At 39.9% G+C, this 104,414-nt stretch overlaps 7 protein-coding genes across 10 annotated transcripts in view; 6 read left to right on the forward strand and 1 right to left on the reverse strand.

Moving 5' to 3' along the window:
• Positions 1-1,139: 1,139 nt before the first annotated feature.
• LOC134643611 (very low-density lipoprotein receptor-like) lies at positions 1,140-24,144 on the forward strand. The gene is made up of 13 exons (XM_063496073.1): positions 1,140-1,236; positions 1,839-1,973; positions 2,944-3,321; positions 6,666-6,785; positions 6,953-7,078; positions 8,681-8,846; positions 16,832-17,047; positions 17,564-17,682; positions 17,909-18,048; positions 18,630-18,771; positions 18,845-19,042; positions 20,669-20,829; positions 23,241-24,144. Exons 1-13 carry the CDS (start codon positions 1,179-1,181, stop codon positions 23,274-23,276), a joined length of 1,995 nt encoding a protein of 664 aa, XP_063352143.1. The 5' UTR covers positions 1,140-1,178; the 3' UTR covers positions 23,277-24,144.
• Positions 24,145-30,464: 6,320 nt separating this feature from the next.
• On the forward strand, positions 30,465-34,760 carry LOC134643675 (potassium voltage-gated channel subfamily V member 2-like). Its single transcript, XM_063496164.1, has 2 exons — positions 30,465-31,990; positions 33,447-34,760. The coding sequence occupies exons 1-2, from the start codon at positions 30,725-30,727 to the stop codon at positions 33,726-33,728; spliced, it is 1,548 nt and encodes a 515-aa protein (XP_063352234.1). The 5' UTR covers positions 30,465-30,724; the 3' UTR covers positions 33,729-34,760.
• A 2,566-nt stretch (positions 34,761-37,326) lies between these two features.
• On the forward strand, positions 37,327-43,429 carry LOC134643071 (N-acetyllactosaminide beta-1,3-N-acetylglucosaminyltransferase 3-like). 3 transcript variants are annotated; one of them, XM_063495278.1, is made up of 3 exons: positions 37,327-37,551; positions 39,332-39,443; positions 40,534-43,429. In XM_063495278.1, the coding sequence occupies exons 2-3, from the start codon at positions 39,430-39,432 to the stop codon at positions 41,711-41,713; spliced, it is 1,194 nt and encodes a 397-aa protein (XP_063351348.1). In that variant the 5' UTR covers positions 37,327-37,551; positions 39,332-39,429; the 3' UTR covers positions 41,714-43,429. The 3 variants fall into 3 exon arrangements, with proteins under 3 accessions (XP_063351348.1, XP_063351349.1, XP_063351347.1); XM_063495279.1 differs by having other exon boundaries at positions 39,355-39,443; XM_063495277.1 differs by lacking the exon at positions 37,327-37,551 and having other exon boundaries at positions 38,847-39,443.
• Positions 43,430-45,053: 1,624 nt separating this feature from the next.
• On the forward strand, positions 45,054-54,488 carry LOC134643506 (N-acetyllactosaminide beta-1,3-N-acetylglucosaminyltransferase 3-like). Its single transcript, XM_065472006.1, has 2 exons — positions 45,054-45,211; positions 53,471-54,488. Exons 1-2 carry the CDS (start codon positions 45,054-45,056, stop codon positions 54,486-54,488), a joined length of 1,176 nt encoding a protein of 391 aa, XP_065328078.1.
• Positions 54,489-55,153: 665 nt separating this feature from the next.
• jak3 (Janus kinase 3 (a protein tyrosine kinase, leukocyte)) lies at positions 55,154-76,300 on the reverse strand. The gene is made up of 24 exons (XM_063494985.1): positions 76,185-76,300; positions 72,427-72,630; positions 72,226-72,343; positions 71,381-71,498; positions 70,785-70,930; positions 70,402-70,699; positions 70,149-70,286; positions 68,755-68,912; positions 68,481-68,592; positions 68,144-68,324; positions 67,195-67,319; positions 65,009-65,140; positions 64,841-64,928; positions 64,438-64,562; positions 64,040-64,178; positions 63,673-63,824; positions 63,107-63,257; positions 59,251-59,378; positions 58,893-59,082; positions 58,450-58,574; positions 57,127-57,299; positions 56,706-56,823; positions 56,506-56,619; positions 55,154-56,313 (listed from the first exon to the last, which is right to left on the reverse strand). The coding sequence occupies exons 2-24, from the start codon at positions 72,623-72,625 to the stop codon at positions 56,194-56,196; spliced, it is 3,348 nt and encodes a 1,115-aa protein (XP_063351055.1). The 5' UTR covers positions 72,626-72,630; positions 76,185-76,300; the 3' UTR covers positions 55,154-56,193.
• A 9,648-nt stretch (positions 76,301-85,948) lies between these two features.
• On the forward strand, positions 85,949-94,523 carry slc5a5 (solute carrier family 5 member 5). Its single transcript, XM_063495910.1, has 15 exons — positions 85,949-86,314; positions 86,902-86,967; positions 87,146-87,197; positions 87,968-88,035; positions 88,500-88,654; positions 88,772-88,912; positions 89,995-90,124; positions 90,495-90,583; positions 90,931-91,043; positions 91,142-91,212; positions 91,585-91,671; positions 92,339-92,541; positions 92,643-92,740; positions 92,894-92,979; positions 94,455-94,523. The coding sequence occupies exons 1-15, from the start codon at positions 85,949-85,951 to the stop codon at positions 94,521-94,523; spliced, it is 1,794 nt and encodes a 597-aa protein (XP_063351980.1).
• Positions 94,524-98,320: 3,797 nt separating this feature from the next.
• Positions 98,321-104,414, forward strand: part of cluap1 (clusterin associated protein 1) — a 9,132-nt gene continuing 3,038 nt past the window's right edge. Inside the window, exons 1-11 of one of the 2 annotated variants that reach the window (XM_063495264.1) lie at positions 98,321-98,409; positions 98,874-98,941; positions 99,061-99,172; positions 99,362-99,446; positions 99,548-99,727; positions 102,491-102,586; positions 102,824-102,907; positions 103,008-103,141; positions 103,231-103,372; positions 103,533-103,605; positions 103,713-103,823. In XM_063495264.1, coding sequence (XP_063351334.1) covers positions 98,920-98,941; positions 99,061-99,172; positions 99,362-99,446; positions 99,548-99,727; positions 102,491-102,586; positions 102,824-102,907; positions 103,008-103,141; positions 103,231-103,372; positions 103,533-103,605; positions 103,713-103,823 — 1,039 coding nt within the window. In that variant the 5' untranslated portion in view covers positions 98,321-98,409; positions 98,874-98,919. The remainder of the gene's footprint in view (positions 98,410-98,873; positions 98,942-99,060; positions 99,173-99,361; positions 99,447-99,547; positions 99,728-102,490; positions 102,587-102,823; positions 102,908-103,007; positions 103,142-103,230; positions 103,373-103,532; positions 103,606-103,712; positions 103,824-104,414) is intronic. The other variant, XM_063495265.1, reaches the window with a different exon arrangement.

Raw genomic sequence — 104,414 nt, forward strand, 5'->3', positions numbered from 1 at the left:
CTGTCTCTTTCTGAGCCTGGTTCTTTCGAGGTTTCTTCCTCTTAGAAGGGAGTTTTTCCTTCCCACTGTCGCTAATTGCTTGCTCATAGGGAATCACCTGATTGTTGGGGTGGCCAAAACTCTAGGGGAACTATCAATACTTGTGAAAATTAAAAAAAAAAAAAAACAGCTGCCAAAATATGTTGTTGAACTTAGGCACAATTTTGCTTAAAATCCATCCATCTCTGTGTCAAGTTCTTAACAATATTCAAAGCGGAGCAGCGGACAACTTACCATCACATCAGTCCTTTAATCAGACCTAATTTGATACAAATTGGATGTTAATTAAATATTTGTTTTGTTTTGGGGTATTTTTTTTTATTTTATTTTTTTTAGAAAAGTTGAGCTCTAGCCTTGATTACAACACACAATTAACACAAATGGGAACATTATTGTCATTTTTGAAAACCCTATTTTAATCTTATCTAATGCAGTGCAAAAAACAAACAAACAAATAAACTGATAACTGACACTGAGTCTTTTGTGTGCGCACAGTCTGCGTCAACACACAGGGAAACACTGAGAATTCAGAAGATTTTCACTGTATTTGTCCAATTCAGCCACAACTTTCAGATTTTTCACATAACAAGCAGCACAGATTTTGTCCTCATCATTTCAGCTGGAAGCACTTTATAAGGTGTTATTTCACGTGAACATCGAGGAGAGATCTCAACAAATATCACAGCTGCATAAAGATACTGTAAATGTCCAAAAAGACCTGGACTGATTATAATGTAGATACATTAATCAGTCATATATGTAATTTCTTTATTTTCTATATAACCAACCTTTTCACAAATTCTATTAAAGTTTGTTTATCAATATAATCAAACATGTTGAATATACAGAAAAAGACAGAACACCTGTGCAGAGGAGCTTGGAAAAGCAAAGTGGACCGTTTGAGGCATTTCCATGTTAAAACCTGCGGCGATATAAAGATAAACAAGTACAAAACATGCAGCAGTTTCTACTCAACACAAGCCAGTTCACGACTATAAAAGTAACAGAACTAGACGAAGAAACGAAGTATGAACGGCGGAGAAAACAAGTACCAACTCGGAGACCTGACAGGTTGACAGGCTCGGCTCTTGCGTCATATTTGCGCGCCATCTGCCTCGTTTCTGTGGAGGACGTTGGACATGGGACACCTTGGAGCTGTATTTCTTCTGGTCGTGGGTCTCTCCTTCTATATTTGGGGTATGATGTGGAAAGAAAAAGCTGCTTATGCGTGTGTGTGAAATGAACCAGCTTGTCGTTTTCGGGGCGCGTGCAGAGCGCCTGTTACTTTGAATGAAGCGTGCTTGCAGCGCGAGCGGGGTTGTTCTTGGTCTGTTACTCATGACGTGTTTATGCTTTTACTGTTACTAAACCATAGACAAACAGTGCTTCAGAAGCAGAGGCGTTTTATGTTCGGGTTATTCTGTGTGCGAGTCTGTCAACAGAAAACCATAAAAACAAAATTATATTATGGGATGTTTGTACAGTCACAGTCTGTTAGGGCAGAATGAATCATTATGATGCATTTGCATGAAACAAACCTGGTACGAGAGCCTGTCACATTGTGATTGATTTAATGTGATTTTTTTTTTTGCACTTTTTTGGAAAATGTGCGTGTTGCCGGTTGGTTTTAGTAGGTTAATGAATGGGTTTTTAAAAATTAAATATAGTGCTCTTGGATATTATTAAAATACCTCTTTTGTCAGCAATGTAATGAACAAGTCCTTTCTTATCTTTAATAATTCATTAATTTATCAGCTCTTTCCCACAGCAGTAAAACACTCAGTGTGCCTCGTTTCCAGGCGCTGCAGGTCACTTTGTGCCCGCCTGTCACCAGCAGCGAGAATTCACGTGCAGCGATGGCGCATGCATCTCCACCCTGAAGGTGTGTGATGGACATGCAGACTGTGAGGACCGATCGGACGAACTCCACTGCAGTGAGTGCACACATACGCTTCATCACACACATGCTCATTGCTTTGTGTTTAGCAACATAGTTGGTGTAATCTGTTTGGCCTATTACAACATTAGGACAACTTTCTCAGTAACGTAGAAAAAAAGTAAATTCTAAATAAATATGATTTTTTTTTTAAATAAAATTGGACATTTTATCCATTTATTTATTTTAATTTTAATAAGGCAGCATAGTTGAGATGTTATGTTCCATGCATGACTGATATGTACTTTAATAATGTTAATAAATCTAAATCTGCACTGTTAAAAATTGTCCTACTCAAGATTTATGACATACTGTACACTGTTGCACCTTTTAGACTTCCTTTGCTGCACAGATTATCTTCTGTTCTCTTGATGCGTGGGAATATGCCATTTGAGATTCTTTGTTTTTCTAATCCTGCTGAAGTCATGAGAGTCTTTGATATCGAATTCCAGAGAGATTTAGTGTTCATCACGTACATCAGCCTGCAGGTTTGCCAAACAGAACCCTGCAGGAGGGAGAACTTCTGAAAGGATTAGGTGTGATTTTAGGTTAAACATAAACTTTGCTGACGTGAATGAAGCCAGCAGGTTGGAATATTTGCAGAGTTGTTTAGAGCTTGGGGATGTGTGACTTAAACCTGGAAGGTTTTGGTTTGACTGCTGGCCAGCAAAACTAAAAAAGTGAATAATTTATACTCACTGTCCCACTAAGAAATGCAGGATTCATCAGCTAGGCCAGGAGACTTTAAAGAGACTAATCCAGTCCAGGTTAATCCAGTATAACTAGGAGCATTAGACACATTTACTCTGTCAGATCACGCTCTTGTTTTCTTGTCTGTCTCAGATAAATGACACAAATTAAAGTGCCGACTTTAAACACCCCTTTACCTTTCAGATTACTGTATGTTTCAGCTTTCAGACACTCATGCTTGAATTTTAGTTTTAACTTTCAGCTGTGACTCTTCACAGGCCATGTGTGGTGCACCAAAGGTGAGTTTGCCTGCCAGAGCAGAAGGTGCATATCGATGGATTACTTATGCAATGGTGTGGATGACTGTGCCAATGGGAGCGACGAGACTTCCTGCATGAACTGCACTACTGGTTTCTTTTCCTGTGGGCCGTCTGACGCCTGCCTGCCCAAAAACAGGGTCTGCGACAGGCGGACTGATTGCCGAGATGGACGTGATGAGACCGGGGAGTTGTGTGGTTTAGCTCAAATCCTCCCGCAGGCGTCACCGAGATGTGCTGCGTCAGAGTTTCCGTGCAAGAACGGCCACTGCATCCGTCACACCTGGAGGTGTGACCACTCGAAAGACTGCTCTGACGGCAGCGACGAGGAAAACTGCGGTGAGTGATGTGATGTGCAGCTCCACTTCCTTGGATAAAATGTTGAAGTTGTCAGTAGCAAAGCTGTACTGGCTCTGTTGAACCTGTTATTTTTTTATTTTTTTATTTTAAGGCGTAGAGCAGAATAGAAAAATGCGATTCTATCTACCTTTTTGTTAGGAACACTTAGACCCAGTTTTGCCTTCAGAACAACCCTAATTGTCAGATTTTGGTCCATATTGACTTGATAGCATCACATAATTGTGGCGTATCCATGATGTGATATTAAAGTAAAAAGTTGCTCTATTGGATTGAATTCTGGTGACTGCTGGGGGCATATTCAGGAGAAACCTGTTTAAGAGGATGTGAGCTTTGTGACGTGGCACAATATCCTCCTGGGTAATACATTGTGGTCATAAAGGATTGAACATGGTCAGCTGAGGTAGGCCCAAAGTGGACCAAGAGAATAATCTCTACACCATTACACCAAAACCACCAGCCTAAACTGTTGATGCAAGGCAGGATGATGCATTCTTTCATGTTTCACATTTCCACTGAATTTTGCAGCAGAAGTCAAACCTCTTAAGACCAAGCCTGTGTAGCTCATGGAAGAGTAGCATCCTGGGTGACTGCTACTGCTGCCTTTCTGAAAGTGTGATTTAATGGGGCAACTGGTTTCCTGTGTCAAAGACATGTGGAGCTGTGGTAAAGAAGAGAAAAGGCACACCCATGAGCTGGTGTTATCAACATGACAGGAAGGCTTGTTCTTCCTCTGTGCCCCAAACACTACTCTATACCACCAGCACCTGGATGTGGAATAGCCATAAACCCACAAGAATGCTTGAATGATAGGTTAACCAGTACACACGTTAACAACATTACCTTCCCAGCAGCTTGAAGCAGTCTTATTATTCGTCTCCAATCAGCAAGGCATTTTCTCCTAAAGAACTGCTGCTCTAGGGATATTTTCTGTTTTGAGTTTTGAGTCACAAAACTGTGACACGTCACAGCGTCATCCAGCAGAGGGCAGTTCTGTATTGCAGAGTTGCTGTACTGAAGTTAGAACAGCCAAACATTTTAGCTGAAGGCTCTGTTCAGACTAGAGTTGATAAAGATTGCTGCACCTTCATCAGTGTCTGAGTTGTTGGTCATCTGTACAGTTAGGAGACTAACCACAACGCAAGCGTCCTACTAATGCGTGTGTGGGAAAGCTGAGTTAATCAGCAGAATTGCGCTTTCAGTTTGTTATCGAATATAATAACAAGGTGCTAAAATTTCTCAGCTTCTGTGATGGGATAAAATATGGCGTGCTGATGAATTATTGCACCTCCTTAAGTGTACAAAAAAATTCCACAAAAGTTGGGATGTTTCCAGTAGAACATTAAAATGTCGGAACTGAGAAAATGTGCTGGAAGCTATCCCAGCTGTCATGGGGTAGAAGCCGGGGAACACCCTGGATACTCTGTTGCACATTTTCATGTTTTCCAAAAAGAATTTAGAGTCATCTGACAACAGAACAGTTTTCCGCTTTCTCTCAAAAAAGAGCTGACCCAGAGAAGATGTTGGTGCATCATGTTCAAACGCTTTAACTGGTTTTAAGATGAGGCTTAAAACAAAGACCAAACCAGTAGTGACAGATGTGCCCAGTGGTGGAGTACAGGCCCCAAAGATGATTGAAAAGAATAAGAATTCTGTGCCAAGATGTCTCGGTGGGGTTTTCGTCATTTATCCGAGACATATAAAAATGTTTTTCCTTGCAACATATGCAAGGATATGATAAAGTTTGTTCAAGCTGGCATCAATAATATTATCCCGACACAGCTGTCCCAACAGGAAAGATACAGGGTCCATATATCCTGTGAAATGTCAATGAATGTTGGTCACATTCAACATATATCAATTCAGCACATTCTAAAAACATGATATGGCTTAAAAAGTACTTCATTTTTTTGTGTGTGTTGTGTTTTTTTTTTTTTGTTTTTTTTTTTGTTTATGAAGTCCTGAACCTGACGGTATCTGAAGGAGTGATGTGCAGGGAGATTAAATTTATTTTGTATTTGATCAGTGTGATAGAGATTTAGTCTATCATACTGTGAGCTATGTTCACAGACGGTGACTTCTGGAAGTGTTCCTGAGCTCATGTAGTGACTTCCTTTGAAGAATCAAGGCACATTGTTTTTTTTGTGTGTGTGTTTTTGGTTTTTTTAAATGCACAAAGATCACAGCCATCTGGTGTTGATTTCCAGCCTTGTACCTTGCGCACAGAAATTTCTCTAGAGAGTCTTTTGATGATATGTTATGAGTCTTTGTAGCTGGACATTGAGGAACATTATTCAAAGTCCACAGTTTTGCAGACTGGTTGAACCTCTGCCCATCTTTATTTCTGAGAAACTCTGTCTCTCCAAGATGCTCTTTTTATACCCGCTCATGTTACCCTTTACATCACTCTTTACACACCAGTGGGCTGGGTAACGATTCACACAGGATCTGTTGCAGCAACGCCTTATGAAAAAGTCAAGATAATGAGAAAAATGTAACTGTTTATTTTTTTTACTGGGTTGAACTCAGAGAGAGGTGTTTGGGGGTTTTTAATTTTAATTTTTGGAGGATGGCGTGCCAAATAATTGGACACCAAGGGCGTTGTAGTTTCAAGAGAAGGGGGGTTGAGTTTGTCTTGGAAAACTTCCAGAAGGTTGACGATATGCTTCTTTGAAGTTAGAGTTGCAAATGCATTCAGTAAACTTCATTTCGCTGCCTCGTGGTAGAAGCACTTCAGCTCAGTTAAGCTGGTGCTGTCCATAGTCTCACATGTTAATGTTTGGAGCAAGTTTGAGAGTTGTGGTTTCTGAATGTTTTTCATAATTTTCTCTCATCATCTGCATGAACAGCTGGGTGGAGGCTCAGTGGGTCATTGTGTTTCGGTGTGGTTACTTTACGTTTTAACCACAGTTCAGCTCGAGTGATATCCACTCCTGTGGTTGACACACCCGTGTGGATTATCATCTCCTCGTTGCTGACTCTCATGTTTTACTTTTTCTCAAGTTCAGCTGCCGAGATAAAATGTCGAGCGTCTCATTTTCATTAATGACTCCTTCAAATTGCTCGGTTAGCTTCAGATATGTTTAGAAATAGTAAGCGAATGTTGGCATATGAACACACTAAAGCAAAATGAATGTGCTAAACATTAAATTTTCTTAAAATCAGCACAATCATGCTGGCATTACCCAACTATTATTAGTCATATCTAGATAAACAGCTTGTGCACCGTGGTTTTCTCTTTAAGTTGAAGTCACAGCATGGTGGGTTTTGATGTGAAACCACTGCTGATGTGCTCCTTTTTTGTGTGTGTTTTCTTCTTGTTGCAGATCAGGACGAGTGTCTGGTCAATAATGGTGGCTGTTCTCATTATTGTGTGGATCAGCCGATGGGTTTCTTTTGCAGCTGCCCCGACAACATGAAGCTGGTCAGTGACAGCCAGTGTGAGGGTGAGTGGCAGCCTGATGGAGCAGCTACAAAAACAACCCCGCCCCAAGATTTATTTATTTTGCATTCATAAGTCAGGGTTGTACCATTCGTCTTACATACATATTATAATACAATGCAAGCTATGAATATTTATTCTAGTAAATTATCTCTTTAATTCTTTTTTTAGAGGTGGATGTGTGCCTAGAGCGGGACACATGTGATCAGCTGTGTGTTCACAGTAACGGCAGCCTCACCTGTGAGTGCCAGGAGGGCTACAGGATGAATGCAACAACTGGAGAGTGCAAAGCTGAAGGTGAACAACAAATTATCTCACAACAATTTCAGATGTGTGCCATCAGTGGAGTTGCTAGATTATTAAGCAGTTTTTATTAGACATTTTGTTCCCCCTTCCACCTTAAATTTACTATCATATCTTAGAAAGTTGTCGCAGTTTGTAAAAATGAAAACTCTTCTGCCCTGTTTTCAGTGCAGTTTTCACAGAAGGGCTCACAAAGATGACCGCAGGCTATCAACTGGCTTCAAGTCTCTACTTTAGTGGTCATGTCTTCCATTTGGTTTCACACTAACGTAGAGCAGATCATGTCAGAGCAGAGTTTCCAGTGTTTAATACCAACTTAAAGAATGCCAGCAGCAAGTATTTGCAAATAATCTGCGATTTATGATGTTTTGAGCAGCTGAAGATGGTTTTCCAACACGATTTGACTGTAGGTTGAGAACAGTGTGGAATAGCCACAGACACATTCAACGAGTTAGTCTGTAAAAAGTCTATTTGTTTTTATATTGGTTCTTTTTTTTTTATCTGAGATAAGGTGTTTGTTTGTTTGTTTTTTTTATGAAGTCTTGCTCAGATCCCACTAATAGGCAAACCCCAAGTGGATGACTGAATTCATCTTTTGCACAAAGACATGTGTGTGATGTGGTTCACATGCATAAATTCAGTTGTTTTTTTTCTTCTTGCCCATTTGGTGCCACCGGTTAAATGTGATGTTATTGTTTTAGATTTAAAATACTTGGCGTAACGCAGCAGACTAATCTAAAATGTCTAAACTGCTCCTGTTTTTTACCCCTCAGCTGTAAAAAGCTGATGGGTGTTGTTGTGTTTGGCAGAGTGGACTCCCAAGTTTGTGAATGTGATAACCTCAGAACGACGCAACGTAGGAGCTTCAAATTGATACCATAAGTGGATCGACTAACAATCTCTGACAAGTTTAAATATTAGTTACCTTGATCTAAAGCTCAGAGGTCAAGTTTTCTTAAAATCTTGTGACTGCAATAACTAAAGAAGGAAGTCAGCTAGGATTTTCAAATAGACACCACAGGTGTGTCTACTGGAAAGGTGAGGGGTAGCGTTGGCTGTTGCCAGTATTTCTCTATGTTATCAACACTATCTGCAAGTACAATCAAACTATTGTGTAAAGTTCATAAAGGTTACACCTTAACATATATTGACTCAGTCACACTGTATAGGTTAACACGACTGTACAAACATATTGCTCAAATCCGTAACTTCAGCATAGATGCACTTACTGTAGTTAATGGTATTTTCCATTCCATTTTGGTATTATGTGACTTACAATGTTCCTGTTGTGTAAACAATTGTAAAATGACCCTGAGACTTAATTCGCTGCCACTGGAAAAAAACAAGGTCAAAGAGTTCAAAGCAGGCCCGCTGACATTGTCACTTTTTCCACACGTCTTCAAGGACATTTAGAAAAGTCATTAAAAAATAAATAGGGATGGCACATCTGATTTAAATGAATGAATAAATTGAAGATAAGTAGACATAGACTGGGGAAATTCACTTGTTACAGCAGCACAATGAAGATGAATGCAGAGTAATTTCTACTGTTTATAAGTGGTTGCTGTATACAATAAATAATGTGTGTCTTTTCAGGAGATGAAGCTCAGCTGGTCTTCACCAGTTCCAAAGGGATCCAGCTGAAAAACATTAGCAGGTCTGAGTACAGGGAACTGGCACCGCATGTGCCGGGTCCCCTGGCTGTCATGATTTCTAACCGCACACTGTACTGGGCCCAACAAGGAAGAGGCTCCATTTACAGGTAACCAGCACATTTCTATATGTCCTGCTTTCCAAAGTCACATGTGACAGTTGCAAGAAAATCTGAGGTCCAAAATAAAATTATTTATTAATTAATTTTTTCCCCTAACGCTGATGTGGATCTATGGCCTGTATTGGCCTGTATTTGTATAGCGCTTTACTAGTCCCTAAGGACCCCAAAGCGCTTTACACATCCAGTCATCCACCCATTCACACACACACACATTCACACACTGGTGATGGCAAGCTACATTGTAGCCACAGCCACCCTGGGGCGCACTGACAGAGGCGAGGCTGCCGGACACTGGCGCCACCGGGCCCTCTGACCACCACCAGTAGGCAACGGGTGAAGTGTCTTGCCCAAGGACACAACGACCGAGACTGTCCAAGCCGGGGGTCAAACCGGCAACCTTCCGATTACAAGACGAACTGCCAACTCTTGAGCCACGATCGCCCCGCATCTATGTGGCAGCAGTATAAGTGAGATAGCCCATACCCATTTTCAGAGGATCACTTTTAGTTTCGTAACTATTATTTGCAACTTCCTTATTATTAAAGATATACAAAACATGATCTGATCAGATAAAAAAGGGCACTTTGATAAAATAACATTTTGAAATCTGGGAATTGTTTCCTGTCTGTGGACCAAAACTGATTAGCTGCAGAGCAGAGAGACTGGATTTTAATATTCCTATCTGTATGCAAACCCCTAATAAACACACATTCGTTGGACTACAGTAACCTGTCAGGTAGTTGTTTCAAACGCGTGGCCCAGGGACCACTTGCAGGCCATGTCATCCCTACTTGCGGCCTGTGTATCGACGTGAAGAAGTATAATGCAATTTGACCCTTGAAGTAACTTTTTTTTGTTAGGGAGGATTTGTTTGTTGTTGAGTGCAACGTTAAAATAAGTTCTTTAAAAAGCCAAAAATGATTTAATATGAGCAGAGAGCCCAAACATGCTGAGGGATTGGCTGTGTTAGTTCAGTGAGAGAGTCAAAAACTAACGTGTACAATTATGTCTGCAGTTTTGTTTTGTTAAATACAAACAAAATGATAGCAGAAGTGCTGCCATGTGTCTGTAAAAAAAACAAACAACACCCCCCCCCCCCTATATTTTAGGACATATTTCTGGGTGTTTTCTTGTTTAGTTTTTTGCATTACCTGAACACTAAAATGGCTCTCCAGTGAGATGACGGTGTCAGCAGTGGCCCACAGCTCATTTTGGTTAGGTGCTGATAAACTTTGTGCTCACACGCTCTTACTTGTCCACCAATGCTTGCAGTATAAATAGAAACGGTACAGCATCGTGGTCTGAAACGTGACCCGAACACAAAAACGCTATGGGACGGTGAAAACAGCCACATGCTGCGGCGCCACTATATCAGTGTGACTACCGCCGTCACTGAACTCCAGGTTCTAACCAAACAATATATGTTCTGATTCTCAAAAAGTCACACACTTCACTTAAAAAAAAAAAAAAAAAAAGTGTTTCTTAGACAGCTTTGACTCAGATTAGGGCAACAGAAACCTAATAACCTTCACCTGACCAGATTATTTGGGTAATAGGTAATTTAGTTGTGTCAGTATCAAATATCTTCTCTCTCTCATGGCACACAGTGATAATAATCCGCATACAAGTGTGTCAGTGTTGTTGATATAAGGAAATGCTTTTTATGGGGAAATGTTTCTACTTCAATAGACTTCATTATGCAAAGCAGTTCAGAATAAAAGTTATTCTGAGAAGCATTAAAGAGTGACGTGAGTCTGCTGATACGGATATAAGGGAAGTTTTACCTTATGCTGATTCATTTAAATGACTGATCACAGGCAAACAAGAGAGTCAAATTCCACATCTCAAACAAGCTTTTCAGGTTATGGAGAGAAGATCACATATCACCTACGTCATGTACTTAGTGCTAAGTTTTGAGAAACTACTGTTGTATAAGTGAAGACTTTATCTTGCAGATTGCTTTCTCCTATAAAGCGATTAAAGCTCGGATGCTTCTTAAAAAATAAATGGTTAACATTTTCATCCTTGTGGTTGTTTTCATGTGTGGCTAAATGTGGTACAAAGCATTGTTTCCCTTGTGTGACTGATATAATACATCAGTCACACAAGGGAAACAATGCTAAAACAAAGGGAAACAAAGCCATTCTTTGACCTCACACATGCACGCTTGAAAGCAGTGCAGAGACAGAGCGGAATCATCAGCTAGTTCAAAGTAGATCTGTGTATCATCAGCATAACATAACAAAAGCGATATTGTATTTCTCAAAGGTTAGTCACATTTCCCATGATTTTAGCCTGTTGTTCCTGTTGAAGTTATTGACTGTAGAGATCAAACAAAGAGTATACGTATGGTTTAACCTTACAGTGCAACCTAGGCAGTGATGTTGTATAGCTTGTGTGCTAGCTAGTTTAAAAAACTTGATACAATGACATATATCGTTTACCATAGAGGGCTTTTTTTTTTTAGTGTAATAATGAATAGTTATGTCTATAACTTCTGTTCCCTGAAGGAGAGGAACGAGGTACAACACATAAGTATGGGATATCACGACCTCGCGTGCCCTGGCAGAAGAAACCTTTATTCACCGCTGTCATCACAGTCATCCCTCAGTTCGATAGCCGCTCTTCACCAAGCCAAACTGCTCAGTGGGGCCACCTTGTGTTGTACCTCATTCCTCTCCTTCAGGGAACAGAAGTTATAGACATAACTGTTTGTTCTCTTTCAGTTGATTCACTCGGTACAACACATAGGTATGGGACATATATACACGCCCCGCAGAGCAGCCACCAAACCGGAATCGGACCACCACCACCTTAGTGAGCGGTAGACCCAGCAGAAAGGACAGTATGAGCCACCGATGGGGCTGTAACGTCCAACCGATAAAACCGCACAAAAGTGTGCGGTGATGCCCAACTAGCTGCCACACAAATATCAGCTACAGGCACCCCTTTAAAAAGATCCCATGAGGTTGCTATCCCCCTGGTGGAATGAGCTCTCACCCCCTGGGGCAAAGCAAGACCTTTGGTGCCGTATGCCAGTGAGATAGCTTCTATAATCCAGTGGGACAGCCTCTGTTTAGACAGAGCTCTACCTCTATTTGGATTTAGATATGCATTTCCCCCAGTGGAAATGATACAGGAGCACGTCTGGCCATTGGTGCGCTAGCGCCTCCATGCCCAAGGGTGCATCGTGGTCGATTATGGAGAAGAACAGGGGGCAGTGAGTATTTACCTTGGAGGGAAAAAGATCTATTTGCGCCTTGCTAAATAGATCCCAAATCTGAGGCTATGTCCACACGTACCCGGGTATTTTTGAAAATGCAGATTTTTCTATGCGTTTGCACCTTCCGTCCACACGTAAACGGCGTTTTCGGTCACTGAAAACGGAGATTTCTAAAAACGCCTGCCAGGGTGGATATTTTCGAAAACTCCGTTTTTGCGTTTACGTGTGGACGAGAAAAACGGAGAAAACGCAGCGTCAAAGGTGTGCGCCTTTTTTGATGTCACACTGTGCGCCACGTTATTGTTTCGGTGAAATGAATTTCTACAATGCTGTTACTGTTAATTTTACTCTCTGCAGTGTTTAAATGCTTACATATACACACACAGTTACTGTCCCTCCACACATATGACTTGGTTCTGCTTCTATGCCCCAGCTTTGTTTACCATTTCCCACCGAGGCTTCTAGACTTCTGATTGGCCAACATTTCTACACGGTTAGGAATATATCGCCACCTGTTGCTTTGGCATGTTCCTAGCAGCGTTTCCCTTCATTTCTGCGTTTACGTGTGGACAGGATTATTTTTTAAAATGAAAACGAAAAATCTCAGTTTTCAAAAATACCCGTGTACGTGTGGACGTAGCCTGAGCCACTATTAAAGGGTGTAACCGTCATTCTCTCACCAGAGGACCCCCCCTGGAGAGAAGGTCCGGCCCCAGGTTCAGGTGGCCCGGGACACCTTTTAGAGCTAAGAACACTGCTAACAGCTCTAAGTGGTTGATGTGCAGCTCGCGCTGGGCTGTGGACCACCAGATCCCTCTCACTGATGCACCCTCGCACAGTGCTCCCTCTTCCCTCTTAGGGAAGCATCTGTGGACACTACATTGTGAAACAACACTCTCTTAATCCGAGAGCCCTGATGCAGAAGCCCGGGTTCCCTCCAAGGACGGAGAGCTAGCATGCAGGACACGGTTACCGTCAGCCTCCTCCAGAGGTGACGCGATGCACACAGGCGGTGAGAGAGAGAGAGTCCAGCATTGAAATGCTCTCATTAGGGCTGCCACGATTAGTCGACTAGTGACGATTACGTCGACTATCAAAATCGTCGACGACAAATTTAATAGTCGACGCGTCGTTTAAAGCTTTGTAAGATCCTGAAAGATGCAGGAATAAGTAGTAGGATTTAAGAGTGTAATAACAGACTGAAACAGAAGATGGCAGCACTGCATGTACAAGGATGCCAGCTGCCGTTAAACCCCGAAGAAGAAGAAGCAACTCCGGTATCGTAGCTGTGTCCAAATTCAGGGGCCGCATCCTTCAGAGGCCGCATTAGGTTACAGCAACGAAGGCTTTCCAAATTCGAAGACTTCTGCAAATGCAGCCGACAAATGCGTCCTACTTTTCTCCAGATTTGAAGGATGGGTCGGGCGTGTCCTTTGTGGCCCAACCTATCCCAGAATTCATAGCACGGCTCAGCCAATTCCAATTTCCAACAACAGCGGCAGCTACTTAGTTTTAATATTACACTTATTACTCTTTCTGGGTCACTAAATAAACTCTTAACATATTTTCAGGCGAGAATGTAGCTGTGTAAACTTCAAATATCTGCCAAGACATGACACATTTGTAAAAGCGCTCCGACGTTTTCGGAGACATCTGTTACTCACCAGCTCGATAGCTAGCCGGGGTTCAAGGCTCACTAGAGCCGGCTAGAACAGCAGACTGCCGGCAAATCGTTTTCAAACCCCCCGCGGTCTTTCACTACTCAGGTTAAACATGATATATAAGTCACTTGGATAACTTAAAACTGGTATTGTTTAGCTTTTTTTCAGTGTTTTATTTGTTCCTGAGTAAATCGGTTTGGCTAAGATTAAAGTTACAGTTTTCACACAGCTGAATAAACGTCAAACAGAAAACTGATTAAACAGAAGTGTGAGATGGTAGAGAATTTACTCCAGTGTCCTGTTATATTTTAGATAGCAAGGAGCAGACAGCTGAGTTTATTAAACTCCACCGAGACAATCTGCAAATTTCATTAAAAGTTTAATAAACTATCATCTTGTCTTTATTTCTAGTTAGCACATACCTTAAACACTTCAAGCTGTAAGCTAATGATAGTTATATAAGAGCAGATGCATGCTGATGCAATAAACTGTATGTTTTACGTCCAATGGATGCATGACCTGATTAGTCGACTAATCGCAAAAATAATCGGTGACTAGTCGACTATCAAAATAATCGTTTGTGGCAGTCCTAGCTCTCATCTTTAACAGTCCAAGTGGCACTACGGCGATCATAGATGCCATGATGCCCAACAAACGTAATATCGTCTGGAAACGCAGTCTGCGTCCCAGCTGAAACTGAGCGAGGCAGCAATGAAACGCGGCCACTCTGCGCTACAACAAACGTGCGCGGCTGGAAAGCGAGCATATTTCCAAACCAAGGAAAGAAATCTGCTGACTCTGGATTAGCGAGCTCTTTAGAAAGTTCACAGAGAACCCCAGTGTCTGAATGTATGACAGAACCAGTGACAGCTGTGTCTCCGCCTGCTCTCTGGAGCAAGCCACGAGAGCCCAGTCGTCTAGGTAGGCTAAGATGCGGATGCCTCTCTCTCTGAGGGGCACTAGCACTGCCTTGGCACATTTCACAAAGGTGTGAGGAGCGAGCGACTGCCCGAAACGGCAGCACCAGGTATTCGTAGGCTAAGCCCTCAAATGCAAACCTCAGGAACTGCCTATGTTTTGGGTGTATAGCCACATGAAAATAAGCATCTGTTAGATCGATTGTTGCAAACCAATCTCCTGGGCTGACTGCATTCAAGAGCCCTCTGAGTGTTATTGATTGTAACATGGGAGCATGTACATTCATACATTTTGTTGGAGGCACCTTTCCTGGGGCACAACAATGAAAAACAGCGGGAACACATGATGTGGTCACCTGAACATTTAACACACCTGAACAGGGAGTTACAACCTGAGGCATTTTGTGTGTTGGGGTTTTGTGCTTGGGAGACAGGGTTAGGAACGTGCAGCGCCTTCTGGAGCTGACAACCTGAACAGACCTTAAGCGGCACCTCTTGGGCGGCAACAGAGGGGTAAAAGCAGCGTTTCCCTGCCGCTGGACCCCTTCTCCACTCAGAACCACAGCTAGGAGGGCTGAATCTTCTTCCTCCTGGGCGTCGGGTCCCGCCGGGGGCCCGAGGGTGGGCCTTTGCTCCTGGCCGACTGGTGTGGAGCTCGGGCCATAGGATGTGCTTTCGCTGGCGGCACACCCACTGCAGCAGTGGGCGCCGGTCTCTTGCCAGTTGGCAGAGGAGCGGCGGGCCTGTGAGAGCTAGCTGCGGGCTTGGGCTTCGCCTGATGTCTGGGGATGATGTTGCGCAGAGCTTCCGTCTGCTTCTTCCTCAGATCGAATCTAGCCTGAATGGCTTCAAGTGAATGTCCGAAAAACCCAGCCGCAGACACTGGTGCATCCAGATATACAGCCCTGTCTCTATCCGGGACGTCAGAGAGGGTCAGCCACAGGTGCCTCTGCGCCACTACTGTCAAAGCCATCCCTCTGCCCAGGGAGAGGATGTAATCTGTGGCGACTCTGACCTCGTCAAGAAGAGGTGCCAGCGGGCTCTCATCAGGAACCAGCGATTCGGGCAGCCTACACACCAACTGCGCAGTGGAGGCTAACACTAACAGGGGCAGTTCAAGTCGGCAGACAACGGAGCTAACTAGCAGCAGCTAGCTAGCCCAACTCAGAGGTGTTCTCAGCGAGGTGAAGAGCGTAAGAACTGAGGGATGACTGATGACAGCGGCTATAAGTGCAGGCGGGGCCGTGCACATGTCATCACACGTCATCTGCCTTAAAGGCGTGAATAAAGGTCTCTTTAGCCAGGACACGCGAGGGTGTGATATCCCATACTTATGTGTTGTACCGAGTGAATCGACTGAAAGGGAACTTATTACACGGTCTCCACCCCCCTGGCTAATAAACTGCCCCTCTGTCTCCCAGGCCACTGCACTTTACAATACCACTTTTTAATAGTGTTCCCTTTTTTTATGTGTGTGTGCCGTTTCCATATTGTGAATATTTGTTTGTGTTTGTCTATATTTCTTGTTCTTGATTTTGTTTGTTTTTTTGGGGTTTTTTTTTTTTTGTTTGTTTTTTTAAACCGAGAACTACCGCACAGAATTTCATTATGTGAATGCTAAATTATGCAAGTTGCTCCTATATAGAAAGTACAGCTAAGGCTGTTAAAGTGCACAATTACTGGCTTCTAGTAGTGGATTAAAAAGTTAAATAAAAAAATTTGACTTGAATAAATAAAATGTGTATATATAATATAAGATAATTAAAAACAGTGTTTTGAGTAACTGCTAAAATATTTCACTGAGACAGAACTGGAAACATCAGCCTGATAGTCGAGGGGAAGGAAATGTCGGTCATGAAAGTTATTGTTCTGTGGTGGGGGTGACTGTGGTGATGTATCAGTCTGAGACGGTACTAACACTAACATTACTGTTGCTAATGTGGCTAAAATAATGCTTAGGCTGAGTTTTGATGAAGTAGCCTGTTGTGGGATGGAGCCAGTGGCATGGATGGAGTCTGATTGGATTTGTAAGAGCTGAAATTTCAATAAACACACTGTCGTTGTTGTGGTTGTGGTTGTTGTTGTGGTGTTTTTTTGTTTTTTTTTTTAGGGGGGGGGGGGTTTAATGTATTGTCTGGACTTCTTATTTTCACTCTTGCATTGTTTTTTTAGGATCTCCTTGGATAGAAAGCCACAGGAAGCTGTGTTGGTGCTGAAAGTTCAAGATTCGGTGACCAGCATGGCGGTGGATTGGATCCACCAACTTCTCTACTGGACCAGTATAGAGATGGGGTGGATTAGCGTGGCCTTTCTGGATGGTTCAGCTCATCGTCGGCTCATCGCAGGGCTTGAAAAACCCTCCGCAGTGGCCGTGGATCCTCTCCGAGGGTACGAGGCTCTGGGATTTTGCATTTCATTTTAATGGTTAACAGCACAAGATAAGGAAAAAAATGCTTCACCTGTGATAATGTGCTGTTGCATCATGGTTGTTAAATAACAATGTTTGTATTTCTAAGCAAAGAAGCTAAAAGCCAGCACGTCACACTGGAGCTGGTTAAACATTTACACCTTTACTTGTCCAGGGAAGGGCAGCACATTACAAAACCCTACATTAATACAGTTTACATGGTGTTTAAGCATGACTCTGTTCAGTCATGCTTGAAGACTTTGAATTATTCAAATAATACATCCTCTTCCTTGCTTTATGCTAGTAGGTCCAACCACTTCCTTTAGTTTTGCATATTTCTTTTTGCTTGTTTCATCTTTATTGAAGTATTATTTGTTGGCAAATAGCTTGTCTCCTGAATTAAAAATTGCAATAAAAGACATCACCAAAAGGTAAAATAATAGTCTTAAAAATCGAATCTACAGAAGATCAAAACATGGATGCTTTTATTTTCTCAGGCTGCTTTTCTGGGCAGATTGTGGTGTCTCCCCAAAGATCGAAAGTGCCGGTTTGGACGGCCGCGACAGAAAAGCTCTGGTCACTTCCTCAATACGCCAGCCTGTAGCCCTCTCTCTAGGTACGTTCTGACATTCAAATTAATTGCTGTCAAACTGGCTTCTCTAAATAATGCACATTATTTAGAGAAGCCAGAGGAGAGGAAAAACATCTTCGTCCTTAAATCAGGAACAACATGAGTTCATTTTTCTGTACTTCAGGCAGAAGTCAGACCTTCAGTTCGGAGCATTTGAATATATTTATGTTGAGTCACTTAGTGCTAGTATTCATGTCGCATGTTCCCTTAGATATGCCTCGGCAGCTGCTGTACTGGTTTGATGAGGGAATGAGAAGAATCTCAAGAGTAAATCTAGACGGTCGTCAGCGTAAAACGGTGGTGGAGTCTAACGGCTATCTGGACCGAGTGTTTGGACTGTCTGTGTTCGAGGTACAAGAATTACATTATGGTCTGTGCTGCCTGACATCCTGTGTCAGACCCGGGGGGGCAACAACAAATGCATTTTAAAACTGAAGGCAGCTAAATGCAAGGAAACTAAATGCAGTGCATCCAGAAAGGATTTACAGTGCTTCACTTCTTCCACTTTTTGTCATTTTGCAGGCTTATTCAAAGTGCATTAAATTCATTTTTTACCTTAAAACCCAACACACAATACCCCTAACACAACACGGATGTGACAAAAGTGCCTAAATTTCCACTAAAAGATCTATTACTTGTGCCATTGGCTAACACTGAGAAGACATGCTGCCTGCACATTTCACCGGTGCTTGATCAGTCCTCTTTTATAATTTCATCACAGCTGAGTTAAAGAGTTCAGCATCAGCATCAGCTGCAGCTTAAAACGGAAGAGAATATTTGGCCTGCACCACTTGCTGAATTGAAGTGTGAATACTTCCTGGATGTACTGTATACAAGAAAATCACTTCATGATGAGATATGGAGCTTTCTTCTTGCATGCAAAGCCTGATTTCTGCTGTGTGCTGCTAAAGCTTTCCCTCACTGGGTTTCAGGGATTTGTATATTGGAGTGACGAAGTTACGCGGTCCATTTGCCGAGCAAACAAACACAACGGCAGAGACCTCCAAGCACTTCTGTCTAACGTCACCTTGCCAGGTGGTGTGCTCATCATACAGCCTGTTCTCCAACCAAAAGGTATGCCCAATCAAAAAGGGACTTCTTCACACTGTAGGTCCCAGACTGATAACTGTTGCTGATTTCTTCTAAGGACCCTCTGTTTGTGGACGTCCAAGGGCAGTTTGCCATCACGAGTGTGTCATTGACTTGCTGACTCAGGGTCCAAAGTTCAGCTGTGTTTCTCCAGAAATGGGAAGAAACAAAACAGAGGAAATTCCTGCAATCTCCCGTGCAGTTCCTGCAACAGCTTTATCGGATCCTACATTTTTGGGAATCCTTTCTCTGATTGGTAAGAATCTGTCAAAGTCTCAAAACATTTAAACAAATCAGATCCACACTGCACATGAAAGGTCGTCTTTCATTAGTAGCGGCACAAATTTTTCCACCAGAGTCAATAAAATGAATGGATCATTGATTTCCTCACATTTCCTTTTAGTTACAGTTTACCAGAGTGATTAGTAATGCAATAAACATGCAACAGGTCTCCATCGGTCATCACAGGGAGCTGCACCGATCAGGCCTAACATTATGACCACCTGTCTAATATTGTGTTGGTCCCCGTTTTGCTGCCAAAACAGCCCTGACCCATCGAGGCATGGACTCTACTAGAGCAGCGGTCCCCAACCCCTGCGCCACGCCGCGAGAGTTGAGGCCTGGGTGTGAAATTTATGGTTTTCAGGGTTTGTTTGTTTTGTTTTTTGTTATTGTTAACTCTCTTTCCCTGGGTCTTTTCCCGTGTTGTAGTTGTGTGTCTTATTTTGAAAGAAATATTTACGCGTTACCATAGCGACCAGAGAGCATTAAGGGGCAGAGAGCTACTCTCGATGTTGTTGACGCATTTCAGGAGGACACTGCTAATAAAGTTACACAATTACAGAGTGATTTGGCATTTATTATTATATTTACAAAATACCACAGTTTTTGTCTTGGTCGTGTCATTTTGTTTTGTTGTATTTATCCTGTAAGTTGCGAGGTATGACCTCCATGGATCAGACTTGTCCAGCAAATCCTAGAGATGCTCGATTGGATTGAGATCAGTGGAATTTGGAGACCAAATCAAAACCTCAAATTGTTTGTTGTGCTCTTCAAACCATTGCTGAAAGATTTTTTTTTTTTTTTTTTTGCTTTGTGGCAGGGTGCATTATCCTGCTGAAAGCGGCCACAGCCATTAGGCAATACGGTTTCCATGAAAGGGTGGACAAGGGTCAGCATGGGTACTGTGACTGGTTTGTGTCTGTGCAGCCTCATATGCAACTAACTAATGCACTGTGGATTCTGACACCTTTCTATCAGAACCAGCATGAACTTTTTTGGCAATTCGAGCTACGGTAGCTCATCTGTTGGTTTGGACGACACGGGGCAGCCTTTGCTTCCTACGTGCATTGATGGGGCTTGGCCGCCCATGACCCTGTCACTGGTTTTACCATTGTTCCTTGCTTGGACCACTTTTGATAGATACTGACCACAGCAGACCTGGGCCACCATGACAAAATGTTCACTTGTTCCCTGATAATATCCCACCTCTACCAGGTGCCATAGTAAACAGATAATCGGTGTTATTCACATCACCTGTGTGGTCATAATATTATGCTTGATTACATGTATGAAGTCAAGCTTGCAAATGAATATCTTTGCAAAAAATGCTTATATGAATGTGCGTGAACGAGACCCGTTTTATAAAAATGCCCAAGCATCCTAAGAAGCATCTCATTTACCACACATAAGTAAATGTTTTCAAGTTTTTATGAAGCGTTTTTAATCCAAAGGGCTTTTTCCACAAGTGTTTTTCCATTCATGCAGCCACCCATTTGTCCACTCAGTGGAGGTAATAGAAGTGACATCATGCATGACTTCAGCTTCTATGTCATGTCTGAAATTCCAAAAAACTGATGAATTTCCTGTGTGTGTTTCCAAGTGTTCCTCAGTGTCCTGCTGGTGGGAATGGCTGCGTGGTGGTGGAGGAAAGAATTCCAACCTTACAGGTCTCTCACTGTGCAGAGCTTCTCCCTGAAGGAATCCCAGGACCCCCTCGTCATTCAAGAGCCACCGATGGGTTCAGACATACGTATAGTCAAGGTGAGAGGAGTTTGAAGGTAAAACCAGGAGTTTGTGTTTGTGCAGAGAAGAGATATTGTAAGTTTGTGTGCACATGTGAGAGATACAGCTAACTGCTTTACATGTTGTTTTTCCCACTTCATGGCTATCTTACAGGCTCTGTTTTATCTATTTTAGGACAATAAGATGCAACCCTCACAGGCAAAAATGTTTTAAAATTTCTTTTTCACTGCTCACAGTGATTTAATAATCCTGCAAAAACACATCCAAAGAAGGAAACTACATAATAAACAATAAAGGGAAACCATAGCTATTGGGCTGGTAGCATGCAACTGCAAACTGAACCTGGACCCACATGCACGTGCGTTAAGCCATATAAGTCGTATTTTCAAATGTTTTTGTCATTCCCATTTTTTTCCTGCACACAAAAACAAACTGTTCATTGTGTTTACAGGACTATTCCTTAAAGAAAACGCCAAACAAAAACCGGCATTTCCCCCAGTGCTTTACATCCCTGATCTTTACCCAAGTGTCCAGAACATATGGTCGCAGGTCTGGTGATACGATTACAAAATCGATCATCCACGGCCTAGAGCGTCCTGGTGCCACGTGCACTTATGGACACTCTTATGTTCGAGCAAGGTGTTTGTTATGGCCAAACTGTGATTTGCACAGAAGTCCAATAACAAAACACCGCGGGGTTCAGATCAGGGAGGCCGTTCCTCCCAGTCACGCCCCTCTAGGTCTCGCTGTCATTACCCAGTAGGACAACAGAGTCTCCAGGTGGAGCACCTTCCAGCACCCCACCCAGGGACTCTAAGAAGGCTGGGTACTCTGAACTGCCACTCGGCGCACCTGGCCACCAGACGCTCGCCCTCGGGCACCCTCCCCGGGTCTGGCTCCAGGGCGGGGACCCAGTAACCCTATCCCGGGCAGGGTGAACTGTTCCCTCGATGGTCTTTTCATAGGGTACTTCTGAATCGCTCTTTGTCTGGTCCCTCACCCAGGACCAATTTGCCATGGGAGACCCTACCAGGGGCCAAAAGCCCCCGGACAGCATAGCCCCTGGGATCCCTGGGACACACAAACCCCTCCACCACGATAAGATAGCGATTCACGGAGGGGTGCTACCTAATCTAGCAGTTCAATTGAAGTTTAGCTATACAGCCCCGTATCACAACAACAGTCCTCTCAAGGCGCTTTATATTGTAAGGTCAAGACTACAATGTTACAGAGAAGACCGAAGATCAGATGACCTCCTATAAGCAAGCACTTTGTGACAGTGGGAAGGAAAAACTCCCTTTTAACAGGAAGAAACCTCCAACAGAGTCACTTAATCCAGCCCTTACTATGTGCTTTATCAAAGAGCGAGCTGGTTCCACAGGAGAGGGGGCCTGAAAGTTACTTACCACAAGCAAGCCTGCAGTCTGAGAGCAAAGAAGTAGAGCTTAGGGTTGCATTAACCTCTAAAGAGGCCTGCTTTGCATGCTCGAAGGAGCGAATTAGTAAATGTGAGGGAGTATATTGTGGCTAATGTGCAGGCTTCTCTTATTAGAGGACACAGGATTGTCAAACAGCACAATGTGTTATCATAAGGTCCCTGACTCAGCCTTTAGTAGCCCTGAACAATGTTTTCACTATAAGGAGGCTGGCTAAGATCATCCCATTTGTTGGAGTCCTGACATGTTTTTTTTTTCCCCATTAAACATTTATGCATTTGTTTGTTTTTGGCTGGGCTCTGCTTGCTGCTTTGACTCGAGCAGCGTTCAGTAGTGATACACAGATCAGGGGTTGGGTTAATGTGGATTAAAACCTGGTGATCCTTCTTGGGTTATTTCATTACAGTCAGTCAAATCTTATCAAGCCACTGTAAGCAGTTCTGGTGAAGAAGAGTGGATTTCTTTGAGTGTAAAATTGGGGACTGATGACAAAAAAACCCTAGTGCTTCTAAATATTGCTCCTTGCTCCTAAATGTTTCATGTGTGTGTTGTCCTTGAATTAAGCTGTGGTAAGTGCAGCAACTTTCTCTTTTGGTAGTTAAAAAACCAGCCTCGTGCTTCTGAAGCGACTTTAAACTGGCACACATCACAATATAAACAAACAGGCTGTCCCATCAATGAGTTTCTTTTGTTTGTTTGTGTGGACTTTATCCTAGAAAATATATATATATATATATATATATATATATATATATATATATATATATATATATATATATATATATATATATATATATATATATATATATATATATATATATATATATATATATATATATATATATATATATATATATATATATATATATATATATATATATATATATATATATATATATATATATATATATATATGGAGAAACAGTTTGACTCACGAGTTAGAGGCTTATCCCATGCAGCAGGTTGACTAAGTCGTGTTTTCTTTGCTGCCAGGAAACTTTGCTTAAGCGGGACTTGGACGGTGAGTGAAGGTTTGACACAAGTGATCAGCTGACTGGGTTTCTCCCGGTGAACCTGGTGGTGCCTTAACCCCTGGCAAAGACCTCAGAGCTGACAGGACATCAAGGCAGCAAGCAGGCCTGGCTGATTGTTCCAACTCCCCCGGAAGTTTAAATCTGTGATCTGGGATAAATATCTGCATTTGAAGAGGAGGAAAGGCCTTTGGTTTTCAGGATATTTTTCACATAGCTCTAGCAACTCACTTTGTTTTTGTTAGAGTCATAGTTTATTTACTTAATATAACATCAACTATCTAGCAGCCACTTTTGTGCAGCACACGTTTTATTACCAGTTCAGAAGCTGGCTGAGTTAAACATTTCAACATTCCTACCCCGGCTTATGGCATCATTTGGAATCTCAATTCAGTTTAAAGTGACCTTAAATAAATACATAAAGGGCTTTTTTCTTAGTCCATTGCCAAGAAGCAATGCCAACTGTTAGAAAACAAATAACTGTATTTATCCCAGTTTTCTTTAAAATGGAGTAATAAGTTGGTTCATTGGCAGCAGTACTGTAATGTAGTTTAAGAATTCAAAGGCAAGGGCAAATAGGATTTGTGTGTTTGGGGGTTTCTTCATGTTTTTGTTTGTGCATTGATGCGGCTGTGGTTGATGCTGTTGAATGGTTGACATGCTTTATCTGATTTCAGTCTCTTGATCTGTTTTTTCTGTTGGACCTTAAAAAAAAAGATCTGTTGGCAGAAACTGACAAACTGCTGACTTGGTTGGTTAGTATGGTTAGTATTTATTTTGCAGTAGTATTGCAACTGCTTTAGTGCTGCCTCTGTACTTTACATAATTCTGTTAATTGCTATAAATGAGTCAAATAAAGAATTTTATGTTTTCCTACATTTGATGTTGTTGCATTTTGACTTCATTACTCTCTGCATGGAAAATATGAAAGTTTTAGCTAATCCAATTGTGGCAAAGCACCAGTTGTACCATATGTCAGGAGCCTCCTGCAGCTCTGTCTGCACTGCAATGATCTGTTTTAATTAATAACTCCAAACAGACCTGAGTTCACTGTGTTTGTGCATTTATGTTTGCCTCTTTTAACTATACACTCGCTGGCCACTTCATTAGTTACACCTAGCTAGTACCGAGTTGGACCACTTGTTGCTTTCAGAACTGCTTTAATTCTTCATGGCACAGATTCAACAAGGTGCTGGAAACTTTCCTCAGATTTTGATCCATGTTGATACAACAGCATCACACAGTTTGTGCACATCCCAAGAAGCTACAACATAAGAAGCAACAATACTCGGGTAGGCTTTGGTGCTGTAAACGATGCTCAGTTGGGACTAAGGTGTCCAATGTGTGCCAGGAAGGTCTGCCTCACACCATTACACCAAAACCACCAGCCTAAACTGGTGATACAGGGCAGGATGGATTTATTCTTTTGTTTTGTTCACACCAAAGTGACTCTACCAACTGCATTTTGCAGCAGAAATAGAAACTCTGCAGATGAAGCCTCTGTGGCACAATAGCCTCGATTTCCTGTTATTGACTCATAGGAGTGGCATCCTGGGTGACTGTTGCCATCCCAGCAGCTTGAAGCAGTCTGATTATTTTCCCCTGACCTCTGGCATTAGCAAACATTCTCTCTCAGAGAACTGCCGCTCAATGGATGTTTTCTCTTTATTTGGACCATCCTAAACCCTAGAGCTGATTGTGTGGGAAAACCACAGCAGATCAGCATCTTTTGAAACACTCAGACATTCACAGTCACTTAAATCATCTTTCTTCCCCGTTCTGACGCTTAGTCTGAACTTCGGCAGCTCATCTTCAGCATGCCAAACATGAGTGGAAATGGCTGCTGTCTTAAATGTCGCTCTTACCGTTCACTCGTGCAGCATGCAGCATGTTCTGCCTTATTAACTGGCAGTAACTGAAAATATAATAATTGTTGGTGTCTAATGTCCGTAACATTACAACAACGTGCATTTTAGCAAAATGAGGCTCGTGATGTCACAGACGTTATGTATAAATTAGAGATGGAATCAACACTTCACAATCATTCATAAAATCTCGTTCTAGTTTCTTATTAAACACTTTTGAAAAAACTGATTTTTACCTCCAGCTTTAAGAGTTTTTCTCGATTTTAATGAGGTCAGAGGTTGAGATGCTCTTGCAGTAATTCCAGCATGTATCGAGACTGTAAAACATGACTCGACTTAAATTTTATTTATAAAGAATATCTAAAAAAAAAAAAAAAAAGAAATGCTGTACAAAAATTAGAATGAATAGAGAAAAACAAAGCAAGGGAATAGATAAGAAATAAGTAAAGCACATGTTTAGTAGGTGCTAAACCAAAAAAGGCACCGAAGCTAGGATAGGCAAAAATGTGAGTGAGTAATATTTCGTTTTAGGTCTATTTTCACCGCGTGGGACCACATCCTGTAGACATACATCCTGTAGTGGTATACAAACAGGAGGACCTTGAAATCAATTTTAAACCTCACTGGAAACCAGTGGAGAGAAGCTAAAACAGACATGATATGATCTCTTTATTTGGGCGCATGTGAGAGGCCTAGCAGTAATATTTTGAGATGGTGGACAGAGACTGACAGGAACCAATGTAAAATGAACTGAGTGTGAGTCATTCTGAAATCTTAAGGCTTAATTATGTAAATAAAAAAAACCATTTGATGGAACTGTTTCTATTTTATCTTCATCCAGCTGAAGGAAGCTCACGCCATCCAGTTCTTAATGTCCTTGAAGCATCAAATGCAGCACTGAGGATGAGGAGGATGGCACAGTCAGCAGAGTCACTGATTACTTTGAGCTGCAGCTGGCCCTGAAACCTGACTGAAGGTTTTCAACAATGCTTTATAAATATCGATGAAGTTAGTGGAAAGGTTTAGAGGAAGGTTAGTAGTTGTTATTGGGGTGTTGGGAAGGTGGGGTCTAGGTTGTTCCTATACAGTGGGGGTGCTGCTTGAACAGAGATTGAACAATACCAGTAGACCTAAAACTGTTAATCATGGAGAGGACGCTTGGACCAATAATGGGGGATGTCTTTCAGAAGAGTGGAGGGCACGACGTTAAGAGGAGAGAATAGCGAATAGAATCAGTAAAAATGTGAGAGCAGTGGGAATGCCACTCCTAATACTCTTAATTTCGTGAAGGGTACTGGCGAAGGCAGAGATAACAGACTTGATGGTGGATAACAAAATCCTGGGATTATGGGAGTTTTTTGCGATAAATTCATGAGATATCGCAGCTTGATATTTAATAAAGTCATTTTTCAAACTTTGAGAATTGAAGCTTGCCCCTGCAATTCCCTCCTAAGACCTCTGGTGATGTCACTGATCCAGGTTGACTGTTTAAGCTTATTGCTGGCCTTTCCTAAAGCTCAGTGAACTGCTATCGATGTCATTTCTTCACCTGTGGGGGAAGAATGGCAAATACAAAGAGGAAATAACAAATAACAGTGCCTATTATGTCGTTACTCTGTGTTTGGCTGCTGCATTGAACAGCTGTGCCAGCTATTAGCTCACTTTCTCTTTTCAAGAGCAGCTCTGCCACCAATTCCAACAGAGACTTAGGGGTCAAAGCATCATGCATTTACAGGAAGTGCCGAGTAGCTTTGACAGGTTTGGCAGGTTTGTTCAGCTTTGACATAGAGTCGAACACTTTTATTTTTCCTTTTTTTCCACATCCTGTCTTGCAGATAGTATTGTGAAGTGATGTCGCTTATGAAACATTGTTGCCTTAGTGAAATTGTATGTTTCAAGCTTCTGGTTGGACAGCACATTAAACACACCTGTCAGTACGTTTAGAAACATCATCACTCACTGCACCACTACCAACTCCATGTTTTCAGTTTGTGTTATGTTTGCAGTATTTCGATAAAGCTGCCCAATCCCCCTCTGTCCCTCGCAGATTTCATCTTATGATCAGTTCACTGAAGTGAGATAAGTAGGTTAGCAGGAGAAGATCACGCTTAGTTAATTAAGCTGAGAGATTACTCTGTGTCACAGTGAGAGGTAGAGAGTGCAGAGGGAAAACAGAATAGCTTGGTAGTGTCTCTTTAATATGAGGGATTTATTAGAAGTCAGTATTTGAAAACTATTCTTTAAGTGTCTGTGAAGTGAGAACAGCATTTCCTGCAGCTCTGATGGAGGATTTCAGGTCCTCAGCAGTTTGTGTAATCTCATTTTTATAGCCACCTCAACACAACCAAGCACATAAGCCATCAATCTAGGGCAACACCCAGCTGTTTTTTTTTTTGTGGTTTAGCACAGGTGTAAAACAGGATGTGTTTTTTCAGCCAAGTGAACTATTCACCAATGGATTATATTTTACACAATCTGTCTCACACAGATACAGGATTTACACACCCTTTTTTATCTAACCAATGAGTGTGTGTTGGTAGCAACACAGCTGTCTCATGACAAATGTAGAAGAGACTTATTCCTAAAGTAGTCAAAGCATGTTTTAAGTTTCACATCCACTTACATTCATAAATAATTTACTAAGTCATTGAACTAGTTCAAACCTCATCACTGTAGCATGCAGAGGATGTAACCACCCACAGTCTATCCTGATAACCTAGCTGCATTGTGCTCATTTTGTGTGGGAAGATTTTGTCTGCTTCAGTGGACTGATGTGCAGTTTTACTGTAAGTGCACACATATAGGACAAACCAGCAGTTCAGTAAAATGAAGTGAAGGATTTGTGCATTTCACGCACTCTGTTTGAAGAAGAAGGTCGTTCAGGTTTTTTGATATCTTTTAGAGGACAGCGTACTTAACACATCACCTCCCTCGCCCCCAGCCGGTCGTGGTTGGTTGACTCTGTCTGAGTGTGGTTCTGCTGGAGGTTTCTTCCTGTTTAAAGAGGTTTTTTCCTTTCCACTCTTACCAAGTGGTTCCTCACAGGGGGTCATTGAATTGTTGGGTTTTCTCTGTATTTTTGTAGGGTCTTTACTTTACAATGTAAAGCACCCTGAGTCAGCCGTAGTTGTGATTTGGCACCATACAAATAGAAATGATAGCTTCTTCTTTGCATTATAGAGCTTTAACCTGTATCTGAATGGCACTATGAACTGTGTTCACAGACAGTAATCTCTCTCATTTAATGCAATGCCACCTGAGGGCCCAAAGAAATTGCTCTCTGATTTGTTGTTGTTCTTTTTTGCAGATTGGTGAGCCTCTGCTGATATTTGTTTCTGATAAACTCTGCGTCTCTAAGATGCTCCTTTTATACCCAGTCGTGTTACTGACGTGTTTTTGATTAACCTAATTAGTTACAAAAACTCATCTTTTTAAACTTGCTTTTGGTTGATTTTTATTTTTGTTTTAGCTTCTGTGAAGCACTTTGTGATTTTTGTCTTGAAGGGTGCTATATAAATAACATTTTACTTACTTGTTTTGCAGAAATTGAAGAATTAGACTGAATTTTATTAAGGCCGATAAACCTTGTTGGGTTCAAGACAAAGATACTGAAGTTCTGATGTCAGGGTTAACTCTAAGTTATTTACGTAAAACTCCAAGTCTCTGCCATCTGTGTTGAAGACTGTAGAGATGACAGTGGACTTCAGGAGACATCCTTCAACACTGCTCCCCCTAACCATATCAGACAGCCCGGTGTCGACTGTGGCGATCTTCAAGTTCTTGGGTACCACCATCTCCCAGGACCTGAAGTGAGAGACCAACATCTCCTCCGTCCTCAAAAAGACACAGCAGAGGATGTACTTCCTGAGACAACTGGGGAAATACAGTCTTCCACAGGAGCAGCTGATCCAGTTCTACTCTGCAGTCATCGAGTCTGTTTTGTGCTCCTCCATCACAGTCTGGTATAGTGCAGCCACTAAACAGGACAGGTGCAGACTGCAGCGGACTGTGCGGGCAGCAGCAAAGATAATCGGCGCCCCCCTGCCCTCCATCCAGGACCTGTACCTCTCAAGAACCAGGAAACAGGGAAAATCATCACAGACCCCTCACACCCTGGCCACAGACTTTCTCTACCTGCTGCCCTCTGGCAGACGGTATAGAAGCCTGCAGACCAGGACCACCGACATAGGAACAGTTTCTTTCTCCTCACCATCTCCCTCTTAAACAGTTGAACTGTCACACTGCTCACACTGCCAGACTGCAACTGCACTTTATGTACATTCTGTCGTATTCATTTCATTTCATTTTATCCTCTATATTGGTTGGTTCATACGCCTTGGTGTATGCATGTGTGCACATGTGCATGTGTACGTGTATTTATATATATATATATATATATATATATATATATATATATATATATACACACACACACACACACACACACACACACACACACACACACATATATATGTGTGTGTGTGTATCTAGATAGATAGATAGATATAGATATATATATGTGTGTGTGTGTGTGTGTGTGTGTATGTGATTCTGAATTGTTAATATTATGTAATATCTAAATGTCATTCAGAAATTGGATATCCAAGGTGCTGAGGCCATGAGGTGGGAGGGTGGTAAGCGTGTGTGGATTTTACTGTCTCCGTATTGATTCTCTCCGGCTTCTGCTCCACAGTCAAGTTACTGGGTTTAGGTTAACTGTTGATTTCACTAGGTGGAACTACATCCTTATTTAGGTTCATAAGCATTTCTAGCAGATAATGGCAAATGGCTTAAGTGTTAATTGAGGCTGCAGTTTTGGGAAGGTCTCAGAGGAGACTGGTGGCAGCTGGCCCTCTGATTGGGCAGATCCCCATGTACTAATGAGAAGTGAATGAGTTGAAAAGAGGAGGGAGGAGGAGGCACGACTACGAGAACGAACAGTGCGGGCAGTGTGGGCGGGGCGGGGGGGGGGGGGGGGGGGATATTTCAGGGACATTGATAATATGCTGTTATTTCAATATTAATTAAAAAAATGACCATTGAGAGTGGCACAGTGGTGCAGTGTTTAGTATTGTTGTCTCACGTCAAGGAGGTTCTGGTTTTACACCTCCTGGTTGGCTGAGGCCTTTCTGTGTGAGGTTTGCTTGTTCTCCCCGTACCTGCGTGGGTTCAAAATCCTTAAAGCAACTTTGTTTACTAATCCTGCCCTCCATGCCCCTCCCTCCTAAATATACAACTACTTAAGGAAACTTGGAAGGGTCCCAATGAGATTAAATGGATAAAGTCCCTGCTGCTTGTCCTGATCTTCTGGTCGGAATTAATCCAATGTGTTGTCTTTGCTGTAACAGACAGACAGAGGAAATTCCTTCTGTCCCCTGACTTCCAGGAGTCACCATATCAGCCACAGCTGAGCCATCAAACAGGAAAACCCCATTTTCCCTGGGATGTCAGAAGTGGCTGCAGGATCAGATATTCGTGGATTTACCATGTGTTGATTACATCCCTTTCTCAGAGTCTGTCTTTTAATGGTTGTTTTCCTCTTTTTGTTCTGTTGCATTTCCTGTCTTGGACCACAGCTGATATGGCTTGCTCAGAGAATGCTCAGCTGCAAACATGTTTGCAGAGCTCCTGCTATAGTGTCAGCTCTCTCTCAAAGGGCACAAAGGACAATAAAACATTCCCATTTTCTCAGGAAAAAACAGCCAAAGCATGGAGCTCACTGGAGAATCTGGACTATCCTGGGATTAAAGACGACTGCCCTAAAGGCGAGAAGACACCCAAACCTCAGCAGAACATGCACTTAAATGTAGGAGGGAAAGTGTTTTACATTCCAAGAATGTGTGCAGTTAGATATCCTAACACTCGAATAGGCTCCTTAGCTCTCTGCCGGGACCAGGCAAAACTCCTCACCCTCTGTGATGACTACTCTGTGTGCAGCAACGAGTTCTTCTTTGACCGGGATCCTGCCTTCTTTCACCACATCTGCCATTTCTATGCAACCGGAGTGCTTTGGATCATAGTGGAAATGTGTCCCATCAGCTTTGAGGAAGAAATTGCATACTGGGGCCTGAGCATGAAAGACACACAGCTCTGCTGTTGGATGGTGTTTCAGGAGAAGGTAGATGAGGTGAAGGAGAACCTGAAGGTGGAAAGAGAACTAATGGCTGAAGTCGAGGTAAAGTACAATGATGAGTATTTCAAGGACATGATGTTTGGGGACATTCGGATGACTATGTGGAACATTGTGGAGAATCCGTACTCGTCAACTCTTGCGAAGACTTTCACTCTGCTCTCTAACCTTTTCGTGCTCTTGTCCATCGCTGCGATGTGTCTCAACACTGTGGAAGAACTACAGTCGTACAGAATCGATGACAAAACCTACATGGAGTGGGGAGAGATCGTCACCATTGTGTTCTTCACCTTTGAGTATTTGATTCGTCTCATCACCACTCCTGACATTGTATTATTTTTGAAGAGCGGACTTAACTTTGTGGACATGGTTTCAGTCATGCCTTATTTTGTCCAGATCATCTTTGAAGCCTTTACTGACTCCGAGGATGTGAGTGCACAGGAAGACCTCAGGGCCATGGCTCGGGTCAGTAAGCTCAGCCACGTCCTCAAAATTGTCAAGTTGCTGCGGATCTTTCGGATTTTGAAGTTAGCCCGCCACTCGACCGGCATGAGGGCCTTTGCATTTACTCTGCGGAGGTGCTACCAGGAGGCCTCTTGCATTTTTCTCTTTATCGCCTTGGGAATCTTCACATTCTCTGCTCTCCTGCATTCAGCAGAAAGGGAAACTGAGGGATCTCCCATCAGCAGTATCCCGTACGCCTGGTGGTGGGCAGCAGTAAGTATCACTATCTGTAGCTATAAACTCCACATCTCCACGTCTGCCTTTGACTTTCTAAGCGAACATCTGCCTATTATGTGCACTAATAAAAGGAAGGTTCAAAGAAATGTGTACTACAGCATCTAAGCCCTAACCCAAACCAGTAGCTTATTTCCTTTTGCAGTCTTTTTTCACCTTTTAGCTTTTGCGTCAAACACCTACCTACTCTTCCCCTGAGCAATAAGTTGAACTTTCTAACACCTACAAGTGTGACTTTCACGTGTCTAGAAATGTAACTATTCTCTAGATCAAGGGTTATTATTCCACTACTTATTAGTCAAACGCAGAAATTAATTGAATCGCACAAATGTAACATGCAGTGATCTGTACTTTTGTCTGGCTTAAAAAATAAATTCTTCTCAGCATTATTTTTTAGTCTATTTGCATAAACTTCTTAAACATCATTTCATGAAAGACAAACCCTGCCCAAACTGTTTTCTCATAAAGAATTACAAGATGGCAATCCTGACATTGGTCAACAGAAGTGGTCTGCTTTCTGTGCTTTTTCTTAAATATTTTGATGTGCTGCATCCAAATATGAATATTATTATTTTTTGTTATTATTTATATATGTATTGTTTATTTTACACCCATGTGCAGTTGTGGTCAGAAGTTTAGATACAGACATTACGGTGATATGGATTATGCAAATCCTGAAATATTCTACCCTGGAAAAATAACAGTTCAAAGAAATCATTAAATACCCATGATGACGACAACTCAACATTGTTTTGATGAGATGCAGTTTAAGTCATAGCAGCAGCACATTATACAGATATGCCCAGCTGCCCTGGCAGGACACTCACCTCAGCTAAGATAATCTGTATCTGGTCCTGGGGGTCCCCAAAGTCTCATCTTGTTATGATCTCACACAGCAGATGTCCTCATCCAGAGTAAGAGCAGCAACTCTTCAGAGAGCTGTTCACATACAACAATACGTAAAAAAAGAAACCCATTGTAACATAGACCAGAAGCTTCCCTGCTCTGCTGTAGCAAAGCCTCTTGAGATGCTTTGAATAATCATTTTGACTAATCTGCCATCTCCAGTCTTAGTGAACACCAGCTAGAGCCACAAAGAGGATGCAGATGTTGTGCAAAGATAGCCTGCCTGTTGCCACTTTCTCTTTCTCTGTAGGTTTTGATGGAAGCAGCAGCGCTGATTGTACAGAACTGTCCAATAAAGTTACACGTTTTAATGTTTATACTTGCATTGCAGACTTCAGATAATGTCTTTGTGTTGCTTTTGAAGTGAAATTAAACAAGTAAGTGTCGATTCAGCAGATATTTTCAAGGCCAGCTGTCCTACTTGTTAGTTTAAACTTTTAATTCATTCTTAGAATCAAAAATAACTCTGATTAAAGGAAACGTTCCTGGAGACTGAACATAGGATTTTGTTTCCCCTTTTCTCTCTAAGGTCAGTATCTCCACTGTGGGCTACGGGGATGTGGTTCCTGTAACTATCCTGGGCCGCATCGTGGCCTTTGGATGCATTACTTTTGGGATAATCCTCAACGGCATGCCGATTTCCTTCCTGTTTAACAAGTTCTCTGATTACTACAGCAAACTAAAGACCCAAGCTTACAATTCTACCTCAGTCCAGCGCCGCTTTCAGCTTAAGAAGAGACTCAAGCGTAAAATGGATGCATGGTTCCATCCCTTTGAAGAAGATGACACCACAGCCCAATCCCCACGCTAAGTGCATCTCATGACCACTGTGTACTGTGAACGTGCTGCAGCATGAACCTCAAGCTGCCTTCAAAAGTGACAATGTGGTGCAAAAAAATTAAACCTAGCACATGTGAATGAGGGCAGGAAGAGGAAGTGGAAAGTTTCTTTGTACTGATGCAGTTTCTGGCCTGGTAGTTTCACAACTACCAAATGCACCATTGTTTCTTTTTCATTGTGTATGCATCTTGTATTTAAGTAATTCATGCAATTGAAAAAGAGCCTGGATGTCCAACCCAGGTTTTTAACTTCAGGTGAATCCATCGTGATGCTTATCTTCCACCTGACACCTGTGAATTATAAATAATGAATGCCTGTCAATGACACCTTCTTTTTTAAGTATGTGTCACATGCGACTGCGACATACCAAACAGGGCTGAAAGGGGTTTCTGGTTACCATATAGGTTACACTGTAGATTTCCCGCTAAAGCAAAATTATACTAAGGAATAATGACCCTGACACAATGCTTTGGTGGAAGTCAAATTAAACATTTCTGGATAAAATGTGAGCAGTTTTTGACATGTGCCAAGAGGAAAATGTATTCTCTTTGTTATCTAAATTATCTAAACTTGGGATTAATAAAGACAAATGAATACAACAAAACTGGCATCTATTTAGGTTGCAGTATGTTAACCTCAAAGGTTAATTAATAAATTACCAACAAATTTTAAAAACTGTCCTTAAAATAGATGTTTATTGAAAGAGAGTTGCATTTTGTAGGCAGTTTCTTTACACTCATGTCACTGCTGGCTGCCTGATAAAAGAAAATGTTTATAAAAATAATCTTTTATAAACACTCCACTGTAAAACCTTTTACTCATGAGTCTTCGTGTAAGAATTACACAAAGGTCTTTTGTACAAACACATATCTCATGCAAATAATTTAACCAAAGGGGGGGAACGTGTGTATGCATATATTATTTCTATATATGCATGGTTTATTTCCTGGCTCTGTACGAGGAAATAAAAGGTTATTTTCACATTTAATGCAGATGTCCTTATCCAGAGTAAGCGCAGTCTGGGGGGAGGGGGGGGGGGGGGGTGGGCTTAACAGTTCCTGTCACTAGACTGGTGCTCCCAGTTCTTCACAGTGTTTACTGTAAACATTTCTATATGTCACTTTTATTTTGCCTTGTGCGTCCTGTGGAAATTCCTTTTTTTAAAGTCTTGATGCATGCTCAATCATAGTAAGTAAAACAGTAAAAGATATAACAACAATGGGCTGTGAGGTCAGTTTCAAATGCATCCCAGCTGTTCCCGTACTCCTGACACATAAGGGATCACTAAAGTGCTTAGGCAGCAGTTGCCCTTCTCTCCTGGATACCTTGGAGCTTTCTTTTTGTCAAAGCCTTCCCAGCTTTGACAAATGTTCAGCTGGGATAACTACATTTACTCAGGGCCTTCTTGATGTGATGTTCTTCTGCTTCCCTGGCTGCTCTATCTATGGGGAGGGCATTTGCTCCGTGTTGTAGTGTCCTGATGACACCCAGTTTGTGCTCCAGTGGATGATGAGAGTCAGACTGATTACACTGATCTATGTGCGTTGGTCTACAGAACACATCACCTTCTCAACAAAATCCAAGGTGTTCTGGATATGGTGTTTAGAGCTGCCTGCCAACGGTTTGAGGATTGAAGCCAGAACATTGACAAGTTATAGGTGACCGAGTTCATGATACAGTCAATTGGTCTGTATGTAATTGGGGAGATTTAAAGTTGATACTTGCCCATTTTATTTAATTGACTTTGACAATCTGCTGTAAGGGCAAACCCCACTATTCCATAAGATATCACTTCATTTGGTGGAGTGCGCTGTTTAGTATACAGGTCCGAATTCTCCAGCAGGTATTCACCTGAGTTGAGATCTGGTGACTAAAAAGCTGCATATCACCTTACAGTCACATATTTTTCTAGATTCGTAGTCAACTGAGCTGTGTATGGTTTCAGTCTTTAAAAGAGATTACACAGCATATTACATCAGGTATTGCAAACTCATACAGAGCATAACACATTCAATCCTAGCACTGGTGAGTTTTTAATCCATATTTCACAGTGAAATGCAGTTAATCTAGTAAAATTAAGCTTTAGATTCTTCCCCTTCCCTGTCTTTCTCTTTCATTTCTCCAAATTGCTTTAGTTTCATGACAGCAGAAACTATAACCATTGACTGGCCACATTTATATTTCCATATACTACAGCAGTATTTTTATGCTATGCTTAACTCAGCACTTTTAACCCTAGACTAAAAATATGCCAATGTCGATAGCAACTAAACCTTGAGGTTCACGTTCTATGTTTAGTTGTTATGCCTCATGTAAACATGTACATTTCAGTGTAAATATGAACTGAAATATTTATTATTAATTTTTTAACCCAAATGCTAAAGGTTGAACACGCGAGGCAAACATGCTCGATCAATTCAAAATTGCAAAATCATTCAATTAAAAATCATTCAACATGTGGGGACAGCAAAGTAGGACAGCCTCTGGGATTAAACATAAACTTGGGATCAGGTGTTTTCTGTCAGGAATCAGCAGGGAGTGCAAACACTTTTAGTATGGAACTCTTGAAGATGTTTGACTTATCATTGTTGACGCTTGGCAGCGTGGAAAATGAGTTTTAAAATGTACAAAAGGTCCTTAAAAGCGTTTGGAGTCCTTCTAGCCCCGGTCAAAAAACTGTGTGCAAAATAGAGGAAATTTAAGACCATGAGCGCTTAAACAACGAAGGTCACTGGAGGAGTAATAATGGTGATGGCAGCACTCCAACGAGGAAGCACAGACTTTCAGAAAGAACTTCCTTTTATTTTGGTTGAAATTTACACAGAAGCATGCCTGAAAAGTGTTGTATAGACAGAAAAACCAAAACGGAAAGATGAAGAAATATTTTCACGATAAATCCGAAAGTGATTAAAAAGCTTTTGAAGACAAAGTGCAGGGAAATATTTAAATCTCAAGGTCAAGCCCTTAAAAGCATTTTACCATCCACATGAGTTAAGGTCTGCTTGTTTTACTGTGGTGATATTTACCCGTGTCCTACTGTGACCTCTGTCTCTACAGATACGACGAACCCTACAAATAGAGTTTTAACTACATTAAGTGTTCCATTTGGTTGAAAAGGAAGCTCAAATCTTTAACTGGATAATGTGATCTTTCGTAAATTCTGCTAAAGGATTTCCTTAGACTGCGTTGTGTAAAATGCTACTAGTGGATGTATAAATAGTGAATACCTCAATCACCCAAGCACTTTTTCTAAGTACTTTCTATCTAACATCCACAACCATTCACAATCCAGTGGATTCAGTATCTTATCCAAGGATACTTTAACATGCAGACCAGAGGAGCCAGGAATTAAACCACCAACCTTCTGATTAGTTGATGATGTGCTCCACCTTCTACAGCTACAGCCACCCTAATAGGGAATAACCTTTACTATTAAGGTTTTATTATTAGGTAATCATCAGTAGTACATTTTATTTAAGCAGCGTCTTAATGATATTGTAATACTTATAATACTTCATTTAAAGTATTATATCATATATCCTATAATAATCACAAGTAATATTCTTTCTATAGATATTTGTTATCAATCAACAGTCAAAGTAATAGAAATTGTGAAAGAAAATAGTCATAGCGGGATGATCGCAGATCGTTACCGACAGGCGATAGATGAGGAGATGACGCACTCCTGACGGGGGCGGACAGAACAACGCCCTGCTTTTCAGCCACCGGATTCTGGACTCACTATTAGTCTGACTTCACTACAGACGCAGGAGAGGGGCGATCTTCTTAAACTTGTAAGTACTTTTAGCAGCTGTACACAGCAGCTTCGCGAAGTGCTGTCTCTGTGCCCGTGCGCGTCCTGGAAATTATAACTCTCGAATAAAGTTTCCGTAAAGTAACGGGATCTGGCATAGGGAGCATCACATGTTTAGTTTGTACTCGGCGTAATTGGGATATATTACTGGCTATAATAACACAGTTTCCTGAGAAATTACGCATAGACGACAAATGCTGTTTAAAAAATTTTTTTCTTTTGGAGTGTCGCTTTTTAAAATCTCTTATTTTATGAATCTTAACTGTCCCCTAGATTAGTTTACAATACTTTAGGCATGACTCGCTATATGAGAACTCGACGAGAGCTAAATATAAATGTCTTCTGATGCTTCAGCCATGCGCGGCGTGTAACTCTGCTCTGTAACAAGCCGAGTTACACGAAAATACACGTCCTATTAGTGTCTGGTTTGTGGAAGTCAAAGAAATTTCAAAATCCGGAAACAAACTAATAATAGTCGCTTAAAGGTTGACTATTGTCTATTCAACAATATGACACTATTTAAAAAAAATCCAAAAATGGACTTAAATGTTCACCAATGCTTCTTTTAATCTCCTGATGGTTTAGAAAAATTACATTTGTTTAATACACCTTCTGTGTGATGGAGCTGGCAGATATTAACTAAATATTAAATGGCACCATCTTAAAAAAACTGGAGAACAGAGACAACAAAGACCAAACAACAAAAATAAAATATAATATTTGGCAAAAAGATTACAGCCTATGGCTACTGATGCTTGGATGACAATACACTATGAAAGGATTTAATAAGAAATATATATAATAACCATTGGACTTGCAGATTAAAAAGTAAATAGGCATATCCTCTAAATCTCTTCAAATGACTGTTGTACCTGAGAATAGTCTGGACATGTTCAAGACTGAAAGGAGCTCTTATTGTCTGAAAGTAGAAACACCACAAAGTAAAAACCACATTACAAGTGAAAGTCTTAACCAGAAAAGTGTACTTGAAACCTGTGCAATCATGCTCTACCTTGTCCAGAAGACTCTAATTTGAATGCTGTTTATCATTTTGCTTTTTACAAAACTAGCCTTCTGTATTCGTGAGTCTGCACAGTATGTAACTGGTTAACAATTGTCCTTTGTATTGTAACAGGAAATTAAAATAAGCATAGAAATATTCAGCGATCCTGTTAAATAACACTTTCACACACAGCAAAAATAATTTAAAAAAAAGGCCTATATGTCATTCATCTTTTTAATTGTTTTTGATGTCGTGATTGTCACAAATCAAATACTCACGACACTGTGCAGTTAACTTCCGTTTTCCAGTCCATTTTTGTGGAATCCAAAGCTAAACCCATCGTTCCCGACTTTACCCTGATGTTGTGCCAACTAGACAAAAATCACGCAAAACAAAAGAGGAAGAAAACTAGTAACAGTTAGAATTGGTCAACACTGAAAATTCTGCTTTAATAACAACATAAAGCGATCTGTCGCAGCTGTCCTCCCGCACTAACATGCTTAAGGATTGCTGACACTGTTACACTGCACATTTTGAGTTTTATTGCTGTCAGCTTTGCATTTTAAAAACACACAAAAGCCTGTGTGGACCAGGAACTTCTTTTTCTTTCTTTCTTTTTTCCCCCTTAATGCTTCTTTCGAAATTACTGTGTGGTTTTTTTACTCAATGTCAGACACAGCCTATGTAACATATTCCATCCATTCTGAGGAGACAAAACAACATTTGATTTATTGCCACCTCACATTTTGTGTGACAGCATCCCGTGTGGGGATTTTTCAGGCACATGTCCAGCTGCCTCATGTCTGCTCTGAAGCTCGGTCTCCTCACTCCTGCTGGCTTGTCACTCTGAGAGTCATGTCGTGGTGCAGGTGAGTTTGCATTTCTGTTGCCCAAGTGTTTTTGTATGTTTTTTCGTGGGAGGGTGTTGCCTTAAATTCAAATTAAAACCAAAATGTTAGTTTTGCATAAGTGTAGAGCCACATCCCATGAGGTGTCAGGGCTACAGCAAAGAATTTGCTAATTAAAATGATGCTTCAGCCTTTTGCAAAACAAACATCGCCTGTACTCTTAGAAAGGATGTGTGAAAAACATATGCTGTTACATGCGTGTCGCATTTGTGCATGCACAAAAATTTTCAACACTCTGACCTGTTTAATTTAAAACAGGAAGATGAATGCTTTGAATGGTCAACCCATGTGCACCACACAGTCTACCATTAAGGCACCAGCATTAGCTCTGTTGGAGGAATATAACACGCATTGCTGTGTTTTAAGCTGTTTGAGGATGGATTTTAACAGGTGAAACCTCAGTGTAGATCTCAGCCTGCAAACACAATCACACCAAAGTGACACAACCCTTACTGATACAGTATCACAGCATTACAAGACAAGACAAAGGCAACATTATAATAAAGTCCATTGTAACGATCACTGAGCTAACACTGGTATGCGATCATTCTAGAGTTAAATTGCACTTTGTCCTCATGTTTCAGGAAATCACAAGTTTACTCTTAAAACCACATTCAGAGCGAAGGATCATATTCTGAAAAATAATTTCACCTTATGCCTAAATACCACAGATATAGAGAGCAAAGGGTAACATACAAACAAGTCAAAGAGTGTTTAAAAACCACCGTATTGTTAGCTAATAAAGGGAACATAGGTCTTAAAGTGGCCAGCAATACTCTGACAAAACAAATTGCAAGTTCCCAGCAAGTTATGCCATTGTCAGTGCAATGTATGCAACAGTTGTGGGTTTAACCACATCACCCTAAAGGAACTTTCAAGAAGAATGCGAGGGTCTTATGCACTGCACAAGTAGTACGTAAATCTATAAGGCTTTGGCTCACATCTTTGTGTTCACTGCATGCTTGTACTTGCTTCTACTCAATAACTTCCACGGTTAGTCTTGTTTCATTCTGATCTTAATCAATCTCTGTCTTTTGTCTTGTCGCTACAGAGTTTCGAAGATGAAAACCATCAGGGCAAGAAATGTATTGATGGTGGTAGCGCTCGGGCTTTTGCTCCTTCATCTTTGCAAAGATTTTGTTGACCATAAAACTATACGTTTCCACATAGATGTTAGAGAGGACCACAGCCGACTGACGCAAAACACCAAAAACAGCACATATGTATTCTCATGGCCAAAATGTCGACAAAACACATCTGCTGCCAACATCGCTGAGTTCAGCTCTTTGCCTAATTCTATCAAGGATTTCCTCTACTATCGCCACTGTCGCCACTTCCCCATGCTACTGGATGTTCCGGACAAATGTGGAGGAGCTGATAAATCTGGAGAAGTCTTTCTTCTTCTGGTCATTAAAAGCTCTCCGGGGAACTACGAACGCAGAGAGGTGCTGCGCAAAACGTGGGGTGAAGAGAGGTTACACAACAGTGCGTGGATTCGACGGATCTTCATCTCAGGAACGACAGAGAGCGGGTTTGAGAAGGAAAGGCTGAACATGCTCCTGGAGCTGGAGCAACAGGAGCACAACGACATCCTCCAATGGGATTTCAGTGACACATTTTACAACCTCACCTTGAAGCAGATACTCTTTCTTGAATGGATGGAAAGGAACTGTCCCAATGCCCGCTTTCTGTTAAATGGTGATGACGACGTCTTTGCCAACACAGACAACATGGTTGAGTATCTGCAAGGCCTGAAGGACAATGATGGAAGCCAGCACCTCTTTACTGGTCATCTGATCCAAAATGTGGGGCCCATTAGATCATCAAACAGCAAGTACTATATTCCTGTTCAGGTGCAGGAGTCAAACTCGTACCCTTCTTATTGTGGTGGCGGGGGCTTCCTCCTCTCTGGCTATACAGCCTCAGTCATTTACAACATGTCCCACTCTATTACCATTCTTCCCATTGATGATGTTTACATGGGGATGTGTCTGGCCAAGGCAGGGCTTGGCCCAACTTCCCACATGGGCGTCAAGACAGCAGGACAACACGTTCCATCCAACAGTATAGACCAATACCATCCTTGCTTTTATAAAGAGGTTTTACTCGTGCACAGATTCCTTCCAGCTCAGATGTATCTGATGTGGCACAGAGTACACAATCCAAATCTAAGATGCGGTCTCTCCAGCCAAAAACATTTGTTGCACCAAACTTTAACTTCTAGGCAATAATAGAGCTTAGTGATGAACATGTAAGTGTTTGTTTCACATACTGTAAGGAGAAAAAACTTTTGCTGGACAGAAGGGACTGGCACATACCTTAAATGAGTTGACAACATTTGAACAGGCAGGACTGGCTGTTGTTTTACGATACAATACATTATATTTTGTCTTTGTCTCACCAAATCTTGCACCTTTCTTTACCAGATTGTCTAATGTTACTTACTAGGTACTACACTGGTTGGATTGCTAGATTTTGCTTTTGCTTGAAATGCCCACTTACTGCACAGAAAGAATGAATGTGAATTTTAAGTAGCCATCAAGTGTAAAGTTACGCCTCGTTTTGAGAATTCTCATTGGAAAAGGAGTCCACATTTAAAGTCATTGGGTCTGAGTTTCTATATTTTAGTATCACATAAAGTTCAGCGTAGCTACAGCTGATACAGACTAAGAAAGGCCATGTTTTAGTAAACAAAAGCTGCCAGCTAGAGCGCAGCCGTGTGTTAGCTACCTCGTCCAGAGATTAAGGACATGAAAAATGAAATGAAAAGTTGGCTCAATATTGCATAATTTACTGAATTTCTATCACGTAGAAAATGAGCCAGGTGTAAGAAGAGTTACCAAGTTAATGTAGTTAAAATAGCCTATGGACACTGAGCAGTTCTCCCATCAGCTGCCTGTAAATCAAACGTGAATTTTAAGAGCTGACTGTAATATTTAATTCATACTTTCTGTTGGATTTTTTCTGTATGTCACGTGCCAGCCGGTGTGAAAATCATGAACAGATGACATATAATCAACCAATTCAAATGTAAAGCATTGCGGAGTACTTTGGTTCATCTGTATGGTTCTTTTCATGCTATGATTGTATGTAGGAAAGTACATTTTGCGGGTTAAATTGGTTATAAGAGCTGGGTATTTATTTACAATAAAATACAGCAATGATATGAAAACATTTTATTTATGTATTATTTTTCTGCACAAAGTTACAAAGTGCTTAAAATATACTGAGACTTCTCCAAAAATAAATAAATAATTTAAGTAAAACAGGACAAATAACAATGCAATTCATCACCTAAAAAGAACGATTGAACTCATGTTTGAGTTGGTTTGATATTTTAAGTACTACATTTGGTAAATTTTACACTGCAGTTTAATTGTACCTGTAAACTTCTGAACAATGCCTAGCTCTAGATCTGATGCTTGTGTTGCCGCAGATATCATCCAAAATTATTTCTCAGGGTTTCTTAAGAATAAAAGGTGTAATATATATATATTTTTTATCTTCTTAATCCTCTTTGTTCTGTTAAGCCTTCTTTATTTTGTTTGTTTCAGCCTCAATATTTGTGTTACACAAAGGGATTTGTGCCTTACATCAGTGTTGCAGAACATAACAACTGGATGTCGGTAAAAGCCGTTACAAGTAGTTGCCAGTAGGCAATCCAATGCAGGATCACTGTTTCATTAAGAATCAATATCTGTTGTTGCAGATTCAGTATGCTGAATCGAATATATGCACATATGTTCAAATCTGTTTGGGTTTAATACTGCTAAGTGAGGGGCTATATGTTGTACAGTTAAACAGCTTTAAATGGTAACTGTGAACTGAATACACTGGCAGTACACAATCTTCTTGTTTTAAATAAGATGTACGCATAATGTCCTTGGACCTTTTTTGTTTGGGTGTACCTGCGCAAGACATTTTGGAGGATTATTTTGTAATAAACATTGGGATAAATATTTATAAGCTGCCTTGGATTTTGTTCATGTCTGTAAAGAAATTGTTATTTAATTCTAACCTTACTTAACACCAGGTGGAGGAATGTGAGGAGACTGTCTGGGTCAGTTTTAATTTTTTTAGTTTTTTTAAAAGATGTTAAAAATTAAATTAAGGGAGGATGAAAGCCAACATAACAGACAAAGCAACGCTAACTGAAAGCAACGCCTACAAGGCTTGTTTTTTTTTCCCTCTTAGGGGAAGAGGTGGGCCGGTGGTTACTGTGCCCTTTTCTCGGTCTTTAACTCACACCGGCTTTGCATTGCCAGCAGGTGCTGCTGTTCTCACACTGCTGGCATGTCTTTAATGGTAAATAGGCTACTTTAATAACTGTTCAAATAGTTACTTGCCTTTTCTCGGGGAGACTGAAGAGGATAGCTGGTATTGCTAATCTGATTCAAACACTCTATGGAAATGATAGCATGGACAAGGACTTCCTTGTTGGATAACTGCCTGCCTGTTTGCTGCCCCTCCAAATCTCATGTACCAGAAAATAGCAAGTTGTATAAAAGTCAATCGTCTGGAAAAAGTGTTAAAGTGTGTATCAGTAACAAGAACTCTTTAGCATGTTTCAAAGTCAAAAATGCACCACATCAGCCATTTTTGAATGCCCAAATGGCCATACTTGCTAAGAAGCAAAACAACCCCTTTTTTTAAAATTATTTTTGAACTTCCGTCACTTCCGAGATCTGACATTTGTCTTGCGAGGTACGAAGAAACCACAATTTGTCACACAGCACTCCAATCACATGCTGTGTCCCATCAGCATCTTTTCAGACTTGTATTTTATCAGTTCTGCTATGATCTGATAAAATGTGTGCATTAGAACTTCCTCCTGCAGAAAGTAAGAACATGAGCAGCATTTCCCAACTGTTTCATACATAGAAGTAAAGCGTTTAGCTAAAGATGAATCAGCTGTCTGTGCAACAGTGAGAGCTTCACCTGCCACAGGCAGTGTTGATGAGGGTTTGCTAAGTGACTCCACCTCCAGGACATCTTTTCCTATTTAAATATGGGGTGGCTCCTTTATTAGTCAGTGTTGAAGTCACTGTATCAGATAAATTTGTTTGCTCTGAGAAAATGGAGAGGTAGCATTTTGAAAATTCATTTGATTCCGGGTTATCTGTGGCTTCGAGTGCAGGACACACTGTACAATAATCAAAACATAATCAAAACATCAAAAGGCAACTGGAACATAAACCATTTCAACTCCTTGAATTGGAGTGTTTGTATGTCAGGAGGAAGCATCACTCATCATCAGAACTTAACCCACCCCTGTTTGCCTATCGTGAGCTCATTGTATTTTAAGGGCAAACACTCAACATGGCCCACCTGATGACAATAGTAGCACTGCCTTTTAGCCTTTGGAACAGAGGACAAATGTTTACACTTTGGCAAGGGAGGATCCATCTTCTGGGGAAGACCAAGAATTTTGCTCAAGGATACTATATATATATATATATATATATATATATATATATATATATATATATATATATATACCTCAGGCAGCAGAAACCCAAGAAAGAGGAGGAAGGCGAGGAACCATCATGGAAGGACAGGCCCCTGCACGGTATGTACCACCGGCAGATAGAGGAGGTGGCTGATACCCAGAAGTCCTACCAGTGGCTGGACAAAGCTGGACTGAAAGGCTGCACGGAGGCACTGATCATGGCAGCACAGGAACAAGCACTGAGCACAAGATCCATAGAGGCTGGGGTCTATCACACCAGGCAAGACCCCAGGTGCAGGCTGTGTAAAGATGCCCCAGAGACAATCCAGCACATAACAGCAGGGTGCAAGATGCTAGCAGGCAAGGCATACATGGAACGCCATAACCAAGTGGCCGGCATAGTGTACAGGAACATCTGTGCCGAGTATAACCTGGAAGTCCCGAGGTCAAAATGGGAGACGGCCCCAAGGGTGATGGAGAATGACCGAGCTAAGATCCTGTGGGACTTCCAGATACAGACGGACAAAATGGTGGTGGCTAACCAACCGGACATAGTGGTGGTAGACAAACAGAAGAAGACAGCCGTAGTGATCGATGTAGCGGTTCCGAATGACAGCAATATCAGGAAGAAGGAACACGAGAAGCTGGAGAAATACCAAGGGCTCAGAGAAGAGCTCGAGAGGATGTGGAGGGTGAAGGTAACAGTGGTCCCCGTGGTAATCGGAGCACTAGGTGCAGTGACTCCCAAGCTAGGCGAGTGGCTCCAGCAGATCCCGGGAACAACATCGGAGATCTCTGTCCAGAAGAGCGCAGTCCTGGGAACAGCTAAGATACTGCGCAGGTCCCTCAAGCTCCCAGGCCTCTGGTAGAGGACCCGAGCTTGAAGGATAAACCGCCCACAGGGGCGAGCGGGGAATTTTTTTTTTTTTTATATATATCAGTACTACTCAGAAACTTTACATGCTTTGCACCACCCATCAAACAGAGTTGTCTTCTTTCTGGCAAACTCTACAGAACTTTTATCGAACACACATCTTGAGCTTTTTCCTCCAAACTTCACTGAGGTAGCAGATCCCAAAACTCTGTAGGCCAACACAAAAAGCTATGTGTTCAAACAGGTCATCTTATCTGCACGAGTGTTTGTGGTGGACTTTGTCAGAACTAGCTGTAGCAATAGCAGTCTGAGGCTGTATTGCAGAAGGAGGACTGACACACGGAGTTTGATTCATTTCACAGTTTTTCCCTCCAATTCTAACTTGCAAAGTTCAAAATCTGTCTGATTAATATTTTACATTCCTATAAAGGACTAAAAACACACTGTGGAGGGGATGGTCTGGCGTAGTCCAGTGGCTGCCCAGCGTGGCGACTGTGACGAGGTGGGCCTGGCAGCTGACCACGCCCCGCCACACATACTCATTTGTACAATGTTTTTTTTCTATCGCCACTATACTTGCACGTTGGGGTTCATTATCTTGCTCTTTGAGACAATGATATGTAGTCAGGAGAAGCTGGTCTGATCAGTATAACACCAGTCTACCTCCTGAAACACAGTCCTCCTGCGTACATAGTACATATCGTGCTCCTGTAGATTAGTAGACTGGTTGTTGGTTCAGTGTATAATTCAATCTTTATTGGCAGACTTCATGTCCATAAAAAACAAGACAGAAACACACACAACCCCCCCCCCCCCCCCCCCAACACAGGGTATAAACCATTAAATATATATACATATATATACACATACATACATATACATATACATATATATACATACACACATACATATACATGTATATAAATAAGTATATAAAACATTTGTAAAAATATAAAACCATAATATACATAAAACCCAATTACTTAAAATAAATCAATAAATACACAAACACTTCAACCAGTGCTTTCTCAGACTGGATGAGTAACGGGAACCACTCACTGTCGGATCTGTAAGTGCTAAAATTATACTGTTACTCGAACCATCCAGTCGTTCTCTAAAATTGTACATTAACTTTCTTAAAAGTGCTTTAAAAGTCCAAACACCCACAGCTACAAACATCTGACTGGCACTACCACTTCTAGGTATCCTGCAAAGGATTCTCATCGCATCATTATATGCAACATGCAGCTTCTGCATGCTACATTGTTTGTAGGATGACCACAAGGGGGCAGTATATAGCGGTGTGCAATATGCTTTAAACAAAGCCACTTTAACTGGAAGTGAACAAAAGCTGAATTTGCGTGCAATAGTATTTGCCTGCACATAGAGCTTACATCGTTGTCTGTATATGTCATCATCATCATTCATTTGCTCAGTAATAAAGTGACCGAGGTATTTCACCTTTTTATGAACTTCAAGAGTTTTTTGGGCCAGTTTAAACAAAGGGAAATTTAGCTGTTTATCCTGCTTGGTTCTACATATCAAAACAGCACTTTTAGCAGCATTGTACTCTATGTCATATTGCACACCATATTCAGTACAGACATTAAGAAGATCCTGTAACCCAGCACTGCTTGGACTAAAAACAACCAGGTCATCTGCATACATAAGATGATTTATCAATGTTTCACCTAATATACACCCAGTGTTACAGGCTCTCAGCTGTATGGACAAATCATCAACATATAGATTAAATAAAATTGGAGACAAAATCCCACCCTGTCTGACACCATTGCTGACACCAAAGGGGGCAGAAATACTACTTCCCCATTTAACCTGCATGCTCTGATGAGCGTACCAGTAAGAGAGAATCCTCACGATGTATTGAGGAACTCCCCGTCTCTTCAATTTATCAAAAAGTTTTCTATGGTTCACTCGATCAAAAGCCTTAGAGGCATCAATGAAACACATGAGGACAGATGAATTTTTAGCCTTATACAAACTGACTATTTCCTTGAGTGCATATATGCACATGTCAGTGCTGTGCTTTGGTTTGAAGCCAAACTGATTATCCAGAGAAGAGATGAACACACTAAGTCTGTCAAACAAGATTCTTTCTAACACCTTAGATAAAATACTGGCTAGTGCAATCGGCCTGTAATTATCCAAACATCTCACTTTTGCAGCTTTGTCCTTTATAACTGGTACCAATAAAATACACAGCATTGAGTCTGGTAATATGCCATGAATCATAAACCCAGTGAAACAGAGTGCTAGAAGAGGAGCTAGCCTTAAACTAGCATGTTTTAAATGTTCTGCAGTGATGTGATCCAAACCAGAGGATTTAATATCAGATAACCTATGAATGGCTTCATATACTTCATGTGTCCTTACACTTATTGTGTCATTACTCATGTCAAAATTGTCCTCATATGGATCACTTTTTATACAGTTAAACAACGTACTGTAATGCTGTCTCCATAATGCAGCAATGTTATCTGCCCCAGAAACACCTTCAACAATTGATGGTAGAGATGGTTTACAGTTATTAAGAGCTTTCACCTCTTTCCAAAAATCTGTCATATTATTACACATCATTTTCCTGGCCAAAGAATCTGCTCTCAGCATTTGCTCATTTTTAGTTATAAAGCGAACAGCGTACTTATATCTGGCATTCGCACATTTTTTCTGTTCAAATTCTGGGCCTTGTTTAGGTCTTCCAGCCATGGCCCAACATTTATAAGCTATACGAGCTTCATCATGGTACATGGATACATGTTCTTTCCAGCCAGGTCTGATCTTAGGTTTCTTATGCTTATATTGTTTATCAAGCAGTGTACCACTTTCATACAGAGCAGTCACTATATCATCATACATGGAGCAGAGTAAATGTTTATGCACAGCATTCTTACAGTTGACATCCTTGCACAAAATAGCTTCTTTGGGCAAAGAAATGTTGTTCAGATGTATATCGGTATTACTATGATAAGCTAAGAAATCATCTTCACTACATGCTGACCAGTCTAATTTTACACTGGTAGCAATCTTAGCAATATTATTTCCAGTTGTTACAGTAAAACCAAAAGGTATATGATCTGACACAGTTACCTCATACCTAATAGTCATGTTTGCTAAAGCTGCATATCCATCAGCTGTACAAATACAATGGTCCAGCCATGATGTACTATGCCAGGCTTCACTTATGTATGTATAGCTATCTGCAGGCAGTAACTCTTTGGTAGATAGGATAAGATTGTTAACTTCACAAAAGTGAGTTAAGTGGTTAGCAAACCGAGAACTGCTGTCTGTGATATCAGCATTAAAATCACCCAAAACATATATGCTGTAAGTATCGTTGTCTTGAATAAATGCATTAATAAAAGCCAGCCTACTAAGGTATTCTTGCTCATTTTGACAAGATTCATAGGGAGTATAAATATTAAGAATGATAAAACTACTATTATTCTGTGTATATTGTATACCAATACACCAGTCTACATTCAGTCTAATGGGCTTTATCACAGGGTCTATTTTTTTGTCCCAAAGCACAGCAACCCCTCCAGGTATTCTACCTCTGACTATAGCTGTGCTGAGATCTGTGCTGTGCTGAGATCAGTTGTTGATTCCCCCACTCCCAGCATTTGTATAACTAAGTGCCTCGTGTAAAAGGCACCCAAGCATAGAATAAAGTGCGTCATAAAAATGTTTGTGATTGGATAAATCACAAACAGTTCTCTAGTAAAAATAAGATTGCATTTTCTATTTCCTTCTATTATCTTCTTCCTCGTTTATCTTTAAAGAATAATGATAAAAGGGCCTCTTTATTCTTTGCAAGATAATATGATTTTACAAAAGCTTGAGATTTGCAGCATTTGTTAAGTTCCTGCCACAACAATTCAGTCAACTTGAAGTGCATGGTGTTGCAATGGTTCAGCTAGACTTTGGCTGAATCATTGCAATGCCTTGATTTTTGTTTTTCAGACATGTGGTTATGGATTTGCTTAGGATCATTGTGATGTTGCACGACACAATTTCAATCAAGCTCTTGTTATCAGACAGAGGGCCTCACATTTGACTCTAAAATACCTTGGTATAAGAGGAGTTCATGTTCACCTCAGTGTCTGCAAGGTGCCCAGGTCCTGTGGCTGGAAAGCAAGCCCTAATCATCACCTCCCCACCCCTGTGCTGACAGGTGGTAAGAGGTGTTTGTGTTGATGTGCTGGTTTTGTCCAAAGTGGTGTTGTCCATTATGTCCAAACATTTCCACTTTGGCCTCATCTCTCCAAAGGACACTGCTCCAGAAGTCTTTGTGTAATATGTCTTACACTGTTGTTCATTTGAGGAGGAGAATCTGGTTGGAACCAGGTGTGTTGTACTGAGTTTTATTATCATATTTAAAACCTTGAATTAAAGAAACAATGTAGTTTCTTTATCTTACAATCGCACAAGCAATGTTACACCTATTCTGCCATACTGGATCTTAATCTATATATTCTTCTCTAATGCTCATGAAATAACTAAAATGTGGAAATGGATTAATCAAACCGTCATGGTCCTGGGCCTCTGAACCAGTATTTTCAGTTTGTTCTAGACTTATGTTATTTTTCTTGGATTTAAGAAATTATATTCTCTTTCCTAGAGCTTCTCAGTTCATTAGTTTCTTTATCTGTTCCCTGTGTCTGGGTCTCCCTCCCTGTGTTTGTTTCCTGCTTTGATTTTGATAGTCCCTTATCCCCTGTGTGTTATGCTATGCTTTGCCTTCCTCGGTTCGTTGGTGGATTTAGTTCACTTGTGTGTTTTCCATCTCCCTGATTACCCAGGGTATATTTTAGCTCTCTGTCTCCTCTTGTCATTTGTCGCAAACTCCATCATGTTGAATGTCTCCCTCATGTTTCAGTCTCCTAGTTGATTATTAAGTTGATTATTACTTCTGTTCCCAGTTTCCTCCTTGTCTCCTAGTCTGTAGTTTTCCTTTAAGCAATAAACTGCTTTTTGAGTTCAGTTCTGCCTCCGAGTCCTGCATACTGGCTCCACGCCTCAGCCTTCCACAAACAGCTCTAAATGACACAAATGTGAAAACATTAGAAACATTTTTTTATTACAGTGGAAAAACATAGTCTATATAAATGTAATGCAAAAACTAAGGAAATCCGTGTCTGGTTGATTATATTCTTGCTGTAACAATGATTCTTGGCAATGAATCTCATATTATTGGAAAACCTTTTTTCCCCTTAAATGTTGCCACAGTTGTAACGAAAATGCATTTGGGGGTTAAGCAGCAGAGGTGAGTATGTCGGTTATGTCCATAAAAAACCAAACAGCTTTTTCTGCTATTCAGTCTTGTTTGGTGTCCTAATTTCACACACGATTTTTACAAATCAACCATTTCAGAGTATTGAGCAGAAAGATTGGTATAAAGGAAACACTAACATGGCAACAAAACAAGCTCTGAAAGTCATTTTAATTTGAATCAAAAACCACAGCACTTTGGACAGTATGTGAATGAAAAAACAAACAAATAAATACAAGCAGTACTTTCATGCAGTAGTCATTTCTTGCAGTTAAACAGTGCCTTCTAATATTGAAACTGATAAAGGTTATGTTGTTTGAAGAGCAGTCTTTCTGTAGGTACTGGGTAAATCATTAACAGTCAACAAAGGTGAGGAGCTTGCACACCAGCTGCTTGAAAAGAAATATACGATCTTTTTCTTTAGTGTAAGTTGAGTAACTTTGTTCCTGCTGTAGTTGTAGTCACAAAACATGACTGCCACGTCACCTTGCTCCTGTCATTAGATTAAACTTTTTTTCTTATTTTTATACAAAATGTCTCAACTTTTATTTTTATTAACAATTACAGCACTGACAGTTCGGTTTAATGTGGCTTTTCCCTGCAACTAAGTGGGCACCTGCCTGTGCTGGTTCAGCTTGTTTGAGCTTTCCTTATTTAAAAAAAGCCAAATACTTTATACATAAACTTTCAAGTTTAATTTCAATATTTCAATATTTTCATCTTTTACAAATCAAACAATCAGCTAAACTTGAAAACCATCAGCAAAACAAGCAGAAGATTAGTACAAAAAAAAAAAAAATAAAAATCAGTGCAGTCTCAAACAGTCATTAACCCTGTAAGACCCAGCCAGACCCAGAAAATTAAGATTTTTTGGAACTGAGATGTTTAATAACCCTGATGACAAAATCCACAACAGTTCTTTTGCTATATCATGTTATGTTTGATATATTTTTATTATTATATTTATTATATATTTTTTGTATTGCATATGATACACTGGTCATTTTTGGCAACTTTTTGTTAACAACAATGTTCATTTTAGACAAAAAAAAAATAACATTTTGGAATTATGGCAAGTATTGATCATGTTAATGAGACAGAGGTCTCAGAAACTCATGAATCAAATATGATACAAGGGGCATTATAGGTTGTTTTTTTTTTTTTTTAAGCCAAGTACTTTATATGTAAACTTTCAAGTTTAATATTAATATTTAATCTTTTAGTAGTAGTACACTCAAAGGCCGTCAGAATGTAGCATTGGAATCATTTTATGATTTTCATCTTTTAGAAATCAAACAATCAGCTAAGCTTGAAAATCGTCAACAAAACAGTCTAGTACAAAAATTAAATAAAAATGAGGTCAGTCCCAAACAGTCATTAAGTGAAACAGGGTTGTTTTGGTGTGTTGTCAGCTAATCACATTTACCCAAGTGCAGTTTGTAAGTGCAGAGGGTGGAGAGAATTAAGAGGCCTGGGTAAGAAAAATAAAGACTAGAGAGAAGAGTACTGAGGCGATGGTGAAGAGAAAGAGTGAATAGCATGGAGAGTGTGCTTTTCTGTCTGTTTATCAGAACCTTAAAACCTGTAAATCTAGCCCTTTTTTAAATACATATATTAATAAATGTGGGAGTGCACGGTCTATCCCATTAAAATATTTGAAAACGTCAGGGCAGATATATTTTTTTATTATCCTATCTACGTTAATGCAAGCACCGCCTAGTTGGCTCGGTGCAACCTTCATATCTTTGGGCGCAAGCACAAACATCTGTTCTTGCAGGTATGAGGTTTATGGTGTGGCAGCAGACAGAAGAAAATCTTTTTTAGGAAGTCACTAGCTTACATTTAAACTATACAGAAACTGCAAAACTAAACTGTGAATTTTGGATTTTCAAGTGATCAACATGCTCAGCCTGTCCCGGGAAATCGAAACTTGGATTAAATCTGGATTTTGATGAAGCTAATCAGACAATTATCACATTTCACCACATCTCACTGCATTAAGGTTTGTATGAGTTAATGTGGTTATTATTTGAAAATATAAATATATGTGTCACCTGTTGATATTATAGCAAAAGATGAATCTATTTTCATCAACCTGACCGTTAGAGAAAACTGAAATGAGGTCGGTGAGTCAGTAACTGATTTGTTCCTCTGCTGTGCCTTAGTAATTACTTGTCCAAATGGTTTAGATGCGTAACTTTTTTGCTGTTATTGTTGTTAGAGTTCTTCCTTGTTTTGTTTTGCAGAGTTTAAAGGATGAGAATAAGAAAGTCAAAAAATCTCCCGATAGCTGGAGTTCTTTTTTTATTGATTTTCCTTCTTTGGAAAGTTGCATTTTTCCACCATGGATTTGACTTTGTACCCGTGACTACCAGAAGCAAAGGCGTTCAAAAGAAGACACCTATGAAAAACTCTCATATATCCTCGTGGCCAAAATGTCAACAAAACACATCTACCGCCAACATCCCAGGATTCCAAACACTTCCTCAGCATATCAAAGATTTCCTCTACTATCGCCACTGTCGCCACTTCCCCATGCTACTGGACGTTCCGGACAAATGTGGAGGAGCTGATAAATCTGGAGAAGTCTTTCTTCTTCTGGTCATTAAAAGCTCTCCGGGGAACTACGAACGCAGAGAGGTGCTGCGCAAAACGTGGGGTGAAGAGAGGTTACACAACAGTGCGTGGATTCGACGGATCTTCATCTCAGGAACGACAGAGAGCGGGTTTGAGAAGGAAAGGCTGAACATGCTCCTGGAGCTGGAGCAACAGGAGCACAACGACATCCTCCAATGGGATTTCAGTGACACATTTTACAACCTCACCTTGAAACAGATACTCTTTCTTGAATGGATGGAAAGGAACTGTCCCAATGCCCGCTTTCTGTTAAATGGTGATGACGACGTCTTTGCCAACACAGACAACATGGTCGACTATCTGCAAAGCCTCAAGGACAACAACGGAAGCCAGCACCTCTTTACTGGCCATCTTATCCAGAAAGTGGGGCCTATTAGAGGGAATAACAGCAAGTACTATATTCCTGTTCAGGTGTATGAGTCCAACTCATACCCTCCTTACTGTGGGGGTGCAGGCTACCTCCTGTCTCACTATACAGCTTTGGTCATATACAAAATGTCCCAGTCCATTAGCCTTCTTCCCATTGATGACGTTTACATGGGGATGTGTCTGGCCAAAGCAGGACTTGGTCCTGTGTCCCACATGGGCTTCAAGACTGCTGGACTGCACATCCCATCAAATAAAGTGGATCTTTATGACCCCTGTTATTACAAAGACTTTTTACTAGTACACAGATTTCTTCCGGCCAGGACGTATTTTATGTGGCATAAAATACACGATCCTAATCTAAAATGTGGGGATAGTAGGAATCGCTGAAGAGGTAAAGATTCAGTTTCTTTGACTTTTGTCAATACTGTATTTGTTATAGCATCTCAGAAAAACTGTAGTGCTTTACTTAAGTGAAAACTTCAAAGACATTTTAAGTAGCATTTCGTTGCAAGTAAACACAGTTTTATCACAATTATGGTTGAGTAACAGGACAGAAGAATTATTACCCACTATTATTCTGTCAAAGGCTTGGTAAGATAAAACTATGGGGTCAAAGGTAATGAGAGAGAGAACACTGTGAAAAACAAATTTGTATGTACTTTCTGGTACTTCTCTCTAGTTTTTGTTGTGGTTTATTTATTATACGAATATAATAATACAAGTTTTAAAGAGAGAGTCACTTTTAAGAATAAAGTCTAACAGCTGACATCTGTGTAAGTCGACCTATGTCAAACTGGTTTGAATGTATTGGGTTAATCATTATATCAGTCAGTCATAAATGTATTGGGGTAAAATTTTAAATGAAGATAAAATTAAAATACTGAAAAAAAAAACAACAAGCATGCCTTGAAATTCTGAATTATACTAATATATTTATATGTAAATATACTTACTTTATTTCTACCACTGTGTGCGACTGGACTATAAGCTTTAAGAATTTCATACTAGTCAGGAATGCAAAACAGAAAAATCTTTATTACAGTGTACACTGAAGAAAATACAATATTGCATTAAAAAATCTGCACATTTTTAAGCTTAAGTTTCTGTAATATTTCAAACCCGTTCAGACACAGCTAAAACTTAAACAAGCTGCTTGTCGACCTTACATTCCCCTTCAGTCACTGGCAAAAGAAAAAAGTGCAAATTATTCTGAAATAATACTTAATACATATACAGTGGCTTGCAAAAGTATTCGGCCTCCTTGAACTTTTCCACATTTTGTCACATTACAGCCACAAACATGAATCAATTTTATTAGAATTCCACGTGAAAGACCAATACAAAGTGGTGTACACGTGAGAAGTGGAACGAAAATCATACATGATTCCAAACATTTTTCACAAATAAATAACTGAAAAGTGGGGTGTGCGTAATTATTCAGCCCCCTGAGTCAATACTTTGTAGAACCACCTTTTGCTGCAATTACAGCTGCCAGTCTTTTAGGGTATGTCTCTACCAGCTTTGCACATCTACACACTGAAATCCTTGCCCATTCTTCTGTTAGGAAAAGAGCTTTATTTATGCTTTGCTGCTTCTTTCGTAAGTGCGATCAACGCATGAACACAGAGAACTAAAGTTACATCCAGGTAACATATATTTTTCATCCACTTTTAAAACGTTGTGAGCCTAGGTTGGGTTTACACACTACTGTTAGGATTATGAATTTTACTGAGCTACGAAACACTTACAACCCCCCAAAAAACTGGCAATCTCTAGCAACCATTAAATCTCTGCAAAAAGGTCAGAGTTAAAACTGTTCTTGCTCAAGCTGCTGGAAAAATATAATAGCCTAGTACCAGGTAAAGTCATAAAGTGAACATTATACAGAAAGCCTGTAAAAGGCTTTGCTGTGATATCAACTTGAAAGAGCCTAAGTAGAGCTTATCAGAGCCAGTGTACCCTGTGATCTATCAGAAATAAGTCAGCCTGCGCATACTTCCATAATTGGATGTTCACTCCTGAGAGCTTGTGAACATGTACTTATTTAAACTTGATTTCCTTTTGAACAAAGATTAAGTATCTTGTATCGTCATCAGCCTTTAGAGTTCTCTCTTTCATCCTGGATCATAGTTTCAATTTGGTTTCCAAGGTTGGAGAAACATGGACGCTCATCAAAGTCATGTGCCCAGCACTGCCTCATCAAAAGGTACACCTGGCATTACAATGAAAGTAATATGAGCAAGGATAAAGATTGTGGAATAAAAGGATAGAAGGGAAATTACTTTATTGCTGATGTAAGACAGATAAGAAAGTCGTTTCTCCAAAGGTCTGATTGACTTACAATAGCAAAGATCAAAAAGTATTTCGAAAAAACTACAGTTTTGACCGCACAGAGCAAACGTACCTTTGGCGGGCAGTTTAAAGGCGGTGGTAACCTCCAGTTACCCTTCAGTAGATTTGCCAGATGCACTGAAATGGATGTACCCAGCACGTTGTGCCCAATCTCCTGCATATAAAGCTGAAACAAAACAGTAAGCCATGGGAATCCATATTTAAACTGAAGCATTTTCCAGACACATTTGTAACAATTGTACATTTTCTTACTCTTTTCGGATTGAAACTTATATCACAGTAAGAGAAGATTTCATGAAGAACAACCCCGAAACTCCAGACATCTGATTTTTGGGAGAATCTGGACTCAGTGATGGACTCTGGGGCATACCTGCAGTAAATGCATGACCATTAGAGCACAAAATAATCCTGAGTAATGGGGCAACTGTGTTCTTCAAGCACAGGAAATCTATCATCATAGCTTATGCTTTGCTTTTCAACATTACATATTCTTTTCTGAGAAGCATTTCTTTTAAAAATAAGCATTGTGTCATGTTTGGTTTTATTCGTGTCTTTCATTTAGTCATATTAGGAAGTATTAACAGCTAGTAACCACACCCGTGACACAAGAAAGTAGCTGATTCACTGAAAAGCAGTTATTAGATTTTTATTGGTAAAACTAATGGAAATCTACCAGAAGATGGGGCTCTCTCCAGGTTGGGTGACACGGTAGTAGTCCTTATTATGTGGAATGACCTTGGTCAGCCCAAAATCAGCGATTTTTACCAGCGTCTCACTGGCTACAAGGATATTTCGGGCTGCAAGGTCTCGGTGCACATAACGCAGGCTCTGCAGGTACTCCATCCCCTGACAGGATTAGAAACAAACGAAAGACACTTTTATTTTTAGTTCTGTCAATCTCCTTCTGTGTTTTAATTTTTTTTTAAGGTTTGCAACACGTAGAACTGTGTTCTGTGTTCTGTCTATGTATTTGTGTGTGTCTGTGGGGGAAATATAATAAGCTATATGGTATAAGAAGGTAAACATTTTTAGCTATCACTTAATTCTTCTTGACACCTTCTAATATAACTCAAAAGCGTGCGTCATCGTTACACAGCAGATAAGAATAAAATGCCAAAACTGAACCGGTCCACACAGCAGAGAGAAATATTCTGCATTACACACACACACACACACACACACACACACACACACACACACACACACACACACACACACACACACACACACACACACACACACACACACGTCAGGTGCACATACATAAATCTTTATAACTTGAGTATTCTGACTGCCACATATGCAATAAGCTTACATCCAAATATGGACGTTTTACCCAAATATATTTGTTATTTGTATGTAGAAAATATACATGGCGTAATTGAGTTCCGTTTTGTAACAAAGGTAGGGTGCTCTTTTTATTAGCTGGTAGCTAGCATTAAAATAAAAAATTATGTTTTCTTATTATTGGGATACGTATGTGCTCACTTTATTTATCTATTTTTGTGCATTTGGCAGGGGATGTCTGCCTTTTGTAACAGGGTGTGCTGCAACCCCCCTAAGTCCCGTGGCCTTGTCCACACACACGTACAAAAGACTTTTAGACATTACTGACAGCCGTCTTTGATGTAAATTAAACAGCAATGAAACATCCATTCTACAACATCTTACGGCTTGTTTTCTTGTGTATTTAGTAAAACATGAGCACTGGTTCAAGAATGGCCTCACATGTGTTGCGTCAATTTTCAGATCCTGCCCAATCAAATCTGTAATCCTGCTGCATCACAGGCAGCTTTAAATCCTGCTGGTTTACACTTGCTTGGGAAGACATGTTTATCATCTTTATCAAAAGCAGCAGGTCAAGCACACGTTAAAGCAAAAGACTTTCAAGTCATAGAATGTGCAGTCGATACTCATTTATGATTGTGTGGGCAAGCAATTTATTCCTGTCCATATAGCGGAAGTCATATTTTTAACATTTTGCAAGCTCACGCACCTTACAAATCTGAGAAGCAAATAGTAACATCCGCCTGGTGTTGATGTTGTGTTTGTTCTTCTCTAAGTAGCCAATAAGGCTGCCATAGGGCAGGTACTCCATCACTAGACTCATGCTGAGGCGACCTGTGAACAGACAAGCCATAACGTTATTCATCAGATAATGTCCTTTCAAATCTTTGTCACTGAAACACAGAGACGTGTGAGTTTCATGCTTTAAGAGGAAATGAGCAAGTGCAACGAGCTCTTTTGCTTGGTTCACTTACATTTACACCTTTTTTCAAAAAAAGTCATACAAGTCACCTTAAACATGTTTTTGAAGTGGCACAGCAATCCTTAATCAGTTCACATTAACACATTTATAAAACAGGAAAGGGAGAGCTAAGAGTTTTACAGTCTAAGCAGGGGGCAGATCATTTTATTATTGTTTGGGTTTTTTTTTACCCATGCTGTAGCAGACTCCCTTGTATTTGACGATGTAGTCGCAGTGTAAGACGTGGAGGGTGTTGACCTCCTTTTGGAAGTCCTCCAGGTTTGACTGCTTGTTGGACTGCAGCTTCTTCACAGCCACCAGCTCACCAGTGTTATCACCCAGCGGGTCATAACGGCAAAGCTCCACGCTACCAAAGTTCCCCTGCAAATGTGTTAAGTCACAGGTAAAAACTGAAGTTAAAGCAGATGCATGAAAGCGACGGATAAAGAATAAGCACAAATTGTAGGTCCTGCTTGTGTAGCATAACATCAGCTTGACATATTTATTTAGTTTAAAGCTTCTGTCCATTATATGTCGCTTCACACTTACTTTTCCCAGAGGGGAGATGTAGCGCAAGTATCTCTCCTCAAACAGTGTCTGGTCATGCTGAGGGTGGCTGTAAGATCTGCACACGGGGCTCTGTGTGACAGGTTCGGTAGCGTGAAGTATCACATAGTCTGGCAAAAAACAAGGCAAAATTACCAATCAGCAGCATTTTCACTTCAGTGAATCTCAGCGTAATACCTAAAACATCATCCATTTGGAAAACAGCTATTGGTAGCAACAGTACTCTAACAGCTACCCCTGGACGAATCACACAGACACACAAACACAAGGACAAACAAAGATTTCTCTTTGCTATTTTATAATTTACATTTAGGTTCACTGTACTACTGTATATTAGAGCATTTTTTGAAATGCACTTACTTATATTGTGTTATCTCAGAGCTTCCCAAAGTGTGGGGCCTGCCCCCTGGGGGGGGGGGGGGGGGGCGCAGAGCCATTGCAGGGGGGTATGAAAAGGGAAAAAACAAACAAACCCCAAAACACTTGGACACTGCTAGCATAATGGACAGGTTTTTGACGGGGCGCCCACACAAACGCAAGGCAGGAGATGAAGCATCGCTGAATATGTTTCCAAACCAACTTCATTCTAAGCCAAAGACTAGAAAATCTGGTGAAGCATGTCTTCCCTTTGGCTTCACCTGCACAAGTGCCAAGGTAGGTCTCCCCTGCAGAATTGGTTTTCCCTTTGTCGGGAGCACGCGCTGGGCTGTTCAAATCACTGACAAACAGTATCCCACATTCTTGATTTTTAGTTCACAAACACTTGTTGTAATGACTAACTACTCCTGACATTTCGGAGATGTTAGCTCTTTACACAGTAAAGTTACAGTGGGATACAAATAACATCAGGCTGATCCTGCCGTAATTTGTTCCCCGGTTGAAATCACGGACAAACATTATCCCACACAGTGGCGGTCCTAGCCTGTTTGGCGCCCTGGGCGAAGACTCCCTCTGCCCCCCCCCCCCCCCCCCCCACACACACACACACACACACACACACAGGATTGTACATTAACATAGAAATTTTGTCGGAACCATACTGAATTTCACAAGAGAAACATACACATACACACACAGATATGAAGAGAGAGAGAGTGTGCATAGTATACAAACAGCTACCAAACAGCCATCATAATTCGTCATACAATGAGAACAGGACAAGTCAACAATTGACAATGACTAATTAATATTAAAATCTGTAACATAATGTATTGTTTGGAGTTTAGGCTGTTACAGTTACTATTTTTACCATTTCTTCTTTTAGCAACTGTAATCCACATTATTTCCTTCGGGATTAATAAAGTATTCTGATTGTTTCAGGATACATGACCTGCCATTATCCAATGACGCATCTGCTTACCTGTATCTTTTGCTCATTTCTCCTCCTCTTCTTTTCTCTTTTTTCTAAACTGAGGACCTGATGGCTTTGAACCCAGGATTCAAATCATGAATACATAATGGGCTTGGATTTACAACATTATGAATGAAATGTGCTCTATTTGGAAACAGCAGGTCTCCCTCCCCTTTCCACTGGTTCTGTATGAGACATTAAATCATCAAAATATAAAATATAAATTTTAAATTGTTATTGATCCCTTTACCCCTGGTCCTAAAGTCTATATTTATTTTCTTACTCTTCTTATATTTATTGTTTGTTTACTTGCACTGATGTAACTGGAACTTCGTCGTCTCGTCTCTCTATATACTGGACTGTATGTAGCGGAGATGACAATAAAGTTTACTTTGACTTCAGCAGCGAGCAGGCGCACCGAGGAAAAACATTGGTGCAAATTATAAATCTGTATCATAATGTCTGCTGTTTTCGTGTTTGTTGGTTTGTTTTTATTTTGTTTTATTTTGCGAGTTGGTTATTAGATGCCGCTCCAGCCAGCCAGAGAATCCCCCGCCGCCCCGCCCTCTCCTCCCTGTGCCGCAAGCAGCAGGCGCACCTCGCAAACGGAGGGCGCCCTTACTCCCAGCAAATGGGCGGTGCTGGGGATGGCATGCCATCCCCAGTATGCGCTGGCATGACGTCGCGCAGCAGGAGTACGAGCAATTTTTTTTTTTTGCCAATGCCTGTGATGCCGCCCCCCACCACGATGCCGCCCCGGGCAACCGCCCGTGTCGCCCGTATCTAAAACCGCTACTGATCCCACAATTGTTTATGTTTTTGAACCCATTTTGCACAGAGAGACATTTTTGAAAAATGTATTGATAGCAATGTTGAATATTATTACACAGGAGAAAAACAACTACAAGTAAAATAATCACACAGTGAGCCTCTGCCTTTCTAAATGGAGGGACAGTAACTGCATGTGTGTATGTAAGCGTGTAAAACCTGAGGATAGTCAGATTAACAGTAACAGTATTTTGTCTCTATCTGCCATTCTGCAATTCATCTCATGTAAACAACAACGTGCGCACAGCGTGACGTGAAAAAAGGCACATACCTTTGACGTTGCGGGACAAACTCTGTATTCCTCGTCCACACGTAAACGCAAAAAAGGAGTTTTTTAAAAAAATCTCCATTTTCGGTGATTCTTAAACGCCGTTTACATGCGGACGAAAGGCCCAAACGCATAGAAACAGCTGCGTTTTCAGAAATACCCGTGTAGGTGTGGACGTAGCGTAAAAGAGTTAGTAGTGTATTTTATTACTACCTGTAATTTATTGCAGATTACTTGTATTTGCTTAATTGTTTACTAAATGTTTGAGGTGTGAAATTAGCCGCAATATGAGTGTGCGTGGTTGGAGGATGTGTTTGTGCGCGGGGAGGCGGGGGGGGGGGGGGGGGGGGGTTCTTGTTAAACAAGGGGGGGCCTAGCAAAAAAAGTTTGGGAACCACTGTGTTATCTGGACTGAATACACCTGTGTGTTCTTGTTCCTTTAAATGATTCATACTTGCTCTTTATAGAACTCATCAGAATGTTCACACTGGACATATGTGAATGTGTGTGAACCGGTCCCTCTCCTCTTTAGTCCAAAGGTTAGGGCGTGCGTGTTTTGCGAAAAGAATTTCAAAGTCTGTTTTAAATGATCTCTGATCCAGAGAAGACGATGATCTGGGATCATGTTCATGTATGACTTTGTTTTTTATAGAGTTGCATGACAGAGTTAATTGTGTTTTACAGACAGCGATTTCTGGAGATGTCCCTGAGCCTGTGCAGTTATTTCAATGAAAGAATCATGCCTGTTCTTATGCAGTGCCACGTGATCATTGGCATCCAATATTCATTTTAGGCCTTGTCACTTGCACACAGAGATTTCTCCAGATTCTCTGAATCTTTTGATGGCATCATGTGATGACATATTCAAAGTCTTTGCAATTCTATATTGAGGAACATTATTCTGAAATCGTCCCATAATTTGTAGAGGTATTTTTTTGCAGAATTGGTTAACCTCCGCCCATCTTTACGTCAGAGAAACGTTACCTCTTTAGGATGCTCTTCTTTATTAGCGCTGACTTTTGTCACTTGCATTCCAAATTGTTTGAGATTTGTGGCTGCCATCAAACTCTAAATCAGCTCATATCTTTCATGAAGTAATACAATGTCTCACTTTAAACATCGGTTATGTTTTCTGTGTTCTATTCTGAATAAAATACGGGTTTATAAGATTTGCAAATCATGCATTCTGTTTTTATTTACATTTCATAAAACACCATCATTTGTTATCTATGTCTGCTTTTCTAAGGATTATATCTGATACAAAAAGTTAGTCAAAGTATTGTGGTATTAACTGAATTAATTTTATTTATCTAATTAATTTATGTTTTAAAGGACAGTTTTAACATGTATGTCTCAGCTGATTACCAGAACAGTATAATACGCATCTTTACCTGAAGTGATGAGACTGTTGAGTTGACGGATAATACTGCGACACGAAGGTCTGAAGTCTGCCTGGTAGTCCATACACTGACTGATCAGATCTGCTAGCTCTGTCCACTGAGAGGGAGGCAGCTGCTGGAAACTCTCATAAAACTGCTTCTTCTACAAAAAAAACAACAAAAAAAACCCCACATTTAGCACCACATAGCACCATTTAATGTTTGTACAACAATTTTTCTAACGACTGAAAATCCACAGAAAAGGAAGTGTAATTTTCATTTAATCTACACAGTATTCTCAGTAGTCTTTTCACAGTGTTGCATTTTATTTACATCAAATTGAAAAGTTAATATAATATTCTGAACTGCGTCAGTTTTTCTGTATACTGAACTTTATGAACCAAAACCAGGGCTACAACTCACACAGAGTCCTCTAGTTTAGGCATTTTCTGCAATTGCTGCATAACAGCAATGAGCTTTGAGTGATCATGTAACACTGACCCAGACAGCTAAAAAGTTTAGAGTGTTTAAAGCCTTCCAAAACCACAAACTGCAGATCAGGGAATACGATGATCTACCTGATCTAGGTTCCAGCCTCGTAGCAGGGAGTTTCCATTGTTAAAGATTTCCCACACTGTGGCGCCAAAGCTCCATTTATCACACTCGAGGGTCAGTTTTTCTGGAGCGTCCAACACCTCGGGGGCCACCCAGGGGATCCTGTCCAGAATGACTGGAGAAACGACAAACTCTATTAATTAAGTTTCTTCATCTATTTATTTGTTTGGCTATAAGGAAGCAGCTAAAAGTATCCTTTATTTTGTAAGGCATGTTAATGTGTATAAAATAAAATGAATATAGCTAGAATTGGTTACCATTGCATAAAAAAATGCTGATACATACATTACAGTAAATAATCAGTCAATTTAAATAAAAAAAAGGCTTTACCATCTTTGCCCACCATGGCCATACTGATGCCCGGATCACTCAGCTTAATGAAAGGAGAGCTCCCTTGAGAGGGGTCACCTTCTCTGGCCAGCAGCAGATTTTTGGCACAGATATTTCCATGAACAATGTTCTTCTCTTCCTGTACGAGAGTTACATGTGATTTTAGCAACTACATTTCAAAGTAAGCAGGACAGAAAAATACCTGTTTGCTTGTTTAGTGTTATAAGGAAACACTTCATCCTTTGCATTAATTCTACTGTTCACAGCAGTTATGTATTTTAAAAAACGTGGTAAAATGTGACATTTTAAATAACATTTATTTGCACATCATGCAATCTACAGTCAGGCCTGCTCTAGGCTGCCTTCTTCTCATTTCCACATCGGTAAATCTTCCTTACCAGGAAGTTGAGGGCTGATGCGAGCTGTTTGGCTACGTCAAGTTTCCAGCTCACTGATACAGATCTCCCCCTTTTCAAGTAAAGGTCAAGGGCCCCGTACTTGACATACTCCTGCACCATGATGTCTGAAAGGCACAACAAGGTTTGTTTCAACAGCTGTACTTCAAACCAAAACACAGAGCGCTCACTCGCAGAGCAGCGCCTGAGCTAGGGCCACATGATATGAGACAAAGTTAACCAAATAACTGTCAGCTTTGAAATTACAACTACTTGTGTCAGTCGAAACACTGATTGCACAACATTCAGCAACACAACATTCAGCTTTACTGGGCTTACTAGCAAACAACAAAACACAAAACAACAAAAACAGTCAATGCGATCATGGAACTTAGTTTTAACTCACTCTTTGCTCCGTGAACACTAACACCGTATACAAGGAGCAGGTGTCTGTGTGCAATCTGACTCATCAGGCTGGCAGCTTCAAAGAATGACTGAAATGGTCAAAAAGCATGTGTTAATCATAAGAAACAAATACATTAAAAAAAAAATACTTAGGTATGTATAAAGTCACCTCCCAGCAGTTCTTGTGAGTCGCATCGAGCTCTTTCAGCAGAACTTCGGTCACGCGTTTCTCCCCGTCATGAATGTCGATTTTTTTGCCTTTAAAGATTCGAGTGAAAGAGCCCTTTCCGAGGCTTTCGTCCTGATCGGGAAAGTATCCGTCATAAACAACATTATAGCTCAGCGATTCTTTTTAGATTACTGTGGCTATAGCGTCACAGTAGCAGCATTAGCAGTATTTGTTAATGCCACAGCGTTATTCATTTAAAAAGACACAACTGTAGCTGTAATGGAGGTATGAGCAGTTGTAGAAGAAGCAGGGGCAGACATTTACACTTTCAGGTCTCGGCTCAAACCAAGAAAGTGTGAATAGATACGTTGCATATTGTTGAGATAAAGAATAAACATTTTAATCACAATACTCGAGATGTGTCTCCTTAAAATAATAGATTTGCAACAAATCTCTGCTAAAGAAGACTCGTGTAAGACTGTTCCTGTTGAGAACCCCTTGATGTGACTGTGCTGGTTCTACCTTTAGTGATACGTCAGCTGACAGAATATTGGGACTGTCCCATATAGTGTAACTATTTTCGTATGAAATTCAGCTAATGATTATACTGTTGTTAAAAAGCACAACTCTGAATCAGTGTTCCAGAAATCACAATAAAGGGTGCCAGCTTTTGGTCTTCATTCAGCTACTTAAGGGTCACTACAGCAGATCATCTGCTTTTATTTCACCCTACCCTCAGCATCCTCTTCTGTCACGCCAACCCTCTTCATGTCCTCCTTCACTACATCCATGAGCCTCCTCTGAGGTCTTCCTCTTTTCCACCTGCCTGGTAGCTCCATTTCAACATAATTTGTCCAATATAGCAACGATCTCTCCTCTGATGCCCAAACCATCTCAACCTGAGTTGTCCTTCTAAAATACCAGTTTCTAATCTTATCCATCTTGGTCACTCCAAGCAGAAATCTTACCATCTTACACTCAAGCACCTTTAGCTCCACGTCCTGTCTTATGTCCGTGCCACTGTCTGTATTGAAACTCTTCTAGCGTCACTACCTCTGCTCCTCAGAGCTTCACTGTTACACCTGCCCTGTTCTCATTCACACGCATGTTTTCTGTCTTACTTCTATTGACTTTCATTCCTCTTCTCTCCATTGCATACCCCAATGTCTCCAGACTCTTTTCCACCTCTCCCCACCCTCACTACAGATCACAATGTCATCTGCAAACATCATAATTTATAGAGACTCCTGCCTGATCTCATCTGTCAAGCTGTATATTACCATAGCAAACAATAAGGGGGTCTGAGCCGATCCCTTATATAATCTCATCCTCACCATGAACCCATCTATCACCCCAACTGCACACTTCACCACTGTCTCACAGTCCTAATACACCATCCTTACATATTTCTGACTTCCTTGTGCACTATCACAATTACTTTTTTGGCACCCTATCACATGCTTTCTCTCTCTATAGATAGATATCTGAAATTCAGGACAGTTTCACAGGGTACATAGGTGCTATGCAAATCTTTGCAAATCTTGTTGCAGTTATGAAATATCAAAAACACATGGAAGCTGTAATACAGGGTGCTACTGTTTGTCAGAAAGGAATAAGTTAAGGTAATAAACAATTAAAAATTACAATTCAAAAAAAAATAACCAACAACTATTCCATATCCATGTTCATCTAGTTTGTTGTTTGTGAAAGGTGCAGGAGGAACCACTGGAGATGTGGTTGACATCATAGCCAAAGCATTGTTTGGATTCCCAGAATCCCTCTCTCTACATGGGCACTGAAGAGCTACCCCAATAGAACAATGCAGGAAAATAAATTCAAAATGAAGGATAGCAGCTGGGGGAAGTGGGCTGCTGTTGCCTACCTCTGAGTTAACATTAATTTTTCAATAGAAATTTAATGATACAGATAGTTTATAAATAATTGCCGTTTACTGTTTAAAAAATGATTTCACTACTATAGGTATGCACCACTTCTCGTCCAAAGGTAGCAAGCAAGAAATGCCTGTTATGTTCGGATAAACGTATATTTTTCAGTAATGCTCCTGCTCTGCTTTCACTAAAAAAGGAGTAGATGGAAAAAGAAGAAAACAAGTAGAAGAAGTTTTGTATTGACAGTCATCAGAGGTACCAACCGGCCTGATTGGCACAACATGCAGATCAACTTACGCAGCTCAGGTCCTCATATTTGATCATATGAAACTGGATGTGACTGAATTTGTTCCTTTCGGTTGTTGGAGAGCCTGGAGCTTCTACAGAGCTGCAGTTGCGTATGATGATCAAATTTGTGAGCTCTTTAAAAAAAGCAGAAAACATAATATTTGTTATAAAATCTTCAATCTTTCAGACATATATTACCTCAAACAAGAATTGAATGATGATGAGTGCACAGAAAATTATCGAGCAACTGTAGATTTGACAGTACATGTGTCCTAGTAATGTTTTTTTCTATATCCTGGATGTAGTTCAGAATATTGAATGTCACAGTTACACATTATAACCATGTGGATGTTCATTTGCTTCTACTGCTACAATTGATAGCTTTGAGTAGAAATGCACAGATTAATTGAAACAATAAAATTTAGATTATAAGACAACTGTAATATGACAATTTCATATTTAAAAAAAAAACAGAACAGTGTGTACTCTATTGCGAAAATTGGCATGCAGTTGATACAAATATGTAATCATACTTTGATTTTCCTGTAATAGAACCGTCAAAAAATATGGACATAACCTGCTGCTCTTAACAGCAAAGTCTTACAGTGCCATTAATCTGCACTGTTTCTAATGGCCAGCAGGTGGCAGCTCCTCTGTGAAAGAAGTTGTACTAAAGGATACTCTTGGTAGTTGGCTCTGAACTTATTTTGGCAAGTACTTTTTATGTCTCTTTTTCACTAGTGAAAACAAGCATCCCAGGTGTCATAGTGTTTACTCACTGCGCCTAGCTAACTAGATAAGCTAGCTTATTAATTTAGCCTCTTGTCTAGTCATGGTGCTGAATTTCAGGAGCTAGATGGCCAAAATGAAGTATCAGGGTCACATCTCTCTGTGTGTTTGCCCTTGTATTTTTCGGGATCAAGGCAGATAATGTCATCTGTAGCTTGAGGAAACATACCTTTGGGTCGGGGTGGACAGCAGCAGGTTAACTTGACAGGTACTTCAGCCAGCAGGAGCTTATTGTGTTGATAGTGGCTGGTAAGCTCTCTCAAGCTGGAAAATGATTTCTGGACACCAAAGAGACTGTAGTGCTCATTTTTATTAATGAGACAGTCTTTATAATCAAGTCCAAGTGGAGTCTGCAGAAATAAGAGGGTGATTTTTGATCAGAAAGAAGAATCCAAATACTTGAGTCAAAATGTAAGCCATGGGAAACACTCTTGCACATCGGATTGAGCAGATATGAAGTGGGTGACAAAACACAATTAAACAAAAGTTTTTGTCTATATCTGTACCTGAACACAAACGGTGAGGAAAAAGTTGTCATAGTTCTTCGGACTATGCCGCAGAAGGAAGGTACCACCTTTGTATCCTGACTTTTTCAATTTGTTGACTGCAAACTCTGATCTGCTCAAACAGCATAAAAACAAATCAGAATATCTATCTATCTATCTATCTATATATATATATATATATATATATGTGTGTGTGTGTGTGTGTGTGTGTGTGTGTGTGTGTGTGTGTGTATAAAAGCTGGTGTCTGATTAAGTAATCATTAAAATGACGCACGTTATTGGGCCATGACAATGGTTTTTGATTCCCTCCAGGATACTTGGCGGAGCAATGTCTTGGCAGAAGAAGTGGCTTGAGTCTGTGGTCAGTCTGAAGTAGCCATCAACAAGTGACACAAATGAAAGTGCCTCTTTGAGACCCTGGAACTTGACTTCCTGTAATGAAAGTAGTCACAAAACACAGGTTTGATGAAAAAGTTGCACCGACATGTAAACCAAAACCAAAAGCCTTTACTCTTTTAAATTTTGGCAACTCTCCCCTTCGAGTTAGTCTCCTGTTGCAGTACTGGACCAAGTTAGGTTTTCAAACTCCCGTTCTGACCACTGCCACGTGTACCATGGAGTCTTACCATGGACTTCCCACATCACATTATGGATCAAACATAGCCAACATTTATCCTGAGGACCATCAGTAGTCATGGGAGTTGGGCCTCTGGCTATGAACCATTTGTAGGCAGACATTTATTACTCACTGCACACCCTGCTTGCCGCATTTGGCCCTCTGTGATCTTGTCCTCTTCTCTAGTTTTAGTTTTAAGTTAAAGGACCATTGTTTGACAGTGTCAGCAAGCATTTCAACACTGAATAACCACCAAGTGTTTGCTTAGTCATGGTAGAAAAATACTTCCAAACTAAAAGTTGAACCAATGTCTGGGGTGTTACAATGATGCTCAGTCAAGTTACTCCTGAAATGTTGCCTGGACACCGTTGTTAGACTTTCTAGAAAGACAAAGTGCTCTCTACTATCTCTGTATTAATTAATTTCAACTAAGCAGAATTTGAAATTTGAAAGCCTTCTTGAAAAAAGAATGAGAAGGGAAAAAAGCATTTTTCAGTGGTGATGGAAACGTGATGTCTCACACTTTTGGGTCCACCACTTGTCCTAATTCGTTATCTGACTTCCTATAGATATAACAGCTTTCCTGACATCACAGAAAGAATGGGGATAATTGTAAGACTCCAACACATTAACTTCACCATGCCACAAATGACATTATCTGATGAATATTTCTCACTTCTGGTCCAGAGACGGTCTGGGTAGAATTATATTCAACATACAAACATCACCAACATCGGTCCATCTACGATTAAAGGTTTGGCGTTATGCCATGACCAGTTTTGGCCAGATGGTACAAATTTGCAACTTTTCCACCCCAGCAAGCCAAATGTCATCCACGTAGCCAGAACAGGGAGCTTTGGAGAAGCAATACAAAAGTAGAAGGAATACAGTTGCCCGAGGACACTAATTTGATGCGAATAGCTTTTAAATTGTTCATATTTACATCCAAACAGTAAAATAGTTACTAGAACAATATATATATATATACATACATATATATATACATATATATATTGCAATGATTTAAGTGTAAAATATGTTGTTTTTTTTACCAAGCAGCTGTCATCCTTTCGTGTTATAGTCACCATCCTGCTGTCTTGGGGAACCTGCTCATGGCATACCCGCTGTATACTGATGTCAATGATTTCTTGGAAATCACAGAAGGTCTGCCACTCAACTCTTGACAAAACCTATTAACCAAATAGCATTTTGATATGTTTAGTAGCGTAGTAGAGATATTAAAGCAGGAAAATGATAGCAATTAACCAAGTACAAACTAAACTTGATCTTCTTCAGTCATCTCACCTGGCTGTTATAGATACTTCCAGCGGTTTGGATTCCTGTTTCCCCTGTGACCCGCACAAGAGAGAAGTCTGACATTGGATGGGAGGAAGAATGATTCACTTGGAAGGTTTCCGTTCCAACAGAAGGCTCAATGCCAGACAGCTCAATCAGGTACTTGAGTTTCAGGCTGCACTCATCTACGGAGCAGTTGCCCAGCTTCTTTAAGAAACGCTTGAGGGTATTTCTAATTCGGTAGCGGTCCAGCCGGTTTCGTTTCTGGATGTCATGGCGATGTGACTTGGGAAGGCAGGATTTGTAGCTAAAGAGGAATAATATTTGGTGTAATGACTGCAAACTAGAATGGATTGTTGTATAAGCAATGATACAGTCTCAACTGTAAATACCTGACAGTCTTGCAGAGCTCTCTAACACTCTGGTTGCGCTCCTTGGCCATTCTCCACAAGTCGAGCACTGCAAGGCCAAGGCATTCCTCCTGAAGAGTCAATGGTGGGGCTATGCCTGCCTTACTTTCAATGAAGTCATTTCGAAGCTAAACACCAAAAGAAATCAATTAGACTTATTATCGTCACATCTACTAGTATAATAAGCATGCAGTTTTTTTGTGGCTACAACTTGTGTTACATTGTGCAGTAGTACATTAATCTATCAGTTTTATAAAAAGCAAAACTGATAGACACCTCAAAGCAACAAAGACAGTACATGGTTGGATAAAGTTTTGCTAATGAATTAAATTGAAGAATCTCATGGAATCTCACCATTTTCAATAATAGAAATTGTAAATATTCCATCTTACTGGAAATCGCTACTTAAAATAGAAAAACATTTGTCTAATCACTTTCTATCAGTCTCGACTTGATTCTTAAAATTAAAATAAAATAAAGAATTTCATAAAGTATAACATAATTTAAATGAATTATGTTAATTAATTAAAATATTTACTTAATATGTTTGAAAAGAATATGATTATTTAGTACTTTACCTGGGCAAAAAGATAGTCAATGACACTGTAGTCGAGTACTGGACTGATTCTGTCTCTAGTCAAACTGTAGCGGTATGAAGATCTTGGTTCTTGCCCAAACCAATTTCCAAAGAAGAACCTTCAAACACAAAAGAACTCCATTACATATCAAATCATATAAAACTAACCTTTACATCCAGATCCATTAAAAACCTTTCAACTAGTACTCCAAACTCTAATTATTTATAGCAACATTCTAAGTATAAGGAGTTGATGCACTAAACATTCATCAAATGAAAGAATATTCAATAGCCACTTTATCTGTCTGTCACTTTATCTTCTGTTGTCAAACTTTGGTGAGCTCTTGTGAGCTCTGGCATCAGTTTTCTGTTCTTAGCTAACAGGAGTGGCACCCGGTTCAGACTTCTTCTTCTGTGTCTTGGTTGTAATGCAGTTACTTGAGTTATCGTTGTCTTCCTATCAGCTCAAAGCACTTTGGCCATTCTTCTCCGACCTCTGACATCAAGAAGTCCTTTTCACCCAGAGAACTTTGACTCATTGGTTATTTATTTCTTTTTCAGACCATTCTCTGCAAACACTAGCAATGACTGTGTGGGGTAGATCCCAGTAGAGCAGTTTCATAAATACTCAGATCAGTCCGTCTGGTACAAACAGCCATATTGTGTTCAAAGTCACTTAAATCACATTTCTTCCCCATTCTGACGTTCGGGTTGAACTTCAGCAAGTTGTTTTAACCGTGTCTACATGCCTAAATGCGCATTAACAAGCAATTGAAAAGTTGAATTTGAATCTTAAATATATATATATATATTTTTTCTCATCAAATAAGGCATTTTGACACCCACCTGACTCTGAAATGGACTTTTAAGTTTTCATCAGTGTCAAACATGTGAGAAGGAGGATACCAAAATAAGAGGTCTTCAGATGCCAAACCAAATAGACTTAGGTATACCGGCAAGATTCCTGGAGGGAAAAAAACCCACAATAATGAATATGGCTGACAAAAATTAGTGACTTACATAATACATAATGCATTACAGTCTTACCGCATTTCTTCCCTGCTTGGATGCAGACATTTTCAGCAGATATTTGTCCAGATGTGATCTGTAATGTTGTTGCTTCCTTTGTGGCAGGGAAGAAGTAGAGGTTGACTTGTAAATTAGGAACAGTGCTTGAACTGGACCTCTGGCTGCCTCCGCGGTCTCTGATCACCAGAGGAGTTGACTCTTCCTCGCTGAGATCCATGGTTACTTCAGAAAATAAAGCCAACAGATAAACATCAGAAAATGTATTTAGAGGCAGTCAGGTGACCTTTTTTATATTAACTTACACTGAAAATCAGAAATCCTTGGAATAACTTGAACATTTTATGTTCTGACATGGAAGGTTCAATTTTGACTTGATTGGCTGAAGCGTTGACATAAATTTAAAAAAAAAAGAAAAGGAGAGTTAAATAACTAATGCTGAATAACTGAGTTCATCCATCCATCCATTCGCTTCCGCTTATCCTTTTCAAGGTCGCGGGGGGCGCTGGAGCCTATCCCAGCTGTCATAGGGCGAGAGGCGGGGTACACCCTGGACAGGTCGCCAGTCTGTCGCAGGGCCAACACACAGGGACAGACAACCATTCACACTCACATTTACTCGCACATTCACACCTAGTGGCAATTTGGATTATCCAATTAACCTATCCCCACAAGCTGCATGTCTTTGGACGGTGGGAGGAAGCCGGAGTACCCGGAGGGAACCCACGCAAACACGGGGAGAACATGCAAACTCCACACAGAAAGACCCCGGCCTGATGTTGGAATTGAACTCAGGACCTTCTTGCTGTGCGGCAACAATGCTAACCACCGTGCCACCGTGCTGAACAACTGAATTGTTTTCCACAATTTTGTTGTATGTGTACAGTGACAATAAAAGGTTATTCTGTTCTTGTGACTTCCACAAAGCTTGACTTCATCCATTTTAGATGAGTAATGTCATTGTTCCTGAGTCATTGAGTCAGGAACTGTTTCATTGAATTGTTTTTCACAGGTCTAGCTTCTTATTTAGCCTGTTCTTGGTTTCCTGTTTGTTCTTGTCTCATCTGTGTTTTGTCCTTTGTCTCATGTGTGCATCAGCCTTACCTTTCAGCGTCTTATTTGCGTTACTGTTTCCCTGTTAGGTTCATTTATTTGGCCTGTCACCTGGTATTTCCTGTTGTCTTTTGTCCCATTGTCCTCTGGTGTCTAGTTTTACTCTCTCTGTCTCATCTTCCCTGATTTGTTCTCTTCTGTGCTCCCTGGGATTCCAATCTAATTGCTGTTTGTCTCCCTATGTCCCCTGTCACTTCCTCCTGTTCTCCTCTGTTAAGTTAACCAAGGTTTCTCGTTCAGTTGTGTCTCCCTGTTTTGCTATATTTCGTTCCCCTTTCTGTTCCTAGTCAGACATTTGTTTTCCTTTTTGGTCAGTGTCAAGGTTGCATGTTTCAGTCTCTGTCTCATTGTTAGTTTGGTTTGTTATTTTTATAGCCCCTTGTCAAATATGTGCTACATTCAGTTTAACTTTTCTTGTCTCCTCCCCAACATCAGTGTTTCCTTTTCCCTTGTTACTCGCGTGTGTATATATTATCTCAATCTCCTTTGTTGCATCGTCCCTAATACCTAAATGTGTGGTTCAGGTTCAGAGGGATTTTTTTCTGTTTCTGAAGTCCTGCATTGTGGGTTCCAAATCTGGCTGCTCGCACAGCACGTACATGACAAGGGAGTGATTCAGCTCTATAAAACCCCATTGACTCAGGAAAAAAAACCTAGAGTCAGATTATTGTTATAGGTGTTATTGTATTACATTAGTGTTTACAGTATAGGCTTATGACTCATCATGTCATAAGAATCAGTGTCATGGCTCAAATCGGGTTTTAAGGTATCCTGGTGCATTACAACATGGTTCCAGAAGCCCGGAAAAGCCCCAAATGCTCAATAATTAAAATCTTGGACAAAAACCAAAGAAAGTTTCACATCCTCTTTCCCAAATGTATGTATATTAATGCTGACTGGGATGTGTTGGAAAGACTGTTTACAAAGATAACTACCACTGGATTTTCTTGCTAACTGTATAGGAATTTGTGACCTTAAACAACATAAATTAGGAGAAAAGTCACAGGAGGGTGTAGTCCTAAGTAGTTTTCTCGATTAGTCAGGTCCTTCATAGATTCATTAGTGCTGAGGAATAATGGGTGTGTTAGTGGGAGACTCTGAGGTAACAAAAAGCCATGCATCAGGCCGTACCCTTGTATACATTAATGTCAAAGGTCTTCCTTTGACAAAACAGACCTGTACCTACCTGGTCTGTGTCAACAAAAGACATAGCATACTTTTATATTTGTTATACTTATGTTACCTGTGAATCTGTCTTTTTCTCTTTTGAATTCCAATTAAGCTCCAATTATTATCTAATAGTATCTTAATTGTCCTTCTAATTCTAATACATTTTAACACTGGTTCTTATGTCAACCAGTGTGCACACTTGGGGCAGAGTGATTTATGATGGCACCTGACTTTATTGTGGAATCATGTGCATCACTATTGAGGTTCTGCACCCTTTGGCTGTCTTCTCTATTCTTAATGTTATCTTTACCAAGATCAGTGGATGCTTTTTTTAATTAACTTTTTAGCTTGTAACATTAGCAGTGCTTTTACCAGACAACTTCAGTGAAGTGTTTATGCAGTTTACTGTAGCAGTTAACTCTCTGGTGGTCTACGTAAACAATGCTTGATAAAATTACAGTGTACTATTCTGTAAGGATCAAGAACCTGTTATTTTGGTGTTTCTTAAGAATAACGTTTAATCTTTTGTAAAATGCTGGGAATAAACTTAAATATTGCTCTGGGCTGCAAGAAATGTCTGTATGGGAAATAATTGCAAGGATGAAAAAGAGAATAATAAAATAATAAGAGAAAATAATATAATCTTGGAGGTGAAAAAATATTGTCCACATGCAAATATATTGTGTGATTATATATACACAGATTAATTAGAACACCATCCAGTGTAAGGTTTATGTCATAAATTTACATTATTGCCTAATACTTTTGCTAAAAGAGATCAAATACTGATCTGTGACAGAGAGCTCACAGGAAACATTTACCAAATATTAACAGGAAAACTATTCCTTTCAGTAGCACTCAAATTAATTAAAGGTAAGTCCTTAAATGTCAATTTGTGTTTGTAAACCTCAATGCAGGCTCCTGCTTGTATAGGATGAAGTCGTATGCTATACAGTAATATGCATAACCCTGCATTCTAGATAAACATCATATACTGAATATGATGTAAACCTGGACAGACCCCATGTTCAGTATTCACATCCATATAAAAGCATTCGGAAAGCTTTCGAAAAGTCAATCGTAGTTTTGTGGGGATTCCCGCCCTCAAGTGAAACTGGTTACCACGCTGTGTCGTAGCCCAAATTAACACTATGTGAGAACATGTGACTTACGTTCAAATGTAATAAGTACATTTATTTGACTTTTTCATGAATGTCTTTCAAATACCGTATAATTAGGATCAATTTTAGGAATGTTTTTTAAAAAAAGATCAACGTAACAACTTAAGAAGGAGTCACTGTTATAGAAAAATATCCCACAATATGGGCATGCTGTAAAAACATCCACTCTTTGAATAGCCATTTATAAAGAGCTAAAGACAGAGATTAATCCATAGATCAAACATATTCTTCATAATGTGACATAATACTTGTCGATATACAGTGGAAGTGGATGTTTCTTAGTAGGAAGTATGTAAAAATATCTTTTATACTTACAGGAATATGTGCAATCACTCGTCGGGTCGTGTATCGTCACATGCGACCAAGAGAAGTCCTCATTTTGTTACTTTGTAGCCACAAACACAGAGTTACTTTTCTGACTTTTGCGCTGCGTGTCTGTCTGTGTGAGACAGGAAGTTTAAAAGGATTTCCTGATTTTCAGAAAACTCATCAACTGTTTGTCATCAGACTATTGTCACCCCACACATACAAACCAATACAACTTTAAAAACTGAAATACTGATGTCAGAACTTGTGCAACTTCTCGTTAGAATTCACTTTTCAGAGTAAGGACCTATGATGCACATTACACAAGTATTAGCATATTGCTCATTCCAGCTGTCTAAATGAATAATCATTGGTTCAAATAGTGTTCAAAAAACACCTTGTAATGCATTTCTATTAATAAAGATCGTCACCGTTGGATGAACTTAATACATTTTGGTTACCACAGAGTAGTGCGGCTGTTTCTCTTGGTTACCAGCAAATGAAACATACAGAATGCAATAAAATATACTGAACACATTTATGCTTCCTAGAGGATGTTGACCAAATTTGTTTCCTTCAGTCATAAGTCTATATTATTGTATTATAATGGACCCATGTTCTTCCTTCCAACCACAACCAGCAGGAAAAGTTTAGCAGAATTTCAAATATTTTATTAATTCATCCAAAATTATGATAATCCACAGGCCTCTTTGTGTAAGTATAACCATTGTCTCATCAAAGGACTTTAAAACTGCTCATCCCGAGTAGTGGAAATGTCAAGATTTTCTGTATGTAAATGTGATCCATCATTAGCCTTTTATATTCTTGTCTCGGACCAAGGAGATAAGAACTATGTCTCTGATCCCTGTTATACTTTTGAACAAGAGAAATCATGTTAAATGTTGTAATGGTTGAGCACAGAAGAGTCAGACGTTTTTTTAATAGTCAAAACAGATTTCCTGTATAGGGGTTGTGGGCCCTGCAGATCGACAACAGAAGAAAATCGACTGATCTAACATTACAGGAAAAGAGAAACAGCTGAAAACTGTGGTTTCCTTGTTCAGCTCTTGGGTTTCTGAACAGTTTCCTGTTATAGCTCTGTGAAAACCATCTGGTCACAACGGCAAACATTTTACTGTTTTAGGCAATTCTTGTAATTTCTTGTTCTTTGAAACTTTTTATTCCGACACATTTAGTATTCTTTTTTTTCTATAGCTGTCCATTTTCAGGTTACAGTTAACATTTACATAAAAAAAAACATCTTTGTTGAGACTGATAAATCCAACATAAAACCCTTTCAAACCTCAGCTCCAGTAAACTGAAGCCATTGAGCCATTGCTTGGTTTGTCATCATTTCTGGGAAAAAGGTGATTCATGGGTATTAAGCTCTGATGCATGCAGCGTTCATACTGACCAGGTGGTGTTTACTGTTAGCGTAGAGGTAAGTTCTTCAAGTGTGTGCTATCAAGAGTAGTTGGGCAGGTAAGTTACGTCAAGTAAGAGTTTATTCTTCTTAACAGGAATCCACAGAGAAGCAGGATAAAGAGAGGATTGATTGCATTACTAGGTACAATGATGTAGTGGAGGCTGATGTAACAGCCTGGTCCTTAAATTCCCAGCAGGATTTGAGGAAATGAAGACTTTTGTCACACACTGCCAGGAAGCAAGAGAGGAATGGCTGGAACAGCCAAGTCATGACAAAATAACAATCCAAAGCACTTTATTAACTGACCGACAGACTGGCATTAATATCCACAACAATGCTAGCATGGCTGAAAGGATGAGTCTCTAAAGTCCAGTATTGCCTTCATTGGCTTTTACTCCCTACATTTTTACACAAATATTTTTACTTTCTACTGCTTAAATTTTCAAAACAGTATCTTTTATAGTTTTTATACTATAGGGCTAAAGTGGCAACAGAGCAAGTGGAGGTATCAGCATCAAGCTAGCCCTACAGAAGAGGACCGAGCATGAAGGGAGCAACATTTTTTAAGTAGCAGTTGGTTTCAAATGCCACATTTCTGTAACCTCACTGAACATTAACAAAGACAATAAAAGCATTAAGAAAGTTGATACTGATGATGGTTTAAAGTGGAGCGTTTTCAGTCCTGTGTGCTCAGCTCTTTTAAAAAAACTCCCCGTTCCTGCATCTCTGTCTCTCTGAGGGGAGTTTGCTTGTGTCGCTTACAGCATGATCTCTAAGTTTCTTTTTCATTCTACAATACACTGCCATACATCCTTTTACATGACAGACTCGCTCATGGATCAATCTATGACACCCATAAAATTGAATTTCCATTATTTCACTGGGTGTGTTTTGTGGAGAAGTCTGAGGTATTTGGATTGACAGAGCCAATGAACCAAACATCCAACAGATAACACTGATCTTTTTTTAATGCTTTAAAGTTCAAGAGAAATGCTGGAGTCCGAAGAAAATGATCTTCTGTGTGAAGTTAGACTGGACAACAGAGAGTTCACCCAGTCCAGGAGAGGTGGGGAACAAGTCCAGGAGGGAATTAGGGTTCGGCAGAGGTGTAGTACACTCCGTGATCATTAAATATTTATTTTATGATTTATAGCTCCATAGGCTAGTGGTGTGCATGTTTACCTACCAAGCAAAAGATCCCAGGGGCCAGAGACACAAATGCATTTGCATTTCTGTCTCTAGACAAGACACAATTGAGCACATAACCCTCCGTAAAACTGTTAACTGTCACTTCATGTTACATGCACAGATTAAACATATAAAGATATAAATTCATTAGTGAGCGTTCATTAAGTCTTTGTGCTAAATGGGAATAATATTCTGGTATTCTGTGTTTTACTGCTCTGTGGGCCAGGATCAGAAACTGCACATGAAGTATATGTGAAAACTGGTAGAGGACATCAAGTACAGTCAGTCCAGTCAGCACACTGTAGAAAAAATTCAATATTGTAGATCCTGAAGCCTCAGGTCTTCATCCTATTCTAAGCTAAACAGGATCTCCAGCACAGTTAGTGCATTCCCAGACATTCAAGTACATTCATAATTGCGTATTTATCTTGTGAGGTAGTCTTCTTTCTAGGAAAAAGGTGTTGCAGACACTTTTATTCCGGTAACATTTCAACATGTATACCTTTATTTAAGATCAACTTTCACAGCAGAACAAATTAACTGCTGGTTTTAAGGCTACACCCTAGTAACACATTTGATGATCACATTTCACTATTGTCTGTTGTATTACCATTAATGCAGACAAGTATATATTTTGTTCTAATGCACAACGTCTCTGTCTGTTTTTTGAAACCAGGTACTCAAACACAGTTAAGCAGCTGAAACTGGCACAGAGATACTCCTCAGAACTGACATTATGATTATATGATGTTTCCACCTACAACAACAAAATACCAGGTAGCTGAAATGATCCATTTGTAGCATTTATGCACCCGTAACACCATACAAAAGCTGTAGCCCCCAAATCATTGGATGATGTCATAGCGCCTTCATTGTACATCTTGTGTTTTCTACCTCTACTATTGATTTGTATAGATCATGTCTGGTGCATGAATACTTCATACTTCAAAGCATTTTTCTTCGAAATTATGTAGTTACATAATAATCCCATCACTAGTAAAATGAAAAATACATCTGTATTAAATATTTTGGCACATACTGTACACTTTTTAGACATCCCCAAATGGTGAGGTTTGCAGTATAAATGTTACATTGCATCATTTGATGGACTGAAGTCAGGTTTACTGTAATTAGGAACAATATCATAAGTTTAATTTCAGATAAATAAATATATAAATGTGCTGGGTTTTAAAGCCAGGTGCATTCATCCACAATACAAAATTACCTTCAAAATCAAAAAGCATGCATGTTATTGTCAGGTGCACGCTGCTGACAGATAGACAAATATGTGTCATTTGTTATTCAGGTAGTGGATGTTTGATTTGGTCCCTTTATCTTGCATAGAGGCAACCGACCCCATATGGAAAAGAAATAGTAAAAACTTATAAAAGACTTGCATAAGATGTGGCCTACTTCATACAGTGAATCATATAAGGCTTATGTGATTTACTCATGAAAGTGGCCACTTTCTCATTACTTTTATATATTGTTTTAGTATCCAAAACATACAAGTTTCATTTATATAATTTTTCAAGGGATCTTATATCTGTTTTCACTCTTGTATTCTTTTCATACAAGACAGCTACTAACTTTATAAGATTTATGTATATCTTTTCCATGTGGGACAACAGTGGGCGCGACCGTGGTTCAGGGGGTTGGGAAGCTCATCTTGTAACCGGAAGGTTGCTGGTTTGATCCCCAGCTCTGTCTGTCTTGGTTGTTGTGTTCTTGGGCAAGACACTTCACCTACCGCCTACTGGTGTTGGCCAGAGGGGCCGATGGTGTGATATGGCAGCCTTGCTTCTGTCAGTCTGCCCCAGGGCAGCTGTGGCTACAACTGTAGCTTGTCTCCACCAGTGTGTGAATGAATAGTGGAATTGTAAAGCGCTTTGAGGGTCTTGAAAAGCGCTATATAAATGCAATCCATTATTATTATAGATGTAAACAAATATTGCTGTATAGAAACATACAGTGAGTCCCATATTTCCCTTCTATTCATTTACATGAACAACATCTTCGACTCCTTTATTTTTAAGGGTACTACAGCAGGGCATATACAAACATATTAGATACTTAATTGTGTGCATTATTCCTTGTGCCCACAGTTTGGGCAATCTAAACCCATGATGGAGGAATAAAACTTGGCAAAGACAAATAAAAGAAAAAATAAACTTCTTCCAGCTGCTCCATATTCACCAAGGGTCGCCACAGCAGGTAGCTCCACATGTTTGATTTGGCAGATTTTTACACCGGATGTCCTTCCTAACACAACCCCAAAGGGATCTGTGTCTCCTTCTGCTCAAACTAGAGATCTTTTGGATTTTAGGCAAAACAATTCAAAATTAAAAGTACTTTTCTCTTTATTAAAAGCATGTGCTTCAACCAGTAACCTGGCATACACCTGCAAGGCCATCAAAAGCAAATAACAATGACAGCCAGTATCCTTTTAAGTACTTTGTTTTTTTTACTCTTTGTCCTGGCCACTATCATTAGTCTGCAAACAGTATGTAAAAGTGTTTGGTTAGTGCTTTTCAACCTGCAAGAGTTTCCGTTTGTATGTGGGTTTACGTTTTATATTACAAATGATCACAAATTACATTTCTGTTGAAAGGAACAGTTTCCTAGAAAGACAAACGGTGAAGAATAACAGCTGTCATTGATGAAGGGCTCAAGAAGCAAAACAGTATCATATGTCTGTTGAAAACTGGATCCAGTATAGTCTGATCAGTCTGTTCACACTCCCATGTTGTCATGTACTGAAATAATGTTAGTTTACTGACACATTTTACAAAATAGAAACCACAAGACCACATTCGAAAATGCTCTACTGTTGTCATCACCGTGGTGGGAAACAAAGAAAAGACTAAACAAAAAGAGAGAAAGAAGCTTGTGCTAATGGGCTTTCATGTAGTCAACTATTTCCACCTACTGTCTTGGAAATGGAAGCTACAGAAACACCATTAAAAGTGTCAGGATGTCATGAGGACAGAGGATGTATTGGGTGAGGCTGTTTTGTCTTTAATCCCCCAAGAAAAACTGAAGCCAAAGTTATTTTACTTTCTGGTGTCAAGAAAAGTAAAATAGAAAAGTACTTCTTACATAAAAGATGGTTTTATGTAAGAAGTACTTTTAAAAAAAACCTCCTTTGTACCAGTTTGCCATTATATGCTTAATGAAAGGGGACAGTGTATAGCTCATGAGTGTAGTGCCATCTATTTTCTATACAATTAAGGGTTGATATGGTCCCTTAATCTTACATAGATGTGAATACACATTCCTCTACATGAACATACAGTGAGTCCCATATATGAACAACATCTACCAACCCTATATATATATTTAGATATTGTAGAATTGGCATATACTAGTGTAAAAGTCACTAAAACAAATCACAAACTGACACGGAAAGATTTAAAGTAGCTCCTGGAGTTACTGGAGCATAGGTTCAAGGGCACAAACAGTAAACTTAAGATAAAGGACTTCATGTAACAAACTGGCTCATGCATGTTAGAAATGACAGCTACGAAATCACATAGCTTTGCAATGAAATTTAACATCACCCTCAGATCCATAGCTCTGGTCTTTAGTAACCTGCAGTTATTGTAAACTCTCTGCAATACATTAATTTGCATGAAGTTAATTTTGAACAAGTGAGTGAATGAGCTTCAGAGTTACTGCTGTGGAAAACTAGAGATTAAATTACACGAGCAGCTGTGCTAAACAGCACAATTTGGATACGATAACTAAATTTACTGAGTCACTTTGTGAGATTACTGAAGGGCAGAGGGACACACACAAGTGCGACAATGGTGGCCATACACAGCTAACACAATAACAGCTCTAGTCAACAGAAGAGTGACAAATATAAACAGGGGAGTGATAAATACCAAGAAATAAACAGACAAATCAGCCAAATTATTAACTGAGAAAGTAAAAGTCACATTAACAAATACCAAATTCCACACTGCCCATCAATTTGGCTCTGTCTCTCATAAGCACACACACAGAAACAAACATGTATAACCACACATCCATGGACACATGTACACACACACACCTGAGCACAAACGTGCATGGAGCTTCTTGTGATATGTTCAGGCGTCACACACACTTACACACGTGCTTGCAGCTGCAGAGGACTTAAGAAGGCAGACAGTGCATTCCTCCTTCAGTGACTGGACACAGCTGAACTACATGGAGTAACAGTGGTGAGTGTTTAAAATTTTTTAGTCAGATTTTCCAATAAAAAGCTGCCTTATTGCCAGCCACAAGTACTTTTAAGTAATTTGCATTTTCCTATCAAAATATTATTAGCAATATGCTGCAAATGGGGGGGATACATTTATAGCTTAGGTGTAAATACCTAAGCTATATTTTTCTATTTTTTTTTAAGTCAACATTCAATCTTTTGGAAAAAGTAGTCCTAAAGGAGTCAATTCTAGGGACTACATCCTTATAGCTAGACATCCATCATTTGTTACCAAGCACTACGAGCATCTTTTAGATCCATTTGAGCTCTCAGCATGTTCGCCTGGAAAAATGTTTGAGGAAAGTTTCAAGTCTAAGCAAATAAGTTACTGTATGTCCAGTTTTAGGAAAACAATATTGTTTGCCTTTAATACTGATAAAGATTGCTTGTGGTTAAAATCAAGCATTGATCAGATTTGTTTGACAGGATTTATTTCATTTGATTGTTTGTTAAGGATTAATGCATGCCCTAACCTTTACTATAAATATACCCATTGCTGTAGATTAAATTACACTAGCATAAGACCATTGTGTTGCTCTTATGTAGTTCTGCAAAATAACAAAGGTCATTTTCAAACCAAGAAAGCTTTTCATTGTCACATGGAACCAACATGGTTCAAAGGTAATTTTTCATCTGCCTACAGTTAACAATCATGCAGTTTCCTCAGTAGGTGTGTGTGTGTGTGTGTGTGTGTGTGTGTGTGTGTGTGTGTGTGTGCGTGCGTGCGTGCGTGCGTGCGTGCGTGCGTGCGTGTGTATAAGATAAGATACGATAACATAAGACTTTATTGATCTCACGGTGGGAAAATTTGTTCGCTACCACAGCTCAGGTACAGATAGCAAAAGAATACAAAGAGTATACTAGAATATAAAGTCAAGAACTACAAAACAAATAAGATAATAAAAATTGACACAACGGTAGCAGCTGTTCTATGTATACACATGCCCAGAGCGTGTTATGGATAGAGGGCTGTGGAAATATGCAAGTAATAAATTTCAACTATTCTACTACTACACTTACTATGTAAGTAATAGATATCTATAAGTATAGACATGTACATGTACACAGACATGTACAAATACACATACACCATATTCACTTAATATACATATATATACGTATACGTACACATATACATGCACACGTCCATACATATATAAGGTGCATTATGGATGAAGTGGTAACCGTGGATGTCCACAATGTCCAAGTGACTCGTGACATCATGACTGAGGAGTTATAGAGTCAAACTGCTGTCGGGATGAATGATCTGCGAAAGCGCTTCTTCCTGCTAAAGGAGCTGCTCAGTGCACTCACAGACTCATACAGAGGGTGATGTGGGTTGCTCATGATGGATGTCCACCTGACTAACATCCTCCTCTCGCCCACCATCACCACAGATCCCAGAGCACATCCCAGCACAGAGCTAGACCTCCACACCAGTTTGTCAATCCTGCTCCTGTCCCTGTCCGTGAATCCGCTCCCCCAGCAGGCCACTGCATAAAAAAAAGGCACTGTCATAGAATGTCCTTAACAGAGTCCTGCAGACTCCGAAGGACCTCAGTCTCCTCAGCAGGTGGAGTCAACTCTGACCCTTCTTATACAGGACGTCTGTATTTGTAGTCCAGTCCAGTTTATTGTTGAGGTGAACACCCAGGTACTTGTAGGAGTCCACTGTCTCAATGTCTTTTCCCTAGATGTTCACCAGTGTTGTAGGGGGTCAATTCCTCCTGAAGTCTATGACCATCTCCTTCGTCTTGCTAGCATTGTCACTGATGACCCCCCTATATTCCCAATCATTCCCTTCTGATAAGGATCCGATGATAGCCGTATCATCTGAGAACCTTTGTAGGTGGCAATGGTCTGAATTATAACAGAAGTCAGAAGTATACAGGCTGAACAAGAAGGTGAGAGGACAGTGCTCTGTGGCGCCCCCATGCTGCATATTACCACCTCGGACACACAGTCATGGAGCCTCACATACTGTGGTCTGTTGGTAAGGTAGTCGAAGGTCCATGCAGTCAGCTATTTGCCCACTCCAGCTCCCTCCAGCTTCTCTTTCAGTAGTGCAGACTGGATGATGTCGAATGCACTCAGTGCAAATAGCTGCTCCCTGCTTTAAACAATGTGGTGGCGAAAAGTCCCAAAGGGAGTAGAAGACATGCAACTACTCTACAGGTTGCAGTTCAAATAAAACATGAGAGTAGGGGGGAAAAAAGCTTAAAACACAAAGAAAAAGTAAAAGAAAGGAAAAACGAGCTGGGAGCTGAGGTAATAAGCTGCCTACTGTGGCGCCATCTTGGAAAAAAATATATATATATCTGTGTGTGTGTGGTGGGGATGTTGTCGTATTGTAAACAGTGTAAGAGTTTAAGAAAATGATGAGGGTAATACATGAAACACTTATCTGACTTTCATCATCCTATACTAATGCTAATAAAGGGGCAGGGTCCTGCACAGCTTGCATTTCTGTCACAGGGCTAATAGAGAATTCACACCTGTGGCCAATTTAGAATCACCAATTAACCCTAGCCCACTAACTGCAAGTGTTTAGACTGTAGGAGGAAACCAGACTACCTGGAGAGATCCCAAGCAGACACACAGAAACACATGACAAACACACAAACTCTACACTGAATGGCGGCAGCCAGATGTTAAATTTAAATGTAGAAAACTTCTTGCTGTGAGGTAACAATGCTCACCACTGTGCCACCAAAATCAGTTTTCAAAAATGTTACATTTAGTGGACTTCTCACAATGTTTCAATTTAAAATTCATTAATATGAATTTAATATGACTATTTCAGACTTGAGGAGTTGTTTGGTTACTGATTGGATGTAATTCCCTCTGACAGATCCTCCAAACATCCTGCCTGTGGTGAAATCTAGAGGGTTGAGATTATCAAACTCAATAATGAAAGGCCAGTCTGCTAGTGAGCCATCCAGACCAAGTTTTGGCCTGGCTGACTATGCAGTCTTTGCTGCCATGTTATTGGTTTCTATGGCGATAGGACTTTTCCATGCCCTGAAGAAAAGGAAGAGGGAAGCGACTGCTGACGACTTCTTCACTGGGGGCCGGAGCATGCCAGCAATTCCTGTTGGCTTGTCACTCTGTGCCAGCTTCATGTCAGCAGTCCAGGTTCTGGGTGTTCCTGCTGAAGGTTTTCGCTATGGCTTCAAATTCCTCTACATGTGCCTCGGACAAAGCATCAACTCCCTGCTGACAGCTTACCTGTTCCTGCCGGTTTTCTTTCGACTGGGCATCACCAGCACCAATCAGGTTTTAATAACTTCCTGGTCATTGCCTCATTTATTTTATGAAGGAAACAAGAGTATATTTCAGTCTTCTGAATTGTTTTAAATGATTCATGATACACATAATTATATTTAGATGATTTTTTCTATGTAATACAATTCTGTGAAACCCTTTCACACTAAGATAAATTGCTATGGAAATATCCCTGGCATGTCACGTCTATATAACAAGCTGTGATTGTGAATTGCAAATTTTGTAATTTTTTTTAATTAAATCACATATTTCTTAAATTTCATATGATCACATTGCAATGATTAACAAAAAAATATTTTAAAAAAATTCAAAAGTTTATAAATATACATTACATTGTGCAATTATCAAAGTAACAGGAGCAACAATTTTATTTGCCACTGATGATTTTAGAACAATATAATAAAAAATAGTTTGATTTGAGGATTTTAATTAACGATACAAGAAAATTTATTTATAAACAGCAAAGTAATAGAATTTATCTGACCAAGTGCTGAAAGGCGCCTGTAGTCCTTCAAACATGGTGAATATAGGGGGTGAAGAAGGATGAGGTTATAACACCGACCATCTGCCTGTCACAGTATCTGAGGATGAGATTTGGCAGAGGGATGCAGCTGCTGGGGAGCATTCAGTTTCTCGTTGCCACGGTAAGACAGACGATGTAATGTTCTCTGTTGGATTGAAAAATTTGGAGCTCACAAAGACATTTTTTATTTTCAAATTCTTCTCATATTTACTCATCTTCAGGCAAACCTAGTGGCTTCACTCCTTTAACCCAGTGTTTATCACCTTTTTGCTGCTTTGCTTGAATTTCCTCTCTCACAGCTGCTTTACACAGGGATTGTCATCTACGCGCCAGCTTTAATTCTGAATCAAGGTAGGTGAGGTCTAAACATGGTCCTCTGTTTTCATAGGATATTTTCATTTATTTGAAACTTTGTCATACTGGAGAACACGTGTGTATTTATAGCACCAGAAGTTTTGTTCCTTATCAGTGTTGACTCAGCTAAACCGTTTATTTCTGAGAAGAGGATGTGTGAAATAAATTTAAGGGAAATATGTGTTATAAAAATGAATGTTTAAACAGTGATGAGAAATATCTAAACAGTGATAGGAAAGGGTGACATTAAACCTGACACTAAGACCTGCTGCACTGACTTTTTATGAAACTTTTTAATTAAGTATCTTTGCTCAAAACTCAAGAAGGCAAATTTAATTACTGTATGTATGATATTTAGTACCGTCTTTTAGTACTTTAGTTCTTTAATACTGTCTTCCTTCTCTCTCCCCAACTGGTCGTGGCAGATGGCCGCCCCTCCCTGAGCCTGGTTCTGCCAGAGGTTTCTTCCTGTTAAAAGGGAGTTTTTCCTTCCCACTGTTGTCAAAGTGCTTGCTCATATGGGGTCATATGATTGTTGGGTTTTTCTCTGTATGTATTATTGTAGGGTCTACCTTACAATATAAAGCACCTTGAGGCAACTGTTGTTGTGATTTGGCACTGTATAAATAAAATAACTTGAATTGAATTAGTACCAGAAATAATTTTTACTTTTTTACCATAAATTTGTGGATGGTTTTCACACATTATTAATGACTGGTTCTTGTAGTTTACAAATAAAGCTGTTGTTTCATTCACTGTTTTTGTAGCTACTGGACTCAACATATGGGCATCCCTATTTTCTACTGGGCTCATCTGCACCTTGTACACCACACTGGTAAGAAGACTGCTTTAATATTCTCATCAAACAAGTAAGCATGCAGCATCAGACCACCACCTGTTTCAGAGTTCAGTGTTCATTTGAAAATGCCTTGTTGGCTCATTTGTGCAGGATGTATTTCAAAATAAGATGGCTAATTTATTGTGCAAAACAAAAATAAAATGTAAATGTTAGTTGTCTAGATAAAACTAGCAGTTAGATTATTTTGGTTTTGGGGGATGTTTTTTCTCTTGGTAGATGTCTTTTAACCTCAGACTTCTCTGAGAATAAAAACCAAATGTTGTTACTGTATATCTAACACAGAGCAGTAAACTTAAATCCGAGATTAAAACACAAACATTCAGCTGACGCCGTGTTTCAGGTTTTGTGTTAAGTTTTAACTCCGTACATAAAGGTATTAAGGTATCTAGTGCAAACGTTTGTCTCACGCTCTGTTTCTGTCTCCTGTCCTCTCTGTATAGGGTGGAATAAAAGCTGTGGTCTGGACTGATGTATTCCAGATCATTGTCATGTTGTTGGGCTTTGTGGCTATTTACATCCATGGCACAGTTCTGGTTGGTGGTCCGGCACAAGTACTGAGGATTGCAAACAATGGATCACGCATTAATTTTAATGAGTAAAAAACATTTTTTTTAATTATGAATGTCTTTATAAATTTACATTAGTGTGCGACTACATCTTGATACAAAAAGACTGAACAAGTCACTGCAAATGCTACTTGGCTCTTCCACAGTTTTAGCTTTGACCCACGGCATCGCTACACATTCTGGAGCCTCTCTGTTGGGGGTGCATTGGTTTGGCTGTCCATGTACGGAGTGAACCAAGCACAAGTCCAGCGATACATCTCCTGTCGATCAGAGAGAGCGGCCCAGTGGTGAGTGAAGACCTACATGCTGACACAGACAGACTATGACACAAGCATAGTATCCATGAAATCTGATTATGTTTCAGTTATAATAACTGAAACGTAACCAACCACTGAAAAGCCATGAGACAAGACAAGGAAGAGGTCAGTCAGAGTTTCAAATAATAAGGTCAGCATGTGTTTAAGTAACCCCTATGAGCCAAGAGCTCAGGCTTCAGACTGGCTCTGCATGATGTCAGTCAGAGAGGATGTCCCCAACATGGTTGTCTCACACACACAGATTAACAAAATGGACCTGTAGCCTAAAAGTTGCCAGTTTGAGGCCAGTTTGCTGTTGGTGCTATGGGCTGACCATAGATGCTATTGTAGCCATGTATACATTGTCTCAAAATATATTGCATCAAACATTGTTGTGGCTCTTCAGTTTGCATCATTACTCTGCTGTCCTTCATCTTTTTAAATGTGCTATTCTCTGACTGCTTTTGTGCCATTTCCCTGTTTCTGATTTTTCAAAACTCTCCAACTTTGGACTGAATAGCCTCGTCTTCTAAAATCCTCATGAAAGCTCTGACATCTTTGTTTATCTAATGGTTTAAAATAGCTTTAATAAGAAGACTTGTTCTTTTGTCATTTAATTATGGATGCAAGGTAGATTGTTTCACAGTGACTCCCTCAGGACAGTATCATTATTTACCAGGTGTCTGCTATTGTGGTCCTCATTCATGTTTTCTCAAAGTGAGAGGACTATCCAGGTCTGATACTTCAGGCACTAGTTCTTCTTAATAGGCACTTGACATTATAAAGAATTGTTGTCCTACAGACATTTCGTATCTATTGATTTGGGTTTTTTAATTATGATATTTGCATGTACATATTTTTATATACTGATTACACTTAAGAAGGAATGTGTTATTATGACAATGAACATCTCCATATATTAGCCAGCAATTTTTTGTAATGTAAATTTACTTCCAAGCATAGATGATATCTAATTCAAGTTTTAGATTAAAATTTATAATAACAGTTTTTCACTTTTCCCACACCAGTAAGTAGGAAGTGGAAACAGTCATCATGTTTGGTTTCATTTTGAGGGCACTGTTTGTGAACCAAGTGGGTCTGTGCCTCATTGTGAGCAGTGCAGCAATCTGCGGCATCGTCATGTTTGCTTTTTACAACACGTGTGATCCACTGAAGTCTGGGAGGATTTCTAAACCTGACCTGGTAATCAGATTACTTTGATTTTGTACTGAGCAACAAAATATTTAATGAGTCAGTTTTAAGATGTTTCTTGAGATGCAGACATTTGTTCTTAGCTAAACTCATTTTATTGTTAAATTAGGCTAATGGCTAAACGGAATATTTTACTTAGTTGCATATTGAGGTATACAGTAAATATCCAGATTGTACAAGGAAAAAAAACAAACAAAGAAATACGGACATTTCTATTAGCTCAGCAGGGCCTTTATGTGGCCAAGACTGAATACCACTAATAACTAGTGTGTTTCGGTATGCTTGTATGTTACATGCCAGTATGTACCTGTTTATTGTTTTTGTTTTTTGTTTTTTTTTACTCTTTATTCAACTGATGAAGCTTATGCCGTACTTTGTGCTGGACATATTCCAAAATTACCCGGGCTTCCCAGGTCTTTTCCTTGCCTGTGCATACAGCGGGACTTTGAGGTATCCAAATCGAAGTTTCTTTAAACCTTACCTGAAGCAGGTATGTCCCTCACATTACAAGGAGCCAGCGTAAATAACTTCGCTTGAGACATGTCGTAACTTGTGTGATGGTTTAAGGCTATTTGAGGTTTAAAGACAGAAAACTCTTCAGTCTTTAAGTGAATGTGAGGAAATATCAGACTAAACTACATATCCTCTGTTAACGTATAGCATTCATCATATGCATGTTACATCTTTTACATACTGCATACATATATATTACACATTTTTATGCACAAGAAAGAATCATCAAATAACCTGTGAGCTGCCGCTATGAGATTAATGTTAATCAAGCCTCTTTTTAACAGTACGGCTTCCACAAGCATCAATGCCATGGCTGCGGTGACGATGGAGGATATCCTGCACCCCTATCTGCTTCACATGACACAGAAGAAACTGATGCTGATTTCCAGAGGACTGTGTAGGCTGACTATACCACTTACTGCTGTAATGTTTTAGTCCCAGATTCTTAGAATAAGTCATATTCGGCAATAATGCATTTTGAACCTTTTCTCTAAGCACTCCTGTATGGCGGTGGTTGTATCACGGTGGCTGCGCTCTCCTCCCTAGTGAACTGGGGAGTTCTTCAGGTAATAATATCATAATCAATCATTTTACCAAAGATTTTTGTCATTTTTAACAAAAATGATAAAACAATAGTTGTTGTTATACAACTATTGTTGTTGTCATACATGAAACCCAGATAATGTTGGAAGACTGTGTAAAAGTTGCAGTTTCAGATGTGCCACACACAGCAGGAGGTACTTTGAAACTTCAGAAATGTTAGATGCGCTTTTCTCTCTTGGGCACAGTAATTCAGGCCTGCAGTGCATATGTAAGAGATGTAAGACAGTTACATTTTTGACCTCTGAGTAACTAATTACGGATAAGATTTATACTGTACTCTGTAACAAAATTTTTGGGGTTGATTTTCGAACGCACCATTTATCTTCTCTCTTTAGGGATCATTTACTGTCATGGGTGTGGTCAGCGGCCCATTACTTGGAGTGTTCATTTTGGGAATATTTTTCCCAGCAGCAAACAGACTGGTGAGTGACTGGTAAAGAAATGATCTAGAAATACTTCCAAGAAGCACATGTACTTAGATTAAATTCACAGGTAAAAGCCAAACGACTTAAACAATGGTCTGAATTGTATTCTCTTTAATCTAAAAATATCAGGAGAATGTCTCAAACTAAATTGCATAATACTCGATGGAAATTTTGAAACGTATTTCTTGAAAATGTAACAATTATTAACTTGAATGTTTGCCATGTATTAATGTAGACATCACATAAGAAGATTTTGTTTTAATTTTATCTATTAAGGAAGACTTGGGTGTTAGTCACAGATCCATGATGAATCTGTGTTACTGTTAACACCACTCCTTTTTTCGGAAACGTCACAAAAAACATTTTAAAGCAGTAACTTTGTGAGCTCTCGTTTAATGGTGAAACAGTTAAAAAGAAGTTCACACTTATCGCTCTTGACACAGCACCTTGATATTGTTCTGTTAGCCAGACAAGTTTCCCTGGAAATTTATCAGTGCACATATTTACTTTCTGAATTCCTTACATTTATGGCGGTCCCACTGACGTGTGGAGTGTGTGTTACCTCACATGGGCCGTTACTTTTTTCACAGCGACACTGTGCTACAGGTAAACATTTTAGAAACCAGCTGGCCATGGATGCTCATTTGCTTTATCTGTGTTTCAGGGGGCATTCACAGGGATATTAGCTGGCTTCTGTGTCTCTATGTGGCTAGCTGTAGGTTCAACTCTGTATCCACCCAGTGAGGAGACCATGGGTGTCCTGCCCAGCTTAGCAGGTGCCTGTGAATCCATAAACACCACCCAGAGCAGCATACCTATCGAGGACCAGCACTCTGTCTCCACCCGGCTTCGCCCCAATAACCAGGGGTCAGTGAGTTCAGTGAGGCTTAAATGTACATGCTAGTTTATAATAATAATAATAATAATAATAATAATAATAGTTGTTACCCTGTTTTTCCCAAAACTAGGGGCCTGTTAAACTTCTACTCCATGTCCTACCTCTACTTTGGCGCCATGGCAACTAGTTCAGTTGTACTTGTCGGTGTAATTGTGAGCTACGCAACAGGTAAAAAGCTGTTATTGTGTTTGGAAAACTGCTGATTCACAGTGCTTTTATTTGATAATAAAAGATAATAAAAGTGCACACGCTTCAGATATGCCAGAGCAATCAAACAGTGCATTTAAAACATATTACACCATTCTTTTTCTCTTAACACAGGCCCAACAAAGAGGGAGAACATTAAAGAAGGTTTGTTATGGTGGGACCTGAAAAAGAAGAAAGTGGAGGGTTCCCCTAAAAACAGAGTAAGTCCTGTATGACTGTCCTACACAGTCAATGACTGTACTTTCCACAGTCCTTGTGCACAACCAGGACCAGGACTGTGCACAGCAGCCCTAAATACTGTTAGAACACGTGAAGGGGGTTTGAAGGATAGTTTTTTCCCCACTCAGATGTCAGTTATATTTACATTTATTACATTTGTGTTATTTCCATGGGAAAATGTACAAAAGAAAATGAATTTATAAATTAATCTGTTTTAAAAGGTAATTATTGCTTTATAAATCAACACATGACTTCAGAGTGGAATATGGAATATGGTGTTAGTGTAAACACAGAAATTATGATTAGTCTGTTAAAGATTTCTTGTCCAAGAAGTTTTCACTTTTCCTTATTTTAAGTGTGTACTCATCAGCCATTTTGTTAGCTACACCTTGGAAGTACTAGGTCAGTGCCCCGTTTTTTAATCACAGTAGCCTTAATTCTTTATGACACAGATTCAATAAGGTGTTGGAAACATTCCTCAGAAATTTTGGTCCATATTGATGTGACAGCATCACACAGCTGCTGCAGATTATTCGCTGCAAATCTTCCCTTCCACCACATCCCAAAGGTGCTTAATTCTATGTTTATGACAGTTGAGTACAGTGAACTCACTGTCACATTCAAGAAGTCAGTTTGATCAGCAACGATACTCTGGCTGGCTGTGGGGATTAGACGTTGCTCTGTTGGCAATAAGTGACCCAAAACATGACAAGAATATTCTTGTCCTTACACCATTACACGCCAAGTCTGAACTGTCAGTACAAAGCAGGATGAATCCATTCTTTCATGTTGTTTACGCCAAATTCTGACCCTAAAATCTGAATGTTGCAGAAGATGGAGAATGTTGTTCTTAATCTTCTATTGCCTGAGCCTGGTGGGCAAATTTACAGGCTGTTTCCTGTTCTATGCTGACAGGAATAAAGGTATTCATTGTGGTCTTCTCCTGCTGTAGTCCATCTGCTTTGTTGTGCTTTGAAAGATGCTCTTCTGCAAACCTTAGTTGTAGCAACTGATATTTGCGTTGCTGTCACTTTCCTATCAGCTGAAAGCAGCTAGCCATTCTCCTTTGACCTCTGACATCATCAAAGCATTTTCCCCCAGGGAACTGGTGGAACTCTTTCTCAGACCATTGTCTGTAAACTTTGGAGTTTTTTGTGTGGGAAAATCCCAGCAAATCAGCAGTTTCTGAAATACACCACCTGACACCAACAACCACGCCACATTTTTCTTTCCTATTCTGATGCTTGTTTTGAATTTCAGCAGGTCATCTTAACTGTGCTTACATGCCTAAATGCATTGAGCTGCTGCTACCTGATTGACTGATTATACATTAGTTAAAAGCAGTTGAATAGGTGTAACAAAGTTAGTGCATAAAGAAGGCATTATTGTAGATGTGTGTCAGCCTCTTGCTTTTTCTTTTACTTTTTCCCTAACTGTGCTTCTGTTTTGTTTTCAGGAGGGAGACAAAGTGTCAGAAGAACTACAGTGTGTGTCTTTGATGAAAATGGACAAGCAGGACGAATGAAGTGGAAGGATACCAAAGAGACAACAGAAAATAAAGTCACTGCACAGTCTATAGCTGTTAGAAGACTACTTATCCCACTGGAACACATCACGGTGCTATCTTCTCTCTATCAGCACTAATAAATTGTTTGTTTTCATTTTCAAAGTGTTTCTCTCTATATATTTTGGTTCTAAGTCTGCCTCATATTTTAAGTTACACCTGTGCCAAGAAACTATAAGTACAGACTATCAGAGGTGATGAAAGGCTCTTTCATGGGAACACTCATTCTGGTATGTTCCATATTCCTAACAATGCACACCTGCACTTCAACCAGCATTAACCGACATGTGGGCAGGTACACGGGGTATGCTTAAACTGTAATTCAACCCTTGCTTCCTCATTCAGCAATCATTTAACATCTGCTCGAATGAGCCGAAAACTTCCTCCTAAAGAATGAGGGGATTTTTCCCTTTAATAATGTATCAGTTATGACTTTCTACTTAACTGTGGACTGCAGGTGTACCTCTAAATAAACAAAGATAAATGGCTCAGTGGCTAAGATCAATTTTACACAATTATACCAAAAGACATCTGAGAAATAAAAAGAAAACCTTCGTTGCAAAAGTAACCCCATGTGTGTAAACAAGAAAAATAAAGGGGTAAAACAAGCTATTCCTCAGTTCAATCCCCTCAGAGGTTGGAGCTAAGCTTTATTTCATTATGCTGCACTTGTTTTCTGCTGCCATGCAACATTACGAACACACCCCATTAGCACAACACAGAACACCCTCTTTGTACTGTCAAAGTTTCACACTTCACCCTAAATACACAGCAAATAAAACAAAATTCCACACCACAACACCTGTGACTGCATTCACACCTAAAGTCTCCTGACAGAAAATGAACTGTTATTGCTGGGTATATAGTGGGTCATGGTATTGACACGAACAGTGAAATTTATTGTGAGATGTGTCCCTCTGGAATCTTGTGTGCAATAAATATACAACTAAATGAATAAACTTTATTCTCAAAAATGAGACCTCTGCGTAAGAAACAGGCTGAAGAGGTTTGTTTTGCGTATGATGACCCCTGCTGATGATTTACAGTCACTAAAAAAAAAAATCCACACACACGCATGACTGCATCCATCATGGCTGCCAACTACACACAAATCAATGAGAACGAAAGTGCTTATAACACAGTAATTTCATTTATTGCATTTTAAATCAACCTTTCATCCATGGTGGCCTTACAAAAGTAAACATATTTCGTCACACTCCATTTTCACTCCGATAAGCTGGCAGGAATGACTGCAGTTCAGTCTTTAAAGCGGTGAGGTTGTGCTTCCGTGCACGTTTGTCCTGAATCCCTCAAACGCCTCCATGTTGTCGCATGAGCTGGGTTTCTTCACCACTCATCGGCGGCCCTGTTAGAGTCCTCGTCGGCTACAGCACAGTCCAGGCGCTGCACACCGGGAAGCGCCAGGTCCCGTTCGTTAAGCTTTTCCAGAAACGACGAAAGGAGTCGTTTATTCAAATGGTCCGTCAGCGTCCTTTCCTCTTCGACCCGCTCCTTGGCCACGTTTCTATCCGGCTCCGCTTCCTCGGTTTCGGTATCCGCGCCAGGCTGCTGCGGAGGGCCGGACCGGTGGTTCAAGGACAAGACGTTCGACTGCTCGCCTTCCCCGGGCTCCTGCTCCGTCCAGCTCCCGCCGTCCGCCCCCGATTCGGTCTCCATCCGCGATATTAAAGTGGTCTGCAGGGCGGCATTCTCCAGCTCTTTCAGGCGCTTACTGTGGAGGCCGCAGGCTGGAGATTCATTGCCAGACGAGTTGTTCTTGTTATGATGGGCCTCGCCGGTCTGCTCCATCATGCTCTGCGTCTCTTTCTTCTTCTGGGGGTTTAGCGGCCAGCTAGCGTCTTTGAATCTCACTACTGCCCTCTTCTGGAAGAGGCTCGCTCTTATCTCAGACTGGTTCCCTGCACTGTCCTGAATGCCCTTGCTGATACACGTTTTCTATCTTTTTTGGTGTTTCACTAAAGACTAAAGTGATTTTTGATTAGATTTTCAGCATGTTAAACTTTAGTCAGAAGAAGAAAAATATCACACATCCACAGATAATGATAATGCGCCCTGCAGAAAAAACAAACAATCCGTCAAATCAAAAATGTTGGTTCACAGAGAGATTTCCTCTACATCAGGGGCGTCAAACACAGGTCTTGGGGGTCAGAATCGGAGCGGCAAAGTCTGCCTGACCAGAATGCTTTGGAAAAATGTGAAGGAGTGCATAGATTTTGGACTGTATTTTCATAAGTTTTACAGCTTTTTTAATTGATAAACTCCTCACTCTTACCCATCCATACTACACTTTTGTCATAGATAAATGACAGAAAAGTTCCTGTTTTTCCAGCAACTACTATATGTACTATAGAAATCTTCTGCTATTGAATAAAAGAACTTTTTAAGGGTGGTGTATTTACTATTTTACACCTTTTATCATGGACGAAACATAGGAAATGCTTTTCCTATATAAAGATAAGTCAGGGTTTAGATGTTTACCTAAATGTCTTTACAATGACAGAAAGGGGAGTTTCGCTGGTTTCACTTGGTTCACTTATGATCAAAGTTAGCTGTACATGTCCCACAATGTAAAATCAGTTTGACATCCCTGCTCTACACACTTCACACAAATGCAGGAAAAATGCACTCTTCCACATTTCAATAAGACTTTTTATTCAAATGATAATTCTGAAGCATTTTATTTGACTTTTTCCATCTTGTGCTGCTTTATGTTCAACTAAAGACACAAATACTGTGCTTTCCACTTTATATTTGAAAGTTTAGTTTAGGTTTCTACAGATATATTGTAAAAATCCAATGACTACAGTTATGTAGCCTAAACTACGGGGGGTGCCTCCCAGTCCAATCTGTCATTTTTACTAACTACAATGTTCTTTTCTTTGCCAAATGATTAACACTTCTCTCCAGTGCCTGTTTCCATTGACCTTTTATTCAAAAACTTTTAATTGGGTATTAATATTCGCTTTAAACCAAAGTATTTCTTTGATATATTTTTAATACACCCACCTTTTTATATTTTTGACAAATGATTTGGTATTAACATGCAAATTATCTGCTTTGTTTTATGTTTTGGGACACTGTGTAAAATGTAGAATTCAATGATTTTGGAAATCTAATAAGCCCACATTTTATTCACAATAGAACATAGAAAGTTTCCATTTATTTCTTTATTTTTTACAGTTGTGCCACAACTTGAAAATGGCACACAACTCCACTGTATAGAGTGGAATTGTGGATTTGACATCAACCTGAAATGCACACCTCAGATGTCCCTACAGTTCTTAGACATAATATCAAGGCTTAGGGTTGAATGGCAACAGCATATAATGAATATAGCCCCTTGAAAGTAACGCATCCTCTCTTGGTTTCTCCCATCTACTCTAATGTTGCTAACCCACGAACAGCAAAATCCTGAAACAATTCAATGATGATTTTGGTTTCTTTGAATTATTGTAGAACACTCTTAAAATCCTGCTCACTGGTAACAATCCTATTACCCACAGAGCAGAGTATAAATATAAAACCTCTTCCCATTTTAAACCAATAATCTATATGAATATTTTTTCTGATACCCTGTGATTATTTCTTGTTAATACATTCCTCTTTTGGTTTTGGTTTGGGGTTTTTTTTTCGTTTTCTTCCCAGTCACTGTGTTGGTTAGTGCCTGTGCAACTTTTGCAAACAGCGAGGGAAACAGATTTTATAAGTCTATTTTATCGCAGATAGCATTTTTGAGCGTATTGAGCTTCCGTAGAAGATTTTGGTTTCCATAGAGACCGTCTCTCATAGCGGCCACCGATCACTTAGCTTGGAACAACTAGAACAGGTAATGATGCCTGAAACACGACGTGTTACGTTTAATAACAGCTAACTTCATCGTTGAAAAAATATATATTGTCTTTTCACTGATTAACCTAAGGTTAGCCAAAAACGACAAAAAGCGATAGCTTTCTACTCACTTAAATACTGCTACGAGCTAGCTAAGCTTTGTAGTCATAAGCATGCTCCTTAAACTACACCAAGATTAGGTTCACATATAACATACGGTGTCCTGTGATTCTATCACAGTTAGTATTACAGTTTTTTAAAATAGTGACTGAAGTCTGTATTTTTAGCATCTGCTGATATGCACAAAGTTTCATGTCGTGAATGATAATCTCGTCAGCTCTAATTTAATAAACCCCAAACACTAAATTCTCACTGAAAACCTGCCAGTCTCGAAGATAAACCTACGTGCACAGTTGGTAGCTCGTCTGCTGTTAACACGTGCTCTTTCTTTTTTCCTGCTAGAGGACAAAGTGGTCTAAGCTTTGGCGCACAGTGCAATCAGCTGAAAATGTCTTTCCGAGATTTAAGAAGTAAGTGATGTTTACTGTCTGCTCTTCGCTGTTTGTAGTGACCACTTTTTTGGTTTGTTTATTTGTTTTAAGAAGATAACTGAGTGAGAAGTTAATTGGAGTTTTATGTTATGTGTCAGATTTCACAGAAATGATGAGGGCCTTGGGCTATCCTCGCTTGATCTCTATGGAGAACTTCAGGACTCCAAATTTCTCTCTTGTGGCAGAAATCCTGAAATGGCTTGTGAAGAGGTATGCTTGAGCCTAAAAAAAAGTCAAATTGTTTATCTAAATAATCCTGCCACTGTTCTGTCCTCCACATTTTTCTGTCTGTATTTGGACACGGCCATGTTAAAGCATCATGTTTCTAGTGGAGGATACTGTGATATATTTTGCTTTTTTTTTGCCTTTTGCCCCCTTTCATTCTTTTCATCCTTATAGATATGAACCTCAGAGTGATGTTCCTACTGATGTGGACACAGAAGCTGACAGGATATTCTTCATCAAGGCTGTGGCCCAGTTCATGGTGACGTATTCTTGAAAGTTTTTTATAGACTGTAGAGTTTATTCTTGGCAAATGAACGTCTGTTATTACTGCATCTTAAACAGTGTCTCCTTGTGTTCCAGGCAACAAAGGCTCACATCAAGCTGAACACTAAGCGTCTCTACCAGGCTGACGGCTATGCAGTGAAAGAGATGCTGAAGATCACCTCAGTCCTGTACAGTGCTATGAAAACCAAGCAGATGGCTCTGGGAGACAAAGTTGAGCAGGACAACAACAAGTTCAAGTTTGACCTTGGCTCTCGGGTGAGGTGCAAACTACGCTGTGTGTAATATTATGCCAGTTTTACTAAATCCTCAGTCACATACTTTACATTATGAGACTCTCATCCCTGTGGAATTTAAAAAAGAAAATGTGCACTGGGTGACATTTAATTTGGGGAAGTGTTTGAAAGCAAGATAAATTAAAGCAAACACCATATATGCAGTGTTTCAGAATGAAACAGCCATTCTTATTTCCTCACCAGAGCCACTTCTGCTAACTGCAGCTGTAAAATGTCTCAGCAATGAGCAAAGTCTGCTAAATGTTCTGAGGATGCTGTGTATTACATTCAGGTCCCAACAACAAGTACAAAATTGTCAGTGTTAGCACGTTGTCTAATTAATGTGGCTAACACTAATTAAATGGCTTTAATCTCATGAACAGGACAGGGGTGTAGGTTGTGTTTTTACATTACCTTTCTTGCTTCAGTGCAGGATAAATTCAGCTTTTTGCATTTACTTGCGTTTATGTTTCTGTTATTATACAATGGAACAACTGTGAATTGGTGACACAGACATGGCTGGTTAAGACTCCGTTCACCAGCAGTCACGTCCAAGCTGTTCATCTGCAAAGTATTGTGATAGAATCACCATGCACACAAATGTAAGACAATAGATACTTAGGTTTTGGCTTTAACTGAATAATTAATGTTAGAAGCAACAGATTGTCTTAATTTTCCTTAAGATTGAGTCTTAGTACTAAATTGTATCCAGCTCTGACATACAGTGCTGTGCAAAAATCTTTTTTGTACAATTCTAACAAGCTTAATTTTGTGTGACCACCTTTTATTCTTCAACACAGCCTGAACTCCGTTAACCAAGTTTTCTTCTAATTTCTGAGTAATTCTCAGGAATAGTTCTCCAGGCTTCTTGAAGGACATTCAGTGTTTTTCTTTGAATGTCCAATGTCTTTTGTTAGGTTTTCTGTCCAGACGATCCCACACCGCTTCAATAATGTTGAGGTCCGGGCTCTGGGAGGGCCAATCCATGGCTAACCAAGTGTAATTTGTAGTCCTGTAAATGTGCCTGTCTTTTTCCACATTTCTGTTCTGACAGAGAGGGATTTTTGTCTACTGTAGATGTGCTCCTATGCAGTCCGAGATCGAATGACCTATGTATCTGTCGAATGCTGATTGGCTGACAAGTTGGCCAGAAAAGGGAAGGGAGCAACAGGAGGGTTCAAAGGGAATGTGAGAACCGCAAAAAAAAACCCTTCAAAGATTAAAAAAAATATATAGTATGAGAAGTACAGACAGTGTCTGTAGTGGACACGTTTCATTGTTTTCAACACTCGGTTTCACTTCAGATTTTTTATGTTACAACTTCACTCTTCTCCACTGCTGGCTGATGGACCAACAACAGAACAAACAAGAATTGCCTACAGACTAGTTGCGCCACATACTTAGTAGGCTGTCTCCATTGACAACAAAGCTCTCTGCAGGTAGACGGGCCATCCTGGGACTGCAAATACACGCTCCCTGCTGAACCATAAATTCAAGAATAGTTCTCCAAGCTCCTCAAAGGACATTCAAAGCTCTGCTTTGGATGCTGGCTGTCTTTCGTTTAGTTTTTCTGGCAAGATGATCCCACACTGCTTCAATAATGTTGAGTTACAGGATCTGGGAAGGTCAGTTCATGTCTGATAGTGCTCCTCTGTTTTTTTTTCTACACTGGCAGTGTGTTTGAAATCATTGCCATGCTAAAAAGGAAGGCGCTGACAATCAAACGCTTTCCAGATGGTATTGCGTGGCAGATCAAAAACTGATGGTTCTTTTCTGTGCCCATTTTACTATAAATATTGACAAGATCCCCATCACCACTGACTGAAATGCAGCCTCCAACCATGACAGAGCCTCCACAGTGTTTTACACATGGCTGTAGACACTGCTGTACCTCTCATAACCCCTGAACATATTGGCAGTGATTCGCTTTATAAGACGTGTTGTCACTAATTTTTAGTGCAGTTCTTGTGTAATTTGTCATGCTTCAGCCTTTTCTTACTGAAGCTTTGGTAAACGATAGCTGCATTACTGAAGGGTTAGATGTATTTCTCAGGTCTTGTGTCATGTCTTTGCTGGATTTTCTTTTGTTTTATTCCTTAAGGACATAACTTTCAGACACTGTTCACCTTTTTTGGCCTAAATTATTTTTTTAGGCCTGTTGGCCTGGTTTCCTTAGATATGGCACATTTTCAACTAATAGTTCTTTTGTTGTTGCAAAAATCCTTTTTATGCCTGTCAAACAGTGTTTTTGTCTTTGACATTTTTTGTATTATATTTTGCGACAGACTCTTAGTTATAAAGGTCTCAAGACCACTTTTGAAAATCCCAACAAGGGCTGGCTTCTTGGTAATAAAGCATATTTTTAAATGAAGGGTGGCTTTTGCACAGCTCTGTATATGGATGTATATCCAACACTTTAACCGGTGCTTTTCGTCCCACATCCTATGCACCGTCCCGCAAAAATAACAAGAGTTCAAGTATAAATAGAAACAAGGATGTTTCTGCAGTGTGTGCTCTACAAGACTATAAATCAAGCTGTACAATAACCAGGTGGTATCTTTAATCTACATAAACCATATTATTTACTTTTTAATCTTTGCTTTATATCATTTAAAACATTGTTTTTACATGAAGATAGCTTTTTCTACGTGTTTGTTATTTTTTATTTTTAAAAATCAATATTATAGTAAATCCTTGGTAGAGGAAAAAAACTTTCTGATTAGCTCTCACGTTGTCTTTATTCTAGATTTCAGATCTTAAAGCAGCTCGGCAACTGGCGTCCGAGGTCACGTCCAAAGGAGCATCCTTATATGACTTACTGGGGAAGGAGGTGGACTTAAGGGTGAGGGGAAAACATGGATATGATTTTAAGAAACAGTGACTAACTTAACTAACATTTTAATGTTCAGCTGTTCAAATCTGAGTGCTGGTGAGCTCAGTAACATGATTTTTTTTTTTTTTACAGTAAATATAATTTCAGATGAACATAGCTGTACAATTATAGGGCTGTCTCTTTGAAAGATATCATTCAGTAGCACAGGGGTTTACTTTGCTGTCTTTATTTTCACTTTGCTCACAGGAAATGAGAAGTGCAGCCATTGCCAGACCTCTGGAGATCACTGAGACTGAAAAGGCCCTGAGAGCTGCCATCAAGGAGGTTTTGGTCTGTAATTTTGGTGGCAGATTTCAAAATTCACAGGGGACTTGCTTATACCTCTCAGGTACCGTAATGCTGACTCTGTTGCTATGTCTTTGTGTTAAAGAAAAGTGTGGATAAGACCAAAGACATGCTGAATAACGTTGTTTCCGATGAGGCCACTCTGGATGGCAAGATAGAAAAGAAGAAACAGGAGTTGGAGAGGAATCGGAAAAGGCTCCAGACCCTGCAGAGTGTCAGGTGGGTATGAAGTTTTCTCTCCTCAACTAAAAACAAGTCTTGAAACAAAACTTAGACAAACAGGTTATTTTTCTTCCTTAACCTCTTAGACCAGCGTTCATGGATGAATACGAGAAGATCGAGGAAGATCTGCAGAAACACTATGAGACCTACGTGGAGAAGTTCAGAAACCTCTCCTTTCTGGAGTCTCAGCTTAATGAGTACCACAGACTGGAACAGGAGAGGTTTGAGGTGCGTGAATATACAATATGCAAAACATTTTTTCTCAAATGTTCTACAAATGAATGTCCCATAAAATTCCTTATATATGACTAACATTCATACATCTGCTTTAACAGGTTGTTAATTTGCAAACTTTATGTCTGTATGTTATTTTCTTTCTCCGCTGCAGGAAGCTGAAAACACTCTGAGGTTAATGCAGAACAAACTGAGAGAAGAGGAAAGGGAGCTGATGAAGAGTTCCTGTAAGATAAACAAACACACAGAGTTAAAGATAAAAACGTGTCGCACAATCCCATCCAAACCTTTCTATAACTTTTCACACTACTTTCACACGATATGTCGCCTGCAGTGAAAGACGAGGACTCGGACATAGACGTTCCCGAGGATGAAGGTTCAGACAGTGACATGGAGGAACTGCGTCCCGCTAAGCCACATCTCACTCGAAACGGCCTCATGACAGGTATGCAGACTGGGGATAGCCACATCCATGTTATGATCAATTCTCACCCGCATAAAGTGAGAATTATGCGACAAAATGGTCTGGTTGTTTACTGTATCTAAGTGCTTTCTATCAAACATTCACACACATTCATGCTGCAGTGTTTAATGTAGACACTGATTGGTAGGGCTGCTCGATTATGGGAAAAATGATAATCACGATTATTTTCACTGAAATTGAGATCTCGATTATTTGACGATATTTATTTGACAATAACAATGTATTGAATAATGGCTTTAAAGATGTCAAAAAATAATATAAAATAGTGTGCCAATACTGATAACAGTGCAAATGTTTGCAATATAAAAAAGAAATGAAAAATGTAAACATCTATGTTTAGTGAACTTCAAAATACTGCATAATACTGGTTGTTCACTGTGTTAATTGAGCAATGGTCTTTGGCGAGGAAAACGTTACCGCGTTTGTTATCTCCTTGTGTCTCTGGGAGCTGGTGGGATATTTAGTCGCGTTGTACAGGGTAGCGTGAATGGAGGTCTGTGAGGATGAAGCAGGTGTTGTCAAGAGTTTTTTCTCTATGTTCCTTCATTGTTT

Source organism: Pelmatolapia mariae, linkage group LG15 (assembly GCF_036321145.2).
Source record: "Pelmatolapia mariae isolate MD_Pm_ZW linkage group LG15, Pm_UMD_F_2, whole genome shotgun sequence".
NCBI classification, from domain to species: Eukaryota; Metazoa; Chordata; class Actinopteri; order Cichliformes; family Cichlidae; genus Pelmatolapia; species Pelmatolapia mariae.

Excerpts from the sequence above, each read along its gene's own strand:
- slc5a5 (XM_063495910.1), top strand. The coding sequence starts at position 85,949 with ATGAAAGGCCAGTCTGCTAGTGAGCCATCCAGACCAAGTTTTGGCCTG. Across the intron at positions 91,044-91,141 it reads GCTGATTTCCAGAGGACTGT|CACTCCTGTATGGCGGTGGT; the intron begins GTAGGCTGACTA and ends CTTTTCTCTAAG. Across the intron at positions 91,213-91,584 it reads TGAACTGGGGAGTTCTTCAG|GGATCATTTACTGTCATGGG; the intron begins GTAATAATATCA and ends TTCTCTCTTTAG.
- LOC134643506 (XM_065472006.1), top strand. The coding sequence starts at position 45,054 with ATGTACCACCGGCAGATAGAGGAGGTGGCTGATACCCAGAAGTCCTAC. Across the intron at positions 45,212-53,470 it reads GCTGGGGTCTATCACACCAG|AAGCAAAGGCGTTCAAAAGA; the intron begins GCAAGACCCCAG and ends CGTGACTACCAG.
- LOC134643611 (XM_063496073.1), top strand. The coding sequence starts at position 1,179 with ATGGGACACCTTGGAGCTGTATTTCTTCTGGTCGTGGGTCTCTCCTTC. Across the intron at positions 7,079-8,680 it reads TGGAGAGTGCAAAGCTGAAG|GAGATGAAGCTCAGCTGGTC; the intron begins GTGAACAACAAA and ends GTGTCTTTTCAG. Across the intron at positions 19,043-20,668 it reads GGGAATCCTTTCTCTGATTG|TGTTCCTCAGTGTCCTGCTG; the intron begins GTAAGAATCTGT and ends TGTGTTTCCAAG.
- jak3 (XM_063494985.1), bottom strand. The coding sequence starts at position 72,625 with ATGGATCTCAGCGAGGAAGAGTCAACTCCTCTGGTGATCAGAGACCGC. Across the intron at positions 72,344-72,426 it reads CCAAGCAGGGAAGAAATGCG|GAATCTTGCCGGTATACCTA; the intron begins GTAAGACTGTAA and ends TTTTCCCTCCAG. Across the intron at positions 68,913-70,148 it reads GAAAGGATGACAGCTGCTTG|GAAGTCAAGTTCCAGGGTCT; the intron begins GTAAAAAAAACA and ends CTTTCATTACAG.
- LOC134643071 (XM_063495277.1), top strand. The coding sequence starts at position 39,241 with ATGTCAGACACAGCCTATGTAACATATTCCATCCATTCTGAGGAGACA. Across the intron at positions 39,444-40,533 it reads AGAGTCATGTCGTGGTGCAG|AGTTTCGAAGATGAAAACCA; the intron begins GTGAGTTTGCAT and ends TTGTCGCTACAG.
- LOC134643675 (XM_063496164.1), top strand. The coding sequence starts at position 30,725 with ATGGCTTGCTCAGAGAATGCTCAGCTGCAAACATGTTTGCAGAGCTCC. Across the intron at positions 31,991-33,446 it reads ACGCCTGGTGGTGGGCAGCA|GTCAGTATCTCCACTGTGGG; the intron begins GTAAGTATCACT and ends TTTCTCTCTAAG.